Here is a 121,896-nt window from a genome sequence, read left to right as displayed (position 1 = left end):
TCAGGATCTTTTTTGTATGTCATTCTCCTATGTCTCATCATCTTCTTTTCAGCGATGTGAAAAGTTATCTGTGATCTCATTTCAGATTTACAGTGATGCCATGAGGTTGATTCTGGTTAAACCCACCAACGCAACCCGACGTCTTGACTCAACAGGTGAAGTCTTCCATGAAAGGGACCATGAGCATTGCACCTCAGGAGGCCCCCCCCCTCCGACAAAGACCCCTGAGGGGAAGCGTGATCGTTACTCTGGAACCTCAGTTGAAGCATCTTCATCTCCACAGGAGACGAGTCTGTGCTGTGTTTCATCTTCACCCCACGAAAAATCTAATGGAATCAGTCCTCCAAGAGTTTCAGCCCAGATGTCGCCGTTGAAAACCCAAAACCTAACCTTATCGCAGCTAAGCGATCAGGACTGGCTGCTGCTTTGTGGCCAGGTTAGCAGCGTGGGAGATGATTCACCATCAGCAGACAGAGCAGGGACCAGTGTGGGACATCCAAACCACAACGACAGATGTGGTTGTTCCTGTCCTGATGCACATCAGCATTCAGAAGCTTCTACTTTTCAACCACAATCAAAACACGGTATGGTCCAAGACTGTCTCTCTGGAGCTACAAATAAGAGGAGCCTTTCATCTTCACCACACACCCAGTCTTTCTCTCAAATTGCCAAAGGCTCAACCTCTTGCCAGGTTTTACCACAGCAAACAAACCAAAGGGATCTTTTGAAACCTGCAACAAACCATCCACAGGATAATTTCATGCCTCAGTGCAGTGACCAAGAGGTTCGAAAGGAACTTCTGCAGCAGCACCCCTGCAATCACTTTAAACTCAAAGACAGCAGCCAAGCAGCCCGTCCAAATTTGTTCAACATTCCTCTAAACTCTGTTGAGTGTGCTGAGACAAATCAGAAACTTCACCAAGACCTTAAATGGAGAGAGCTTTTTGGTAAAGAACCACTGTTAGTTCAGCAACGTCAAAAGCAAGACTCTCACTGCTTGATAACTGGCGATCAAACCTGCAAGTCATCTGGGGATCCTTCGATTGTCCTCAAGTGCCGTCATCTCCCTTACAACCCTCTGACCAGTACTCCGCGGGTAAAGAGGTTATCTACACCAGCCAGTGACAAAAGTGTCCAATCCTTCTCCATCAGCCAGTATAGTTCACTTGAGAACCAGGATTTAGTAGAGGACAGAGCTAGACAACAACACAATCAGGTACAGGATTTTTATTTATTTACTTTAGCTTCCTGACTTTGTGCAGGTCATTTCTGGAAATGCAGTTCATCTCATTTAACTCCTGAGTCTAAAACAAAAGATATTTTTTTGTTAGGCAGTCCTATTTCTCTTGATATACCATTTATAGCTTTTGCCCATGTATGTTGTCTGATAATTTACATGCCATGTGCTGTTTCACTTGCAGACAAGCTCTCAGCACCTCAGTGGATCAAAACTCTCCCTCCCTAAACATACTCCTCCACGATCTGACAACTTGGAAACTAGTGACATAGTCAATGGGGATGCAGTTCGACCAGTGAGCAGCCATGGCACTTTAAGATCCAGTCTTTCAGATCTTCACTCAAGCCAACAGCCTCTTCAGCTTCTTCACAGTGCCATCCTCGAGGATGCCTTCTCCAAAGTCATCAGGGAAGACTCCAGTAAGGCCAATAGCGACAACCTGACTAGGGAGGAAGGCAGCATACCACAGAAGAAGACCAAGGACATTAGCTACCGCCTGGGTCAAAGAAGAGCTCTTTTTGGGAAGCGCAAACAATTGAGTGACTATGCCTTGGTCTGTGGGATGTTTGGCATCATTGTCATGGTGATTGAGACAGAGCTTTCGAGGGGATTTTACAGCAAGGTAGTTCTATTCAGACTCATTTTATGAAGTATTAGTACTTTTTGAGGTAAATAACTAGTTGCACTCACCACATTTGTTTTTTTTGTTTCCAACATTTACAGGAATCCATATATTCATATGTACTGAAAGGCCTGATCAGCCTCTCTACCGCTATTCTTCTTGGGCTCATTGTGATGTACCATGCAAGAGAAATTCAGGTATGCAGATGAATTAATAGAAACTCATTTAATTAGACTATCTATAGACTTTTTTGATTGGTAAACCTTACTATTGAACATGGAAGTTCATTGTTGACTGTGGGAGTAAATGTGATAAACACTCTAAATTCAACGTTCACTTCCTTAGCTATACCCAAATCCCTCAGCTGTTGTATATTTGTATTTTTATTGGGTTATTAGATCATTCATTTCCTAAGTCTTCTATTCCCTTCCCTTCTTCTACAGCTCTTCATGGTGGACAATGGGGCAGATGATTGGAGGATAGCTATGACCTTTGAGCGGATTCTCTTTGTTGTGTTGGAGCTTCTGGTCTGTGCCATCCATCCAATCCCGGGCCAGTACGTGTTCACCTGGACGGCTCGACTGGCCTTCAGCTACACAGCATCAGTAGCAGACGCCGATGTCGACATCATCCTCTCAGTGCCGATGTTCCTGCGTCTCTACCTGATTGGCCGGGTCATGCTGCTTCATAGCAAACTGTTCACAGATGCTTCCTCCCGCAGCATCGGGGCGCTCAACAAGATTAACTTTGACACTCGTTTTGTGATGAAAACTCTGATGACCATTTGTCCTGGCACAGTCCTGCTGGTCTTCAGTGTGTCCTGTTGGATCATTGCAGCATGGACCGTACGAGTATGTGAGAGGTATCAGCAAAAAACTTACCAAACCAAAATCAGTGATAGTACACTTGTAAAACATCTTTCTTGGTATGACGCACCCTCTCTTCAGGTTTTACATCAACTGCTCTTGCAGTCAGGTGTCATTTTTTAACAGGTATCACGATGCACAGGAGGTAACTAGTACCTTCCTTGGAGCAATGTGGTTGATCTCCATCACCTTCCTGTCAATCGGCTATGGAGACATGGTCCCTCATACCTACTGTGGAAAAGGTGTTTGCTTGTTAACAGGAATAATGGTGAGACTCATACTCATACAGTACAACCAGACATGTTGTGTAGGATAAAAAAATATATATATATATATATATCTAAAAAAACATAGTTTGGCCTTAAATTTGTGGTAAACTTTATATTTGTAAATATATTTGTATAAAACCAATGAAAGTTAAATGCAGGAAGAGTCAAAGTGCAGTCATTAATGGAAATGAGTTCCAATTATTTCTTCTAACTGCAACTTGAAAATCGTACTTTTATAACAATGTTGCTTGAATACCAGTGTAAACCCCACTCTAAAATTGCCCTCATAATGCTCTTCACTACAGTATGCCTCAGTGTCACTGACCGGTGCTTTTCTCCTCAGGGAGCAGGCTGTACTGCTTTGGTTGTTGCTGTTGTTGCAAGGAAGTCAGAACTCACCAGAGCCGAGAAGCACGTTCATAATTTCATGATGGATACTCAACTTTACAAAAAGGTCACATCACAATCAGGCTTGCAAACTGTACACTATTTCTAATATTAACGGTAAAGTTCAGTCTTAACATAAGTACAGTTTTGGCTTTTTTGACCACACGTTTTGTCTGATTTATGTTTCAAAGAGCTTTACAGAAGAACCTCATCAGCAATCAGTCAAAAAAAGAATGTCACATAGTATGCCAGCAAAACAAAATAAGGAAATGGAACAAAGAGCAGGACACAAACATTGCTTGCAATAAATTCTACTATGTTTTTATGTAAATGCTATTCCTTCTCGCCTGTTTCATCTGTATAATATTACTCCCTCAGATAAAAAACACAGCAGCCAATGTGCTGAGGGAGACGTGGCTCATCTACAAACACACCAAGCTGGTCAAGAAGATTGATCGTGCCAGAGTACGCCACCATCAGCGTAAATTCCTGCAAGCCATCCACCAGTAGGTGTAAATACATTGTCATCAGGGTGTGCACCAGTTTGAATAATGTGTAGATATTGTTTGAAAAATTTACTGACATTGCATTCTGCTCTCACTAAATATTAAATATTGTTACAGTAAAATGTGCAACACTGTTTTTATTTCTGTACTTATGTTATTTCTACTGTTTTTATCAGGACAAACTGTACTCTGCTTTTTTTTTTTTCACTTGGCACAAAACTGGTGACTGTGTTTCTGATTTTCAACTGTAGACTGCGAAGAGTCAAAATGGAGCAAAGGAAACTAACTGACCAGGCCAATACAGTTGCTGACCTTGCCAAGGTCTGTATATGTAGTATCTTTCACAATTTTTAAGTTTGAAGTGAAAAAATTTTTCACCATGTCAACTAATTATCCATAATTATCTATTAACATCAACATTGCCAGAAGATAGATTATTATTAATAGTGGGCACATGTTTTCGACATGATGTACCATTTCATTTTGGTATGGTCTCACTGTGGGCTCACAGCTGTTTTACAAGTGCCATAATAGCCCTTTTCAAATACACCAAATTATGTCCTAGAAGTTTTAATGTTGACTTAAATTTTAGTTCTGGCTGATATTTTTGACACCGCCTGTTATTTGATGGATAAAGTAATCCCGGTTTTAGACAATACTGAAAAGGAATTCTAAAATGCGTCTGCCTCAGGACAGTTTTGTAACCTTTATCTAAAAATATGTTGAGTGGCTTAGTGTGGCCTCTCTTTAAAGTGACCTTAACATGCTGTAAAGACAGATGTGTGATCTGTTCTCGCTGTTGCTTTCAGACTCAGAACATGATGTATGATCTGGTGTCGGAGCTGCAGCATCGAAGCGAGGAGCTGGACAGGAGGATTGTAGCTCTGGAGGAGAAACTGGACTCCATCCTTCTCAGTGTGCAGTCGCTGCCCGTTGTGCTTTCTCAAGCAATAACAAAGCTACAAAAGGACTTCCTGGATGACTTGGCTTGTCGTGTCCACTTCCTATCATCCTCCCTGAGCTCTGAATGCTGTCCGGTCCCTGCCAGGCAGCTCTGTCCAGCTTCCACCACACCAGAGACACCTTACAGCTGATAGGCCTCACTCAGTGGTTTTCCTCTTAGTCTGAAACCTTTCTTTATGCTGGGAAGGATTTTCTCAACATGCACTCTTCTTTTAGTAACACTCTACTACACAATCATACAGTTAAACACAGTCATCCCTGGGAGTTATAGCTACAGAGGCATGCAGAGCAGCTCAAATGAGATAGGAAATGTATCAGTTGGGGAACTTCAGCGCAAAGAAAGAGCATCATTCCTTCATCACCTCTGCTCAGAGTTGTGAGTTCAGGGACAGGGTTTTCACCAACTGTAAATAGTCAAACATTAGTCCATACTGCCTCTCTTGATTGTGCCCCTGCAAACTTTGTATTGTACTGGAGGACTCTCATGGAGTGTTAAAATAGCTTATAACTACCAATTGTTACATGACTTATTCAGTGTAATCTAGCTAACTCCCAGCAAGTTAAAGAAATGTAAAATGATATTATTCCAATTGTTAGGGGTACCATTTGGTCACACTTACCACTGTGGGTTCTCAGACCTCATGTGGAGGACATTTGCCCAAGCAAGCTTGCCTTTTTTTTGGCTCACCAATCAGTATTTGAAGCAGAAAAGCTAACGCAGAAGCTAATGCAGAAAAAGTCTTCTTTTTCTAGATATATAGATTTATTTCTGCAAACAATTATGAAACTGTGGAAACAGCATTGGACTACAAATTCAATAATAGTGATTACAGAAGTTTACAAGAGTTTGACCAAAAGTATTCCAAAAATAAGTTTCTACAGTAACAAGGAAACACAGTGAAAGATTAAGTTCTTACAGGAAGTACAATACAATAGTTACGCTTGTCAACATACACACTAAGTCCAGAGTAAAAGTGAAAAGAGTAAAATACATAGATATCATCTTAACAGTAATTCAATAGTTAGAGCAGTGACACTTGAAAAGGTTCCTGAAATATTCAGAAGAGAAGCTTCGATTACTTAAAGTTGACGGTTGTCTTGGTGTTACACAAGTTGGCTTGTATCATCAGGTTCCTGGGCTGAACTGTCTGTGACAATAATGACAAAGGCTGCTTCCACTTGATGATTAAGGCTGTACAGGCCGTCTCCCTGGAATCAATATGTGTAACTGTACTTGTGAAAAGCTGAGCAAAAGAGGTTTAAAATAAAGATTACAATGCCTCTGAAGAATGTATAATTCTCTTACTGTTGAAATGCTCAGTCAACTTGAAAAGTTGAAAAGCAGTTTGTCAAGAATCCTGCAGACTGACTTTTAACTAGAACTGAAAAAAGCTGTTGTTCCTCCTGTTCCATTAGTAGACAGTTTTAGACAGTTTTGTGTAGCCTGCCGTCTAAGTGGTATCAGCATCAAAATTGTAAACTTGAAAAGCTTCTAAATAAACGTGCAATAGGAATAAAGTTTATTAATATGTCATAACTTGGGAATAGTATTTATAGTTCTGAAACCTTTTGTGTCACTGGCCTTAGCCTGCACAACATTATTATTTGTGTTTTAGACATTATATAGTGTCTCTCACAGATGACACACACACACACACACACACACACACACACACACACACACACACATATATATATATCACAATATTTAAAAACTTGATTTTTGTAGAAGTCACAGTTTTTTCAGTTTATCTTACTCAAACAAAAATACGTAAGTTTCTTTATGTTTCCCTTGACAGGACTCATGTGAGTAAACCTCCACAAAAATTACCTTCTTTTTTTTAAATTATTATAATTTTATGACATGCCAAACTCAAGGGGGGATAATTGTACATTATTAATTAAACGGTTTTATTGAAGTCAGGCCTGTGTAGTGTGTGGGGAGGCTGCTCCTCATGAAAATTTAACATATTTAGACGATTAGTTTGAGGAAGGAAACTCATTATGAAACCAAATAACTCAGCCAACCGTACGCCAGACATGATAAATAGGTCTGCCAGTTACGTTGTTTACCAGAACCACCATCTGTCTCGCTGGGATACAGGTTTATATGGCGCGATATAATCTCGCGATAAATGTCCGGAGGCGAGCTACACCCACGAGAATGTCGTTTCGCGCGCTGAGGCTAAGCTCCAGTCACAGTTCAGATTGACAGGGCTACCATCCAATGAAGTTGATTTACTCAGAGCAACGTAGCCAATGGAGAAGCCTCATTTCTACAGCAGGCGGGTTATCAAAGTCTTGAAGAATAACTCATTGATCAGTCTCCAACAAGGCATAGAGTTGGTCTTGCAAACCATTGCAAAGAAGTTATTTGGGGAAAACGTGCGCGTTATTCCTTAAACGTCAATTTCTTATCTTTACTTGGACGAACAAACAGGTAAAGCGGTTTTTCCTCATTTTGTAATAACTTTTAGGATTGCAGTCATTGATATCTTTACCCAGTGGCTAGCTTACTATGGTTAGCTCACTTGACAAAGTCCTACCTCGTTTGTATTTGGTTTACTACACCAAGTTCTCTTACCAGCCAGCTGTAAAATACAAAATGAAAAAAGCCACCTGGACAGTTTTTGTGCTGAAGAATGTACTCTGATTTCTTCTCATTAACATACTAGTTGAACGCTGTGTAACAATAAATTATAACGTGGTTTGCTGTAAGCATTGATATGGGTGGGCGATGAACTTCACTACAGCGAGCTGTTGTACTGTTTTGTTTATCTGTAGTATATCTCCATAATCTGCAACACATGGTGAAATTTCAACTCGCTTTGCCACTTCACTGTTTACTGTGGAGCAAAACAAATACGCTAACCTTAAACAGATTGCCTATTTCCTTGTTTTTCCTCTATTGGCTTGTGATGAATTAGCTAATTTTCCTCTGCATTTTGGAAAAAAAAAATGAAGGGTGTCGGTGAAATAGCGCGTCTAAGGTGAGAGGATGTAGTTTGTTTTCGATGTTATTATTTATGTTTTGTTCACCCGTGTTGGTTTATTTCGAGCCATCAGAGCGAACAGGACCTCAGCTGAGAGCGCAAAAGTAAAAGCAAAGCAACCCCTGGGCTCGCCGCTTAAGGCTTAATTGGAACAAAGCACGGTCTATGCTGATAAATGACCCCTTTCCTACTGTAATAATCGATTCTAAAATATATATAAGGTAATATTTCGGTGTGTTTTATTGTCAGACAGCGAGGGCACATTGTTTGCTAGCGCTCCCTCGCGTCCGGATGTGCTTGCTTTTAAAAGAACTGGGAGTGGCCTGCAGCTCAGTTTCCCGCACTGTATTTAAATCAGCTTGTTCCCTCCCTTTCTAATACTCTGCTTGAAGTGACAGCCCAGTGCTGACAGCAGAATAATACACAAACTAAAGTACGGACTAGTGGACAAGTCATATTTCTGCTACTGGGAAACTTTTCATTCATTCTTTGCCTGAAGTGAATGTGCATTAGACCACAAACACAGAAGGCCTAATTGGCAGTCGGAATTGGCAGTAACTATATGCTTTCACAATGCCCACACGGTGCTTTCAAAAAGCATCAATTCAAGGTATTAAAACGTTGACGTAATTTGGTATAAGGACTAATAAGAAGGAAAATATTAATTTTAAATGTGGGCAGCTTAGTATGAACATGTAGTCACAGTTTCAAGTTCAGAATCATTTTTTTTTTATTCCATTACAACACAATCAGAATTTTTCCCTGACCTGACCTACAAGAAAAATTTCGAAACCGATTAAAGTACAAGTAAACACAATAGTGCGTACAGTAGAGGGACATTTCAACTTTAAATGTTAATCCACAAGTGCATCATTTTAAAACTATACTTCAAAATATAGGCTATGTGGCAAGTGTCATGTTACATTGCATGAACAGCCTCGAGTTCAAGATAATGATAATTATCTGCAGTAAGACTGCAAATAAATACATGTCAATTTTGGTTCAGATCTTAAGACCAGCAATAATAATTGCATATATTACAATTCCTCTATTAATACATGCAGTACGTGGAGGAACTCAACTATAATTTTGTTGCTAAACAAAACAAATTTTTCACAACTATGTTGTTTTTGGCAGAAAATAATGAAAAAAAAATTAAGGTTTATACACATGCCACACTTTCAAATCCTAACAGGGAAAGCTGGAATAAATGACAATATTGTACTGTTAATTGGGATTGATGGATTTATTAATTACATGTGTCATATATAAAATAAAAAAAATGACTTGCTGACATTTTTGCCATGGACACAGATGCTTTTAAATGTAGATACATACAAATGAAAAACCGTCAGTTTTGTGTTAACCCTTTATCGGGCAAGGAACCATGAATACCAGCTTCCACAGGCTTTAAAAATGGCACCCCCACGTCTCTCAAAGAAGGGGCAGAATCATGTGACTTGCAGGCTAAATCTGAAACTTTTTTTTTTTTTTAAAGTCAAAAAAGAAAAAATGTCCTGTTATAGGCAGGAATGTAAGTGGACAGCAAGCAAGGCAGACCAGCTTTCAGACATATTGACTCCCAAGCAGTCAGACAGACTGACAGGTGGAGAGACAGACAGACTGGTAATTATTTGCCTGAGCCTTCCACATCCCTTGTGGACAACAAAAGAACTCAGGCAGGTGGCATGAGCATGTTACTGAAAGAGCTGATGACAAGCAGAGAAGGGGTAATGGAAAATAAAAATAATTGCAATGATTGCGACTGTAATGGGTCATGGTTTGGCTGTTGACACAGGGCAGCTGCAATGTGGATTCAAGTACGCACAATGGATGGGAAGGAGACCCATCGGGTGGATTCCCTGTCCAAACTTACCAAGGTGGATGAGCTGCGTCTCAAAATCATGGAGCTCTTCAAGGTGGAGCCGGAGAGGCAGCGGCTGTTCTACCGTGGCAAGCAGGTGAGACAACATGGTTAAAAGTTTGTTCAGAGATATGTCTTTGATGCTGTTCATTGCAGTGTTTGTATCCCAGTGAGTCTTAAAGCTTTACTGAAAAGTGAAATACTGAAAGTATTAACATTAAAGGAGGTAACATCTTTAACAAAATAGGTAATTTTGTTTGTAACATAGTTGTTTATTCAGTCTCAGATAATATAAAATTTTCAATTTTCTGGAACTTGGTACACTGAACAAAAACTATTGTTCAATCATGTTACGTGTGTTTATGTTTTATCAGATGGAGGATGGTCATACCATATTCGACTACAACGTGGGACTAAATGACATAGTGCAGCTGCTTGTCAGGCAGAAGATGCCCCCTGTTGATGTCGTCAAAAGCAAGGACAAGGAAGCTGAGCTCTCTGACTCTGATTCTGGCTGTGGCTCAACCCAGAGCGAGTCTGACAAGAGTTCTACTCATGGTGAGGCAGAGGGTCAAACTGCTGGCACTTCTGCCCAGACAAATACCCCAGAGCTCATCGATCCAGGGTTTGGATTTTACAAGGTAAGTTTTAAAGCTGGTATTTGGGATTAATTTAGGTTTTATATATAAGTATGTAAGTTGCTGGCTACTTATGCCTTGCGGGAAAGGGGGAAATCGAATATTTCTGTTAGGGGTAGGTGGTAAAAAGAGCTGCACTGTATGGCCTACGTTCAGCCCAGGTTGCGAAGAGATAATGAAACATGGTCAAATGACGTGTTCTAGTATGATCAACAAAAAGTGTTGGTTTATCATGATTGTCAATCTGAAATAAATAAAAGATGTGCTGATTTATGTGCAGATTTATGCTGTCCTTGTCCTTGTGCATTTTACTGCACAAGGACAAGGACAGCATATAAGACATTTTTTTATACATGTGGACCTTAAAAAAAGTTGTTTGTATTGCTGCCTCGATCAACAGCTCTCATCCTGTGAATCCTCCATATAATTGTGTTTAATTCAGTTTGAGTGCCGTGCCACATTAGTTCATAGTCACAGCTGTTTAGGCTGCTTTGTATTAAAAAGGCTGCTATGAATACTTTACTGTATGAATACTTTACTGTACTGCAGGATGCACTCGCCACCCTTCACTACAAGCAGGAGACGTCCATCACCATAAATACTTAAGCTGCTAGTATGCCTCTTCAATACTACTTGTCAGATGGTTGAATAGCTTTGGAAACCTCCAAAACATTTTTGGAACATTTCCAGAACATTTTATGAAATTTGTTTGATTGCTACTTATTTTGCTTAGGGAAAAAAAACAACTAGATGTTTTAAAGTGTCTCTGCAGATCTGGCTAACATTTTCTTTTCTGTGTGTTTTGAAGGTCAATGAGCTGGTGGATGCAAGGGACTTGAACATGGGAGCATGGTTTGAGGCCCAGATCGTGAATGTTACAAAGACAACAAAGACGCCTAAAGAGGAGGCTGCTGAGGCACAGCCAGAAGAGGAAGAGATACTCTACCATGTTAAATATGAAGAGTAAGAATCCTTTCTTCGTTTGCTCATGACCAATGTTTTCCCCTCAAAGCTTTTCACCATCAATCAACATTCAAATTAGATGCATTCTGAGCCCTATCTGTGTTAACATAAGAGAGTTTTTTTTTTTTTTTTTTAAAACAAGTAGCCCACCGCTTGTAATGTAGATCTTAGATGGTTTCAGCAGTGAAAATGTTGTCATTAGGATACTAATCTGGCTCAGTGGGACCGGACACTTTGCAACAAATAATTTCTTCTCCTGTCAGATACTGTGTGCTGTGCCCTCCATGAAAGGTGCGTTTGTGTTGGTTAGATTGCACATGCATTAGTATTGGAGGGAACATTCATCTGAGTGGTGCGGCTGTTCCTCGCCATTCAAACATTCGTCTATGCTCCCTGGCAGCACTGTGTAGGAAGCACCTGTGGTGATATGTGGGTTGTCTCTGAACTGCAGACTAATGTGGTCTAACATTTACTGTCACAGCTACCCAGAGAACGGGGTGATTCAGTTGCTGGCCAAGGATGTTCGTCCACGGGCCCGTACGGTGTACCAGTGGCACCAGTTGGAGCCGGGAATGGTCGTAATGGTCAACTATAACCCAGATGACCCCAAGGAGCGTGGCTACTGGTATGATGCTGAGATCCAGAGGAAGAGGGAGACGCGCACCCTGCGAGAAATCTATGCCAAGATAATCCTTGGGTAAGGGCATTGTTGCATGAAAGGTGGAGTTCCAGCACAATGGAGGGTGAATTACCACAGGTCTAATGTCTGCTCATCAAGCAGTGGTGGCAGGTGAACATTTTTATCTGGAGCAGAGTTTAGATTTTGGATGCCACAGGAGCAGGTGGGCAGAACTGCTGTGGCATCAAAATAGATTGTAAAGTACAGTATGTGCCGTTTAGTATAAACCAGTGCCATTTTATATTTGGATTTGGGTCTCATTGTATGTTACCTTCCTTTCCTTGTCAGTGTAATTATCTAAACTAAGTTTCATGTTTTTGTTGTTAGAATCTTTTCAAGTGATTCTTACAGGATATATTTTAAATAGGGAAACGTACTACTGTATTGCTCCTATGCAGGTTGCACTGACAGTTTATGTCTTTGTTTACAGTGATGCCGGTGACTCTCTTAATGACTGTCGGATCATGTTCTTGACTGAAATTTACAAAATTGAGGATGCCGGTTCTCTGAGTGACACCCCAGCCGGATCTGAGAGTCCTCTAAAAAGTAGGTTTACGGATGTTTTTGTAAAGCTGTGCTTTAGTAGCAAATGACACTAAGGACTTGTATATAATCAGTATTTTTTTAGTTTTGGCTGTTGTCCGTGTAGTTCATGGTACTTAATAGATATGAAACCTGCCTTTCCCGACCTGGTTGAAAAGTATGTATTGAAATACAATATTTAATATGTCTACTTTCCAGGATCAAATGGACCCGAGTGCAAGCACTGTAAGGATGATCCCAAAAAAAACTGTTGCTGGTGTAACTGCCACATCTGTGGGATCAAGCAGGATCCTGACAAACAGCTGCTGTGTGATGAATGTGACATGGCCTATCACACCTACTGCCTGAACCCCCCACTCACCTCCATCCCTGAAGATGAGGACTGGTCAGTTAGAGCAGATGCAGAACCCCACAATTACCAATATGTTCAGATATCTTGATGTTTGTTTGAATATAAAATTAGGAAATTACTGGCCATATGTTGATGATTAAAGGACTTTTTTATGATTTATATTTTTAAATGCAAGCATTTTTCAGTTGCACTCAGTATTGGTTAATATCCAGCCTTTTGAAATCTTAAAAAACTTCAAAGTCTCACTCACAGCCATATTGTTCAGTTGTTCATGGTGTCATGTTTTTCATTATCACTTGTGTTAGTATGTTGTCTAGACCTTGACCTTAATCTACATGTCATGCTCTTACAGGTATTGCCCAAGTTGCCGTAATGACACCAGTGAGGTTGTGTTGGCTGGAGAGAAGTTGAAGGAGAGCAAGAAGAAAGCAAAGATGGCTTCCGCTAGCTCCTCCAGCCAGAGGGACTGGGGCAAGGTGAGTGCTGACACAGTGCTGCCAGATAGTGAATCTCACTGAGATATTTATGAGTTTTGCCAAAGATGAATATTTTATACCAAGGTGATTTTCTCAAAGATCATTTTATATTGACATTGGTTAGAGCACACAGAGTATGCTGTGAGAAATAGGCTTACTGTTTACATTCTCAGTGCATTCTCAGTTGTAGACAGCTAGCTACTATATTAGCTACAAGCAATAACTACAGCAGTAACATACAAGCAATTTACGATTCCCCCCCCTCTCTCCAGGGAATGGCCTGTGTTGGTCGAACAAAGCAGTGCACGATTGTCCCATCCAACCACTATGGCCCAATCCCTGGTATCCCTGTCGGCTCCTTGTGGAAGTTCAGAGTACAGGTTAGTCCATGCAACTTGAGAATTTGCAATATAGTGCTTAAAAATATACAGTGTTATTGTGTTTATCTCAAGGTTAACTTGGATCTTCCTGATAATTAAGGAATTCTTTGACTTTTCTAGGTCAGTGAGTCTGGAGTCCACAGGCCACATGTAGCTGGAATTCATGGCAGGAGCAATGATGGTGCCTACTCCCTGGTCCTGGCCGGTGGTTATGAGGATGATGTGGTATGCTGACTTTCTTTTTAAAATCAGTAGTAGTAATATAAAAGGTAGTGATAACTTTAAATGAGATTAAAGTTGCTGCTTAATGTTTTTAGGGGAATCTCAAGTGTCGAGTAGGCGTCTAATTTTGATCTAAAACACAGAGCTTTTTAAGTGCATGCATTGTGTTACCAGACCTTCTTTGTATTCTTAATGTTGTGTAATATTTGTTATATGTCTTACATCATAGGATGATGGTAATGAGTTCACTTACACCGGCTCTGGAGGAAGAGATCTGTCTGGAAATAAGAGGACTGCTGAGCAGTCATGTGATCAGACACTTACCCACATGAACAGGTATGACCCTCAAGGACATAACACATAACTGCTTTAAATTAACAAGATTTCTGAGCTTTTGCTTTGTTATATTTTGCATATTTAAATTGTTTACTGTGGCCCTCACCAGGGCACTGGCTCTCAACTGCAATGTCCCTGTCAATGACAAAAACGGAGCTGAGTCCAAGAACTGGAAGGAAGGCAAACCAGTTAGAGTTGTGCGCAGCTGCAAGGGTCGCAAGCACAGTAAATATTGCCCTGAGGAAGGAAACAGATATGATGGGATATATAAGGTATGAAAACACACTGTACATGTTGCTTTATGCATTTTAAGCGAGGGGACACCGTAAAACACAATTATGCCAATTACTGAACTATTAAACACGGGATATGAAAGTTAATTCCTTACATTCATAAACTGTGTGATTCAGTGTCACCAGAACTAAATGACTTGCACGCCAGCAGTTACCTACAGTTAAATGTTTATTTTTAAATGTTTGTAACTTCTTCATTAAGGTGGTGAAGTACTGGCCAGACAAAGGCAAGTCTGGTTTCTTGGTCTGGCGGTATCTGCTGAAGCGTGATGATGATGAGCCGGCACCGTGGACAAGGGATGGCAAGGAACGCATCAAGAAGCTCGCTCTCACCATGCAGGTAAATATCATTAGATCATGGTACCAGGAGGATTTTTTGGTGCACAAAGTTATAATACTGTGTTTTTTTTTTCTGAGTGCACTCTCATTTAGTGTGTTATCAAGTGTCAGTAAGTCACATGCTAAATATAAACATGTTAATATGCAAACATTGTTGGTAAATGCAAAATGTTCTGGTATCTGATAGCTGTTAAATGTCCATGTTAAGCTGCTGACTGTTGACCCGCTCATTAACCTGCTAATGTAACTGATTAAATTGGCTCAATCTTGGTGTTCTAGTATCCTGCTGGCTACCAGAAAGAGAAGGAGAACAAAAATGAAGTGGAGGAGGAGGCGACACCCAGCAAGGCAAAGAGGAAGAGAAAATCTCAGGGCAGCGGTAAGTTCTCTGTGTATGTGGGTGTTTGTGTTTTTTACTTTTAGCCAGATATTTATATATTTACCCTACAATCCCTTACTAAATGGAAAATGTGGTTCCTGGTTTCTGCCAGAATCCTCCAAGACCTCACCGGGCAAGACTCCTAAGAAAATCAAAGTAGAGGTGTACAAGCTTTCCCAGGAGCAGAAGGCCCTCATCAAGAATGACAAGCCAAACAAGAAGCTGTGGGATGAAGCCATGGAGTCACTGTCACTTGGACCGGTGAGGATTGTTGTATATCTGGTTATTATGCTTAAGACTATACTACGGGTGACACTGGGTATTTTTGTATTTCATCCAAGTGGGTGGGGTTGGTGTGGAGCAAAGTACAGTTTTCAAATGAAAAAGCTGAATATGTGAAACTTGTTACATCTTACAAACTAAAAGTGTTGCCTAACAGCATCGTTCTAGTGGATAGTTTTAAATACTAAATACAAGAACTATAACTAGAAATCGCTGCAGTGCACTTGCATAGTTCTACTGACAGCAAGTTCTACTGACAACAAGTCTGTGCTTATGGTTCACTAAAAAAATAACTAACTCAAAAGAGAGCTTTGTCGTGTTTTTTTTTTGTTTTTTTTTCTGCAGAAATTTTTGAACAAGGTTGAAGAAGTTTTCCTCTGCATTTGCTGCCAAGAAGTGGTCTTTCAACCCATCACCACAGAGTGCCAACACAATGTGTGCAGGGTAAGAAGCTATTATTGTCCTATATTTTGGGAACCCCCACACTGTGACACTGTGAATCATGGAAAGTAAATTCCATAGATGTGCAACTTGTAGCAGGTGCAAAGGGAGTGAAGAATGTTAAATGTCATGGTAGCTGTAGTAGCTTTTGATCTGTTGACACATCTCTGCCTTACACCCATCTCTGAAATTTACATGAAAATGTCAAATGGTACTCTGGGGTAAGCAGGAAACCACTAACTAACGAGGGTTGTGACAGAATGAATATTTAAATCACAAACTGATGTTTGGCCTGTTAAAATGGGGGATGTTTTATTAAAAACTAAATATTAGTAGAGCCCTTGATAACTTAAGAGAGAACTTAAAGCTGTTGTGTTTCTTTTTACTCCAGGAATGCCTTCAGCGGTCCTTCAAAGCAGAGGTGTACACCTGCCCAGCCTGCAGACATGACCTGGGCAAGAACTACTCCATGACTGTCAACAAATCTCTGCAAGACATTCTAAATCAGTTTTTCCCAGGGTACAGCAATGGGCGATGATCATTGGTTCTGCTTCCTCAGCCAACGCGATGTAAACTGTAAGGGGAATTTTCAGTAGAGGCAATAAAGAATCAGTTTCTCTTAATATATTTTTTATGATTATAAAACTACAATATTTGTGGACATCAATGCTACCATTTTTCACCTTGGATCTGCCATGATGTGTAGTTACTGAAAAATTGAAAATTCCTTTATAACTGCCTGTGCCCATTTCTCCGTTAATACCTTCAACCTTGATTTTACTCCCAGTGTTTTTCATTCTGTTCCCTTAACTAACTCTAACGTTATCCATGATGTTAAATTCTTGCTACTTTTAACTAAAATCCTCCATGGTGAGCACTCTTTAAGAGAAAGTTAAGTCAAAAGTGGTTAAGCCGTTTACCCAACTTGTTTTGGAGATTCTTTTGTACAAGCCTATCATTAGAATCTGGATGTACCGTCAGTTTTGCTGTGCTTTCTTTTTAATCTGATCGTGCAGTCAGGATTTTAATTGGTTTGCATTCACATCTTAAAAATCTCCTGCTTGTTTTATCTCAGTGTTTCCAAACACTGTGCTACTTGATTTGCTGTTAAGAAATCAGTTGACAAACTAGACAAAAATAGACATAATTAGCAAGGTATTGTCATTCTGAAAGATTCGAAATGTGACACTTGTTTGTTCTGGCATTATCAGATTGAAATTGCAAGTGGCAAGTGATCAAAACTCTTTGTTGAGAAAAGAGGCTTTCTGAATCTAAAACTGTTTCATGAAATGTAGATGAGACCTAACACAAGCATGTATTGAACCAGTTAATGTTTGGGTTTTTTTTTGTTTTGTTTTTGTTTTTGTTTTTTTTTGTCCTGACTTCAGTAGTCACAGAGGAAGTGTCTTGTTGGAAAACTGTGTCATCAATCTTGGTTGGATTTTCTAGCTTGTGTATCGGTTCCCTATATATTTTTATACAGTGCTTTTTTTTTTATATATATATATATTTGTATATGAAGTTTCTGAAATTTGGTTTAAAAGTTCCCATCAATTTGATAAGACCTTGAAAGCCGAACATGTTGGAATTCTACAGCCTTTTTAGTCTATGGCATATTTGGATTTCCCCTGTTTTGGAAAACGCTCACTTTGATAAGTCCAAAGAAAGAAAAGTGCTTAACTAAGAGTGTAATGTAGAACCCCCATCTATCTAGCTCTTTAGATGATTTTGTTAAAATTAAAACATGTACTTTTACATCTTTTATAATCTATTACTGCCATCTGTGGGAGGGGGCTGTTCAGTGAGATTTTTGTCTCCTGTTGTCGCTTGTTACATGACCTCGTTGGAAAAAAACAAAACAAAAAACAGGAAATGCTTGCATTAAGGTGAAACGTTAAGGAAATTCCACACACTGCTCCTGAAATTTGACTGAATCAACTATCTGAATTTGTCATTTACTTTTGATACTGTCTTTTTATTAATAATATTTGGTGTTGAATTTCAACAGCAGTGTGACAGTGTCCATCCACATGCCAGCACTTTGAGTTTTCCTGGAGAGACAAAGATTTGCATAGACCAGTATATGTATATTTTCTAAAATTGTATAATTTTTAGTCAATTTTACTTTTGATATGTAGTCTTTAGAAATGTTTGCACAGTTTTGGTGCAAAAATGTGTCAATACATTTTCAGTGTTATTCAATAAAAACGTGAAAATTATGTGCTTTATTTCTTTTCTTTTTGGGTGGGGGCTTTGTGTTAATGAAAACTGACTTTGATTTTAAATTTATTTTTTCCCCCACGCCTGTCTTGAAGGCTTTAGCCATGACCTTGAAATAAGTAATGCACTGGCTATGTCTCTTTCATTCTGCCAAGGATAATAAAAGTTAACAATAGTTAATAACCAGAGTTTTACAATTATATATTGTAAGTGCAGAACTGATTTCAAACTTATTTTAAAGGTAGAACGTCCATCAAACTCCAACGAAAGACTCCATTACTCAAAGAACTTTGACTTAAGGAGCATGATGCTAAGAAGTTGGACAAACTCTTACACTTGTACAGTGATCATGAGAATACAGGTAGATCTGTGTTCATTTGCACTGGGGGTGTTTTATTTTTCTGATGGTTAATGAAGCAGAACTGCCTTCGCCAAACCCGGCAGTGTGTACGTGCGTGACGTGCACATTGGTTAAGTACGAGCATCATGGCATGGGTGGTAGTGAGCGTCTATTTTAATTGGTTTATTTGTGTGTCTATAACTGAATAAACCAACCATATCGTGGATTTTCTGCCCAAGATTCCTAGTATCCGCGTCATTCAACCAATCGCAAAGCGTAGTTCTGAGGTGGGCGTGACCCCGACTAGCTTCAGCTAGCTAGTGTAAGAAGAAAACCGATCCAGGGAATTTTTACCAAACGAAACCAAATCGATTGAGCGTAACGGGGAAAAGGCGATACTGTACTGCAGGAGGTAATGTTCCCCAAACGGGGTTGATTTTATTCAATCGCATAGACTGTGTTCTTGTTTAGTCGTTGTGTGGTGTCTGCCGTCGCGGTGTTTTGTTTTTTCTAAATGCAGATATGGAAGTAGCTAGCGAGAAGCTAGGCAGCGTTAGCTTAAGAATGTATTAATGTTAGGACACAGTGAGGAGCAGCTCTGTTTAAACAGAGCCAACGGTTGCTTCTGCGTGTATGTGCAACGTAGGCAGACTGCAATGAACGTTGGTGTGAGTTTAACATTCTGCTGTTTTTGGAGCGTTTCGGTTACGGTGTTTTGTTCGCTGTCATCTTAGATAAAATGCTAACAGTTAGTGTTAGTTGTGCAGAGCTATCGTCGCCCTTAGCAGCAGCTGCAGCACCAGCAGCTTGCAATAGCTGCTCCTCTTAAATCATGCTTCGTCGTTTTACTCTCGCCAAGTTTGATATGAATTAACTATCAAGGTGTCAAATGCAGTTTATGAGCATTGATAACCAGATAAACAGATGGAGTTAAAGGGTCTGTGTAGGCCCCTTTTTGTTGTGGTTAGACAGCTGGGGGTCATGTGGCCTTCCATTCACTGAGTAGGTCAGTCCCGGAAAGAAGGAGGATCCCTGCTTATAAATGAGTTTATTCTTAAATGAGAAAAAGTTATAATATTTTTGGAGAGAAATTATTAGTTCTGAAAGGAAAACTAAATTGTTAATAGTTCTAAATTGTTAGTTGAGTTGGCTTTATGAACAACCAGTTATTTTGGAAGACATGTCATTCTCAGTGTTTTGTTGTTGTGGGATTTATCTACAAATGCCAAAAATGAAATTCAGCCAAACACACTAAAACTACTGTCTTATCATTCAGCTTGCTTGGAACCTGACTTTTTTTTTGCCATGGTAATCTCACACCATGTTTCCTGCTCTGCACACTGTTTGTACCTGATGCAAATTACTTGTTGAATGACAATCACCATTTGGCTTGCCATGTAGCAGGAACTCAGAGTACAAATGAGAAATCTAAGTCTTGCAGCTCAATGCTGCTTGTGGCAGATGTGTGTGCAGTTGTGAATGAGAAACTAAAGTGTGCACTTAAGTGTTGCAGTGCCAATTCAGATGTAGAATGTGTTAATTTTTCCTGATATGACAATCCTAAAGCTGAACTCTTTTAAATCAACATATCATTAGTATACCCATCTATGTTGTCAAGTGTGATGAAACACTAAAAGTTGCACGTGTACTTCATTTGGGGACAGTTTTTCAGATAATGTTGATGCCGTTTGTTTGGGTTACATTTTTGTGGTTGACAGTGTCAGTGTCATCTAAGTTCATCTTCAAAGAGATAATGTCTTGTCAGCCGTTTGTGTGCAACAGTTATTTTCATGTCACCTGTTTGTTGAGATGCGAAAAATTACAAAAGTAATTGGTGCATTGCAATTCTCTCTTGAAAAGCATCAGGTATTTGATGCACAAGACTGTATGCTTTGCTGAAAATACACAACTGCATATCTAAGAAAATTAATATTACAAGACACCCCAATTCAGCTAACGGTATATGGCTCTTGGATCAATTAATGTAGAATTCCTATTAATATGTTAGTTTATTGTCAGATCTAACTTGCCTCAGACTCCCGTACCTGCAGAGCTGGATGATATGGTTGAAATTTGTAACTATAATAATAATACTTTCCAATTATTATGTTAATGTTAAGATATGGAAAGTTAATGTAAGATTGACATCTGTCACCTAAAGCAATGAAATGTTGCCTAACGTTAAACCAAAATACTTTAATACATTTTTTATTTTTATTTTAAGAAGAATCTAGAAATTTAAAGATGGCAGCAGTTTTTGTATGATTAAGGCTGAGCTGTATATTTAAAATTTACATTTTAGGTTTACATTTATCCAAATGGATGCATTGTTTATTTTATCAAGTTGAGGGGAAAAGCAAGCCAGATAAGAGCCAATTAGCATGTAAACTGTGTAATAAATTGTTTTAGCATTAGCACTGCATTTTAAATTATAGTAAACGTTTACATCTAGAGTTAGAGGACAGACAGCCTGTTGATTTTGATGCCAAACAGAGAACCCTGAACACTCATATGAGTTGAGTATTCACTTTTTGAACTTACAGTTTGCTGACTTGGATCTCCATTGGTTCTGGATGTATATTTGTCCCCCCCCAGTTAGGTTACAATTGAAAATGCAAAATTCAGTTTTTCTCCAAGCTTATTGATCCTCCATAATTATTTCTCCTCTAGACAGATGCACTCTTCTTTAAAACACAAGTTGTGGTCCTTTTCATCTTTGATAACTTGTCCAGGAACTCTGGAACCCTTTTAGGAACTATCTGCTAATTAATACTCATTTGATCTCATAGATTTATCAACTAATTTTTTCATCTATAAAGTTCCTGATCTGTGGTTGTTTGCTCTCAACAGGTCTGTGCTGTAGAGGTAGTTCTTTCGGTTGGCCTTGGCGCTATCAGGTTGGAGTACTTTGCAGTAGTAGTCGGCCGACTAATTGGGTTGATTACCTGGCATTTTGAGATAATCATCATCAGCCAGTGCCTTCTCTCACAAGGCCAATTAACAAAAAATTCAAACACATTTAGAGGCCCTGTGAATGAGGTTGCTGGGGAATGTTGTTATTGCATACCTCTTCGTGTCATTTTGCTACTTTGCAAAATGTGCCAATGCTAGATGTAACGTTATCTTACAAAAAATTTCAACACTTAAATTCCTAGCTTTCAAAGCTCAGATTTGGCCACTCTTAATAACATATTCAGTGTTTACTGTTTGTATAATTACAGTGATTCCCGTCTTTTAGTGAGAAAATGCGAATAACGTTAGTTGGAAATTGTTTGGGCATCCCCAGCTCCCACTCCTACTCCATTTATCAGATTTGTCATTTGGGATGGTTACAAAGGAAGTGCAACTGTGATGCCTTTTAGTGTTAGTGAGCCTGTAGTCTGCTGTTGTTAAACACTTTACGTAACATTAACATATTTCATATCAACATATCAGTGGCACTCATATACATGAGCAAGCCCATTCAAAGTTTGCCAGCAGTAGAGTAACACTAATAGCTAGCACAACTATTCTCAAGTGAGCAAAGCCCACAGCACCTGTTGTCAGCTGAGGTAGAGGATGTAGACATGATTGAACTACTCTTGCCTCAAATCAACAGTCCTCTATTGTAAGCGATTGATATGATAGTTATAACATACCCAGCATTAGTAAGAGTCAGCTGCATTTACTGGGGAGTCAGATCAGACCAGAGTAACTTTATTAGGGTTGAGATGGCCTTACATTAACAGGGCTACGAAAGCTAGCGTTAATGCTATTAATGTTTTTAATGTGTGAGTATGTCTATTATGAACCACCTAGCCATGGTGAAGATGCCACTTATGTGTTGTGGTCATGTTTCAGTTTAAAAAAGCATTCAGTACTGATTCCTAAACATTTCTAAGCGTTTACATGTTGTTCATCACACAGCTGCTCCCAATCTGAGTTTGTAAAAAGGTCCTGGCTCTTTGAAAGAAGATGAAATATACTGAATATGCCTAAATTGCATGCTGAACACTTCCAGGTTCACCTGCACCACTGCAACGACCAAATGGCTACCGACATGCCCATGGATACGGTGCCTGCTCCTCACCCTGCCCCTGGCCCCCCCTCAGACCCTGTCCCAGCCTCACCTCCTGCTCTCAGCTCCAGTGCAGCCCAAGACCAGATTCCCACCCAGGAGCCAGCAATAGCTGAAACCCCTCACACTGCAGTGACCTCAGAACACGATGCTGCTCCAGATCTCACTCCGGCTCAGCCTGCAGACCCAGATGTGGCGCCAGGAGTTGTTCCAGGTTCTGAGCCCTCCCCGGCCCCTCCGCTGCAACCACCACCTCCACCAGCCAGCGCCAAGAACCCTAGCTGCAAGATCATGACCTTTTGGCCCACCATGGAGGAGTTTAAAGACTTTGCCAAATACATTGCCTACATGGAGAGCCAAGGAGCTCACCGTGCTGGCCTGGCAAAGGTGAGGACAACACACACATACACCCGTGCATAAAGACTATACTGTACACATTGTCACACATACAGTCACATATTTGGTGCAGTCCTTAACAGACCTGTTATGGTGTACAGCCTCATTGTTACCTTTTCAATCTAATCAGCAGCAGCAGCTGTCCATTCATGCACATTTTTTTTACAGCTAGTCCTCCATGTCAAATGTTCATCAGTGTCTAAAACTAAAACAAAATATAGACAAGTGCCAATTACAAGTTACAAAAGGACAAAGTATTTGTATTTATAATGGTACAAATGAAAAACAGGCATTTCTTGACAATTTAAGTGCTGCAATCAGCAAATATTTGACATTTTATGTAATAAAGTTGTTATAAATCAGATTAATCAGAGATTAATAGCATCTGATTATGTGAATATCAATTGTTCAAACTCTACAGCTGAATTAAATATGAAATTAATGAGATGCCCCAAATAAAGCACAGTAAAATTTGTATGGGAGGTTCGTAATGTTTTTGGTGAATGTAAAACAGTCACTTTGATGTGGCTGAAGGTCACTGTTAAACTCTCAATTTGAATGTCAGCTTACTTCATGTAAATGCTAAGCATTTGCTTTCTTCAACAGGTGATTCCTCCGGCGGGCTGGAAGCCGCGGAAATCCTATGACACCATTGAGGACATGGTGATTCCAGCTCCCATCATGCAGGTGGTGACCGGTCAATCAGGTCTGTTCACCCAGTACAACATCCAAAAGAAGTCAATGACTGTGGGAGAGTACCGCAAGCTGGCCAACAGCAAGAAGTAAGTTGGTGGCCAGTCCACAGGCCTCATTTGTAAGTGTTCGTCAGTCATGTTCAGAAGGGACTGAAAGTGGAGATGAAAGACTTCTAAGTTGCTTTTCTTTTCCAAGCAATTTGCTAACAGGTAGTCAGATTGCATATAGAGTACATAGGTGTGTTGAGGATACAGTTATTTCTCTTACTCTAACCTTTAAAAGAATTTTTAGTAAATAAAATATATACATATTAATTTGGGAACACTCAGTGGTTTATCAGTAATAACTTCTTCCACTTATCCAAGTATTTAAGTAAATGGACTAAACCTACATTTGTAACAATGTCATTTGTATCTATGATTTGCATGAAACTTCTCCAGCAAGAACAAAATTGTTTATTTCCTTCTTTTCTCAGCTGTAACTGAGTTACAGCAGCATTTGACAGTACTATTTTACACCATGGTAGCACTGTGGTAGCAGTTTTGCAGAGTAGACTAACTCTCCATTTGAGGATGATATTGTCTTAAAGGAGATGTCTTTGGACTCATGTACATGTACATTGTTCTCATCCTTTTTTTCATTTCTGCTGGTTATAATTTAAAGCTATGTGGAACAGCTTGCCTCTTATTAAAAGTTGCTTTTTCTCTTTCTGCTGCAGAAACTGAGCACGACAGTATGAATAAATCATTCACACTGCTTCATAATGCTTATAGCAGGAGCAAAACAGCCCTGTTGTAAGCATTTTTTTTTTATCATACCTGGGTTTTTTACCATGTGGATGCCATTTCCTGTTTGCAGACCTAAAATAGTGTAATGATGGATGCTTGTCAACATGAGGGTGTAGCTGCAAAGCCACCTCTCTGCTCACTGCTGACGATGTACCTGGTCCTGTTCTGTTTTTAGGTACTGCACACCTCGTCACAAAGACTTTGATGACCTAGAGAGGAAGTACTGGAAAAACTTGACATTTGTGTCACCCATTTATGGTGCGGATGTTAGTGGCTCCATCTATGATGAGGTGAGGGTTGTGTGTTTGGCAGTGTTCATCAGTTAAGCCTGATTTGCTAACCCTGCTTTGCTAACCCTGCTTACTATGCTTGATACTTTCATCAGTGCTATTAATCATGACTCAGTGATTTACTATGTACCCTGTGATTAATTCAGTCACCATAGGGATGCATATTATACATATACTGATTAATGGATAATGGCTACCTGTAATACTATGTCCTGAATATAAGCTGCTTTAAACATTGCGCTTTTATAACTTTTTGCTAGTGTCATACAGGTTTCTGCACAACATGGTGTAACTCATATGCCTTGCCTGGGAAATGAGATTTTGTCATTTCTGTTTGACTACAGCACCATCTGGTGGTCCAACCATTGATAGACTTTGAGGACCACTTTGAGTATATTTGCAGACTACTCTGTACAGGCTTGTCATGAAAATGCTTGTTATTCTCTCCAGGACATTCAAGAGTGGAACATTGGCCATCTCAACACGCTGCTGGATATGGTGGAGCAGGAGTGTGGCATCGTTATTGAGGGCGTCAATACTCCGTATCTGTATTTTGGCATGTGGAAGACCACATTTGCCTGGCACACTGAGGACATGGACCTCTACAGTATCAACTACCTTCACTTTGGACAGTCCAAATCCTGGTCAGTCACTTTTTTTTTTTTCCCTTGAAGCTTTTACTTCCTCAACAGTGTCACTTGTCAGTTTAAACTTTTAGTATAGCTGCTGATCATATACCAGTGTTGTAGGCTATGGTTGACAGCAGTCACATTGTGATTTTCACAAAGTTGGACTGGATTGGAGTGCCACCTGCACAAGCTGTGTGGCAAGCAGCACCTGACTTGTTGGCATGCACTGTTGTTATTCCAAGAGTGTTAAGATTCTGCCTGCCAGGAAGCATCTGAAATCCAGTTAACAGCACCACCTAAAGTCCACGTGGAGCTCAACAGGAATGTAATCTTCCTGTGGAGTTGGGGTAGCAGAGCAGCAATGAATCAAGCAGGGAAAACACAGTTTGAGTGAGGCTTTTTTATTGGACTTACTTCATTTTAAGATCCACAAGTAGTAGCAATTTGTAATTAAAACCAGGGAATTACCGTAGGGTTCAGTTAATCAGAATTAGAATTGGGTTTTATTGCTAAGTACGATTTTACATACGAGGAATTTGCTGTGGCATTGTTGGTTTATGCAGTAAACATAAATACATGTAAACATAAACAGAATAAGAATGGCAAATGAGATCAACATATTTACAGTATAATGAATGAAATATATATATATATTTATGTAATCTGAGCATCACAAGTATAATGCAGTTCTTAATAGGTTAAAGGAAACAATTAGTTCAGAGTTGTGTGTATTTCAAATTATGGTGCTTCCTTTCAACTTTGTGTGCTCTGCAAACATAATTTGTAAATGGTAATTTGGATGTAACTTGGTTGTGGAGGTAGTGGTATCGATGAAGCAGGCTTGCTGTGTCTCACAGGCAAGCGGAAGCCTCTTTCCATGTATGAAATATTCTTCCTACGTCATTTTTCCTGCTTTTTCACCTGTTCTGTAGTGTACATCAAGTGTCCTCAACCCATTTGTCTCATTGAACCAGTCCAAAGCAGTTCTAACAGACCAGGGCTAGAGTGTAGGAGGTTTCTGTATGGTATTCAACCTTACAACTCTATGCCAACTACCCACTTCACAGTTCTTATATTCTTGTTTTAGACTTGTGTTTCTGGAACAGAAAACTTTATATTTGGCTGTTTTTTTGAGCATACTCTGGTACAATATTGGGGCCTCTCATTGGTTATTTAACCATCTGAAGGCTCCTTTATTGAGATATTTGATCGTACACAACGTCTGTTTGGTTTACAGTTGTGTTTTGACCTTCAGTTATCAAGACAAATGTTTCATGAATACCACTAGAATTCAGTTTTGTTCATCTCTTCTTCCACCATTTCTTGTTGTTCTTTCTCCTTTGATCAGTATAATTTGTTCTCAAACTTGTGCACTAAATCTTAGAAAGGATGTTGAACAGAGGAAAAACAGTACATCATGACCTGATTCATACCAGTGTCGGGAGCTGTCATAACTTCAGCTTCAGCTTTTGTGAATTCACAGAACATTTTCTGAAACCATTTGTAGCAGCTGGTGTACAGTATAGGTAGTTGCAGTGATTTGAGCTGTTATTTTGCTTGCTGGCTTTCTACTCTGTGCATCATTATCACCTTTCATTTTGTCCTTCTGTCACTCACCCCTGTCCTGAAGAAAAATACTTTTTCTTTTTCTTTTCCTTTTCTGCCCTTTGATTTTCTCTTGTGTGAATGTGTGTGTGTGTTCCCTCAGTGTTTTTTTTTTTTTATCTTTGGCATGGCAGGTGGTGAGCAGAGCCAACCCAGCCTCAGTTTCAGAAATACAGTATTACCTCTGTGTGTGTGTGTGTGTGTGTGTGTGTGTGTGTGTGTGTGTGTGTGTGTGTGTGTGTTTCCAAGCTTCCCTTCTCTGTTTGCTCTCTCACCTGTCTTCATTTTTGTCACAGTATGCTTCCCTTCCACCTTTCCCCCTCTCCTGTCCTCCTCCTGGAGTGGTGTACGGTGTATGTGTGTGTGTGGTACCATTTCCTGCTCTCTGTGATGTGATCTCATTAAAATCATCTACCTGTCTCGTTTTCACACCTCTCACTGAGAGTGGCAATGTATCATTACAACTCACTGTCTGTGTGTGTGTGTGTGTGTAGATAAAAATGTCATTCATCAAGATGTGATTTTCAGTCTGGTGTTCCAACAGGCTAAGCACAGTGGTGGCAGTGCCATGCTCATAGACTACATTACAGGTTTTATGCCTGCATTATTTTTAAGCCTGGATGGCCACAGTTGGTATCCAGCCCCCAGTCTCGTCAGATGTTTAGATGATGCAGTGCAAAATGGCAAGGGAGTTGAGTGTTACTGTCTCGCTCATTGACATCTTTGTTACATGGTTTGAGTCAAAGACATACAGGACAGATGCATGTGACCAACATTAGTATGGTTCTGGAAGCACATATGTTGAGTATATTGAAGGGAGAATGGAGTCTGATGATGTTGCGGTAGTGCAATACTAAATTGCAGGGGTACTCTTTTAAGGGGAACCAGTGCCTTGGCAGACCTTTTCTATTGCAGATTTCACATTTTGTAGGTTTCTCTCCTTTTTTTAAAATATTTTGTTTGGACATATTGTGCCTTTTATTTTAGAGAAAGTAGGGAGATGACAGGAAATGTGGGAGAGACACAGAGAGAGAGGTTCCTGCTAGATTTGAACCAGAGATTTTGAAGCCTTGTAGAAGGTCTCTTGACAAAAGGCTAAGTAAAGTAATTGCAAGAAATTCTGTTGGAGCATCTCTTCTTCTTAAGAGTACAACTTCTTAAGGCAAATTTGTGATTTTGGGCAATGTAGGTAAAAGTGACGGGGCAGGGAGTCTAAACTTTAACTCCTCCACCAAACAACTTTCCCTTTACTTTCTTAATTCTAAATTCAACACCTTCATATTGTGTCACCCAGCACATTAGATGCACCATACAGACAGAGGAAGTACTCAAGCCCAGAAGCATTTTGTTGCACATCAGTTGCTAGAGCATGCATTTGAAGACTCTCTCATTGTATAGTATTGCACAGAAAGCAGTAGGTGCAGGTGTTTTGATGTGCACAACAGGCCACCATTGTATGATAATTAAGGATGCAAGAGAAAAACAAATCAAGTCTTTTGAATATATCAATCAGAATTTCCATTAAGTAACTAATATTTGCATACGTGTGTACATGTCACTCTTCCTATAAGGCTTTTTAAAGTATATCTGCCTATTCTGCAGTTTTCCAACACATCCATGCATTCCAACTTTTTTACTTCTTTTATTGCTTTCTTCCTCTTTATACTCCAATGCAGACCTGACCTTACTGTCAACTCTGTCATTTAAGACTAATTAACTCCCAGATGGATGGATGCACACCATCCATTTTCTCCATTAAACATGTGCTCTTCTTTTTTTCCTCGCTTTCCTTGCCTTTGTCTAATTCTGTCATTTCATTTTGTTCTCTCTCTGTCACTCTGTCACTCTCTCTCTCACTCTCAGTGCTTACCAAGCCTTTCCACCTTCATCCCTCTGAAATTGAATCATTTTCCGTTTTACACTTGTGTGTGATGGGGTAATTACAGGCTGTTAAACAGACCATGCCCCTTTAAAACACACACACAGACACTTTCTCTTCCACTACTCTCACGGTGCAGCCGTTAGTGAAATGCAAGTCTGCCCCCATCAAAGTAAGACCCCACCATAAACACACACACACACAGGTGGATGTGTAAAAGATGTCAGTCTTAGCATTCAGTCACTCTCTCCCTGTCTTTATCCCTCCATCATTCTCTCTCTCTCTCTATTTTTATTGCTGAAACTCTCTCCGTCATCCCTCTACTCCAGCAGACACCGGTAGATCTGCTGTCAGATAAAAGATTAGCCTGTGAGGGAAAGGCAGGGAAAGGCTGACGAAAGAGAACTGAAAGGAATATTTTGAAGTGTAGCCCTGCTGCACCTTCCATGGAAGGGAGGTGTTAATTATGAATCCATCAGCCCTCAACCTCCTCTGTAGTCCAGCGGTTTTGAACCATTCTCATTTGACAGTTTTTTTTCCCCAGAGGAGAGAAATGGAGAGTTGGAGATCTGCATATGGCATTAGTTGAGTTGTGACTGCAGTTTGGATGTTGGGCGGGATATTCTTGTCTTTGACTTCGATTTTTGCAGTAATTGACAGCCTTTACAGGTCCCATAGCTGCTCTATTTCGTTTTTATTAAGACTCTCTGATCTGAACAAAAAGTATAGAGTTTTCCACGTGGACCTATGCAGACCACTAGGAAAAAATGTTACTAATATTTGATCCAGTGATTGTTGCAGTACAGAAATAGAGGGGATTGTTGAAAATACTTGGCATTATTTGGTCAGTTTTTGATTAGAAGAATAAAGTACAATATCAGACCAAACATTCTGTTTGGTTTTAATCTCCTAGCTTCTGTTACAGCAGAGAGTCCCAGTGTGCTGTCTGATCTGCAAAGCATTAAAAAACACCTTCCATCTGTGATCTGGGAGACGTGGCCACCCAGCATTTAAACTGAACTTATGGTGTTTGTAAAGACAGTTGTGGCCTATTTAATAAGTTTCTAATAAATCACAAGTTAAACTGGAGAAACTTATTGCCACATTTTTAGTGCAGCAGTAGTCACTGTTCTTAATAGAAATGACCTTGAACTAGAAGACACTGAGTATGGAGATTGCCCAAATACTTAGTATGTCATTGAAGGTGAAAACATACTAACACACACAGTGCAGCTCTTCATGCTGTCTAAGCATCTTAATTTCACCTGCTAGGAGTGCTGTCTCACTATGGATAAATCATACTCTTCCTCAGAGACGCGGAAAAAGTTCAAGCCTTCATTTGCTGTGTGTTGTTTTATTTGTATGTTTTTCTCTCTCTCTGCTTCCGGAGTGACAGACGTGTTGCTGCCATGGCAACCGCGGCCTTAGGAGGGAGGGAACAGGAGGAGACACGCTGATCGGCTGATTTGTTTAGTTTGATGCTGGGATGGAAGGGATCATCTGAGGGATGTTCTCAGGCGCGGGCTGCTCTGAAATTCGAGCACATTTACACAGAAAACCGCAGTGTGATGCTCCCCAAGGACAAAAACACCTTTAAAGGAATACTTTAACGTTTTAGAAAATGTGCTTATTTGCTGTCTAACTGAGGGAGATGAGAAGATCCGTCTCAGTTTAATCTCTAACACAGAGTTATTTCCATGAAATGTTCAGACTATCTAAGCACAAACGCTGTAACACACATGACCTAACATCCACCTTGTTTTACCTTCATGGTGTAGTTGATGGCTGTTGATAAGGTACAGTATGTTGCTAAGGTAGTTGCAAACGTACAGTATCAAAAGGTAAATAAGGCTCAGTGATGCATGTAGAGACAAGTCAATTCTCCATCTGGTCATACTGGGACTCATGAGAAGTAAACTACCAACAGTCATTTCTCTTGTTGGCTCTTGCTACCCATTGTGTTCAAGTGCACAGTGCACAAATTGAAATTATGCTCTCACATTGAGAAAGATTATGGCCTTAAAGCCACAGAGGTTAGCTAACTGTATATTTATTCAGTAAAATAGACCAGTTACAGTTCTGAGTTAACAGCCTAAATTTCCAGTACATGTGTTCATTGCATCACTGGCATGCTTCTAAAAGGCATTAAGGACTCTGGTCAAGAGCTTCTGATGTTGGATAGTTGTGTAAATTCAGGCTACAATAATAAAACATTGAAGGATGCTGCAACTCTCTGAAGTTCTAACCTTTTGTCTACAGGTGGCAGTGTGGCACCATGTCTTGGTTCCCCTGTGTGAAATCCACAGTCTTTCATTTTCTGTGTTTATTATTTTTTATCTCTCTCTCTTGTGCTCTTGCTCACTCTTTTTCTGTTTCTCCTTCCATGTTGTTCACTCATAACATCATTCCATCTTTGTTTTTTCTTTCTAATTCCCTCCTTCTGTTTCCCCCTCTGTTTCAAACATCCATGTGGTTGTTGGGGTTTCAGTAAGAAAGGAGAGGTGTAAGCTTTTTTTTTCATCCATAGTTCATTGCCTGAGGTCTCTGGAGGATTAAGCAACCCGGAGAAAATAATTGCAGTAATAAAAAGCACCGTAATAACTTCACAAATGAACGGATTAGATTTGAGCTTTGCTGGCTCATACAAATAAACGCGATTTCTAAATGTAGCATCTGATATTTGGTATAATGATACAGACTTTACAGTGCCTACCTGTTTTAACAGTGCAAACACTTTGACTTCTTGGTAATGTTAGCACCTTGCTCTACCTGTAGATCAATACAGAACCAGGGCCGCAGGGCTACCGTATTTGTACCGCATCAGTAAAACATAAGCAAAGTGGAAGGAGGAAAAACAATGAAACACTACAAAACATACAAAGAGGCACTCATAACTGCTAATTTGGATAGTAAAAAAAAGGAAGAGTAGCAGAAGTCAAAAAAGGATATGCTAGAGTAGATCAAAACAGTGTAACAGATCAAAGCAATATGGCAAACCCCTTTCTGTCCCCCCCTCACTCCCCAGACCCTCCAAACAGTGACAAGAATAGTGATTGGTTTGCATCATGTGTGCATGTGTAAACGAGAAAGGGTGGGAGGGGGTGGTGAGGTGTGCGGCATGGGTAATTTGATTTCTTAAAATGGTAAGTGCTGAGGGCTGTGAAATAATCCAGCACTCCCAAAACAGTCATTATGTCTGGTCCCGCCCTTCACCGATCATTTCATCTTTTCCACCACCCTTGCTGTTTTTCTTTATTCTTCCCTTCAAAATATAACTTGTTTTAAGCATCTGGAAAGGTTATTATGTCAGGCAGCTTTTTGTGATTCATATTATTGTATCAGCTTTATTTCTTAAGGTATATTCAGAGATATTTACCCTCAAGATTTGTGCAAGTTTTACTGCTGAAAAAATTGTATTGCTGTGGTGGTTTTTTCTGCCTCCAGACAGCCACTGTACCAACTGTACAGACATCCGGTGTAGCCAACTAGTAATGTACACATGGTCATGTGTCTTTGGAGGATGTCTTTGTGACAGCTCAGACTGTGACTGATCTCAAAACTTAACAGACTCCTTTCTTGTTCTCTCATTTCTCTGTGTTTTCCCTGTCTTGCTATTTTCCTTTGATTTCTTTTCACTTCTGATTGACTGTGTTGAGTCATAACCTGCAGATGTTTTGCTGAAGGTGCAGTGTTGTGCACTTGTACGGTCGCGTCTCTGCCTCAACCTGCACACCTAGCATGACTTTGTGTCTATTTGCAACATTGCATTGACTTTATATACTATTGTGTTGCCTCCACCTTTATGGGAAGACTCTACTGTAGTACTGCTTAGTACAGCTTCTGCTTTGTTCAGTACCTTTTGAAGTTGTCAAAGAAAATAGTGCTTTCATGATAAGTTGAATTTCAAGAAGGCAGCCCAGTCATAATCTGATAGGCCTACAGCTTCCATTTTTACATCTGTTTTACTTGTAACATGACAAATGTTGGCTTGTCAATCATCAGCATTTTGATGTTGCTTTAAATGTAAATTTTTGTGCTGGTAACAAAACAGCCCGTCTTAGTAATAGGCCAGCCTTTCACTAAACTGATCACCGTTTTACCCCCTCTGTCTGTAGGTATGCCGTCCCACCTGAGCACGGCAAGAGGCTGGAGAGGCTGGCACAAGGTGAGGAATGAGGATGTTTTCAGTTAAAATCCTTTGCTTTTGCCTTGTTTATTTCACCTCTTTATACCCTGCCTTGGCTTTGTGTTTGTCTGTAATGCATGTTAAATGAAGGGGAAAGTGCTTCAGACTGTTCAGCACACACAGTGAAATTGTACACATGGTACACATGCACAGAATATACACTAGCACACACCCAAAGCAAACTTACCTGTTCTCCCTTGCACAGTAGAACAGAAAGTAAACTACCAGGTCTCAGCTACACCCTGTGTCATTCCCCTTAAGCACAACATGCACAACACTGTTAGGAATCCTTTACCACTCACAATAACCAACCCTTTCTGTTGTTTCTTGTCAGGCTTACACAGTGGTCCTCACAGTAGACAGTGTGGTACATGCTGTGAAGAAATGTTTTGCATGTATTCAGCGGATGAGAGACTTTTATATCCCGCTTTCTCACCACACAGAAAAACATAGATTTCTTTGTCACCTGGCTGTACTGAAATGGAGCTCGAGAAGGAAGAGCAGCTTGAAGCATTTAGCATGTGCAGTCACTTGTAGATGCTGAATTTGGAGGACAGAGTGGCTGAGCTGAAGCAGCAACATTAACTGTCTGTTCTTTAGAAAGAGGACGAAATCTACAAAGCCCCTACAACGAAGTCCAATCAAAATGGTGGCCCCTACTGTGCGTTGATCGATTGCTTACAGTGCCGAGGAACAAACATTGGCTGCTGCTTCATGCTATGTGTTCTTCATATGTGTAACAACTCAAGTAGATTGCAGATTTTGACAAAATTAGATTAATCAGAACCAGTTTTAACGTGTGTCTGACTTCATCCCTGTTTTACTTGAACATTGCATGCTTTGCTGAATGTTATGGCTAGAGATGGTTCTGGCATAAGGGGTTTATATCAGCTTTTGAAAATCTTGCCTGACTCAGATAAATGGGGTCTGAAGTGAGATAGTTTTTAGTCATTCTATCTTAAGTGTTTCATCAACCATCTGCCCCTCTCTCTCCGACACGAGATGTCTCCTTGCTTCTCTCCCTTTCCTTTCTTCCACCCATGTTCTTCTCCTTCTGTTCCCTGCTGTGATCAATGAAGATCACCTTGTGTACCTCATGTTGTTCAGAGTGAGGTAGAAGATGTGGGGAGGATGAGGTAGTGTTGTCCACTCCAAACTAAATTAGATAGACACACTGCTTGTCCTTGTAGGTGTGAATAGCTGAAATCAATAATCGCCAATGCATAGCTTTTGTCACTTGCTATCCTCCTTTTATACCAGAGTGGCGGGAATATGTAATGCACAGTATGTGACAGACAAGCAGGCTTTTCAAAGGGAAAAACAACACTGAAGTTGGAAGTGTTCAGATTTGAAAGGTAAATTCAATACTAGAATCTCAGTTGTGATAAAATGCTATCAAACTCAAACCTTAAAATACACATAGTTGCATTTTTCATCATTCTTCATGCTGGCATTCAGCTTTCAGTCACAGTCACATTGCAGCCTTCCTCTCTTATCTAAGCAGCTGGCAGTGGGAGGAAAGCAGTGCCAACGTTATTTAACAAGCACCCAATGACCTATCAAAGCCATCGTCAGCACAGGCAGCCAACTGTTTACGAGGTCCTAAAAAGACAGTTATGAGTGTAGTAGGAATGCCTAATGGGGCTGGGACAATGGTCTTGTTACTTGAAAACTCCTCTCCAAACATTTGACACAGCGACAGCCGTTGCTCTTATCACTCCTCATTTCCGCATTATTTCAGTCAATGCTTCAGACTTTTTGGGGTGGGGGAATTGGAAGGGGAGGGTGCAAGGTTGGAGGCAGGAACTTAATTTTCAAACTCAAAAGGACAGAATGAAGCCTTTAAGTTAATATTACCCCACGGAGACCACAGAGAGCCAGCTGCATTTTAATGGGGATTAATACCCAGGCTGTGTCGGCACATTATTCACCTTTATCAGCTCCAACAAGCAAGTAGACGACAAGAGAATAGAGGCCCTCTCTCCCTCTCTTGCTTTGTAGGGTAGAACAGAGGCTGAAACAATGCAGTGAAAATGAAGGATGAAATGAATGCCAATTATACTGTCAGTCATATTAAAGTTTAACTGGGTGGAGACTTGGATGAACCCCCCTTTTAGGCACCGGCGGGTTTAGACAGTAAAGAGTGGGAGAGTGAGCAATGGATGAGAAACTCTTGCTTTGATTATGCTGAGGCCATCTGACTTTCTCTGTCTCCAAGAGCTAAAGTGAGCCTTTGTTTTAGAGAGAGTGTTGGAGCTTTGAAAACCCTAAATGTCAGAGGGATATATTATGATCTCAAAGCAGTCTGTGTTTTTAAGGAAGTGGGGTTGTTTTGTATCCCAAAAGATAACATTGCCAAGTTTCGGCAGTTGTGTAACGGTGTTTTTGCAGATCAAAATAAAAGGTGCAATCACACATTTGCACAATGCACAATTTCAGTGGTCTTGTAAAGTATTATGACTGCAGAATTTTAGTGGCTTTGGCAACAGAGCCATCAACAATTAAAGCACAGCAGTTTTAGACCTCATTATATTGTTCTTTGGACTAATTACACAGTAAACAAATAAGACTTAAGACAACTGGTAGCCTCTGTCTTTCAATTTTAGTGCAGCTGCTTCTTGCAGTTCTTTCACTGCAAAGCCAACCTTCTTCCGGCAAAAGGTTACTCTTTGGTTGTGCTGAATGGGATAACGATTTTTGGAAGTGACAGCACCTGGTTTCAGTTTTGTGCTGTAGTCTTTCTTTGTGCCATAATGCAATCCATCAGATTCCCCCTGAAATCCAACCTGGAGGCACACAAACAATGCATTTATATGCACTGCCGTAATGTGATTATTCCACACTTTAGGCAGTAAATTAATTTACGCCCATGTCAATGAAAAGCCAGATTTCCTTTTCCAGGTTGTGGGATTAACAGTAATCAGTAAACACAGCTGCAGTTATCCTGGAGAAACCTGTTTAATTGGCAATACTTTTTAAATCTAATATTCCTCACATATTTACCTGCTAGTTAAACCCTATTCCAAAACTACCAATTTTTTTCTTAGAGCAGCATCATATCAACAGCTTTCTTATATCCTAAATTAAAAACATTTCAAATCTCATACATTGAAAAAAAAATCCATTACATATATGGAAATAACCACATATGAACTAAAATAAAGGTTCTGCAGAAATCTGAATAGTGATTGTACACCATGTAACTGAGTTTTTAGAAAGTATCGTAGACTTTAGATATGTGATTGGGGCTTCATAGCTTTTGACAGCAGAATGAGTGATTAATGATTTGCTCTGTTAAATTGTTAGAAAAAACTATAGGTGTAGATTAGTGATAATGCCTGCAGTATACATTAGTTGCATCTATAACACCTATCATACATATAGGATCTCTGCGGTGTTTGTCTGTTTAGCTGCCATTTCATCTGAAGTTTACTTGTCACAGACAAACTTGTGTCAGTTGACAGGCAGCAACCACAGGGCTGGATATCATGACACGAGGAAACTGTTATGTTATTATGAGAAAATTATTATTATAATTACAGGCTTTTAGGAACAAGTCTGCAGTTTGAGTTGAAGCACACTGTTTGTTTGATAAACAATATTTGCTGGTGATTAAGTCATGCATTACAACCTACATTCGTTGATGTGCTACCATGCTTTCTTTGCCTATGCGTCTGGTATTGGTATAATCATTAATGTTTTTATCAGATAACTTGAGTTTCTCTGATAGACTGAGTATGTGGATTGTCAGTAAAATGTCCTGAATGCAATGCGCTCTCTGTGACCCTCTGCAGGCTTCTTCCCTGGCAGTTCCCAAGGCTGTGACGCCTTCCTTCGCCACAAGATGACACTGATATCTCCTTCCATCCTGAAGAAATACAGCATTCCGTTTGACAGGGTGAGCTGCAACTAGTCAATGATGCAGTAGAATTTAATTGGTCACCTTGAGAAAGTAAATTTTGTTCTGGTCTTAGTAGAGGTGGTGTTGTTTGTGTTATAGTTGGAAGCCTCTGCATTTTCACTTTCCCCAACATTAGATGGTAGTTGTGATGCGTGCACAAAGGTAGAGCCATTTTCCGGCCTTAAAATGGGTTTATACATTCAACATTAAATGTTCTCCCCACACTCTTCACTGCTGACTCATGTTTAACTGAACAGTACTTACATTACTTTTTCAGTAATTACAAGTGTACCCCAACTGATTCCAGTGCTCCCCATGCACATATCTACATCTTCCCAGTAACATTTACACACACTTATATTAGATAGACTACATTTACATAATGGCGAAAGTGATGATTGTGATTCCACACATTGATTGACAATGCCATTGATAATAAAATAATATAGGAGCTTGAAATATTTAATGGTTGAAAGAGGAACTGACATTACGTATTCCATACCTGATATTCTCTGGTAGGATAAATGGTTCTTGCATAAATCAAAGAAGAAATGGGATCCTTTTGAACAATGTATTACAACTCATGGGAAGTTAGTGGCTCAGCTGCAACACAAACACTACAACTGCCACAGGCTATAGTAATAATCCAGTATGAGTAATGATCTTCTTGTGTCTGTCATAGAAAAGCAATTGGCTTTTTTTCATCTTACTGTTTATTCTATTAAGTAGACAACATAAAACCTCACAGAGCAAAAATTCATGGAAGATTGAAGAAAAAAAAATTGGCACCGAGCAGGCATACAAAGTTCCCCACTGTCAGCCGAGGGTTTCCCTGCACCCTCCCCATTTATCTTTTCACTCTCCCTTCAGGACGTCATTATCACAGTGAAGATGTTACTTCACACCTACAGTACCTCTCTCGATTCATGTGTAAAAATAAAACCGTCTTCTTGCATTCGTGCAAGAGCAAAGAGGGACTTTTGATATCTGAACCTCTGCCTTTAGTTGAGGAAGTTTGTATCCCGCTCTCAGCCTCTACCCCTGTTTCTCCCCTCATGCCTGTCACCTTGTCTGGCTTGATGTGTCTCTTGATTGCCTGGATCCAGGCTTCACAAAGAAGCTGAGATCCACAGCCATACATAGAGGGCTTAGGTTTTGGGGCAACACATTAAAAAAGAATGTGCTTAACTTTACATTTTTAAACATTCTCAGAATAACACAGAACTCACAGGAAGACGCTCGACACTCAGCAGCAGTCATGTTAGGCTAAATTAATTTTGCTTGCAAGTCAGAAAAGATTAGAAAAAAGTTGTTAGTGAGGAGCCGAACTCTCTGTTTATCTTCACTGGCCACTTTTGTGTATGTGAGATTGTGAGTAATAATAGTGTATATTTTAGAATTATATCTGATTTTTTTGTTGATCAGAAGATTGGGAGTCACAGCTGCAAATAATAATTGGGCAAATCAAAAGCAATAAAGCAAAGTGGAATGTGTGAGTGAGGGTGAAAAGTCTGAATGACAGCATTTAGAAGCTATGCAAGATGGCCACTTAGTAAAAGCTCTGGAAAAGAGATTCAACACAATTAACTCAGTTTTAATTACAATTTCTTTAAAGTGAAATCAGCTTAAACAAAACCAAAAAATGACTCTGTGTGCTCTGGACTCTGTGTAAGAAGGATTCCTCTGATCTTTGCTGTTAATGACTAAAATTTTTTTTTTCAAAAAATATCCAATAAAAATGACCATATTTAAGACTGAACAAAAACTTGAGAAAGAAATGCTGTCTCCCAAGCCAATTAAAAGGAAGATTAATAGCGTCCTTGATGAGAGACCTAATTACTTTTTATTTAGCCAGTTAGTTTATGAGATGCATAGTTGTCTTTATTGGACTTGACGCTGCAGTGGACCCATAAATGTGGCCAGGGACTTTCTTCATCTTCATTTGATGGGGATTCAGTTGGAATTAGCTTCACAGAATACAGACGGCAATTCAAGTATTTTAAGCAATTGAATTTTTCAGTTTTTTTTCTCTCACTGTCAATAGATAACTCAGAATGAAGGGGAGTTTATGATCACCTTCCCTTATGGTTACCATGCCGGCTTCAACCATGGCTTCAACTGTGCAGAGTCGACAAACTTTGCCACCTTGCGATGGGTAGACTACGGCAAGATGGCCACCCAGGTAAGATTAGGCAAACTTAATGTCTATGTTCATTTCTGTAGCAATGAGATTATGTCACTGTAGCCAAGAGAAACCTCTGACCACAGTGTTAAAATCTATGTTGTAAAAACTGGACATTTAAGTGAAAGGCATACTTGTATATCTGGAGTCTCAATTTATGGGAAATAGAAAACCTTTGTGTTTTGAGCTCCTTTGGAATTATCCAAAAAAGTATAGAGGGAGAACTGCCTGAAGTCACAAGTTAGGGAATGTAGGCCTGCTTGTGGCAATGTGGGCACTGTGCTGCAGAATACCATCTTGGATGTGGAAATAGCAAATTAATTGGGAACAACTTGGATATTTAAATATTTCCTCAAATTCTGGCAGTTTGTCAGTAAACTAATAGCATCAGTGGTGTCAGTAAAACAAGGTGAAATTTTGAAGTTAAAGAAAACATATGGAAACCTTTCAACAAAAACTCAACGAATACCGTCATCATGATACAAACACTCTGCAGCAGAATGTAGACTCTCTACTTGAGGAGATTTGATCAGATGTGTGATTCAGCAGCAACTTGGTTCTCTAAAGGGATGAAGTAATAGATCATATCGAAATATAAAAGCAGCGTCTGGTTCTCTTCTGCACACCATCTGTTACCGACACTAACCATACCCTCGCATCCTTCCATTGACGCAAACTGCTTCTTTGCCTGTGGGCTGCTAAGCATGAAATTGACAGGGCATGGGTTGGTTGTGGACGGGAGCCCAACTACAATGTCCCCTGGAAGAATCTCCCCCCCTTGTCTCTTTTCAATACATTCCACTTAATTTTCCTGTTCAGTTCCCCCTCTCTTTCTTTGAGTGTGAGTGTTAGTGTGTGTGTGGCCCTTTTCACTGCTTTCTCTTTACTTGGCTGCATGTCAGATTTATGAGGTGCCAGTTTGCAGAAGTACATCTCCCTCCCCTCTCCCTCTTTCTCATTTTCGACCTTCCTACTTTACCCGTGTGGCCAGTTGTAATTTAAGAACCAGTAGTCCGGGCTCGAGCAGTCTCCCCCTCTGCTACACCCAGTGCTCAAGGGAGCATCTCCACTACACTTGTCTCAGTCAGATAAAGAAGAGTGGTCCACTCTGCACTGCTAATGCGAGTCGACAAATCAACAGCGCGGCACTCACTCCCTCTCTTACACAGACATTTTCATTCTCTTGGGTTGGTGTGGTAGCATAGTGGTTACAAAGATTGTCCCGTTACCAGTTCTGCTTAAATTCAGGCTCAGCAATAGTCATGCTGTACGTTCTCTGGCAAAATGCTGAACCCATTCAGGCTTCCTCACTGTGAATCATTCTGTGTAAGAATGTAGGGTCAGCAGCCCTTTGAGTGTGACTGGCAAAAATGGCATACAAACTGTAGAATTGAAATGGGTTCTAAAACTGATGTTTATTCTTTATTTGGAGTGTTTTGTTATTAACAAAGGTAAAAAAAATTCTAGAGTAAAAATTGTCCCGAAAAACAGAACTGAAATGATCTAAGTTATCTGGATTTTGGCTCACTGTGGCCTTCCTATATGTGTTCATTGGCTGGGGGAGGCAACATTTGCCAGCTCAGCAGCTTAATAGCTAGATTAAGTGGCTTTTTTTTTTTGCCATGGTTCTAGTTTTAAAGAGTGAACAGTGACTAGAGACACATCTAGGCAAAGCATTTGTAGAAACAATCAAAATGTTGACTGGAATTACCTGCCTCTTTTGGTAGTTATTTCCAGATGTCTGCATGTCCTAAAACCATAAATTAGACCACCTGTTGTCGTGAAAGTCAGGTTTTTAAATACAGCACAGTGAGCACAAAGTCAAGTACTGAACTTGTATTGCATATTTTGGGTCTTAAAATATTGCACTTCACTTGTTCGGCAGCAATGAAGTCTCTCATTCACTTTCTCTTAAATCTCCCTTTCTTTGTCATCTGCTAACCCGTTTGACTCTCTCTCCTTCCCCTCCTGTCCTCCCCCTACCAAGCCCTATTCTGTCGGCACCAAAAGGGACATTGAACAATGGGGGTTGGTATCGAATTTGTCACTGTTTGGGGGCTGCCAGCTCATGACAGAGAGAGAGAAAATAACTTGCTACAAAAATCATGAAAAAAAAGGCATACATACTATACATGGAATTTTTTGGCATGTTTGATAGAAAACAGCTCAGCTATGAGCCCACTGAAGCACTGAAGATGGCAGAAAGGATCTTGCAGATTATTTCTGAAAATAGTTGTCTGCCTAACCATTATGTTGCTGAATGTTAACAGTTTTTGTGTCCTGGGTCTGTAGTATTCTCAATGAAAGCCTTTCTCTGTTCATTTGGTACTCAGTCACACTTTGCTGATGTTCCCCGAGGTTTTCAGGGTGATTTTTTTTTCTGTCTGGGAGAGGAGCAGAAATCATCCTCCCAGTTCCCAGACTAAATCACATCACTTTTTCATCTTGAAAGTGAATTACAAATGACTCATTCCATCTCTTTTATATTTATTTGAGGACTTGTCTTGTTTTGGCAAAGCCCAGACGTGCTGCCTGTGAATGGGCATACTGAATTTTTATTAGACTTCATGTACAACCTATGTCTATGATAACCAGTAAACAAGATGCTTTCTCGTAGTTATGTTGTAGGCTTTATGTCATTAGGGTAAGATACTGGTAAGAGAGGATCATTGGTCTTGTAGAAAACACTGAGCCCAGAACAAACTGTGTCTATAGAAAAAAAAAAAAAACTAGGTTTTTATAATGAACCAAGACCAGAGACAGATTATTTGCCACATAAACCTAGCTGTAGAAAATAATTCCCATCGTTTGTCCAGTGAGTTTACAAGGACAGTCAGTGTAGTCATCTTCGAGCGTTACAATGAATGTATCACGCACATTCAGCAGACAGCTTAACTAGGCATTCATTAGCACATTAGAAACCTGTGATTTCAACCACAATCACAATTACACCATATTTAGCCTTTATTAAGGTAGCACAGTAACTTATCAAGCACAGAGATATCACTGTGTCTTGATGTTGATGCAACATAAGAGAAAGGAGGTTCAGTTATCCGGGACATATAAGCAGTGTTCAGCTCAAAAAACTATCACGTTTTCATGACATTTGCCTCTTATTTCTCTTAATTATAACTGCCCACTGTGGAAGCTGCACTTCCAGTTTACATTTTATGTAGGTAACTAATGAGTTCCTCTGAAGGATGGACTCATCAGATCCCTCCGGTCTCACGATAGAGGCTCTGTAATACCCAGTCCACCCGGCAACTATTCACTGCCAGTAAAGGGCAGCCATATTGTAAAGAAGGAAAGTTTTGGGAGGAAGGGAGACTAGAGAATTCTGGCAGCACAGAGAGATTAGTGGGTACTGTTTTATCGCTGACATTTACAACTGAAAACTTGGTGCAGCATAAAAATAAACTTGACAGATGCAGCAGTACAGTACTGTTTACACTGTTTGTTATGCGCATCGTCAGGCCTACAGATGTGAAAGATATACACCACTTACTTATTACCATTTTTACATTGCTTGCTGTTTTTTTTTTCTTTACATTTTCCCCTTTCTTTCCTCACATTAAGCAGCTGTTACTGATTGGGGTGTATACTCGGATATAAAGAAGGGAAAGAAATAAGTGGGAGGGTTAGAAAAATGAGAGCAATTTAGTCATTATTTAAATTTGGTCAGCATTTTTCTACAGCATGCATCTCAATGAGCAACCTTGCAAACATTTGTGGGAGAGACACACAAGCAAACAAGGCTTCAAATAGGTTTTTGTCTCATTTCACAGTAAGTTTAAATAGCTTATGCAGTTTGATGATATGGAGTCCTGCTGTGTAGTATATTCTGCATTTTTCATCTTAACAATTGTTAATTACATCTTCTATCATTCCTTATTCTTTGGCTCATCTACCTGGTTATTTATGTCCTCTGCAACAGTGCCATCAAAGCAAGCATAAAAAAAGCATAAAGAATTTTGGATAATCAAAATTTAAAAGTGGCTGTGGGTCAGGTCAGGCAGGTCAGACTTAAGCCCTTTTCTGTCATTAATACTTGGCACAACTAGTCCACTGATTCCATAGAGAGTCCCCAGGCTCTTAGTTTTCTAAGGCTGCTACAGTTTAGCTTCATTAGGAAACAAAGTATACTCCCGGGCTCATTGACTGCCTGCCTCAGGGTGAGTTTTTGTTTTTCTAGATCTTGTGCATCTCCAAATGTGTTTCCCTCCTTTTATTAAGCTTTTATATGATAATAAAGTGTAACTTGTCCTGGCCCTTGAGGACGACAACAATCTCCATAACCTCTTAATAGTTTCATAAAACTAAAATGAGCCTTTATATACATTTACAAAGGAAAACAGCCAATTTTGCCACATACAGTCAGTGTAAAAAGAATACTTATCTTCTGTTCTTTCACGTTTGTAGTTTTCTGACATGATACTGTTTCCACTAAAGGTTTCATGATGGTAACAATCAGCTGTACCTAAACTCACTTGCCCTCGTCTGCCCTCCCACTTCCCGCTCCAGTACCCTCCACCCGACAGCGTATTTTAATGTTTCCGTCTGTCAAGTGCTGTCTAGATGAGATGTAGGCTGCTGGATATTGTTTTGCTGGGGAAAGAGAGCTGCTGTGTTTCCAGTAATTGAACATAAGACTCTCGGTACAGCTCGGGAAATAATAGGGCCAGAATGTAATCCAGCAAGCAAGGCACAAAAGAAAATATTTTCATCTCTTTCTCTCGTCCCCCATCTTTGTTTTATCTCCCTCCTTTTGTTTCCTTCATTCCCAAACTTCTTTTTGCTGTACCTGCCATTTTAACCTCACTTATATACAGCGCTGTGGTTTCATTTAACAGCTCTGTCACCATACTGCTCCTCCTTCTACAGTCAGCAGAATGATTCATTCTCCAATCGTGTCATTATGAAGGTTTATGGAGACATTTTGAAGTCTGAGTGGTCACCACATGCAGCTGTCAGTCTCATTTACATCTGAACTATCTGCACCGTACCACAATTACTAAGCCTTATTACCTGCCACATTATACTTTCTACCATATCGTAGAGTAATTTTGCTTGATGCTGTATATACAACAACCCCCATGGGACAACCAATTATTGGCCACTCCACTGTACACTCGCTTCCTGTCTGATGTGCGTGTTATTTTTTTCCAGTTGGGTCTCAGCAGCTCACAGAGATAGAGTGATGTTTTATCCAAACTTTTAAGCCCATTTTCTTTTTCTCTCAGAGGACCTCAGCTTTTAGCTGTAAGAGAGACCTTGATGCAGCACTGTGAACTAAGTGCATGTTGTTGTTTCAATGATACGTTGTGTCAAAATTACTTAAACGCTAAAATGGTTGCCATCTCTGGTATGCACTAACTGTCTTTATGCTCACAGGTGTTGTGCCACCTCAGTTTAGCTAACAAACCTGACTCCATTCACCTGTTCATACACTGCTCTTTTCATTCAGTTCTGCAGAATTTTGTACAATGCCATTCAAGGCTAAGTCTCATTAGTAAGCACAGTTGTCAGTCCTATACACGCTGCATGTATGTAGCCCAATTAATGCCTTTCCCTCCATATTGAAGATCTAATTAGGGCAAATCAAGTTATAGCAGGTGTATTATAATTAATGGGATTTGCACGCATAATTTTCCAAAAGCAGAATCGGAGAATATTCACAGCGTTTTCTTCATTCACGGCACAGAGTGAAACCTCTTTATTAGGGGGAATAGAGGCATGTTCTTGGCTGAGTGTAGAACACCGTTCTCATACAGACAAATGTAATGATATATTAATTATACCAAATTCTACATATAAATACTTAAAAATTAAATTAAAGAAACATCTCTCTGTAAAGTGTGATTTTTGTGATTTCTTCATCTGTTTGCCGCAGAAGGTTATCTCCTCTTTTGATCACTTACTGCAGAGTTTTCAGTCAGAAATCTGTGAAGTGTTGTTACATACCTACTCTATATGTAGACAGCCACCATTATTCTACCATTGTGGAGAATTGTGCTCTGAAAAACCTGAACGTGGTTTGGTGTGACACTGGTTCCAAGGTGCTGTTTAACAAGCTTTTTGTTTGTTTGTTTGCTGTGGACAGTAAGAGTTTGTTCCTGTCTTACCTGTAGCTATTACCCTCTCTAACATAAAGTAATCTCCTCTTTATGTATTTGATCCTTCAGTGTACCTGTCGTAAGGACATGGTGAAGATCTCTATGGATGTGTTTGTGCGCTGCCTGCAGCCCGATCGCTACGAGCTGTGGAAGCAGGGAAAAGACAGCATGGTGTTAGACCATCTTAAAGCCACTGAGCTCAGCAGCCCTGAACTAGAGCGCTGGAGGCAGCATCGTGCCACCTTCCGAGAAAACCTCCTGCGAAGGTGAGACGTCAAACAACATACATTGTCTCAGTATAGCGCTTTTGATACACATGGTACAAAGGTAGTAATAAACATTTCCAAATAAATGCATCAGATGTTTGAGTGTAAAAATATGCGTATTGTCTCTGTGCGTGACCATATATCCATATCATAGTATCTACTCTCTATTTTGGATATGTGCTTATTCCAAAATTGTCTGCACTACCCCAGGGCCATGCAGAAGATGAAGCAGTTCCGTCGTCTAAAGCTGGAAGAAGTGAAGGTGCTGGCAGAGGAAGGCATTGAGCTGAATGCTGCTGAGTATCAGCGTCAGGTGGAGGAGCGTGAGGCCCAGCGGAGGCAGGAGAGGGAGGATCGTCTAGCCAGAGAGGCCATGATGACCCTGGAGGCCATGGAGCGTGAGGAGCAGGAAGCTGCTGCTAAAGCAGCTGGGACTTCAGCTACAGAGGGTGAGGACAAGCAGTTAGATTGTAGTTTGTTTGTGTGAGGTCGTGGAACAAAAGATTAAGGGTGTAGGTCAAAGTGTACTACAGCATGGTACTAGATTAATTAAAACCAACACAGATGCTATCTTTTGAATTTAAATCTGAATAACTGTTTTGATTAAAAAAAATACTAAAAATTAAGATAGAATTGTCCAAATTTGAAGTTTATTATTCTCACTCGCTTAGCACAGTCCCCATTCCCTAGTCCCCCATAATCAGTGTCACTCACCCAGTGTATGACCTTCTCACCTTCCACTGAAGTTTTTTTCTCTTCTTCTCTTTGCCAGCACAAGAACTTGAGGCCAAACCGCAGAACTTGACAGAAGACGGTGAGAAAAAGAAGCAGAAAAAGCCAAAGAAGATGTCAAATATCCACAACGCTATCACTGGATTTGAAGAAGCATTTGAGCAATTTGCTACATCTGGCATCAGGAATTCAAAGAACGCCATGGTCAGTCATCCAGAGGCAAAGAGGCAGAGTGACATCCCAGAAGACAACAAGCTGGATGTGAGTGCCACCCAGGTGAGAATGAAATCTGTTGACTTTCAGGACAGATCTTTTGACTTAGAGTCATTGACTAAGTGTCAGAAAATGTGTCCTTGTATTTGTAAAAAGCTTCAGGGCAGTATACTTTTATTGTTTGAATTTTACTTCATATATACGTAGCTGGCTGAAAATGGATTTGAACCATGCCATTTCTGCTACAGTTAGAATATACTTTATTGATCCCTTTGGGAGGTCCCTTGGGGAAATTTGCAGGTAATGCTGGTTAATTTAACATTGCAAAAATTCACCACTATGTCAATGTATTACACAAACTAGCCTACATGTAGAAAATGTTCGAAAACTTAGCTGTACTAAACACACATTTTTCCAGTTGTATGTTTTTATTCATTTGGCATACTTGCCCACAGCAATACAATGATTTACAAAATTGTCAACTTTTTGACAAATTTCTATTTGTAACATTGAAACAATTTTATATATTTGCTTCTTCATATTTCAAGGTTGAAAACGCATTGAAACAATATAATTTAAAAGAAAAATATGACGCGATCATGAAACAAACTTATGTTGTATCAGGCATGCTACTCCAAGATGAAGATGCCAACAGAAGTGAAAAAGAGTCGGCGTCACCCCCTCAGCAAACCACCTATGCGCTCCCCCCTGTCCATCGTCAAGCAAGACCCGACCAGTGACAAAGGTATGTGGCTCTGTGTCTGTCACATTTATTTAATAAGTACATTTAATGGTAAATATACTCTTATTTTAAACTTGGTCACATTTGTATGGAAATGTTTCATATGGTTAAAGGGGAATCAGCCTTCTTTAATGAGCTGCCAAACCATCCACAAGAATTTCATAAACCTGTCAGCTGAGAATAAGCTGTCTTGTGGTGCAAAAAAGCTTTCCTTTGACATAAATAGAAAAATGGTTGGAAGAGTGAATTATAACTGTTAAATAACTGAAATTAAACAGGTATAGAATCACAAAAATTTATCAATTATCAAAACATGATTTGCAAGAAACCATATAACAGCTGAACCCTCACATCAATCTATCTATCCATCACCATTCCCTCTCTCTTTTCTTTTCTCTGTCCCCCTAATTATTCATCCTCATCCTCATTGTCACGGTACTTAATATGAAAGACACCATTTTTGTTTTGATTATCGATCTTGAGAAAGAAAAACAAACAGGACTAAAGCTCCCCGTAGGGACACTGAAATCAAGATTGCTTGGCTTCTTTTTCCTCCCCTCCTGTCTGACTTTTTTTCTTTTCCATTTTCTGACTGACACTTATTGATCTGGGGATCATGACTTCCAATTACCTGCTTTCAAAGTCACTTTAAGTCGGCAGCATGGGACTCAGGGCCTGTCCTTCAGAAGAGTGGATGGGGGGCAAGAAGGACGATAGGGCCGGTGGTGGGAGAAAAGAGAGAGTTAAATGGGAATCTTGTGAAAAGATTGTCCTTTCTTGCGTCCAAGTCTAACAAACTGTCTGGATCAGTAGCTTAAGGGGCTTTGCTGCTAAATTGATTCCTGACCTACTGCTATTTGTGTTCGTCAGCCAATAATTTAGGAGTGGTGTTTTTGTTTTCTGGAACAGAATCTGTTATTTTTGTTACTTGGCAAGGGCTCTCGTTTTAAAAAAAAAAAAAGATCCTTGTGCTTTTCCAGATATGCTTCACATACATTTCTGGGAAAATCATGACTGATCCAACATCTCTTCAGTGTGTTTCAATTACCTGAAACGATGGCCTTCTTTTGCAGCAGCACTCTAATGTATTTTCTTTTTTTTTACCTGCAGAGCTGTCCTCCCCCATGCCTCTGGACAGCGACATGAAGAAACAGGAGCACCTGTGGCAGAATCACTCACCCAACTTCCTGGCAGAGAAGGCCTTCAATGCTGCAGTGGCAGCACTCCAACCACACTGTGCTATCTGTTCACTGTTCTGTCCCTACACAAAGGTACAGCCACACACTGCCACAGAAGCACATATGTGTCTGTGAAGTAGTAATGGTTGTGATAGTATTAGCAGTTCCAAAATCAGTAGTTGTAGCATCTCATCAGGTTGCTGGTAGTATGTTTGCCATTCAGTAGTTGACGATCGGAACTAAAGATTGACAAAGAAAGGAATGATTTTTTAACTGGACCTTCTTTCCATTCATCCCAACCTATGAAAAGGCAACGTATAACCACAATTGTCGTCTTCCCTCTGACCTCTCCAGCCACACAAAGATATCCCCATTGCGAATGACACCCCGCATACCTCCCTTCCCCGTCATGGCAGTAAGACTCGTCCTCTGGTCCCAGAGATGTGCTTCAGCGTTGGGGCAGAAAACACTGAGCCTCCACCTACCAACTATCACATTGGAGAGGATGGAACCAGTCTACTGCTTCGCTGTTCATCTTGCCACATGCAAGTCCATGCCAGTAAGTTACAACACATGCTTAATGTACTAGTTAATCTTTTTTTAAATTCATTTTTAGATGAGCAGTAAACATAAATCTGACAACAACGCATTATTTGTATGCAGTTAATGAGATGTCAACACTCACATGAAGCTTTCTAGCAAAGGGAATCTGATTACAGCTTTTACACTGAAACAGCACCAGGAAATGATTGTTGCCACTGAGGTATAGATGGCTTAGGTTTTTAAGGTTGTCAGAAGGTGGTCTGTTCTTTTCTATGTATTGTATTTATGTGACAGATAAGTTTTACAAATGTAAAATGACAAGGGGATCACTGCAGCTGCAAACATACAGTTAACACAGGTTTTACAGTATAGTTAGCATCACACGCAAACACCTTAACGGCTGAAAAGAGCATACAGGCTGTTTTTGTCGACATTTGGTGGATTTAAAATTGTGTAAATGTAAAAAAGCAAGAAAAGTTGTTGCAGAAAAGTTTCTTTTGATTCTGTTAAGTACTGCAACACTAGGAGCTGTGAGCACACTGCAGCTTTTGATTTACAATACGCGCAATCTCGGTCTCAGCCAGCTACAAGCCCATACATGGACTGACAAGCTTTACAGACAGGCTCCACTGTGTATTCCACTGCTCTTCTCTATTCACTTTTTTTTTTTTTTATCCCTGGACCCCTGAGAATTGTGCTGGAAAAATAGGAAGCACAGAAGATGAAGCTCCACTACAACAGTGCAACAAACTGTCAGCTCAATTCCCCTGTTGCCACACTCAGTGAGGCTTCCTGGTTTAACTCTCCTTGACTCAGGTTAAACTAGCTAAGAGGCTACTCAAGTAACACAAAGACCTCTCTGAAGACAGTGCAACATGAACTTCCCCCAGCTCTTATTTACACACTTTGCACACTTAAACGTTTTTCAAAAAGCAAGTTAACTTTTAAGGGCATATAGCCTCTGTCAAAGCAAAGCGTGAAAGGACAGGCAGCTTGTTAACATTATGTTTGAGTGAGTTAGCTCAGGGATCTGTGTGTCTCTACTCGCTCTACTTCTCATCGCTAAATGTCAACATCAGTTATCTAGACCCCAAAAAAAAAAAAAATCCTGGTGCAGCTAAAAAATATCTGCTCATTTAGTGACATGTAAAAAAATGTTTTATAATAAAGTATCTACTTTTTCAAATGTCTGCATGCATCAGTGTTTTGTGTCAGACTGCACATGCAACCACATAAATTACAGTAAGGGCATGTGCACACAGGCACAGTCAGAAAACCGCCCGCTCACACCAACCCTCCTGGGTTCTTATTATCCCTAAAGCTGAAGTGCACCTTCAAAAAGGCCAGTTCATTAGTCATCCAGGGATGAGCTAGGCTCAGCTGGGGGAAGCAGCGCTGCTATTGATAAGAGGACATGAAGCAGAAAGAACTCCTGTCAAAAACACCAGCTCTGCTCCCCATCCTTGTGTTCTTCATTGTTTTGGAGTGGACATCCAACTAAAAATCATTCAGACCTGCCTAGGTGTTATATAAACGTGCCAGTCTTTTGGTCCAGAGGCTTAAATTGGAGATAGTGAACAGAAGATTGGGCAGGCTAAACATAAAGTGGGAACAAACTGGTAAACAAGCAGGTTTGGCGTCAAGTGCTTTGCAGAAAAGGACACGTAAAAACAAAGTAATTTTAAAAATCAGGAAATATTTAATAAATATTGGGTTTAAGTTGCTGTGGAGACCATCCATACTGGACATTAAGGCACTTGTGCATCTAAATGGTGCTTTGGAAACACTAAATGAAAAATGGGTTGGGAACCAAACGTGGAGTCATTAATCTCTCCTCTCTTACAGGTTGTTACGGTGTAAAGCCAGACTCTGTCAGCGATTCCTGGATGTGCTCCAGGTGTGCAGCAGGAGCCTGGACAGTGGTGAGTGGCAGCGCTACCTCGTGTAAAAATCTAGAAAAATGGTGTGATCTTCTCCAGGTATTTCAAGTATTAGAATAGAGTCTCAAACTCCTCTTGGGGGCTTTATGTACTTCTGTAGTCTCCATTTCTTCATGTATAGTTAAAAAAAAAAAAAAAAAAAAGATTAATCGGTGTCACTTTGTCCTGCATTTCCTGCATTGTCTAAACCTAGTCCTCATTTGCATTCTTTTTTTCAGGAGTGTTGTCTCTGCAATTTGCGGGGAGGAGCTTTGAAGACTACTACAGATAATCGGTTGGTAGCACATGCTTCTGTTTTGATGTGTAAAACGTGCAGAAACTTGTAAAATTAGCTGTAATTTCAATAACAACAAGATTCCAAAGGGTTTATTAAAATGTCTTTCAGAAAACACAGTGTTTCAAATATATTGGCTTTTCATTGTCTGGATTTTTCTGATACCATCTAAGGTTTTTTTTTTTTTGTTGTTTTTTTTTAGACACCCATTTAGGCACAGTATCAGCAAAACTGATTTCAATTTTTTTTCTGATTTTTACAAGCCTGAGGTTTTTATGGCCTCTCTCTGTGTCACCAGGTGGGTTCATGTCATCTGTGGCATCGCTGTGGCTGAAGCTCGCTTTGTCAACGCCATTGAAAGGGAGCCAGTCGACGTCACTGCTGTTCCAGAAACACGCAAGAATCTGGTGAGTTGAGTCAGAGACAAAGAAAAGATTTATTCATCTCTCTCATGGTACAGGGTGATGCCAGACAGGCAGGTTCACATTTAAAAACAGCTTTAAGGCTAAAAGTCTCTACTTTTATACACAAAATGGCAGCTCATTGCTTGTTGTAGACATTCATTTCTTTCGTCTCGCTTTCTTCACTTTTATGGAATCCTCTCTTCATCCTTAATGTCCTTCATCTACCTTTAAGTGAATTCCTGTCTTTCCTACTCACTGCCTCTGTATCTGTCACTCTCCGTTATCCACCCTCCTTCCCTGGTGGATGGATAGATCATATTTTTGCGAGTTTTGGAAGACACAGGGTAAAACAGATGTGCTGAAGGGAATGGCTGAATAATCAGCTGTCATTTCTCACTGCGCCAAATGAACTGCATCAATCCCGTGGGCAGGAGGCAATTTCCCCATTGCTGCCGCGTCTTTGAACACAACTCGTCCCCTCCCTTCCTGTTCCTCTCTCCATCCCGCCTTCCCAGTCTCTGCTCCCCTCCGTTCACTCTATCCCACTTCACAGGAAACAACAGTGCTTGCTGGTGCAATATCACAAATCTACAAATCTCCTTTCCCTTCCCTCTGAATAATCAAAGACAAGCTGGGTGACATTTACATCTGAGTGCTGTCAAAGCAGGTTTCCTCCATCTCTTCTTAAAAGGCCATGAGAAGAAACTCTGCAGTCTAATGATTCCAATGACTGAGCTGCTCAAATGTGAGCACACACCCTTGTAACCACTTTATATTGTGCCATGTTCAGCTATCTCATGTTTTTTTTTCTTCCCATCTATGAACGTATGGTTTTCAGGGACAGATTTCACACAAGCTGCGTTTTTGTCTTAGTTATTTCAGAATTTCTCTGGCTCAGTAATACTACGCAGATCCAAATGAAAACTGTTGAGTTCTACCTTCTATTCCAAGTCCATTCTCCTGTTACACACAAGACACAAAACAATTATCAGTTGTTATATGAACTGCTGTTCTAATTTTGGAGTTAGCAGTGTATATGAGAAGGCAGATGTAGTGTTCATTAGCTCACAGTGTTTTTTTTTTATTCTAACAGAGGCCACGACTAAAGTCAAACAGAAATAGAGGCTAAAAATGCATAAAAAGTTGAAAATCAGGCAGGTTGTGGTTGATTTCTTTCACAATAATACTTTTTGAATTGGAAATTAATTGTAAATATAAAAACGGCAAGGGAGAATGAGGTATAAACAAACAAGTGGACATACAAGTAGTGTTTATTGGTGCTACAAAATTTCTTCCATGCTGCTCTGGTCTCATGACTGCACTGATTTCAGCAGTGGAAAACTATTCCAGCCGGTGAAAACTATAAGCCATAGCAGCCGGTGAAATATCACACACTAGAGCTCTGTTGAGAGCTGTTGTACGTTTTTTTTTCCTGCACCAGTACAAAAATGAAGTATTGGCACTTTAATAAAGAATTTTTATTTTTTATTGATCGGCAATGCGCTGCACTACAGCTGCTCACTCTGTGATTTGTCAGAAGGAGAAGGATGTGGATGGAAGATGAGAGAGGAAAAGGGAGGGATTGGGAAGACGTAGGCTGTGTGTGATGATAGATAATCACAATAAACCAAGTACACAGAATGATACCAGTCACATAAAATGAGACACTTGTCAAAGCTGTTGGGATAATGGGCTGAGTCTGTTAGATTGTAGCATGATGACATGAGTGGAATGTATATAATTCCACTTCTTGACAGTTGATTTCTCAAAAAAAATAAATGCTTTCATTAGGATTTTGAAGGAGGATGATGTTTCTGAAACACACCTGAGGTTGCCCTGCTGCATTGATAATATAACTCAGTTTGACAGGCCAGATTCTCTTAGATTCTGTTACTCACTTTCCTTCTCACAGCCTGGCTTTTCATCTTGCTCTCTCCCTTGTTCTCTCTGTTTTAACTCAATCAGGGGACAAATGCGAGATGGGGAGTAAGGTGTAAAGACAAAAAGCAGAAGAGAAGGAGGGTTGACGGATTTGAAGTGAAAGGAAGGTTGTGAGGTTGTATGTGTAAGGTGGTATGTGTCAAAGTACCTCGGTGGAAAGTAGACCTGGTTCATGGACAATGGCAAAGATTTGGCTTGTGGCAATTTCACAGTCAGGATGTGGGGTTGGAATGAAGGGATTTCAAAAGGAAATTGCCTCAAGGGAAAATGGCTAATTCCCTGCATGCTTGTATAGAGGTTGATGCAAGGCACCAAAAAGAGTGCAAGAAAAAAAGAAAGATGAAAAAAATGTTTTGAATGTCTCGGTTACCGTTTGGGCTGCTGTTCACAAATACAAAGTTGCTCTGTAAGAAAGTGGGTTGCGAAGAGAATCTCACCACACCACTGACACTAATAACTGCAGAAGCCTGTTCTGTGCAAAACTGAAAACATTCATTTTTTAATGATTAGAAACCTGAGTACCAAAACAGAATCAAAGATTGAGACACGAGAAAGTGGTTACGCTGCTGATTCCTCCATCATGTTTGATTCATGTGATACTCGGCAGTTCTGTGCCATCTTGAAGGTGCGAAAGACCTGAGTAAAAATATTTTTGAAATATTTTGGGTTGCTAAATTGCAGTGCTGGCTTTCACTTGCTTGGAGTAGCAGGGTGGGAACTTTGACAGTGACAGGGTTTTGGCTACAGCAGTTTCACTGACAAATGTGTAGTATCTGTAGTCATGAAAACAGCTGTTTACCCAACTCCTATTATATCTCTGTGTTGTTCCTGTTAGAAATTCCAGATTTACATTTTTGAGTATTTAGCTGACAATCTTTTACATAGCAATTTACACTGAACAACATGGTGGGAAAACAAAGTTCCAGGTTCCCTGACATTATAAGTAACCGTTATATGCAAGCGTGAGATTCTGAACCGAAGGACTGTAATAAAATTCTTGTGATCTTTGAAAGAGAATGCAGCAAGTAAAAATAAGCTAATTAGATCATGGGAGGATTTGTCTCGAACCTGAATCACCAACCGAAAGTCTTTATGTTTTGTTCTCATTGCAGAAGTGTGTGTTCTGCCATGGAAAGAATGTCAAACAGAACCGTGGCGCCTGCATCCAGTGCTCATATGAGAACTGTGCCACCTCCTTTCATGTCACCTGCGCCCAAATTGCCGGAGTAGTCATGACACCTGCCGACTGGCCCTATGTGGTGTCTGTCACCTGCCACAAGCATAAAAGGGCCACTCCGAAGGTAAGTGCAGATCAGGAGAAATAGTTAGCACATGAAGTGTGTGTTTTTATCAAATGAAACCCACTAAAGTTAATTATTGAGTATTTCAGATGTGAAAAGAATCGAGAAAATTATGAATTCTTACCTAAAATTCCTTTTAAAAAATGTCAGAATCTGAATACTTTTTTTTTTTTGCTGCTGTCTTTTTTTTTATGACCTGTTGTCACATTGTAAGAAAGTGATTGTTTTTAAAGTGGATACGACATGGCGGAAGGAAAAATGGCTGTTTTTGGTTTCATTGAAACCATTGAAACCAAATGAAGAAAACTTCAGTTTCTTTTTATTATGTTAGGAAATTACTCATGTCTGAACAGCAGAGGTTTTTTTCGAAGCAGCAGAAGCATAACAATTGAGTCACAAATGGTGAAGCTCCTCCCAATCCTGACACTAGGCATCTGTTGAAATGTTTTTCTGAACAAATCAACTCTTCCCTCCTCCTTCCTTCCTCTTATATATTATTTATATTCCTCTATATCACTGACCTGTAGTGAGGTTTGATTTTCTGATTAAAAATCTGTCTTAACCTCCATCTGGGGTTTTCTCCCCCCAGCCGCGGACAGCACCCAAAGGCCCCCAGGGACCAAATCTGGGCCAGAGAGTGATTGGTCGTAACAGTGATGGCTGGTACTACCACTGTACCATCATCGGCATGGCAACACAGACGTTCTACGAGGTCAACTTTGACGACGGCTCATACTGTGACAATCTGCACCCAGAAAACATACTAGTGAGTGCTCTCACAGTGCAGTTACACACATACCTGTGTTCAGTTTATAGAAACAATTTCAGCAAATGGTGTATTTTTTTTTTTTTTTAAACCAGAGGAATATCCTAGCAACTGGTATATGCTTTGTAGCTTGAGCATCTCTAGCAAATGAAGATGAAATGACTAAATGTAAATTCAAATAACTTTTTAATTCACAATTCACTGTTCACTTATGAGAAATAATATGCAAGAACTAGATCAAGTAATCTATTGTAAAAATATCCAGTCAGTTGTTTGAATTACGTAGAAGTGGAAAGTAGAGGGACTGTATGAAAATCCTGCCAAAATAGCCTTTATTAGTCAGAGTTCTTTCTTCTGTATCCTGAATCTACCTTTTAGCTGCCTCAGGTCAATTACTTGTTGTATTATTTCTAAAATGACACAAGCAGACCTCTAAAATATTTTTTTTCTGTCGTCCATCCCACATGCATTCACTTTCTCTTCCTTGCCATTCCTCCTTCAGAGTCATGACTGCCTGCGTAGCGGCCCTCCTGAAGTAGGGGAGTTGATCGTGGTCAGCACGCCCGAGGGTCAGGTCCTCAACGCTTCCTTCGTCAAACAGCACACTCACAAGTACTACCAGGTGAGGGGAAAACGCAACTACTGGAAATTAGCCTCACTCACTTACAGTCAAACCTGCTATAATGTCTGTGATTAAAACTCCGCAGTCAACTAGAGGTTAGAGAAACAGGTGTGTGGCTGGGAAGCCTCTTGTCTCTGGAGAACAGACTGGAGAGATCTCTGTGAAGTGCACAGTCAATAGGTACATTTATATAAGAAAATGGAACAGAAAACAGTTCACACAGGACCTTTTAGCAATAATAAGAAGTCAAATCACACTGTATGCATTTCTAAATACAGTCTCACTAAGGTGTGGTGCACAAAAAATCTTAGATTTTGTTACGATGCGGATTGTGGAGATTGCACCACAGTGCAGAGATCACTTGGTGAACAAGGCATTAACCTTGTCTGGCTGATTCAGTCTCTGTAACACTGATTAAATGCCTGAAATATTAGGTTTAAAATATTGAACCAGTCTTCCAGGTTCTTGTTTTGCATTCATTATAGAGGGGGAAACATTTACAGACACGTTTTAGTGTCTCAGGCTTGTTTCCTCAGATGGCGTTTCTTGTGTCTGTTTTCTTTTCAGAAAGTAAATCGGTGTCATGTCTTTCTGTTCTGCTCTTTTCACATCCCTGTGTACAACGAGTAAAAAATAATGGCTGTGTCAAGGCCACAACCCTGACATCGTGTTTGTTTGCTAAAGATTTTTTAAAATCTACATTTGTATTTAAAATGCTTAGCTGATGGTCTTATCCAGTCAGTGAGCAGCTTTGGGGTTCAATTCTGCGGTCAAGGACGGTTTGACAGAACACGTGGTTGATGAACTATTTGTTATGGCTGAGATCCAACCTGCGACTTTCTGAGTACAAGTTTGTCTTTTTACTCCCCACCCTGATACTCTTTTCTTCTTTACCCCCTGATGTGTCCTCTTTTGATATTCTAATAATGTAGTCGCCTCTTGATAGAGCCTCAGGTTGAGTGTATTTGAAAATCATGATTTCCCTCTTCCCCTTGTATGGGCAACTGTGCTCTCTGTTCACAGGAGACAGAACAGTTGGAAATGTTGGTTGATTAAACCAGAGTTTTATTACATCTATGCAGGTTGAGTTTCAAGACCAGAGTCAGCTGATGCTAAAACACTCAGAGATCCATCATCTGGACCAAGAACTGCCCAAGAGGGTCCGAGCCAGACTTGTGAGTATTTCACTGAAATTCTGAAGGACAGTGAAGTAGCTGCAGCTAAAAGAACTTTTTATTCAAGGAAAAAACCAATGCTTTGCAGGCCACGAAGGATGAAGTGTGTGGGCCGACAAATGTAGTTTGTTAGTTTGAATAAATATCTGGTAAGAAAAAGAGTGTTGATGTATTTTTGAAACTTTCATTCTGCTTTAACATCTAAAGATTCAGGGCCATGAATCAGTTTTCCATCAATATTTGTGGAGGCTGGGCTGACTGTAAGAATTCCACTTAATTTTGAAGACACTTCATAACAAATTTCTTAGACTATGTTTAAGTGCTAAATCTGGGGTCGCCATATTCCAAATGTGATTAAAGACAGGATACTTGTGCGCATGTAAACGCAGTCATTCACTACTCCCTGTACAATGGACACTCAGTGGATTGGGGACACTTAATTATCATCATTGTGCATCATTACTGAAAGCTGTAGAGACACACAATAATAAGTTTTGTATTTATAAAATGAAGCTCATTGCGTCCTCAGGTTGTTTACAGAAAGTGGTGTGGAGTTTATATAGATGATGAATTTACATGCTCGTAATTCAGACACTCAAATAAAATGGTGGACAGTAAATGTAGAGCTCTAAATAATAAATGGGAAGCAATTTGAGTCCTCTCTTAGTGTCTACCTGTCTGTTTTCAGGCCATACCTGTTCCCCAGGAGGAGGTCCCCCCAGCAGATGAAGCTCAAGCAGCTAAACGGCGCCGCCTGCCCTCCAGCTCGCCCCCCGAGACGCCCATGGAAACAACCAATCCGCCCACTTGCCCCCTAACTACAGCCACGGTAGAAGAACCAGCAGCAAAACATGACAGTATTTCTATACCGCCAACCTCACAACCTCTGTCCCACCCCAGCATGACCCCACAGGATGCCTCCGCCCCGACCAATGGTTTTCAGGCGGATGCTGAGACCCCAATGGACACAAGCGTCACCCTCACCGACGCTCTAACGGAGTCATCCCTGGCCTCGGACCCCACGCTGACTCCACAGACGACACCTTTTCAGTCGACATTGAACTCTGACCCCCTCCTGTCTGTCCCGTCCCCTCCCCCACCGACCCTGCACATGTCCGAAAGCTACACGCCGAGCAGCGGCTACGTTTCCTACATGGAGACCCTCCTCCATTCACATTTCCCTCAGGACGATGGCCCTGGGCCCCTGTATTAAGAAACAACTCCCCATGTGTTATTTCTTGGTCAATTGAGGCTGAGCCAATAGGAAGTAAGCTAATGTAGGTGGATTCTACTGAGTGCTGTATTGATGGACAAAAACATATTCCAAGCCGGCTCTGAGAGCTCAGCTCAGGGCAGGAGCAGGAAGAGACACACAAGCACTCTTAATGCATGTTACTTTTCTATTTTTGAGTTAATGTATTTGCAGTGGTGCTTTAGCCTGCTCTGAAGCAGCAGCTAAAGAGGACAAGGCTTTTTATTTTTAACGTTATTGTTATTATTATTATTATTATTATTATTATTATTTGTTTTGGGGTTTTTTTTTGTCTTTTTGCTTTTTTGTTTTTGGTCAGCTGCTGTGCTTTTCTCCTTCATCTTGATATGAATACGTCTCTGGGTGGTATCAACTCCATACCTCGTTGCATTAATTCAGTAACAGCACACTCCCGTTTTCTTTCTACAGGAAGCTAATTACTCTGACAGCCTCTCAGCAGTGAGGTGTCAGTGGACTTCAACTTTTTTTTTTTTTTTTTTTTTTTAAATCAAGTAACCAGCAACAAAATATCTATTTTTCAACCCAGCCACTTGTGGCTTCAAAACTGTTTGGTGGAATGAAAATGTCACACTGTCCATCTACAGGATATTTTCAGAAAGGTGTTTTATTGCCGGATTGCAAGAGGTAAATGGGGAAAGGGGGTTTAAAAAAAAAAAAGTATTGTAGGGGGAACTCAGTATTTAAATGTCTTAGTCAAATATTGAAAGAATTATTTGTAATAGAAGAATCATGTTGAATGCAAACACTAGTAGATTTGTCTGCAGGATGCATTACATTTTTGTGAAGATGTGTCACCGTAGTAAATGTATTGACGTCATTGAAATGGTCATTTGGCGGCTCCACTTTTCACACCCAAAACTCTCAGGGTTCCTACATGTGGAAAATAAATTGTGTTTTAACATGCAAATCTTGACACAGTTAATGAAGTAGTCAGCAACCTGGAAAGTTGCCTCACAATTGTCCTCAGTCATAGTTGGCACATGAATATCTGTTGCTTATATTGTCATATTTCCTCCCGTTAACAGTTTATCTGCTATACTGAGTGATATCTTTTTTTTTTTTTTTTTTTTTTTTTACTGTCACATTATCTCCTATTAGCACATGAACTATCCAAAACTAAGAAATCAATTTAAAGAATGAAAGTATGGAAAATGTCTGATATTTGGAAAAGGACATTATGTAGGAACCCTAAAATATGGAAATATTTTGTACCATTATTAGTTTAAAATTCTATGTAATAATCAATATTGTATATTGTTAATGTTGTCTGTTTTTTCTATTACTGTATCCCTTTCTATGTTCATTTTCTGAAATGAATTCACAAACTAGGCCGATCTAAAAATATTAATACCTTTATTTTTGACAGATTTTTGCAGGCATATTACTCAGTTTGTACCGACAACTACATGTTTTTCTTTTTTTTTTTTCTCTGGATACGGCCAATTTGTGCTACAGAGGTGCTACAGCGATATTAAACTACTGATGGACTGAACTTCCCAACACTGTCACCTTGTACATACCGCAGGCCTTGTGTATTGTGAATCAAATTTGTAAATGTTTCGCATATACCGTTTCCTTTTTTCTCCCTGTCATCACAAATGAAATGTTGGAACACAGATGTGTTCCTGTATCCAAATGACATCCATCAAGAAATCTTATTTCATAGGGATTAAAGTGGGTTGCTAGTTGCCAGCCCTTCTGTGTTTTGTGTCTTCAGTAGCCCAGATTCAGAGCATAGTTTTTGGGTCAGAATCCTTGGTCTGACTATGGAAAGATAATGAGAAAGTCTCTGATTATGAGATGTTATAGCAAGGTGTGGTTCACATTGATTTAACAATCCTGTAAATCCAATTTTGCCATAAAACTACTTTGCAGCCTTAACACAAGGTAAATATTTTAAAGAATGAACTTGGTATGACGTAGCAAAATATTTTTGGCTGTGTACAGTGGTAAAAATGAGCCTCCTGCAAGCTAACCAATCAACATGATGTTTCTTTTTTGTTTAGTCAGCACAAAGATCGAAGTGTGAAAACTGCAGTTTGTGGTTGTGGGTTTGGGGGTGGTGGTGGGTGGCCAGGCACAGTGACTTCCTGCAGCCTTGTGATTGTGAGGTTGAAATAATTCTAACCTTTGCAAAGAGCCAAGCTCCTATTCTGCATTCAGTCTTAATGCTAAGCTGTCATCAAGTTAATATTATGTTTACCAGAACGAGGGGAGACTGGTATCAATCGTTTCAATTAACTGAGCAAAAAAAAAAAAAAAAAAAGCAACTGAGCTTATTCCCCAAAGTGTGGAACTATTTCTTTAACGCCTCTTTTCTGTTTCTTCCTATATAGTTTTGTTCTGGTGTTCTATTCATCTGTCTGTTCCAAAAGAGGATTTTCAACAAACACCACATCCCTGCATACTTCAAACCCAGCAACATACTGAGTGACCCAACCAACTCACATGATGGCAGGGTGGAGCAACGACTCGCATGCGATCCCACGAGAACATAAATACCTGGATTCCCCAGCAGTCAATTAGAACTGAAGAAGCCTTTTCGGATGAGAGGTGAAACGTTTTCAAGAACCTCAAGTAAGTCCAGATGCCTTTGTATAGCTTTTGGAAGTTCTTGGTTTTTGAACAAGATTGTTGGTCTATAATGACACAAATCTGTGGACAAAACAGCTGAATTATTTTGCAAATTTTTGAAAATCTTATTTTGACTCAAGTGTCAAGTGCTCATTTTGTGTGACTGAACTTTGACTTAAGTTTCAGTCTTTCTGACACTGAAGTCTAAATACTTGAAATCCTTATGAAGTCCCCTGAATATTCTCAACTTTACTTTGACCATTCAAACTCTTACCTAATCACCTCTATTACAAACCTAAACATAACTATTTCAACTTCCTACTCAACTCCAGCCCATCTGAATCCTTGCATCAAACATTACCATTTTAAACCTTTTAATCTTCTCTTAAATCCAACCTTCTGGTTTAGCAGAGCCATCAGAGCGCCTGTGGGGGATCCATAATTTTACATCTTAAAAGAAAATAGTACCAGTGTCAGCATGACATTTACTTTACAACGCTGCAATACTTTTCCCTTAAGGCCTCAGGGGAAATTTTATTTTCTTCTATTTATTCACTTAGTAATGGTGAAATTTAATTAAGGCCACCAGGGTTGCCCCTGGCCTTTGGCTTGTAATCGGCTTTTTGAGACACGATCTTGCACCTTCTCCTCAGACGAAGAGATCGGAAGTGTGTTTTCAATAATTGGCAGTGCAAACATCAGCATTGCTGTTAGTTCCTCTCTGCAGTGTCTCGTTGGCAGGAATTCTGGCTTTGCACATTAAGCACACAGCAGGGTAGTATGTTTTTTTGCGCTTGCTTGCTGGGTTCATCACGCAAGTTATTTTTAGAGGGTGTAATTAGCGGAAACCACCATCCAGACCAACTGAAACTCTCCCCAAATTAAAATCCACAATTTAATTATATTTTCAGAAGCAGAATACATTACCCTGTGAGGAAACTCAGCTCAGTTCAGTATTAGTCAAGTTTGCCGTATGATTATTAGCATTCATGTCTGCACAGAGCAAAGCACTTTCTTGTATTTTTGGTGTAGGATTATGCATGTCTACCAACGTGCCAATTTCCACACCAATGTGCACAGACTCACAATGATTTGTAAATGATTTGTATGCAGTGCCGTGTTTAATAAATCTACAATTTTTCTTCTACTTCATTTGGCTCCACTATAACATACAGGAAGGTCAGAGGTCACTGCAATACAAGCAGTCCATTTAACCAGGAAGGCCACCTGCTGCTCTCAAAGAAAACACTGTCACACTGTACTTTCTGTATGTTCATACTTCCCATTAACACACCCTCAGCCTGCTGTGGCTTCAAAAGCATCTTCACACAAGTTGGGATGTTGTACTAATGTTACACAAAATTCAACCAGCGCTGTTGGCTGCATTGGCTCTGGGGCCCATTTTATAAAAACAATTTGTGAGTGCTGTTTACCAATGATAACAAATGAACAAGTATGGTGTTTGTTTTCATCAGTTAAACTTGTGTCAACATAAGCAAGAGGGAGTGTTGCAAATTTGGTAAAACTGGCCATTGTCTATTTCCCGTTTTCCCTGTTTTATATCAGTGAAGCATTTTCTGTCATTCACAGCTTTTGTAAAAGAAGACTTTATATGGTTGCCAAAAGGAAAAAAATACACCACAGACCAACACTATGGTATCACTAAGACCTCTTTTTAAAACAGTATCATGTTTTCTTCCTTCATGTCCTGACACACTGACAGGATTCATTTGGCTGTTGAGTGATAAGACCTTCCAAATTTGGCAGAAGAAGTAGGCTGAGAGAAGGTCACTGAAAGAACAAGAAATCTGTGTCTTATGGACAAATTGTTAATGTGGGCATGAGCTCACACACACACAAAACACTACTAGCTGTGCATATGCCAGGGCTGCATTGCCCTCGCTGGATCAGGGTGGCCATTAACATTCTGAAGTGCCCGCTGTGTCTTTGCAGAGGAACTGGTGATGTGCCAGCTTGGCAATTACTTTAACAACTCCAGAGTTTGATTTCTTTATTCTGTTGAACCCAGCCAGGGGTAAAACTAAAGGAGAAACACGAGGAAAAGGACTCCAAAGGACAAAAGTTTAGGCTGACCCAACTGTAGTTTAGTAGAGAAAAGAAACAGGGAACTTTAAGTATTTCAACAATATCTAACACTATAACCAAGAAGATGTTGCAACAGTCATGTGTCATTGAGTCCATAGAGACCACACGCCTCTTCAAGGTTAAAAGTCATGACAGCCAGTGGGCCAGAGAGTCCACCAAATGTCCTTCGGGATGACATTAAAACTTCTAACTGCTTAATGTCATCTGATTGATGACTGTAAGAGAGTTGGATGGCTCACATGCAGTGGGATCTAATTGCTGATGGAAGTGGCAATCGTCCTTATTGACAAACTTTTATTGCATTTCCTTCTTCTATTCTATGCCTAAGTTAAATGTTCAAACATAAATATGTTACCTGAAATAATGTACATGCATATATGTAATGTAAGACGAATTATGTTTTTCCTTTTGGTTTTGTGTAATCGTTACTGAAGAATTTTTTTTATGTTTGATATACAGACGCATTTGAAGGGACGGATCTAATGTTTAACATGACAGAAAATTATAAATAAAGCTCATAAGCATTCTTGCAATCCAAGATGGCTGCTGGTTAGACACACCATGAAAAGAGTTTGACATCTAAGCTTTCTGTGAAGTTTTTTAACTTTACAAGAAAGTGAAGTTTAAACTTCAAGCAGCCTTTTCTGCTATTTTGAAGTTTTGAACACTTTTCATGACATGTGCTTGGCAACCAGCATTACTGGATTACCTGAAATCTCAGCAAGATCATTGTTTTTTCTTCTTCTTCTTTCCCTCATTTTTCTATAATCATTTAAAGAAATGGCAACTAAGAAATTGGCAGAAGATATGGAGGAAGTGAAAAAGTCTTCGAGCTTCATGTCAGAGGAACTAAGCAAGGTGGTGAAACAGCAGATGGGCCTACTGGATTTAATTGAGGAAGTGCAACAACTGAAGGCTGTGATCAAAGAAAAAGACAAGAAGATTGAAGAGCTGGAAAGAAGAGTGGAAGATTTGGAACAATACACAAGGATAGATGTTTTGGTGATATCTGGCCTTGAGACGACCCATCACACTTATGCACGGACCATAGCAAGTGACGAAGAGGGGGAGGATGCACCAAGAGGTGAACTGCACTCACTTGAACAACAAGTTACCCAGAATATATTAATTAGTTGTATTTATAGAACTCCTGGATCCTGCATTTAATAAGAAGATTTCTGAATTATACGAAAAACATGATGACAAGGTGATTTTGGTTTGTGGTGACTTTAACATTGACTTGTTGAAATCAAGTGATCATATGAAAACTAAAGAATTTGTTAATACTATGTTCAGTTTCTATACATTAATTTTAAAGCCTAGCAGAATAACCACAGACAGTGCAGCATTAATTGATAATATTTTTTTTGATAATTTTTTTTTTTTATTAAACTCCAGAAAAGAGCCATTAGAATAATAAACAAAGTTGTATACCAGCAACCAACTAACCAATTGTTGGCTGCTGGTATCTATTTTGAAATTTATGGATATTGTGTATTTACAGACACTTGAAGTGCTTTTTCGGGTGGTGAAAAATAGCGTTCCTATTTCCATTCAGACTCTATTTAAATTAAGAGAAGGAAATTATCATTTAAGAGGATTGTTTATGTTTGAAATGTGCAAAGTGAGAACAAATATAAAATATAGATGTGTTTCAGTTTTGGGTGTCAAATTGTAGAATGGACTTAAAGACTGAACATAGTCTAGTGGTTGAAAAAGCTGCACAAAATCATTGAACTTTATTTTCTCTTGTCTGGTAGATAGTTAAAAAAAACAAAAACAAAAAAAAAACAAGCAAAAGCAAAAAACAACAACAACTTTTCTACAAGATACAAATCAAGACCTTGACAGATTTTGAAACAAAACCTTTGGAGTTACCAAACCTGAAAATGCTTTGCAGTTTAAAGAATCGTTGCTGTTCATGAGAGCAGACATAACTTTTTAAGATGTGAAAGTTTTGCTTTGTTTTGGTAGGAAAGTATTTATCTTCAATGTCTGGATTTGGTGATGCAGTTCGTTTTCTCACAAGTTTCCATTTGTTTTCTCTCGCTCCAGACACAGTTAACTGAAAAGAAGAGAGACTTGTTGGAGAGCAAGAGGGAGGGAAAAAAAACATTGTTGGTAAGTGCCGGGCCTTATTAATGAAGTGAATCTTCATCCAGTCACACACGACAAATAAATGGCCGCCCCCTTGAAGCTCTTAATCGACCCATTAGTCTTCGAGCGACCACAGCCTCCTCTTTTCTTTTTTTTTTTTTTTTTGCCCCCTCTCTCCCGCTCATTCCCTTTAGACCAGACCAGATACATCCATCACCACGTATTTGCATGCCGACCACACACACTGACAGAGCTGAGTGCGCAGCTGGAGATGCTACATCATATTTACCCACTTACTTGTGCAATAAACACTGTTCTCCACGTCTCAAGCCGTTTCCTTTCTCTCTCTCCATCATTTCAATCCTCACATTACTCCTTTTCACAAGTGACTTCATCTGTTCGAGAAGCTCTGTATCATCTGCTCCATTTGTACCTCTGCTGGCACTAAAAATAATCCTGTCTTTCTGTAATACTCCTTTTCCTTGTGTTTTTCCCCCCTCCCACTCTACATGATCGTTTTTGGGAATATTGTGTTCCCTGCACTGACTTTTATTTGCTGATCTATGAATTCAATCTCGTTCTGTGACTCGCAGTGAACGGCTCTGCAGAAGAGAGAGTCTAAATGACTGAAATGAAAGATGAATACGCTAAGTAATGACAGGGTTTGCTCCTCTAAGTCAGCCTAATTAATCACCAGACGGCGTCCTGTGCTGCTTAAAGAGCTGCACAAACACAGAGACAGACTCGCAGAGAACCGGCATGCTTATCTGTATGTGACCTGCGCCTATTTTCCCTCCATTTTCCTTCCATTTCTCAGCTGCCGTTCGCTGCACTCTCTGCTAATTCAGCCGCTTAAAATCTCATTTCAGACACAATTAGCCTTTACCCCATCCAAGTGCCGTCGCCTGTGGTGTTTTTTTTTTCCTTTCATCCTTTGTGAACATTTTCTCTTTCACTCCCCGATAAAGATCGTTATTGAGGTTACTGAAAAGGAGTTTTGATCACTTACAGGAGAAAACATATTAAAGGGCCTTTTAGCGGGCCCATTAGGAGACTGTTAATGCCCTTGCTTGTTGCCACGCCAGGGTTATCAATGCAACTGGGAGCCTTTAATTCATTCCATTGCCAGAAGTTTTTTAATTACATTTGAAGAAAGAGACTTTCACTGAGGCAGAGCCCAGCCCTGCTCTTATTTATTTTTTGGGAAACTCTTAACTGCAGAGCTTGCAAAACGAGGACGCTCATCATTTTTACTTTGCAGGCAAGTCACAACATAATTTTACTGTGTCTGCTCTGCAGCTGCCTGTAAATGGGTTTATTTTTCAAATGCACATTTGGGTGATTTTGGTTTGGCTAAGTGCACAAAGTGTGTTTTTTTTTGGTCTACATTTGTCTGTTAAGTCTCTGAGGGGAAAGTCATTCAGCTACCTGATAATGTTTCAGAAAATCCTCAGCATCCCAAGAGTGGGGCTGATACTGTGGCTCAGTATTTACAGATTTACATTTCCTGAGGTTAACTCAGGAATGGCAAACTTTCAGTACTTAAAGCTTATTGTTTTAATAATAACATCAATATTTATTTGTACAATGCTTTTAACTATAAGCTCAGATAAGTTCCTGGTTTCCAAGTTTTAATGCCTGTAAAGTTATCTCAACTCAAATTCCTCACAGCAGCTGCTGAAGGGCCCTTGAAAAAGACCTTCCACTTGCTTTAGGATCACTCCTGTCTGCTTTATCTGAAAGGAGAAATGTGCCAAATTTCACACGGTTTACACCACTTTTAAAAAAATACTTAAAATACTTTTTTTGAAGAATCCACAGATCCTAAAAGTCCTGAAGGTTTGGATCATATCTACAATCATACATCTTTTTTAATTCATTGAATGATGCCCTTTAAAGTCAACTGTTTTCTATATAATTTTCTCTAAATGAAACCTGCAAAGTTTCCATGTGGTTAGAACAACCGAGGTATGTCCGAGAAACCGCCGACCAATCATTTATTCAGCCGTTTAAATCCCTTCTATCCATAAATTTTCAAAGGAGTCTGATCTGAGGGCTTTGTCATACCTTGCTGACAGCAGAGGTAATCTAAATAACTGTTGACTGTATACAGCAAAATCTTTGTGGAGGAGTTAAAACTCACTCAACTTAAGGCTAAAGCTTCAGTTCATCATGTGTGAGCTCTCAGCAGATTGAACTCTGCTGCTGGGTGTGTCACCTCCTCCACCTGTCTAATGACTTTTATTTCCTGTTGCGATTGGCAGTGTGAGGTGTTGAGCAAGGCAGGAGCATCTCGGCGTGTGCAGGGTGGAGACCAGGGAGAACTGCAAAGCTTAAGGTAATTATGCACCGAGAGCTCGGCTGCCTCAGGATGAGGCATCAGGAAGCCACCATTAAGGAAGACAGAAAGAGAGCAGGAGGGTAGTGAAAGAAAGGAGAGAAAGAAGAAAAGACTTAAAAGAAAAACAAGATATGGAAATAAAAATCAAGTCAAAGTCACAGTCGGCTTTATTGTCAATTCTACCGCATGTACAGCACATACAGAGGATTGAAATTGTGTTACATGGTGCAACATTAACTTCAGAGAAACTAACACTTGGCACATAAATTAAAGTGGCTGTAGTGTGCAGAGATGAAAAAAACAGAGCGCTAAAGAGTTTGTATTAGAAGGTCAGTCACATGCACAGTTGGCATTCAAGTCCGTAGCCAGTTTTTAGTAGCCACCAACTACGGAGAAAGAAAGTATCTACATCAGTACAAGAACTGAATTCTCTGCACTTCAGGATACGCGACACTACAGTCTCAACACTAGAACCTGGTATCATAACCCCCCCCCCCCAAAAAGAAACATTAATTACTTCCCAGTTATTTATAACAATATTTAGTCAGTCAGAACAGCCTTCAGGACCCGTCATGTATAATTTGCTTGTGTAATTGTAAAATACAAACCCCCAAATTCTAAGAAACAATACCAAGGAAATGATCTTGACATTCTCAGTGGTAGCTTTGGCCTTGGTTGCGTTTCAGGGGTGTGGAGATGTGTTTGCAATCACTTTGAGTTCTGCTGTTATTTTATTATCGTTCGCCAAATTAACACCTGCTGAAATTCTTAATGAGCAAATATTCTCACCAACAGTAAAATAACACCAACTCAGTCACGATGGTGATGTGACAGAAACTGTGTGTGTGCATGTACGTGTGTATGTGCCCGCATTGTTGTGTTAGTTTTTGTTTCTGCACATTTGTGTGCATGTGTGTTTCTTAATATTTATGTGTGTACACTTACGGGTACAAGTCTTTTTTTATTTGTATGTATTTGTGTGAGCGTGTACATGCCTGTGTGCTTGTGTGTGTGTGCTCTCATGTTTGCCAGCGCAAGAGAGCGAAGAGAGATTTCTTTCCCATAATTAAAAAAGCGAAGAAGGTAGAGGGAAGGGAACACTTTAAATGCCGTTAATTATCCTCCTCTCCTCGCTTACCACACCTGCGCTGCCGTTGCAGGGATTTCATTTGAATAAAACTAAATTAAATCTGCATCACAGAGAAAAGTGGTGTGTGTGTGTGTGTGTATAGTGTGTTTGTGTGTGTGTCGTCAAGGTGCCGAGGGTCAACATTAACAACCAGGGAATTAATACAAGAGAACATATTTGTTCCCGTTGACAGGAGAGCGACAAGCGTTCATTTGATTAATTGTCAACAGAGTTAGCAGGAGAGAAAATCTCTGCTTCTTCCACGTCTCCACACAGAGGCTGCTGGCCAACAGGGGGTACCAGCGAATCAACCAACACCGTGGGAAAAAAGTCCTTTGCTAAGCTGTCTAGGGCACCATAGTCCAGCCACAGCAATCTGTAACTTCAGTATTTACTGATACAATAAATTGATGATTAATTTGAAGGACTGAATTAAGTTATGTGAGCGTTTAATTTGAACGTTTGCAGGCACAAATGTTTATTTCCAGGGAACTAAATAAAGAGGTTCTCCACTAGTTCTTACCCGAGCTCTTGGAATACTAGTCTAACAGTAGGAGTGACAACAGCCATCGTTTAACGATTTAGTATCTGATATACTGAAGGCTCGCTTTAGTTTTAACATTTTCCCAAAGAAGTAAATAAATAAAATGACCACAGTTGACTTTTATCTGTAAAAATGATAATGATTAAAAAAGTTTTACTTGTCACAGCTGAAAGAAAAAAAAATAAAAAATAATGTTCCCTCATTTCTAAGTCTAAACATACACACACACATACACACTCACACCAGGATAACACCATGCATATTAACAGTGTAAAATGGGGCCAAATACATAATTTCTGAAAGGACAGTGAGGGTCACATCTCATTCATAAGGCAGATCCCATTTTGCAAAATCCAAACGTCCGATCCATACACAAAATCGATTTACAATTTGTCTCCAGCTGCTATCAAAGCCGCTGTGAACATCAATCTGCGCAGAGAACTACATCTGCTGCCTTGATGCAACAGATGATTAGCCAGTGGTGCGGAAATTGAAAATGGAGACATCAGCCTTCATCATATCTGATTGGTTGTCCCTCCTTAAACATCTGACAGAAGTGCACCCTGGGAGGAAGTCACCCATCATTATGCTGATATGTCCTCATCAACCCTCCCTCTCTGTCTAATCCTGCATCAACCCCTGGATCATTATCACATCCAACACTCCAATCTCCGCCCCCTTCTATGAGGAGCCTTTCATTTTTCTTCGTCTCCAGTGTGAGGAGCTCATCATGGGTTCTTCTATCACCCAAAAGTGAGCAATGAATCATTTGCATTTTCCAGTGTAGAACCATAAAATGTACATCATGAATAACATCTGAGAAGTCTAAGTAAACAAGAAAGGGACTTCATTGTTGTTCAGTTTCAGAAAACTCACAAGTAATTTCTCTGTGGAAATGACTTTCACTCTTCACTCTTTGAGTTGGATTCTCATTAGTTTTCAGATGACAGTCGGTAGTCCTCTTCGCACTCACTTTTAAAAATAGATGGCCATTAGTCAATACATACTCAAACACTAAGCATGAAAAAACAGCTCAACAGCTCCAAACTGCTTCGTAAAGCACTCAGTAAATTACTACCATATTGATGTAGAGAGAAAAATATGAATTTTAATATTGATTTAAATGCTAAATATGGTTAATAGCTGTAACTAAAGCAACAAAAATAAATCTGTTTTTGTTTATATTGATTGAACTTTCATCATCTGTAAGATGAATTAGGACTTCATTCTCCAACTATTCCTTCTTAAGGAAGAGCTGCTTTGTTTCTGGTTAGCAACAGAGCAGTTGTTTTAAAATATTAAAACAGATCACAGAAGGGTTTTGCTATCATTTGAACATTTTTAATATCATTGCTAACATGTTACCCAATTTCAACAAAATCATCAACCAAAACAGCTAACTGATGCTAATTCAGACACGTGCTTAACTAAGGAGAAATCCATGTGAGGTCACCTCATGAATGCAGCTGTAATTTATGACAGGAGTCTGTTAAGTTTCTTATCTCAGAGCAATAACTGGCATAACAGCTCCCCAAAAGTGAAGCGATGCTAGAGAGATGGCTTTATCCAAATCCAGCAGCATCTGAGTGTGTCCAGTGTGCCAGATGGGGGTGCATTATGAGTTTTGATCTACATGCCCGCTGTGAGTCTTGCCGGAACACAACAGCCTGGTGCTCATCCATCAGGTGACGTGCCTCTACTGCTCACGAGGTGAAAGGCTGGTGGTTCAATCCCTGGCTCCTCCAGTGTCTTTGTGTCCTTGGCCAAGATATCCTGATGCCACTGATGTTCCATCAGTGTGTGAATGGGGCATGTAGCATAAAGAGCTTTGAGTGGCCGATAAAAAGCCCTATCAGTGCATTTCATTTACCATTCCTTCCTCAGGCTGAGAAGCAGATGCTGAGCAGTTGCTCCTTTTATCTTCTGGATGACTCTGCCCCCCACTCCAGGTGATTCCGCATGCGGGTCGTGTCTTGCTTGTCCGGTCCACACCTGGTCCAATCCATCCCATGCTACTGATGGGATGCATGAAATGTGTTTTTCTAGAGAGACTGTAAGGGACTGTAAGACTCTTGTAAGGGCTAGTTGCTTTTCAATAAAGATTCCATTGCATCCATTGCACCCCTGACCCCCCCACCCCCTACAGTCACAAGTGAATCCATTCTCTCATCTTACGTAAGCACAGCAGCCCATCCACACTCCCTGCTCGCCTCACTTCTCATCCATCAGCGTGTGTTAGTGGTGGTTTCTCTCTGTGGCATCATTCAGATTCTGTACTTGATGTTTTTACTGACATACATACTCCCTAGCCTCAGCCCTTTTGGCTCTGCCCTCCCATGGGCTGTGTTGAGCAAACGCTCAGCTTGCGGCAGCAGCAAAGAGGGCTCTTCACCGGCTGTCAGTAATCTCCACTGAGGCGCCTCAGATGTGTGCTCACCTGCTCTCAGGGCGTTACTCAGTGTGGCAAAGTCTGCTTTCCATGAGCAATTGGATGAACTGATTAATTCAAAAAAATAAAAATAAAAGGCCTACACTTCCAGAATTCCACCAGGCGAGGAGAACAAGGGATATTATTTCCATTACTTCCTGATTCATTACTTGTTTTAGTCCTGTCACACTTTGTGCCTCCACAGCGGTGGTTACATTATGAAACCAATGATCTAAGTGACATATAGATTTAAGGTTAGTTAGGTCTTTATCCCATATTGTTTTCAGAATTTATTTCATGCTGGTTTTGACACTTCTCTTTATCCTCTCAGTTTATCCTTATTTACTTGTGGTTTTTTAGAATATAGTTTGTCTAAAAGTTTGACTTTTGCATTGACTCAGACTCCTATTGAGTCATAGGACTAGAAAAGCTTGAGTATGAATGAAACGATGTGTCTGCTTATTGCTGCTGCTGCTACCTTGTGTGCCATGTCAACACACAAGTGAATTAGTCTGAGCATGTGTTGCTTGGGAAACAAAATTCAGCAGGAGTCTAAGGACTAACCCTTCCATAACAAAAAAGCAGGAGCCTCATCTGCTTCCTTGTTTATCAAAAAGTATGCCCATGTTTAGAAGATGAAGCAGCAATGAAACATCTTTGCAATAGCAACCCTTCTATTGTGCTGATAGTATCGCAGCTGTTATTGTATTAAACTCTTGCCTGTGGCGTCCATATTCAGCATTGGCTGTGTGAGGTGACATACTCAATGCCCCCCTTTAACTATTAAATGTATAAACGTTCATTCTTACAAATAAGCCATAGTTGCCTGGAAGTACTGCCCTCGATTCCATCATCATTAAAACTAAATTCATTAATTCAACAAAAGGCCACAGCCTGTTTTCCCCTCCCTGTCTTTCCTGCAGTGGTTCCTGCTGCCGCGTGTGACCACACAGTTACTTTACAAATGGAGCCGGGCATTCACATAATTAAAACCAAGATGCTAGGACATAATTCTTAATTAAGCACTAATGTGATAAAATGTGATAGCAGGACAGAACTCTCCTTTAAGGGAAAGAAGGCCTTTGTAATGAGGTGATTAATGGACTTAAGATGTAATTGGCTGGTTGTCCCTCCCAGCTGTGGACCAGGACACTGGTTCGTCGTATGCTGCAGAGGGCTGCTCACATGACAGAAAGTGATGTCGTTTGTCTGCATTTCCACCTTTAAGTGCAAATGCCTCTCAATCTCAAAATGTTCTTTTCTTTAAACTTTTAACGCCTGAGGAGATTTACAGTTCTTTACTTCAGATTACCATGTGCAGCACAGCAGGGTTACTGCTGCACAGACTGTTACAACAGCGAGGTAACGGGATCAGATTCTGAAGACTCCGTTTCAAAAGAGATTAATACTTGGTGGCACATTGCTATGCTTCTTTGTGTCATGTAAAAACTTTGCTTCACAGTGCTAGTAGTGGTCAAAAACTCCTCAGGGTACCTTTAAGGTTATATACTCAGGGAGTTTGTGATTCCCATTTTTTTTTTGTGGTTTTGAGAATAGTCATGCCTGCTTTTCAGCAGTATTTGCACAAGTGTGCATGGGTATAAGGACAGAAATGAAGCTTAGCGAAAGTTCAGTCAGGGAGACTACATCTTTTCAAAGCTCCACCACCTCTGCCAGGTAACTGTCAACATTTAAAGCATTTTAAACAACATTTAAAATGCTGTCTTTCAGCTGTTCATTCAGCAGTGTTATAGGTCATCAACCCACCTCCACCCCTCCATCCACCTCAACATCGGGTGTTGGCCATCTCCAGTCAAACCCTCCACTCTCAGGCTCCCAAGCAGGCCGCACAACCTCAAGCCCATTCTCACCACCAGTGTCCGGGCTCCAGGGGCTTTTCCTACACGTGGGAAGCTTCTAATAATCAAGATCGCTTCCCACTGGGATCTGCCTCCTGCCGGGGCCTAGAGCTAAAAGTATATATTGGTCACTTTTTTTGTTTACTGATGAATCACTTGGATCACCTGTGTGTTGATGGTGAAAAAAGGCATCCTGCTTTTAAAAAAAGCAACTAAAATCAATGTGTGCTGTTTACCAGTAAACTCAAGCTTATCTAAAGCTTCTTTGACTTTTTGTAGAAATACCCACTGCTCTCACAATGGCAACCTTGGGCTTAGGTCACTAAAACTGCAACATTCAATATGTGATTTGCAGCATGATTGTTCCCTTGCTTTGATTCTGACACATTTCTACCATGGCCTGTGCCTACAAGAGTCTTGTCCTGCAGGACTTGAAAATTAATCTGCAATTTGCCTATAATTTGCATGTAAGCTGTCCTCTCAAATAGCTTTTCTGAAATAGGATCCACCCCTCTTTGATGGTAATGTGGAAGCTTCCAAATTATACGACTTTGATTTTCAGATGTGGTGAACAGCAGTTCATTTGAACTGGGTTCTTTTTGACTCTACTTAATTCATGCCAAAGAATCAGTTTCATGAGCCAAAGCTGTAATTGTAACTTGTCACCTTGAGGCAGAAAGTGTACTGACACCCCCTTCCTCCCCCATAGCCTGAAATGTCGCTTTTTCCTCATTTTGCACTATCAAGGCTGAATGTCCTAACCAGTGTCCTGAAAGCCTCTGCTGGTGCTGAAGAGCAGATGGCAAACACAGCTTATCTACAGTAATGTTGATATTTACTGTGGTAAATTAACATTCAGAATATAAAGTGAAACTGTTTTACAGACTGTATTTTTTTTTTTTTTTTTTTAAGCCAAAGGAAAAAAGCTTCATTGATTTATGAAGAGACCTTGGATATAGAACCCAAATAACCCCTGTCATTAAGCCAGTAAATGATGCAAAGTTGTGCAGCGCCTGTATCAGGATGTGTCTCCCCCTCCCACCCCCTCCAACTGCAGTCAACAGCTGCTGCTTTAATTTGGCCTTGTAAGATGCAGACTTGCTCATTAGGCTTGTTTAAAAAGGTGGTTGAATTGTTTCTGTAGTGACACTGCAGAAGAGGACTTAACAGATCAGGGATGCCTCATAACCAGGCATTAACCACACCTATGAAGTTAGCAAGGCCAGTGTAAAAGCAAAACTACAAGACTAAAGACCAGAGCTGGAGAGGAGAGATCTACCCAGGAGATAGAATCTTCAGCAAGTGAGCAGAAAACCCTTCCACCTCAAGGGTTTTTAAAACCTGTCCACAGGTGACTTTGATGAAGTAATTGTCCAGCTGTTGGAGGTTGCGTTAGCGAGCATAGAACTACAACACATAGATTGAACCTTGGATTGATGTGGAAAAAATAAAGCACTTACTCACTTTTTTGATTCACAGAAAAATAATCGGCTATTTTGATGATCAATAGGTTGTTTGAGTATTTAAGCAAGAAAAAAAAATGCTAAAAATGCATTCAGAAATTCAACAACACTAGGTCCAGCTTCACAGATGTGATAATTTGCTGCTTTTCTTGGTTTAATATAACTTAAACTTTAATGTTGTTGGGTTTTGGACTGTCACATTGGCCTCTGAAAAATTAAGAAGAGCATTTTTCATAATTTTGTAATACTTTATCAACTTAATGGTTAATTAAAAAATAAAATCATATATGTGTATATCAAAAACTAATGTTGCAGATTTTAAATATTGCAGGCTGTGGAATTTACATCGCACTGTATGTTGCCATTTTTAAGTAGAAAACAATTAAATGAAAGCTTCTAACGTTCTAACCTCATAACTCAAAGCTGAAATGAGATTCAGGTGTTCAGCGAGTGAGGAGGCAACTGCTGTGACCTTAACTGCCAGACAACAATTACACTCATAGTTGTCTTGAAAACCAATGATGTTTCAAAATGCATGTTGTGGTGGATTTAATGCTACACTTCTAGTATGTTTTTATAGTTTTGTGTTTTTCTACACTACAAAACAGCATGACCATTACAGTCACAGTAGCCCTACTTTCCATTTGAAACAAATTGGAAATGCCACTCACAGTTCCTGTCCTCTTTGTTTTAATGAAAATGTTAAATTAACATCCTGGTTGAAAGGAATTTACAGCTTTCATGGAAAACCCAACCCCAAACCTCCCAAATCCTGTTTTATGAAAGAACAAAGCAGCTTAATTTTGCTGCCGTTTCTTCCTGAATATTCAGTTGATTAAACCAAAGAGTAAAACTTAAGAACAATATAAGCTGCAGTATTTGCTGAACTTTGCTCAAAATGCTCCTTCGATGGTGATATATCGAGAAAGAGATCTTACCTGTAGTGTCTTCAGAAGTCAAACACAAGTGGTCAATGTGACAGGAAAAACTCCACAAAAATTCCACTATTACATCCTACTCTGGCTATACTGGGATACAGATTAGAAAAACAAAACAAAAAACTACTTAAGTAAAAGTTTAATGAGGAGTAGAATTTTTCTCAAGTCTTTCTATTGTGAGGCTCCATCTCTTCTACTGCTCTTCTGGTTGTATTTAAGGCATCCCACTCTATCAAAGCCTTTCATCCTTTCATTGAGAATTTTATTTGTTATCGTATCTCATGTCTCCATCATCTGGTGGATAGTGTTGTTTGAAGTAAATATTTTCTGCTGCAGGATGAGCCACAGTGAAAGACACTGACAGCAGTGGTAGAACGGTGTCGATAGTTCCTGAAATGTCTCAATGACACTTTCACCAGAGCAAGCAACATCAGAGCACAGATAAAGTTCATGGTTTCCACAAAAGGTTCTTGATTTCCCAGAGAAGTTCCCTAAAAGTGACTTCTTCAGCTAGCTTCAGCTTTAGCTTTAGCTGCTGTTGAGTTTTTCTAACATAATTTGTTAATTAGCAAAATAGCAGCATGGCTAAATTTCTGTCACGAAGACACAAAAACAGGTCGTTTTTCATATAACTTGCATCCTCTTCAGTTTCTGTTGCAAAATTAAGCTGAGGAAAAAGTACTGTTTAACCACCACAAGATTCTTAAATCCAGGGAGGATTCTTGTAACTTTAACAAAGTTAAAATTGCTCCAACCAGCAAATATTTCTCTGCATCTTTCTGTTTTTGTTTTTTTTGTTTTTGTTTTTTTTTTCAGTTTTGTTAATCTTTCCTCATTGAATTGGATTTGAAATCACTAATTCACACTGAAAATTGTGCTTTGCAAAATTAGAGACATTGCAGATTTGTCAAGAATTGAATCCAGAAAAAAATTCCAAAGTTACTAAAGGTGACAGGACATCCTAAGGCAAGATTTACCCCTGTATGAACAGGACTGTAGGTGCACATACATCTAAACAGACATGTGGTGAAATATCCACAGATTTAGACCAAACAGACTCACAGACAGCTTGGCTTCCTCGCCTGCCAACATGGAAGCTCCAGAGCCGTAGCTGCTCCTCGGCTCAGTAAGTAGAGGTTGTCTCTTGGCTTTGCTCTCTGCTCAGTACTTCACGACACAACCTGGCAACCTCAGCACCTAATCAGGCCACCAGTCGCTGCCAGTCCCACCCAGCTGTCTCAACTGGAGAGCTGCGACAAACAGCTTGACAAGGAGTGATGGCTGGAAGCCTCAGTGGAGAGAAAGTGCTGATCCAAAACCAGACGGACATAACCGCCAACGCTGTAGCTCCGTCCTGGTCAATGAGTGCTCCAGTGGCTTTCCACAACCCGCTGCACAGTTTGACCTCTTACGCTTGGTGAAATGTGGACTTGTGTGATTGTCTACAAGCAATATTTAAATAAATCAGTTCCTTTAACTGTTTTATTTTAGACAAAACTCAGAATAAATAGCGTTTACCTGAACACACACCTCCTGCAAAATGAATACTTAGGGGAAACACCTTCAGATTGGCTCAGATTTACAATACCTTGTGCAAAACAAATGATAATTATGTGTGAAATTCATCTTATTTCTCTCTTGAAGTCAACACAGATTCTTGTTACAACCCAGCATGACTCCATGAAAATCCTGCAATCAACCTATATTCTCAGTAACTTACTCTGCAGTACTCTTCTGTTATGCTTTATGAAATTCGTCATATCAGGTTAAACTGGTCATGTTACATTTGACTTGGTCTCAGGCAGAACATAATGTTCCGTGATCTCACATCAGTCAAGTGGCCACTTGCTTCTGTATCTGTAATTGCTGCTGCAGACTCTCCAAATGTGCATAAAGAGGAGTTCAGCTCTTTTTTTGGCATCTCACCACTTCACTTGGAGCTTTTTGACATTCATTTTCACTCACCTTCCCATAAATTCAAACCAAAATGTCTGCAGCACCATTCAATTAATGCCTTTGAATGGTGCTGCTGAGCAAAACACAACTAACTGAAAAAAAAGAGTTAATGAATGATTAAGTGTGTGTGTGTGTGTGTGTGTGTGTGTGTGTGTGTGTGTGTGTGTGTGTGTGTGTGTGTGTGTGTGTGTGTGTGTGTGTGTGAGTGCGTGCTGCGCAGCCTCTCAAGGTTAAAGGGTCATTGACACTGCTGTGTATTAATCCCTTAAATGGAAAGTCTAAATGCTATTATCCTCCATCTGTTCACTCACTCTCTGCTCATCTCTTTTAATGTACAGTATGTATAGTTTTTTGCATGTACTGGTTTATACAGATGGATTTCTAGTCTAGGTCTTACTTCTTTTTCTGTTGTGTCCAAATTTAGCCTTTTTCTGACTCACCCTCTGTGAGCTTCACCTTTTTTTCCCTTCTTTTTCCATCTTGTCTTTCTTCTGTGGTCAGGCCAGAGCTGGTTTGGTAAAATGTAACTGCCAAAAAAAGAAAACAGTAAACAGGACATAAACTAACATGGGTAAAGCTGTAAGCATACTACATGCCAAAAATGAATTATACACTTTTTTCTTTTTTTTTTTTACATCACACACTTTGTTTATCAGTGTCCCTGCACTCACATTCACCCATATTGCATCTTTATCTATTTCTTTTATTCTCCTGCTTGTTTTCTTCTACCACACAGTTAAAAAAAAAATCAATCAGTACTTCCTGAACAACAGGTCAGTCTCACCCCGTGTCTCAGACTGGATGGACTGGAAACACATTCTTGAATTTGTTAAGTGAATGGCAGTCACAGCAAATGTTTGCACAGACTGTTTTCAAAGGTGACAGAGTCTATACCCCGACTGTCTGCTTTTTTTTCTCCCTACCTATCTCCTAAACATAGACCACATTTCATTCCCTTTTTCTGCTCCCCCTTCTGTCTCTGTCTGAATTTATCATGCTGTATATTTCTCACACACAAAGTCACACATGCTCATTTCATAACTGGTCAACTCTCTGTCCACATGTTGCCACTAGAGGGCAGTAAAGCTCCACATGTTCATACGTGATAAAATTGTTTTAATATGTCCACACCCACTCTCTCTTTCTCTCATATGTGAACACACATGCACACGCACACACACACACATTCAAAATGTTGTTGAATGTAACTTTATTACCTTAAACTAAAGTGTTCAATTTCTGTTACTTCTCCCATTAAAAGTAACTTTGCACTGCATGATTTTAAAACCTTCACTCTAATTTTAATCACAAATCATGAGGCCAAGCTGCTTCAGTTGCAAACGCAAGTGACCACTGTTCCACCATTCCTCATTTAAACACAGCATTGTCAAATATGTTTGTCTCAGCATCTCTGAGTCTAAGTGGGTGTTTTTAATGGGGCACCATGGTAAAAGCTGTCAGCTGTTTAAAGATCTTAAAACAATTACTGCACTGTAGTTAACCAAATGGTTGCTATCTTGTCAGCAAGTTTTACCATCAAATTAACATGATAACTTTAAATAATTACTTACTGTTCTGTTAAACTTTAAAAAAAACACTTGTTCAAAAAATATTAAGTCAATTTTCACATTTCAAAGTGAAGGAGACTGTTTACAGGACATGTCACTCCAAGCATCCACTCATGGTGATTATTTTAAGGCCAATCCAGTGAAATGTATTCATTTACAGTTATTTGAAAGTTCATTCTTTGATTCATTGATTCAATTTGACTGAAATATTCTGATGAGAGGTTGACATGTCTAGATACAAACTAATATGTACCCCATAGTTTCCTCTTTTACTACTTTTCTCCTCACACTTGTTTTTTTCTATCACACTGACACACAAACAGAAATTATTGGAGGACAGTAGGTTCTTGGATTCTGTGTGTGTGTCTGTGTGTGTGTGTGTGTGTGTGTGTGTGTGTGTGTGTGTGTGTGTGTGTGTGTGTGTGTGTGTGTGTGTGTGTGTGTGTGTGTGCGCGTGTGTGTGTGTGGGTGTGTGGGTGTGTGTCTGTGTGTGTGTGTGTGTGCCTTCTCTTTGGCTATGGCAAGGATATCATTTCAGAAGGTGGAATTAAAGCCGGCTGAGACCTAATCCCAGCGCAATGCTCCCCGTTCTCCCCGCCCCAGTTTATGGAGCAGGGAAAGAGGGTAGAGGAGAAATTAGAAAAGGAGGAGGTGACTGGAGATGTAGAGAGGTGAGTAAAGACAATGGGGTGAAGGGAAAAATGAGAGGGAGATGAGAAAAGCTACATCTGGTTCATACAGCGCAGTGCCACACCACACTGTATTTTAATTTTCACTTAAATAATGAACATGTACAGGTGTGGAAAATGAATGAAATTCCTTAAATAAAGGTGCTTCAGCAGGTCTGCAATGACAAACAGTTCATCCAGTCTACATAACTGTAAAGAGATGTGCCCATGAAAGATCGTAGTTTGCTCATTGGCATACACCATGCTGACTGATAAGTGATTAGCTTCTGCAAAGTGAGAAAATTAGAACTTCATCACTTAGATGAAATGAAATGAGTACACATATATTTGTCTTAAATTATATTAACATTTAAATAAAATGTGATGTGCTAATCTTAGCATCGTTAGCATCCAGATTTTGTTGCTGGCAGTGGATGAAAAGTCATCAAAGTCATTAAGCTTACTGTCTGCAGACATGAATGTTTGTACCAAATTTTATGGAAATCCTATTAAAAGCTTGTTATATTCGATTTTAAACATCACTTAATTGTTCTGAACGAGGGCTACTTTTAAGTATGAAAAGTGCAAGACATGGATGATGGTAACCATAGTTAAAATGTATGAGTAAGTATACTAAGACTTTAGCAAGAGATGAAATATGATCCAGGAAGTCCAGTTTGGGTAACTGATCAGTGAGCTGGAGGCTCATACTACCGGAGAATGGATTTTACAACTCTGAAAAGTTGACATGATGGCAATTTCCTTATCTTTTGTTAAGACATTTGTGAGGTAAACTATAGAAATATAGTGTTCGCATTATACATTATATTGTAATCTACTGGGAATGTACACCTGCATGCATGTGATTGAATTTTGCCAGATGACACCTCAGTGTGATGTGTTGATGTGTGAAGTTGAGCCTGGTTCAATTTCTTTTTTCTGAATGACCCTGTTTTGGTGGAAATCCCCGTATTGTTAACCCAAGGAGCCAAGTGGACCTGTGAGGGAAGCATTATGCTGATCATCTGAGTGGAGAGTTGACCAATAATGTCCCATGTGTTCCTGTACAATCCTGGCATGGAGAAACACATTGAGAGAGAGAGAGAGAGAGAGAGAGAGAGAGAGAGAGAGAGAGAGAGAGAGAGAGAGAGAGAGAGAGAACATGGACAGTGAAGGGAATCAGCTTCTGCAGTTGAGAGGTTTAGATCACAGCAAGGTGTTTTGTGAAGGTCACTGATGTTGCGCTCCTCTGTTATTTAGGCTTTCAGGGACGAGATCCAATCAGATCGTCCTAAAGCCGTTTTCCCCAAATCCTCATCACATTATGTCGCAGCATAAGCCCTGTTGAATCAGCGGCTATTGGACTAGCAGTAATCAGCTTAGCTTAGCCCCACTGTAAATATGCAAATAGTATTTGATGATTAATTGACCCCAGTTGGCAGTGCAGCCAAGCAGAGGGAGAGAGTATGTGTGTGTGTGTGTGTGTGTGTGTGTGAGAGAGAGAAAGAGAGACAGACAGATGGATATGTAGAGGAAGAATACGTGAGGTATGAGGGAGAGAAAGTCATGAGAGGTAATTCACTGTTTCTTGAGACAGTGAAATAATGAAAGAGTAAGATCATATTTAGGAAAGAAATTACAGGTGATGTGCTGACAGCATGTGCATTGAATGAATAATTTGGCATTTCATATACATAATTCAAGTTACACATTACATGTAAATCAGCATTTTCTGCTAGCCAGACCTCTGAATCACTGCCAACATCTCCGATGTTGAGGCAAAATAATTCCCCTTTTCCAGAAAACTGCAAACATGAACGCAATGTAAGAATGACAAATGGAGGAAAAATGAAACTGCAATTCAGTCTCATTATGAGGATAATAAAGAATCTATAGAGGTATAAGAGGTTTTTTGTCCCTGCAGCCTTCAATGATTTTAACAAAATCAGGCCACTTGCACTTGTGTGTGGGTGTACATGGGTATGTATTTGTTCCTGTTCTTTTTACTTATGCACTATAATATTATTTGTCGTGGCTGAGATGACACAAGAGAATATATCTGGCTGCACTTGGAAAACAAATGAATATTTTCAACGAATAAATAAATCCACGTCTACATTATTCTGCTGGAAGGGAAAGTATCAACCTGCTTTTCTGCAGTGTTTGATGCCACAGATGTAAAAAGTAATTTTACAGCAAAAATGAAGAGATGACTTCCATGTGCAAAAGACTGAACCCTGGACTGTGCAGATGGATGAATGAACACAGTATTTTGCACATGCCTCATCACTCGCTTCTGCTGCCTTTCTGTTAATCAAGGCGTAGGAATCTCTGTGTAAGATCTGCAGCAAGTTTGAGGACTATCGTAAGTCATTGTCAGATTTTTTTTTTGACATTTTTCTTAATTTTACTTTAGTCTCAATAAGCAACTTGCCGGAGTGTTTGAGAGAGATTTACTACCACTACTGCTATCAAGGAAGGGTGGGGGAAGATGGTTGTTCGGCTCTGCTTGTCTGTCTGTGAAAGCTGCCACATGCCACACACACACACAGAGAAACACACAAACAAACAAACAAATAAGCAATGCCCCCACCCCCAAGGCTCAAATGTCAACAAGGAAAATTGGAAATGAGTAATTCTTTCAGAGTGTGAAATAGATTGCTTCTCATATACGTACGTCCCTGAATATGACAAATTGATTCTTGGCAAGCAGCAAATCCACCAGACAATTTTTATTGTATATTTTTTTGAATTACGATTAGGATTATTTATTTATTTTGTTTTTGCCAAACACGGCTCTCCATTGTAATTGAAGTCCCCTCACCCGGAGGGAAAGTGTTCCTTCTCCAACCCTCTAATTTGTTCTTTTAGCACCCTTGATTTTCATTCCGTCAATAAATCGGAGTGTGTGTGTTTGCGTGTGAGCGCGGGTGCTTGTGGTTATGTGTGTGTGTGAGTGCAAGTAAGAGAGAGACAGAGAGACAGAGAGAGAAATGAGCGAGTGATTATTCAATATTAACATGCTGGAGCCATCTGAGATGTTTCCTTTGATTACAGTATTCATAATGTACCCTGCTGTCATTCCCATGGTGTGTGTGTGTGTGTGTGTGGATGCTGCTTTAGCTGAAAATGAGGGAAATCAAATCGATTAGGCGGCTGTACAACCCTCTGAAATTGTCTGCTTTCTGTTTGTGTGTGCGTTTGATTGTCCAATTTTCCATCCTCTCATTTTCTGTTGTGTTTCCATATATCCAACCCCCCACCCCCGCAAGGAAAAAAAAAACACTATCAAATCTTTGTGTTATTCCTCCTCTGCCGCTGGTTTTCTGTCTCCCTACTGTTTCTCACTGTCTGCCTCCACCTCTCTTTCTCTTTCTCTCTGTGTCTCTGGGGGATCAGTATTATATGAAGTTGGAAGCTTGTTGCTCTGTGGATGGTTAAAATTGGTTGGCAAAAATAACTCCAAATTGCTGGTTTTCTGGCATCTGCTATTACCTGTTCTGCGTGCACACACGCACACAGTTTTACTCTTGGCATCATCCTGGGGAAGCGCTCATAAACTGTTCTTATATGATCCTCTTATGCAAAGATTGATACCCTTATATTTGTATTATCATTATTAGATGTTACTTATGACCATTTTTATCACTGATTATTCCTTAGGGTTGGAATGAAAATGTTTATTCAGTTTTCAGACAGCTAAATTTAAGTATTTCTATTGGGGATTAAACACCAAGGTCTATCTTTTTCTGTATTTCTCTCACTCCCTCTTTGCTCCTTTTTTCCCCCTCAGTGTGGGTCTGTGGCACCACATATGGTAGTACACATTTTCCGAGCCTGTCCCAGAAATAAAAGTACACAAAAACAACTACCTCTGTAGCACCACCATCAGTGGAAGTTTCAACCCAGTATTTGCCCTTTTTATATATGTATAAAGCTGCTATGTTTTGAGGGAATGGCATATTCTCTTCAGAGTAATCCAAAGAAACAGATAAATCAATAACATTAACCTCACTAACAGCAGTGAATGAATAAATAGAAAAATGTGACCTTTTAAGAACATTGAGAGAAAGACACTATCATGGCCAATGAGAGACAACACAGAAACATGCAAGACTATGTCATTTACATGGAATTGTTGAGCAAAACAATGAGATTTAACAAAACACATGAAGGAAAGGTTCAGACCAGGTCTTTACCACAGTCCAGAGAGTGTGTCAGAGTAAAACTGAGGGGCAAATTAAGAGGAAGCTTCCCAGTCTGTCATGAATTGCAAAATGAATTTTGCTGTCATGTGTAAAGACTTAGAAGCAATTACTGTTCCATTAAAATTCAATGTCCCCTGAAGATTCTTGTTACGCAGAGACTGCTGCATCCAACAATGACAAGTGAGAAAAACAAGACTTGGTCAAAACATAGTTTATGGCTGGACCACGCAAGGCTGTTGTGGAACCGCTGTAAACAACTGCTTTCACTGGAAAGCTGTTAAAGTCTGACTACTTTCTTCATCCATGTTAATTACTATAAAAATGACTTATTCATTTGTGAGTGGCTCTACAACACCACAACAATCTCTTTCAGCTATCTTTTTTCTCCATTCTCACTGTTTTACTTGCACACAGTTAATTCTCCAGTGCATCTGCATGACAAAACAGGCCGTAGCTGAGACTTGTGTCACAGCTGCAAAACCTCTGTTTTTGCTAATGAAATCTCAGAAACAACAAATCAGCAGCAAGGACGACAGCAGAATAAATGCTTAGGAACACAATGCCCAACTGTGTTTGCCACAGCAGGTGCAGTGAAAACAAAATATGGCAGGCATGTTGTATACTTACTGTCTGGCAATCTGAGAGTGCACAAGCCTGTTGGTAGAATTTACTGCGGCTAACTGGAAGTGCAGAAATGCGGTAAAACATAAAACAGTAATGACAGCACTGGTTGCTCCCAGTAAAATCTTCTGGTGAAGCTACACAATTCATGTCATTTGTGTTCTTCAGTTTGCTTTGCTTTTCCAGGAACTGTGTGCTTACTTCAACCAGAGACTATATGAAGATAAACCTGTATAAACCTGTGAGAAAACGAACACTGATTTTTTGTGTCTGAATATATTTGAAGTTTTAATGTGTAATTTTTGAAGGACTTCCAGCCATTTGGTGATTTTATCATTTTAAGTCAGCTTGAATAAAAGAGTCAGCCAGGCGCATTGAATTTAAATGTAACATACACAAAAGCACACATGCAGGAGTGTGTTCACTACCAAATGCACACACACACATTCATAAACTTTACTATCTTGACGCCCTACTCCTTCCATAATCCCTCTTGCCAGGGTTTCAGATAGTGACAGGGTCGTATTTGGAGCTAAAACATTATCTTTCTGCTCATTAACCTTCGACAGGGTTTCCATTCCACCCGGCTGATTCCCCCTCCTCTGCCACCTCTGTCTTCACCTCCATCTCTTTCCCCTGTCGTTCCTCTCCTCCTTATTTGTCGAGGCACTCACCCGGATGAGAAGGGAGCCTTTTAAAACGTCTAGTGATGCTTCACGGTGCCTTTCCTCAGCATTGGGGATCGACTTATCTGGACAATTTGTCCCACGAGTTGCCAAGACACTAATGAGATCATCCACAGCAAAGTTTTGGGACTTGAAGTTACAGCCAGAAAAAAGGTTTTCTCTGACCAGTTTTGTTCCTTAAGCCCTGGTGATCCCCTCTGCCTGAAACCAGCAGCCATTACTCTCATAACAGTTAATTTAAAAACAATAGAAGCACATGGTTCATCAAAGTTAAAGCTCACAATTCATTGTGTAAAAGCGAAGCCTTTTATGTTTGAGTCTCTTCCTTCCTAAGTTTTCTAAACTTGGAGCTTTGATGTTTTTGTACTTCACTAACTAAATCAACAGTGCTTAGGTTAAACTCAGTGTCACATCATCAAGTAGTGTACTCTATCCCTGCTGAACTGGACTTGACCTATCTACACAGGTGCTGCCTTTCTCAAACTGCGAGTGTCACAGGTTGACTGGCTGCTGCAGGTCCAAGGCAATTTTGTGTGAGGTCTGCGGAGAACTGTGAGTACTTCACCCCTTTAAACTCCAAATTGCTACACACACTTTTATCTCTCCTACCTTCTCAGAAGAAACTCTTAAGCTCTCCAAAACTCTGGGTGGTGAAGAAATGATCCTCATCAACTTCTGTTTAAAATCAAAATCCTTTTGTTGTAATTTAGGGTAATTATCCCCCAAAAAGAAAAAAAACCCAATATTATATAAACGTCACTCATCTTTTTTGCTGAATCATTTTTTTGCATGGCAGCTTGGTACAATGTTCCGTGGCCCGGTATTAATCTAGAAGTAATCTCTGCTGGAAATTATTTCTTTGCCTACACACAAACCTGACCACCTGTTTGAACCCTCAACACGAAATGTACATCAACACAAGAACAAACCCAGGCACCAGCTGTATGTAGAGTTAAATCCACATTCATTGTCACAAATTGCCAGCTGTAACCCACAAGTCCTCTGAAATGGGTTTGAAACCAGTCTTTACTTTTCCCAGATGTCACAGTTAACTTGTATTTTGCCATTTGAAAGGTCAGAAAAACTGTTAGTGTTTTTTTTTACCCCCCAGAGTTATCATCTATCGAGCTGTAGGTGGTAAAATGGTTATATGAAATGATCACAGTTAGCATTAGAAATCTAATATCAGAATAAATTCACCTTTTTGATGTAAACACAACACTCCTGAACATAAAAACAACGATAGAAAGAAAACTTGCAAGAAACAAGTCCAAACTCTTCCTCGTTGGAAGATGGATGTTTATTTTTTCATTGCGAAATGAAAATGGATAAAATGCTCCTCATCTTTATGTCCACGTGAGAACAATAAGGCAGCCAGGCATTTGGATTTTATGGGAGCAACAAAAGGGCGCACACACACACACACACAAATATTCAGAAGCAGTCGAGGACACTGAACCTGTGGGATGAGAAACACAGAGACATATAACAAGCAAACACCATTAATGGCTTTCCCTGCTGCTGTGGCATGATGTCAGCACCATCTTCATTTTACCTGGTGCTAAATGTGTCTGTGTCACCACAGGTTTGTTCTTGTCTCCATCTGCTGCGAGCGACACAGCAGGGACCGGGTTTTAAAAACATCTTTGCACTAAGAGCATCGTTTGCGCTCCACTGATTTACAACGGGAGCTGGAGATTATCTGATGTAGGTGCTACGGTGGGCCCAGTTCAGGCCAGGACCTTCGCTGTGAAAAAAAACAAAAAAAACAAAACAGTTTGTCTTCACACAAAATAATTTAGTATTGGATAAGCTTGACTTCATTTGGGAAAAAAAGAAAGAAAACGGCCATTTAGTAACTTGCATAACTACTGACTCGAGTCACTGAATCCCATGAAGTGACTGAGAAATCTCCTCCTTTCCCAACCAACCACTGTCAAACTGCCTCTGAGCAAGGCATTCAGTCCAGTTAACAAGCACAGGTGTTGTTCAGAGATGTTAACATCACTTTTCACTCACATATATACATAAACATAAGTGTTTTGTTTTTTATCTTTATACACAGACTGAGGAAGACCACGAAGAAGACCTTCACCTACATTTTTGGGAACTTAAAAACTTCAGGGTGCAGACTATCTCCCTTTTCCATACTAATGTTAATATGCCTGATTCAGTTCAACTGTACTGTGCTGAACTTCCCTCCAGCAGGAAGCCCCATTAACCACTCTGATTATATATGGCAAGCAGGGCCACACAACATGTTGATATTTGTAATATGTGAGCATTGGCTACTCTGTGTTTCTCTAAGACCTACACTTGTATCCACAATGCCATTCTCTGAGGAAAAACTTTAATATATCTCTGCAGAAGTATAATCCCTGCATCAGTAATCACCAGCAGGTGCTGTGCAACCACGCTGGCCGACAAAAAGAGCAACGCACTGTGACATTTCTGCTGGAACAAAGTTCAACTTTAGACTCTTTCTTGTAACACATCACAGCATGCAGATGTAAATTGAGGAATCAAACATAAAACTCTGTGTTGGTCTCAGACCAGCTTCAGTGGGATCTGTACCATAAGTTACAGCCTTTGAAACAAAGGACTTCAAAGACCTTGGGCCACACAAAACTAACTTTTGTACAGATTATGGAAAAAGAAAGCATGACTTCATATGCATAAGATTAGATTCATACAGGTCAACTTCCTAAATTAGCCTTTAGTCAGTGCCACTGCTGTTGTGTTGACTTTGTACATTGTCTGATACAAATTTCTTCTGACAAATGGTATTGGCTGCGCTGAGTCGGTCAAGAGCTGAAGTATTTTAAAATAACATTGTTCTCCAGCTGCTTCAGATAATATACACATACACATATGTTTGCCTTTTTTGCCTTTTGATACCATTCAATATTTTCACTATATCCCTTTTGAAGAGGTTTGCATATTTGTCTTAAGAGGCTTAGAGAGAAAGCAAAGAATTTAGAATTGGAAAATATTTGGAAATGCAGTTTTAAAACAAGCTTCTGATTGCATCTCCTATGTAAAATAATTAACTAAGTTACAATTAAATTAATCTGCAAGGGACTTCCTACAAATACACATACCGCTGAAGGTCAGAAATATCAAGGAGACTTGGCTCTGCATCTCATTTGAGAAATTGCTCTTCTATAGTGCAGTTGCAAATTGTGATTTACACCAAACAGTCTTTCTTGCACATTTCTAAATTAATTAACCAGCTAATTAATGAATCCATTTATTCTACCATGTTGAAAAAAACAGGTTTTTATCACGTTTTACCTGAGATGCAAAGTGTTAGAGAAGAGGAGCATATCGACAACCTGGAGGAGGTGATATCGATGTGATCACTCTCACTTAGTGAGGGGATGCATTGAAGTGTGACTGTGAATAATCAGCCTTGGCGCTTGATCACCACCACATTTTCCACCAGTGGAGCTTTTACACAGCCTCTGGGATGGTTAGGAGCAAAACAGGAAATGGTAATGTTTTATCTGCCGGCCACACTGACTGATCGACTCCAGGGGTCAAGGTTAAAATCATGCAGGGAAACTTCAAGATTTGTTCCATGTTCAACAATTAACAATACAGTACTGTTTGTGTGAATACAAACCTAAGGAGAGGAGGAGCGTGTATCATTGTGAATACACTAAATCAAATGGCAAAGTCCCAGTGTGTACTATTTTCACAATGAAAACTGGAGACAGTATGGCTCGATGACTGTGATAAACAGGATATAAAATTGATGAGGGGTCTTCACAATTGGTGAGCTTTCAATTTATTCCATTGGATATGTGCTCCAATCATTTTACTTGATGTTAGCATGCCCAATAAAAATCTCTATGCTCAACCAGTTTGAATTTGGGCTCATTTCATGCCACACATTGCAATGAGCAACTGATAATTTGGCTGTTTTATTCAAGTTAGGTGGGTTGCTTTTGCGACTCAAGTGTTTTTGTGTGATGCCTGAATGCTCTGTGTGTTTTGTGGGAAGATTCTACATTTTTAACACCTCCTGGTTGAGTCACTTTTCTTGGAAATCCCCTGATTGATAGTTGCCAAGATGTACTGCTCATCTGCTCTCTTGTATTCACTAACACACACAGATACACTCACAGACACTGGCTTCCAGATAAACTTGGAGAACCAGTGAAACTCAGACAAACTTTGTTTCCTTAGAATGTTTATTTCCACTGGGGTTTGAATTTTCTAATTTATAATTTTTCTTTTTCCAAGTTTCTCTGCTGTAGTTTGGGGAAACACAAGTTAGCATTCCATTTCTTACTGCTAAGCTGGAGTTGAAAAGCTATTTAAATAAACAAAATGTGGGTGTTTTTTTTTTTTGTTTGTTTTTTTTACTGTTTTCATTCTCATTATTCATATTATTATGTTATTGCAGTTGTTGTCTGTCACTGCTCCCTCTGAAACAGTAATTGTGGATGTTGTGAAAACTAAACTCCAAAACTTTTATTCAGATTTTTGCCCTCATTGATTTTTACCTCTGCATTGCTAGTTGTCTCACTGTCACATATAATGAGAGGATTGCAAGACTCAAAAAACTATTAAATCTCTTGTAACTCAAAAGTCATCGCTGTTGCCTAAAGAAAGAAAACACCGCTGGAGTCAATTCATATTTCAAGTGTCTCTCCTGTGGTGAGGTAAAGGCTGTAATGATGTGAAAAGTGAAAGCTGGATCATCTTATACTTGTGATACTAAATTGTAATTCTCATCTTAGTGGGGATCTCTCTTTACTGTTTGGCTCATTATTTTCCTTGTAAGTGTTTGCATTATGCTGATCCCTGCTTTCACTGTACTTAGTTTCAGATGTCAAGTTAGGGTTTGCCTGGCGATGACAAACACAGGGAGGTGATAGTCAACGTTTTCATAAATGTATACGTTGATGCACTGCAGAAGGACTGAAGTCCCTTGGGGCAGGATTATGTCTCTGCCTTCTATCAAGGTTTCAGTAATGATTTTTTAATCTAACATCCTCCTTGACATTCACACAGTTCAACCTCAGTCCTCAACTGTTTTGAGTGTTGAGTGCTTTTTGAGAGTTTATTGTCTGATATCAGTCGTCTGTCCATTTAAAATGTCAGATCAGACACATTCCTCTTTAATTAAATGCCTGATGTCCGCACTGGCTGGTGGGAATGCTCCATCTTCACATTTGATTATATTTTAGAAAACTGAATGAACAGGCTTGTGTCATCAATTCCTTTCAAGGACACTTGAAATTTGCTTTAAAGCCATGCTTTAAGCAAAAAACACCAGCAATCTAACTTTCACAGTGACAATGCTAGCATGATGATGTTTCACAGGCCACGTTCATTCTCTTAGTTGAACATGTTAGCAAGAAATCAGCTAATTAGCACAACACAAAGAGTGGCTTAAGTTTATGGGATCATTAGTTTTACAGGCATATGATCATAAACAAAAGTTTTGGACAAAGTAAACTCAACTTGCTGATGCTGCTACATGAAAAGTTAGGGGATGATATTGTAATTTATCTGGAAGAGGACATGAATGTGTGAACCAAATTTCATGACCATCATTTAAGTGGTTGTTGAGATATTTCACTAAAACAATACCTGCTGGTGGAACTAGATCAAAAGTCAAGGTATCATCAAAGTCACTAGGATATATCCTCTGGGAACCTTCAATATCTGCACCAAATTTCATGGCAATTCATTCCGTACTTTTCAAGAGTTTTCACGACAAACCAAAAATATCAACCCCATGACGGCTCTATCCAAAAACTCAGGGGATTGTCAAAGCCAGTAGGATACATCTTCTGGGGCCCATGAATATCTATGTAAAATTTAATGGCAATCCATCTGATGGTTGTTGAGATATTTCATTTGGGACAAAGTGGTGGACAGGCTGGTAACAAACATGCTAAAACAAAAGATTCTTTTTATGGTTTGATTATTATATTCCCTGTGTTAGTTGTCACTCTATTGTTCCTGCCCCTCAACTCAACTCCCAGTTTGACTGTCAAGCCTCAGTCACATCTCCAGTGGGTGTAATGGGGAAGAAACAATGCAGCTGTGTTCCACCCAGTTGGGGTTGGTTGTCCCCTTGGTTGTAGACATTATCATAAGTGCCACCTCCCGTGACTCATTTGTCTCTTTTAAAAGCAACAGCTCTCTGGCATGCACATATTATGCCAGCTACAAACCTCAGCTGCTCTGCATGTGAGAGGAAATGAAAGGCAGCAATCACAGAGTTAGAGGAGCAGAGGGAAGACATAAACTTCTTAGAGGACTGATTTCTTCCTTTCTTCTCCCTTTCTCTATCCACCACTGCTCACAGAAGAAGCCAGTCAGCAGAAAGCGTGCCGAGGGATTGCTTTGTGGCAGAGCAAGGTGATGTGAATTAAAAAAAAAAAAAAAAAAACATCGGGGCATCTTGTCCGAAGCAGCGTCCTGTTCATTAACTCTGGTGACAGATAGACGCTATGGTGCCTTTATCTTAACTGCCTCTGGGCAGTATGGACACACACTATTGCACCTAACATACATTCAAAGTAAAACAGCGGCTCACACATATTCATACACTTACTTTTGGTTATGCTTACACACGTGTGAATTCACACAGGCACACTGTAGACACAAACACATGCATGCACAGATACTCCCTGTAAGTGGAAGATGATTGATTTTGCCCCCCAGTCATTTAAAAAGGATTTCAGGAGTAGCTGTTTTTCTGGGAACTCACTCAGAGCCGAACCAGAAGAAAATGGGGGGAGAAAAAAAAGCAATTAAAGCTGGTTTTGAGGGACTCCATGGCCTTGCATTATTCAGGGCTCAGACGCTGGCCTTAAGGATGCTGTCCATGTTTTTTTTTTTTTTTTTTTTTTTTTTTTTCTCTTTTTACTGACGAGCACTTCTTTCAGGCTTTCCAGGGCATTAACTGCAGTGAAGGATTTTCTGAACAAAGAAAATAAAACTGACAATTTATTTTGTGCTTTTATTTTAATTTATTTCAACCCTGTTTCCTAGAAATTACCTAGAAATTACATTTATAAGAAACCGAACTGCAGTAGCAAATATGTTTTGCAGCAAATTATAATGTTTTTGAATGTATGAAGCCACTGCTGTTTATTGGAGTGGATAGTGGGCCTATGACGTGCATGACTGTCACACCATGGACCAGGGTTCACATCCAGAGTCCCGTCTGTGGTTCAGTTTGGGCAACAACAGGACTTTGGTTGAGGTTATTAAAAGATTGTGGTTTTCGTTAAATTAACACAATATGTCTGAAGTCACTTTGTGAACTTTTTCTGTGTCAGGGCTGCACACCAACCCTCCCGACATTAACATAACCACAAAAAAGTGTAATAATGCTGATAGCAAAAACAATTATAGCAGAAAACAATTACAATGTCTGTGAACACTGTACTGATACGTTCAGTATCAGCACATTTGCAACTTGCTGAATACATAACTACACAATTACATTTCCTACAAAATGAATTTGTTGTAGTAGTTTAGTTGTATATAAACAGAATTTCTTGAAGACAGGGTTGCTTTTGTAGGGTGTGTAATAAGGCTGTCATTAAGATGAATGCATGGGTGAATTACATTCAGAAACGCAAAACTTTTTTGGCCCACAACACACACACACGCTCATCAGACCGACACTTATCAGGACAACACTACACTCGGACTGCACCTTCTAATAGCAATTTCGCTGAGTTAAATGTTTACAACCAGTATTACCCTTGTCTTGTTTGCAAAATTTATAAAAGCTTACAATTTGCAGTGGTTGTAAAAAGTCATTTTCTCCACTGATGAGGTTTTGTTTGTGAGCCCAGTCATTGAAATTGATTTCTCTATTGTCTCTGTTTCTGTGGTCCATTGTGTCGACTGTTCTGCCACCTCAGCAAGTGTAAGAAAGCTTTGTTTCAGCATGGCACAGTGCTACACATGAGATTCTAGATTTGGGTTTAATCAGAGAAAGTCAGAGAAAATATAAACAAATATTTTGGGATTTTACTAAATGCCTTTAAGCAATCCATGTAATGGGCTTGGTTTGCTTTTCTAGATGGAAAAATAAGGCTTTAAGGGTTTTTAGACATTTTTTTTTTTTTTAGCTTTTATTTGTTTTACTCTAATAGCTAAATACTTTTGTGGGCATGTGGGTTGGGGGCGGGGGAGGGGTCTTGATGGAGGTTTTGATCAAAAGGAAAGCTAAGCTCTATGGTAAAGTACTCCTATGTAGAATGGCCAGCACTACCTGCACTGCACTCTTTACTATTGCTAACAGACCAAAAACAGGGGGTGGGGGGCTGCGTAGGTATTTGTCAGGTACCAGTGTGACAATTAAATACAATCCCGGAAGTCCAGTTTGAGTAATAACTGTTGCAATGCTCTAAAGATTCCTGCAGAAACAGAGCTCTCTCTTTAAGACTGAGTCAGTCTCTGACCCATGGGTTCTTATTTTTTTTTTGCTCACTGTTTTTCATAATATATTCTGTGATCATGCAGTGTGTTCTCTCAAAATCACACACTGATTATTATGAGAGCTTCATGCATGAATGTTTGTCAAAGTCTGAGTCAGATATGATGATCAAACTATATCTACGCAAGTGGTCAAAGGCAATTCTACATTCCCTTTTATGAACCTTTATAAATAGTGGATACTGAGTTGCCTGACATACAGATCTGTTACATCACTCTGATATGCAGCCAGGGCCCTAGGAAAAGAAATGTCTCAGGAGTAAGCTTGTATATTACGCAACTGAGATCCACACTGTACACTGGAGGAAATATTCATCAGCACAAATAATTCAGTCTTATTTTGAATTGTTACACAAGATAGAAAAAGTTTCCAATGGGATTTACCATCAACTGTGGTTACAAATCTTTACCATGAATTTTTGAATGTTTGTTTTTACATCATGAGCTGAATTACAATTCAATATTAAATCTGTTTTACACCTTAAAATCTAGATTAAGGACAAAAGTTTTATCCTCATAATTTTTAAACTGATTCTTGCTAATGATATTCAATCTACTCAAAAATACCAAATTGCAAAAATAAGCAATACAGCTACAGTTCACATTCATTTTTTTTATGTTAACGGTGAAAAATAATCATCATGAGCTCCACTGTATTATAATAAATATGATAGTTTATTGTTTGCTGTGGGGTATTTTTTTTACATACCCATATCATTAACCCACCCCCGCCCCACCCATGTCATTAGTCTTTCAGGTATTGATCATCAACCAAAACACTGCACAAACTTAAATTTTGACCGGACGATGGCACTAACTGAAAAGTTAAGGCATACACTAAGCTATAACTATTTATCCACAGGGGAAAACGAATGTCTGCACCAAATATCATGGCAATCTATTCAACATTTGTTGAGATATTTTACTCAAAACAGCAAATATTGTCCTCATGGTTGCGCCAGAAAAGTCAAGCGATCACCAAAGTGAGTAGGATACATTATGTGGGGACCTTGAATGTTCATACCAGATTTTGCACCAGCAATTTTAAATATGCTGAGAAATTTCATGGGATCAATTGAATGATAATGTTATTCCTGGAACCTCTGCTCTCATGGCTAAAAAGATTCTTATTGATTTAAGAAATAATTTAACTTGTGGCTAATGGTTATCTGCTGTACATGTTCATTTAACTTTTAATTACACAGATTCTTATTACAACCAAAGCAGCCACATTTTAGAAGTAGAAAGTGTTGCTCAAAACTAGCATCACAGTATGCTTTAGAAACAAACAACAGAGGCTGCATCTAGTATTTTTCTACATTTATTAGTGGTGTGGACCGGGATTGCCTATTCCTATTAGTTCCATTCATTACCCACTGGAGGGAGGCCTAATGTATCTTCTCCCCTGCTGCCGTCATAAGCCTCAGATTGGTTCTGGGTGGTCGGTAGACTGCAGCCCGCTGCGGAGGAAACATATTGAGCTTCTCTACAACTTTACTTGGGGTCATTTCATCAAAGGAGGGGCCTTCTGATTAACTTTCTCTCAGCCTCATTGCTTTGAATGCCCAACAGATAGTTTTCATGAGGATCTGCTGTCCCCTGATTCTGTACATTAACATTACTCTGCTTGATGAGACTTTCAGAGAAAAGTTCCAGTTGAAGCAAATTATGTAAACAGTCATCATGGATGAAATCTCTAAAAGTAGGCTCCACAAAAAGATTCACAAAATACAGTTATAGTCTAAAAGTTGACAGGTAATAAAACATTATTGGAAAGCACGAACACAGGTTTCAATTTGGATGACTGTTTTGACAAATATCAAGGGATCAGATGGGACAAAGAGTTTCTGGCCTGCTGGTTCCGGTGTGTTTGTATTTTTAGCCAAAGGTGGCTGATGAACTTTTGCTCTGCCTCATTTCTTTGAGACCCAAACAAATTCTTCTTGGTCAGTCTGTTGTTTCAGGCCTCCACAATAGTGTTTCTCCACACGATGAGAAAAAAAAAAAACATGAAATCTGATGAAATCAAATGAAAGCGGACCTTTTGTCTTAGTGCTTGCCATTGCATATAAATCATCCACCATGTTTTTGTTTGTAGGATTTTCATCTATTTTTACTGGAAGAACATTTATTCTCACAAAATGCTACTGCTGAATGTCATATACATTTTCATTGTGTCTTGTGAGTGGGAAGCCAGTGAGGGATCAGTTTTACATTCCAGGTTGGAAGAAAAATCCAATGACAGATACTGAGATTTTTCACTTTGAGTACATTTGAAATTATGCAATGAAATGCCATTTTGTTTGCTTGATATTGACATCCACTTTGGGATGAAATTATGATAATTTCCTATTATCATCAATAAAGTATCATAATTTTTAACCTAAGTTAGTTAGCCCCGTTTTTTAAAAGTAGCAATTCATTTCTGCAACATCAGGTGGATTTCAAATAATGCATTTCTCATTCTGGTGCAAAACTTCATTTATACATGACAAGCACTTATTTTCCCACAGGCAGAGCTTTGCAGGTCCAACCTTTGGACAGCCATCTGACAGCATAGATCTCCTTGTAACAACATAATATACATCCAGAAACACTTAAACCCTGTGGGCAGTGGGTGTAGCAGGGGTGGGTTACCTCTCTGCAGGGTATCACCATGCTTTTGACAGCAAATGGTGTCAGCCTTAATTGGAACAAGCACAACGTAATGGAGCGTGTCAGATGGCTTCCACTGTGCCTGAGAGGAGGTATGGCTTCTAGGTTTCTCCATGGTTGGAAGGTCGGGGACGGGGGCAGGGATGCAAAAGTAAGATGCAAGCAGAAAGAAATGAAAAGATTAAAAAAATCCAACACAAATCCAGATATTTAATTTCACTTTGTCATTCCAAAAAAAGATGACACCAAATGATTATGAGACATTGCAACAAATTCTTTTTCTCCTTGATTTAACATGGATTGGTAAAAATCTACGTCTCTTGTGTGTCATGTATGCCCATTTGAAGCTTTTTGCATGTCGTTCAACACCATTTAGGATGGGGTTAGGGTCAGGGTGGGCGCACATGAAAATAGTGATAACACGCAAAATGACTTAGTGTATTTGCCATTAATTGGTGAGACCAGGCTGGTAAAAAATGTATTTTTTAAATAGCATAGGATATGAGAAAAGACAGATATTTATAATAAACTTTTCTTCAAACTGCTGTAACATATTAATTTATTTAAATATGTTGATGGCAAAATACATTAGAATACCAAATAGACTCAAAGGTACATGCACTGAGTAGATGGAAAACAGCTGTGCTCCAGGTGCTACTCCAGGGCAAATAAGTGAAATCTTGTGCTACAACTACTTTGTTTTAAAAGAATGAATTCTGGATCATTTACTTAACTCATATTCATGAATAACGTCTAAAATAATGGATAGTTCATCGATACACAGACAGGGCGAAGCATAATCTGATGAAACATAATGGTTTTTTATTAGGCCCACAGCATGTTAGCAATTATGCCTTGATTCTCTCTGTTTGGGATTTAATAGCAGAGTGTAGGATTCACGTACAAAATTCACAATGTTTTAAGCTAAATTTAAACTAAATTAAGCTTTAGCTAAAGCTAAACGTTTTAAGCTAAACATGTTGCATACAGTAACATGCAACATGTTACTGGTGTTTGCTGTAACTGTACTTGAACTCACCCTTTATTTTATCGGCTGTCTTACCTCTGTTGCTGGTTTCTACCTTGACTGGAAAAGCAAATCTTTCTACACGGACTAAAAACTCAGAGTATACTTTTTCTATTCTGTGCCGATCTCACGATCTCATCTGCAACATAAGTTTTGCAGTGTATAATTATCCGTCATAGATTTTTTTTGTAGATTATTACTCTCTACTGTCAGCAGACTGTAAAAAGATGACCTGTTTCTTTCCTTTTGATTGAACAGCTGTGTAACTATAATTCTATGGTCATGTACCTTTACAGATACAAAAAGCCCGGCTGCCTTTTCTTTTATATACCCCTTGTACGTTAAGCCAAATAAATTAAGATTCTCCTCACATGCAACATGCATAAATGATCTTAAGTAATGTGAGCTCAACTTAAGGTTAGAAATAATAGATCAAAGCGAGGAATTCAACTGCATCGATTTTGATTCATGTGTTACTTCTGATGGTAATAACTGACGAGATGGATGCTGCACTGTTGCGTCAGAGGGGTAGTGATGAAAATAGCTGGCAAATGGAGGAACGAGCAAAAAAGGACTCCACTAGATGACTAAATCATGAACACATGAGGACACAGACTGTTTTCAAGGGCTGGCGCTGTGATGATCAGACGTTGAAACTGATCTCTCATATATTTATGCATGTTTTAACGATCATTCTGGCTCGACAGATGGGACTGTACATGGTGATTGGTCCGTCAGATACACAGTTGTAAAAATTCACAGATCCCTGTGAAGCTGAGGTGGGGTAGAGAGTTTTACAGGTGGCCACTAGGTGTTGCTCTTTAGTTTTGGCTTTGACATTCACAGCACCAAGACCCCTCCTTAACATGGAGGGATTACACATTACTGTAAATATAGCATCTTCATTATAGAGCTGTTACTTACAGGAACAGCTCTGTGGCAAACTAACATTTGGTACTGTTTCTGATAAAGCACCAGTAGTCTGCACGGCATCAGAAACATTGAACTACCATAATTACACATGCAGGAGGACATTGTAGGAGTCCCAGTTATTCTTTTGCCAAACTGAAATAATACTGCACTTTGGCTCAATCCAAGAGAATTTGATGGGAATCATTTTCCTTCTCTGAATTGACAGAGATAGTGGTGAAATAATACACCACCCGAGAAAGACACCCCTTCTTACACTGTGCAAATTTAGCTCAAAGAAATCTGCTTAAGCATTAATGCAGTGTTGATTAAAGATATATGCGGTGAAGATGGAGCTTCACAACACTACTGTATAGTGTATATAGTTAGAACAGAGAGCAGATGTAGGATGAATGCAGGATTGTCAGGCTGATGACGTTTTCAGCACTTTTTAAAACATAAGGTTGTAAAAATTCAGGAATTTAAGTGGAAGTAGTGATGTGCTGTTTGCTCCAGTCCATCGTTTTTCTCTTCCATTTCCTTGTTCCCTTGGCAGGAACAGGCATTTAGCCTCTGTGCCTCCCGTTTGCTAAGCCAGTGACAGCTCGCTCCACAGCACTGCTGTGGGAATAACTCCCTGCATGGACCTTAACACCCCAGAGACCATCCACTGCAGGGCACAGCCAGAGACACAAGACAGAGAGAGAGAGAGAAGTCAATGCTATATATACAGGAGATGTATACTCTGTGGCTCCTACAGACAAATCTTACAGAGGGACTGATGAATGTAACTTTTTCATTCTGCTAACAGCAGACATGTGGGTGTTTGGGAGGGGGAGTGTGGGTTTGGGGAAAGAAAAGGGGAAAGCAAGAAAAAATAGAGGGAGGTGGGGGTTGTCTGTTGTATCATGCTGTGATGTGCTGTGATGAGTGTCTCAGACTAGACATTCAGCTCAGATACGGGGTGATAACAGAAGAGGAGGCTGCAAATCAAAAAGATCTTGATCATAATGAACCTCTGTTGCTAATATGTGACTTGAAACATTGTTAGTCTGTTGTGAGATTGCTCCAGAATGTGTTTGGCACTGCAAGATGCTCCCATTAGCCATGCAAGTTTTAAAAGAGAATGAGTGAAAACTGAAGGTGCGTGACACGTCTTAGAATTCAAAAGAAAATCACTTGAAATGTAATTTATTGGCAGGTGACTGCAGCAGAGTTGCCTCCTTTCTTTTGAGAGATTCAATTTCATCAGCGCTGTCGACTAACTGTGTGGATGACTTTACTGTGGACACTCTGCAAGCCTTGTGCTTGGCTGCCTTAAAGTTCAGCCACACACTGGCTTTTTTCTCTTTGTCTGAGTAGCTCTTTATGATCCTGTCTGAGTAGGTGCTCTGGTGAGTCTGTGTGTGCTTGCGTGCGCATGTGTGTGTGTGTGTGTGTGTGTGTGTGTGTGTGTCTTTTTTAACCAGACAACCTGCTGAAGGTACAAGATGTACAGATACAATAAGAGGGAAGGACTCTTATGCATACATACACATATTAGCATACAGGCCTCTTACATATGAAAAATATGTGTCTCGTTCCACTTATTTGGCAACGAGGGAAGGAACCTTGAGGGACAGACTGGCTTAATGAACAAATGAGCAACAGTGTGCAGGGACAAGCAGGATCAGGTGACTGGCACAGTGCAGGAAACTCTAAGGGCATCTAGTAGACAGGTGTAGAATGAGAAGTAGAGTTCAGTGAAGATGCAGGGGGCAACGGAAACAGAGGGGAAGAAAGGAAGACAAGACAGATGTCAAGATGACAGTACTTTGATATTTGAGAACAATACCTTTCTGTGCTTGAGTGAAACAAAAGCATGAATCAGACAAATAAAGAAAAGTTTTTATTTTTTACTTTTTTCTTTGTTTTCCAGATAACTTACTACAATACAATACTACAATACAGTACATAACAGAGCATACTGACCACCTAATGTCACACTGAAACCTTGTATGGACACCACATTTACAGCATACACATGGCTGCTGGTGCATGAATTATGGTCTAAAGTGTGCGAATGCTACCAAATGTGGCTAGTCATACACAGAGAGGAGATAACCATACCACTTAACAAGAAAATGGATCCAGAATTGCAAAGTACATCTCCTGTATCTGTCTGTCCAAGTGTTTTCAGATGCATTTTAATTCAAAATGTGTGGGTAGCACACATGCACACAGACACATCATGGTCACTGATCAACTCAAGCTGTTGGAAATTAGGAACCTTAAAAAGGCACTGTGCTGCAGGTGGGCAGAGCACTTTCATCGCTGTTGGAAAGGCAAGGATTTGAACTGGAAACCCTCTGGTCCCAAGCCTGTGGTCTCTATGGCTACCACAGTGCACCCCAGCTACACCGACAAAGCACTGACAAAGCATGGCACAAAACAGAGATGGAGAGAGAAAGAGAGACTTTATGAAGCTATGGCTACTTTAAATATCAAATATTAGGAAGAGAAACAAGCTCACAAGGCATTTAGGCCTGTTAATAGTTTCGTAATTTATTTTTTTATTTGTTGTTGTGTGCACAAATTGCTAAGGGAGTGTTGATGAGATGTAAATTAATAAATAAGGTGACATAAATAAGACAACTTTGGAGTTACTGGAAAGTGTACTTCTCAACTTCAGCCTTTCTCCACTGAACCCACAGAGATGAAACTCCCATATAACTCCTGGTAAGACAGAACAGACCATTAACTGTGATGTAATTACTGAATTTCAAGCTGAAAGTAATGCTTTACTGCCCAATACTGCTCAGTTCCCCCTTTTTTCCTGTTTCCCCCGTTTATCACAGTGCTTCTGTCCCTCTCGTCTCTCTTTTTCTCTCCTTTTCTCCTCCCACTCTCCACTTCTGTCTCTGTCACTTCTTCCGCTTATTGTCGCCATCTCTGTCTCTCGTTCTTGCTCTCACCCCTTCACTCCATCTGCCATCCCCTTCTCTTTCAGTCTGTGTTGTTTCTTTGTTTCTCTCCTCCTCCTCTCTCTCTGTCTTCACCTCTTTTCTGCTCTTCCTCTCTCTACCTTCTCCTCACAGACAGCCCTCATTAGCAGCAGCAGCCTCTTTTTGCTCCCTGTTTGCAGCCAATGGGCCATTAGTCTGTTGTGTGCAGGGCAATAAATCGCATCAGGCAGGAACCCAAGCGCCCTGACTTCCTCTCCATGTTGGCCAATCAGGACAATTTGCAGTGGTTTGGTGAGCAGTGTGGATTTGGGAACAGTAGGAATGGTGCTCAATCCATCTCAAAATTAATTTTACAATTTATATTTTATAAATATTTACATCAGAGATTGGATGAAATTCTGGAGCCGTTATTTTTTGTGTGTAAAAAACCGGCATCTTGTCAGTGTACTGTAAATCCCAAATATAACAACAAAGACGAATGTCCCCACTAACTGAAAAGCTTACAATCCATAGTTTCTTTAGTTATTCACAATCATCTGCCCACAGAAAATTGAAAAAAGAAGAGAAAAGAAAAAAAAGAAATGCAACAAATTGAGAAAATACACTCTTCTCTCTGAATGCATTTAGTATCCTCTGGTGCAACACCATACAAACCAGCTGCTGCTGGCACTGGGCAGGAATAATGATATGTGGATTCCTTTTTGAGCTTGATTCCTCCTGGGTCCACACTGGTACATGATGCCTCCAGTATCAACCTCTTAGTCTGAGTCTTTAAGGAGTGTGGGTGAAGACATGTTTTTCCTTTGGGGTTTACCATACCCTTAAAGACCCACTGCAGTACGCTGACACCATTCAACACTACTGGCAAACCTGTATAGTGGACACTGCTCAACTTGCATACTGGGCCATATTAAGACTAAGGCACAAGTTGGTGCCCATGAGCATGCTGTGTGCAGTTTACTTACATCACCTTGCAGGATATTTTTGTACTGAAGTAAAAACTTTTAAACATGTTTCCTTTTCACTCCTATTTGGGGCTACCAGTGTGCAGCTTTAATGATACCTGTGGGGAAACTGCTGTTGCAGCAGGCTTGTGCAGTAGTGCACAAGATAAGAAAAGAGAAAATGGATGTTAAAAACACAGAGCTTTTGACATCTCGAAAAGTCAGACATATGAAGTAGAAAATATGTAAATGAAAATCTGAGGAAAACTGGGTTAGTGATCACATGAAAGTGAAAAATAACAGCAGCAGAGAACTTAGACAGTAAATAATAATCACAGAAAGGCTGGAGTGATACATTGATTCATGAATTGACATATTAGATGGGTATACAGCATTTATTTATCAATCCACTAACTTATTCAATGCCTGTGTTGCATTTCGCCCTTTTCCAGTTTGCGTATTAGAACATTATCATAATGAATGTACAATGATCCAGGCAGCAACATCATCTAGCAGCAGAGAGTGTATCTGGAATGCAAGGCAGCCTCTTCCCAGCATTAGGACAAACATGCATGTATTTTGCTTCTCTGATCATACCACTGCTAAGGACTAAGCTGACCTTTAAAGGCTGGGTAAGACAGCAATTTGAATGTTATCGAGACATTGCTACAGCGCTGGCTTCATTTTTATTCATACCCAGTTACTCTGCAATGTTGAATGATGGCATAATTATGACTGCAGTGGTACAGATTGTGGGCAATGATTAATTAAGTGTGTGTGTACAGTATGTGTATAAATGTATAGTAATGTGTACAGTGCAAATGCATGTGGTAGAAATCCCACATGCTTTCATAAGTACGCAGGGAAATCAGTCTGAGAGGGGTTTGTTTGGGTGCTGCATAGCTGTGTGTTTTCATGTGTGTACAAACAGTATGTCTATATGTGTTTGAGCACTGAGTGGCTGTACTATACATGTTTGTGTGTGTGAATGCAAGTGAAAGAGAGAGATGTGAAGCAGCCGTCATGCATCTGCAGTAAAATACTGAAACAGAATCACAGAAAGCAACAATTACGTGACCTACCCATTTTAGATGGCAAAACTGAATTAAAGGGCTGAACCACACATTTACAAGATGGACACACCAAATCCATCTATGTTTTTACTGTAGATTGTTGGAAACCAGTAGTGGAAAGAAACTAAATATATATACTGAAGTACCCTGATTCAAGGTGCAAATACTTGTAACTTATTAGTATTTCCATTTCCTCTTAGTTTATATTTCTTCTCCACAATATTTCAGAGAGAAATAAAAGTAAGATTTTACTATGAAAACACTGATTAAATAAAATGACTGTTATATATAATGGACACCGAACCGATTGGGGCTCATTGTCAGATTTTGGATGTTTATCTATAATGGAGTATTTTTACAATGTGACAATTTTTACAATGTGACAAAACTAAAAGATGTGAATACTTTTACCAGCGCTATGGCAAACACAGCTATATCAGTAAGGTCACTCTACACTTTCCTATATCATTGTGTAATACTGTTTTTCTCTTAAATGAAAACTGAGCTAATGAGAACTGGTAGCAGCTCGGCAGATAAATAGTGAGTAATATCCCAATAAAATGACATCTTTCTCCCATAATTTCATAAACTTTCTGTAGAAACAGGATGACAGAGAAGAACATAATGTAACCTTGGCAGTGTAACGGTAGGTTGAGAAGGACAATTTTATTTAAAGAGCAGAACATACGGGGCAGAATGGTTCAAAGATCTGTGGTTTTGAAGTTGTTACGGCTGTAAGGCATCAAAATATGCCTAAAAAAGTCATATTTTAGTAACACCTCAAAATGTCATAAAACACGTCATAGTATACTAAGGCGTTGTGGTGACAGGGTCTTGAGTTGTTTGTTGCAAACTTGTTTATGCTTTACCTATCTATACTTGGTTTCACTGTGTGCACTAAAATATGGGGATTTACGGGGATTTCCGCAGGGTGTGTACCTGCTAGACACCAGCTGTTTTGTGTATCACTCCCTGCCAGGACAGACACCTGCTGTTTGTGTATCACTCTTTGTCTAGAACTGCTGAACCTTGAAAGAGCTATTATTAAAGGTTGTAGGAGTAAAACTGAGATGAGATTGGCTTGGACAATTTTTGTAGGAGTAAAACTGAGATGAGATTGGCTTGGACAATTTTTAAAAACAACCACAACTTAGGACCAGGGCTTAGTTAACAGGTGGCGTCTTCTACTCGTGCGAGGTAGAAAAGACACCTGTAAAAATCAGCCCTGGAGTGTACTTGAAAAGGCAAGAGTAGATATGATAACTGCTGACACCAATAAAAACTGGCTGACCTTAATCAATGAAAATGGGATTGGACATGCACAAACATGCAAAAACACGCCCAGACATGTCCTTCAGAACAGGTGCAGCCCACCGTATAAGATGTGATGTACGTTTGGTGAAGTTCAGTTGTTCCTGCAGGACTGCAGGAAAATCGGCGATGACAGTTTGTAAAAAGTCAAATTTTTTTTTGACCTCAAAATGTCATAAAAATGGTCGTAGTGTAGTAAGGCGTCAAAATCAGCCAATAAAATTTTTTTGACCTCAAAATGTCATAAAAAACGTCATAGTATAGTATGGCGTTTTTTTCGGGCAAAAAAAGTCAAAAAAATTTTTGACCTCAAAATGTCATAAAAAAACGTCATAGTATAGTAAGGCGTCAAAATCGGGCAAAAAAAGTCAAAAAAATTTTTGACCTCAAAATGTCATAAAAAACGTCATAGTATAGTAAGGCGTCAAAATCGGGCAAAAAAAGTCAAAAAATTTTTTGACCTCAAAATGTCATAAAAAACGTCATAGTATAGTGAGGCGTCAAAATCGGACAAAAAAAGTCAAAAAATTTTTTGACCTCAAAATGTCATAAAAAACGTCATAGTATAGTATGGCGTTTTTTCGGGCAAAAAAAGTCAAAAATTTTTTTGACCTCAAATTGTCATAAAAAACGTCATAGTATAGTAAGGCGTCAAAATCGGCCAAAAAAAGTCAAAAAAATTTTTGACCTCAAAATGTCATAAAAAACGTCATAGTATAGTATGGCGTTTTTATCGGCCAAAAAAAGTCAAAAAATTTTTTGACCTCAAAATGTCATAAAAAACGTCACAGTATAGTAAGGCGTCAAAATCGGACAAAAAAAGTCAAAATTCTTTTTTGACTTTTTTGTCATAAAAAACATCATAGTATAGTAAGGCATCAAAATCGGCCAAAAAAAGTCAAAAAATTTTTTGACCTCAAAATGTCATAAAAATCGTCATAGTATAGTATGGCGTCAAAATCGGACAAAAAACGTCATAGTATAGTAAGGCGTCAAAATCAGAGAAAAAAAGTCAAAAATTTTTTTGACCTCAAAATGTGATAAAAAACGTCATAGTATAGTAAGGCATCAAAATCGGACAAAAAAAGTCAAAAATTTTTTTGACCTCAAAATGTCATAAAAAACGTCATAGTATAGTATGGCGTTTTTTTCGGGCAAAAAAGTCAAAAAAATTTTTGACCTCAAAATGTCATAAAAAACGTCATAGTATAGTATGGCGTTTTTTTTCGGGCAAAAAAAGTCAAAACATTTTTTTGACCTCAAAATGTCATAAAAAACTGTCATAGTATAGTAAGGCGTCAACATCGGCCAAAAAAAGTCAAAATTCTTTTTTGACTTTTTTGTCATAAAAAAGATCATAGTATAGTTTGGCGTCAAAATCGGCCAAAAAAAGTCAAAAAATTTTTTGACCTCAAAATGTCATAAAAAACGTCATAGTATAGTATGGCGTTTTTTTCGGGCAAAAAAAGTCAAAATTTTTTTGACCTCAAAATGTCATAAAAAACGTCATAGTATAGTATGGCGTCAAAATCGGACAAAAAAAGTCAAAAAAATTTTTGACCTCAAAATGTCATAAAAAACGTCATAGTATAGTAAGGCGTCAAAATCGGACAAAAAAAGTCAAAAAATTTTTTGACCTCAAAATGTCATAAAAAACGTCATAGTATAGTATGGCGTTTTTTTCGGGCAAAAAAAGTCAAAATTTTTTTGACCTCAAAATGTCATAAAAAACGTCATAGTATAGTATGGCGTCAAAATCGGACAAAAAAAGTCAAAAAAATTTTTGACCTCAAAATGTCATAAAAAACGTCATAGTATAGTAAGGCGTCAAAATCGGACAAAAAAAGTCAAAAATTTTTTTGACCTCAAAATGTCATAAAAAATGTCATAGTATAGTAAGGCGTCAAAATCGGCCAAAAAAAGTCAAAAAATTTTTTGACCTCAAAATGTCATAAAAAACGTCACAGTATAGTAAGGCGTCAAAATCGGACAAAAAAAGTCAAAATTTTTTTTGACCTCAAAATGTCATAAAAAACGTCATAGTATAGTATGGCGTTTTTTTCGGGCAAAAAAAGTCAAAAATTTTTTTGACCTCAAAATGTCATAAAAAAACGTCATAGTATAGTATGGCTTTTTTTTCGGGCAAAAAAAATCAAAAATTTTTTTGACCTCAAAATGTCATAAAAAACGTCATAGTATAGTAAGGCGTCAAAATCGGCCAAAAAAAGTCAAAAAATTTTTTGACCTCAAAATGTCATAAAAAACGTCACAGTATAGTAAGGCGTCAAAATCGGACAAAAAAAGTCAAAATTTTTTTTGACCTCAAAATGTCATAAAAAACGTCATAGTATAGTATGGCGTCAAAATCGGACAAAAAATGTCAAAAAAATTTTTGACCTCAAAATGTCATAAAAAACGTCATAGTATAGTAAGGCGTCAAAATCGGACAAAAAAAGTCAAAAAATTTTTTGACCTCAAAATTTCATAAAAAACGTCATAGTATAGTATGCCGTTTTTTTCGGGCAAAAAAAGTCAAAAAATTTTTTGACCTCAAAATGTCATAAAAAACGTCATAGTATAGTAAGGCGTCAAAATCGGACAAAAAAAGTCAAAATTCTTTTTTGACTTTTTTGTCATAAAAAACGTCATAGTATAGTAAGGCATCAAAATCGGCCAAAAAAAGTCAAAAAAATTTTTGACCTCAAAATGTCATAAAAATCGTCATAGTATAGTATGCCGTTTTTTTCGGGCAAAAAAAGTCAAAAAATTTTTTGACCTCAAAATGTCATAAAAAACGTCATAGTATAGTAAGGCGTCAAAATCGAACAAAAAAAGTCAAAAAATTTTTTGACCTCAAAATGTCATAAAAAACGTCACAGTATAGTAAGGCGTCAAAATCGAACAAAAAAAGTCAAAAAATTTTTTGACCTCAAAATGTCATAAAAAACGTCATAGTATAGTATGGCGTCAAAATCGGCCAAAAAAAGTCAAAAAATTTTTTGACCTCAAAATGTCATAAAAAACGTCACAGTATAGTAAGGCGTCAAAATCGGACAAAAAAAGTCAAAAAAATTTTTGACCTCAAAATGTCATAAAAAACGTCATAGTATAGTATGGCGTCAAAATCGGGCAAAAAAAGTCAAAAAATTTTTTAAACTGAAAATGTCATAAACAACGTCATAGTATAGTATGGCGTTTTTTTCAGGCAAAAAAAGTCAAAAAATTTTTTGACCTCAAAATGTCATAAAAAAACGTCATAGTATAGTATGGCGTTTTTTTCGGGCAAAAAAAGTCAAATTTTTTTTTGACCTCAAAATGTCATAAAAAACGTCATAGTATAGTATGGCGTTTTTTTCGGGCAAAAAAAGTCAAAAATTTTTTTGACCTCAAAATGTCATAAAAAACGTCATAGTATAGTATGGCGTTTTTTTCGGGCAAAAAAAGTCAAAAATTTTTTTGACCTCAAAATGTCATAAAAAAACGTCATAGTATAGTATGGCTTTTTTTTCGGGCAAAAAAAATCAAAAATTTTTTTGACCTCAAAATGTCATAAAAAACGTCATAGTATAGTATGGCGTTTTTTTCGGGCAAAAAAAGTCAAAAATTTTTTTGACCTCAAAATGTCATAAAAAAACGTCATAGTATAGTATGGCTTTTTTTTCGGGCAAAAAAAATCAAAAATTTTTTTGACCTCAAAATGTCATAAAAAACGTCATAGTATAGTATGGCGTTTTTTTCAGGCAAAAAAAGTCAAAAATTGTTTTGACCTCAAAATGTCATAAAAAACGTCATAGTATAGTATGGCGTCAAAATCGGCCAAAAAAAGTCAAAAATTTTTTTGACCTCAAAATGTCATAAAAAACGTCATAGTATAGTAAGACGTTAAAATCGGGCAAAAAAAGTCAAAAAATGTTTTGACCTCAAAATGTCATAAAAAACGTCATAGTATCGTGAGGCGTCAAAATCGGGCAAAAAAAGTCAAAAAATTTTTTGACCTCAAAATGTCATAAAAAACGTCATAGTATAGTATGGCGTCAAAATCGGACAAAAAAAGTCAAAAAAAATTTTGACCTCAAAATGTCATAAAAAACGCCATAGTATAGTAAGGCGTCAAAATCGGGCAAAAAAAGTCAAAAAATGTTTTGACCTCAAAATGTCATAAAAAACGTCATAGTATAGTATGGCGTCAAAATCGGGCAAAAAAAGTCAAAAAATTTTTTGACCTCAAAATGTCATATAAAACGTCATAGTATAGTATGGCGTCAAAATCGGACAAAAAAAGTCAAAAAAATTTTTGACCTCAAAATGTCATAAAAAACGCCATAGTATAGTAAGGCGTCAAAATCGGGCAAAAAAAGTCAAAAAATTTTTTGACCTCAAAATGTCATAAAAAACGTCATAGTATAGTAAGGCGTTTTTTTCGGGCAAAAAAAGTCAAAAATTTTTTTGACCTCAAAATGTCATAAAAAACGTCATAGTATAGTAAGACGTCAAAATCGGCCAAAAAAAGTCAAAAAATTTTTTGACCTCAAAATGTCATAAAAAACGTCACAGTATAGTAAGGCGTCAAAATCGAACAAAAAAAGTCAAAAAATTTTTTGACCTCAAAATGTCATAAAAAACGTCACAGTATAGTAAGGCGTCAAAATCGAACAAAAAAAGTCAAAAAATTTTTTGACCTCAAAATGTCATAAAAAACGTCATAGTATAGTAAGGCGTCAAAATCGGCCAAAAAAAGTCAAAAAAATTTTTGACCTCAAAATGTCATAAAAAACGTCATAGTATAGTATGGCGTTTTTTTCGGGGAAAAAAAGTCAAAATATTTTTTGATCTCAAAATGTCATAAAAAACGTCATAGTATAGTATGGCGTTTTTTTCAGGCAAAAAAAGTCAAAAAATTTTTTGACCTCAAAATGTCATAAAAAACGTCATAGTATAGTATGGCGTTTTTTTCGGGCAAAAAAAGTCAAGAAATTTTTTGACCTCAAAATGTCATAAAAAACGTCATAGTATAGTATGGCGTTTTTTTCGGGCAAAAAAAGTCAAAAAATTTTTTGACCTCAAAATGTCATAAAAAACGTCATAGTATAGTATGGCGTCAAAATTGGGCAAAAAAAGTCAAAAAATTTTTTGACCTCAAAATGTCATAAAAAAACGTCATAGTATAGTATGGCGTCAAAATTGGGCAAAAAAAGTCAAAAAATTTTTTGACCTCAAAATGTCATAAAAAACGTCATAGTATAGTATGGCGTTTTTTTCGGGCAAAAAAAGTCAAAAATTTTTTGACCTCAAAATGTCATAAAAAACGTCATAGTATAGTATGGCGTTTTTTTCGGGCAAAAAAAGTCAAAAAATTTTTTGACCTCAAAATGTCATAAAAAACGTCATAGTATAGCAAGGCGTCAAAATCGGACAAAAAAAGTCAAAAAATTTTTTGACCTCAAAATGTCATAAAAAACGTCACAGTATAGTAAGGCGTCAAAATCGAACAAAAAAAGTCAAAAAATTTTTTGACCTCAAAATGTCATAAAAAACGTCACAGTATAGTAAGGCGTCAAAATCGAACAAAAAAAGTCAAAAAAATTTTTGACCTCAAAATGTCATAAAAAACGTCACAGTATAGTAAGGCGTCAAAATCGAACAAAAAAAGTCAAAAAATTTTTTGACCTCAAAATGTCATAAAAAACGTCACAGTATAGTAAGGCGTCAAAATCGAACAAAAAAAGTCAAAAAATTTTTTGACCTCAAAATGTCATAAAAAACGTCACAGTATAGTATGGCGTCAAAATCGGCCAAAAAAAGTCAAAAAATTTTTTGACCTCAAAATGTCATAAAAAACGTCACAGTATAGTAAGGCGTCAAAATCGGACAAAAAAAGTCAAAAAAATTTTTGACCTCAAAATGTCATAAAAAACGTCATAGTATAGTATGGCGTCAAAATCGGCCAAAAAAAGTCAAAAAATTTTTTGACCTGAAAATGTCATAAAAAACGTCATAGTATAGTATGGCGTTTTTTTCAGGCAAAAAAAGTCAAAAAATTTTTTGACCTCAAAATGTCATAAAAAACGTCATAGTATAGTATGGCGTTTTTTTCGGGCAAAAAAAGTCAAAATTTTTTTTGACCTCAAAATGTCATAAAAAACGTCATAGTATAGTATTGCGTCAAAATCGGGCAAAAAAAGTCAAAAAATTTTTTGACCTCAAAATGTCATAAAAAACGTCATAGTATAGTAAGGCGTCAAAATCGGACAAAAAAAGTCAAAAATTTTTTGACCTCAAAATGTCATAAAAAACGTCATAGTATAGTAAGGCGTCAAAATCGAACAAAAAAAGTCAAAAAAATTTTTGACCTCAAAATGTCATAAAAAACGTCACAGTATATTAAGGCGTCAAAATCGAACAAAAAAAGTCAAAAAATTTTTTGACCTCAAAATGTCATAAAAAACGTCACAGTATAGTAAGGCGTCAAAATCGAACAAAAAAAGTCAAAAAATTTTTTGACCTCAAAATGTCATAAAAAACGTCACAGTATAGTATGGCGTCAAAATCGGCCAAAAAAAGTCAAAAAATTTTTTGACCTCAAAATGTCATAAAAAACGTCACAGTATAGTAAGGCGTCAAAATCGGACAAAAAAAGTCAAAAAAATTTTTGACCTCAAAATGTCATAAAAAACGTCATAGTATAGTATGGCGTCAAAATCGGCCAAAAAAAGTCAAAAAATTTTTTGACCTGAAAATGTCATAAAAAACGTCATAGTATAGTATGGCGTTTTTTTCAGGCAAAAAAAGTCAAAAAATTTTTTGACCTCAAAATGTCATAAAAAACGTCATAGTATAGTATGGCGTTTTTTTCGGGCAAAAAAAGTCAAAATTTTTTTTGACCTCAAAATGTCATAAAAAACGTCATAGTATAGTATTGCGTCAAAATCGGCCAAAAAAAGTCAAAAAATTTTTTGACCTCAAAATGTCATAAAAAACATCATAGTATAGTAAGGCGTCAAAATCGGACAAAAAAAGTCAAAAATTTTTTGACCTCAAAATGTCATAAAAAACGTCATAGTATAGTAAGGCGTCAAAATCGAACAAAAAAAGTCAAAAAAATTTTTGACCTCAAAATGTCATAAAAAACGTCACAGTATATTAAGGCGTCAAAATCGAACAAAAAAAGTCAAAAAATTTTTTGACCTCAAAATGTCATAAAAAACGTCACAGTATAGTAAGGCGTCAAAATCGGCCAAAAAAAGTCAAAAAATTTTTTGACCTCAAAATGTCATAAAAAACGTCACAGTATAGTAAGGCGTCAAAATCGGACAAAAAAAGTCAAAAAAATTTTTGACCTCAAAATGTCATAAAAAACGTCATAGTATAGTATGGCGTCAAAATCGGCCAAAAAAAGTCAAAAAATTTTTTGACCTGAAAATGTCATAAAAAACGTCATAGTATAGTATGGCGTTTTTTTCAGGCAAAAAAAGTCAAAAAATTTTTTGACCTCAAAATTTCATAAAAAACGTCATAGTATAGTATGCCGTTTTTTTCGGGCAAAAAAAGTCAAAAAATTTTTTGACCTCAAAATGTCATAAAAAACGTCATAGTATAGTAAGGCGTCAAAATCGGACAAAAAAAGTCAAAATTCTTTTTTGACTTTTTTGTCATAAAAAACGTCATAGTATAGTAAGGCATCAAAATCGGCCAAAAAAAGTCAAAAAATTTTTTGACCTCAAAATGTCATAAAAATCGTCATAGTATAGTATGCCGTTTTTTTCGGGCAAAAAAAGTCAAAAAATTTTTTGACCTCAAAATGTCATAAAAAACGTCATAGTATAGTAAGGCGTCAAAATCGAACAAAAAAAGTCAAAAAATTTTTTGACCTCAAAATGTCATAAAAAACGTCACAGTATAGTAAGGCGTCAAAATCGAACAAAAAAAGTCAAAAAAATTTTTGACCTCAAAATGTCATAAAAAACGTCATAGTATAGTATGGCGTCAAAATCGGCCAAAAAAAGTCAAAAAATTTTTTGACCTCAAAATGTCATAAAAAACGTCACAGTATAGTAAGGCGTCAAAATCGGACAAAAAAAGTCAAAAAAATTTTTGACCTCAAAATGTCATAAAAAACGTCATAGTATAGTATGGCGTCAAAATCGGCCAAAAAAAGTCAAAAAATTTTTTGACCTGAAAATGTCATAAAAAACGTCATAGTATAGTAAGGCGTCAAAATCGGGCAAAAAAAGTCAAAAAATGTTTTGACCTCAAAATGTCATAAAAAACGTCATAGTATAGTATGGCGTCAAAATCGGGCAAAAAAAGTCAAAAAATTTTTTGACCTCAAAATGTCATATAAAACGTCATAGTATAGTATGGCGTCAAAATCGGACAAAAAAAGTCAAAAAAATTTTTGACCTCAAAATGTCATAAAAAACGCCATAGTATAGTAAGGCGTCAAAATCGGGCAAAAAAAGTCAAAAAATTTTTTGACCTCAAAATGTCATAAAAAACGTCATAGTATAGTAAGGCGTTTTTTTCGGGCAAAAAAAGTCAAAAATTTTTTTGACCTCAAAATGTCATAAAAAACGTCATAGTATAGTAAGACGTCAAAATCGGCCAAAAAAAGTCAAAAAATTTTTTGACCTCAAAATGTCATAAAAAACGTCACAGTATAGTAAGGCGTCAAAATCGAACAAAAAAAGTCAAAAAATTTTTTGACCTCAAAATGTCATAAAAAACGTCACAGTATAGTAAGGCGTCAAAATCGAACAAAAAAAGTCAAAAAATTTTTTGACCTCAAAATGTCATAAAAAACGTCATAGTATAGTAAGGCGTCAAAATCGGCCAAAAAAAGTCAAAAAAATTTTTGACCTCAAAATGTCATAAAAAACGTCATAGTATAGTATGGCGTTTTTTTCGGGGAAAAAAAGTCAAAATATTTTTTGATCTCAAAATGTCATAAAAAACGTCATAGTATAGTATGGCGTTTTTTTCAGGCAAAAAAAGTCAAAAAATTTTTTGACCTCAAAATGTCATAAAAAACGTCATAGTATAGTATGGCGTTTTTTTCGGGCAAAAAAAGTCAAGAAATTTTTTGACCTCAAAATGTCATAAAAAACGTCATAGTATAGTATGGCGTTTTTTTCGGGCAAAAAAAGTCAAAAAATTTTTTGACCTCAAAATGTCATAAAAAACGTCATAGTATAGTATGGCGTCAAAATTGGGCAAAAAAAGTCAAAAAATTTTTTGACCTCAAAATGTCATAAAAAACGTCATAGTATAGTATGGCGTCAAAATTGGGCAAAAAAAGTCAAAAAATTTTTTGACCTCAAAATGTCATAAAAAACGTCATAGTATAGTATGGCGTTTTTTTCGGGCAAAAAAAGTCAAAAATTTTTTGACCTCAAAATGTCATAAAAAACGTCATAGTATAGTATGGCGTTTTTTTCGGGCAAAAAAAGTCAAAAAATTTTTTGACCTCAAAATGTCATAAAAAACGTCATAGTATAGCAAGGCGTCAAAATCGGACAAAAAAAGTCAAAAAATTTTTTGACCTCAAAATGTCATAAAAAACGTCACAGTATAGTAAGGCGTCAAAATCGAACAAAAAAAGTCAAAAAATTTTTTGACCTCAAAATGTCATAAAAAACGTCACAGTATAGTAAGGCGTCAAAATCGAACAAAAAAAGTCAAAAAAATTTTTGACCTCAAAATGTCATAAAAAACGTCACAGTATATTAAGGCGTCAAAATCGAACAAAAAAAGTCAAAAAATTTTTTGACCTCAAAATGTCATAAAAAACGTCACAGTATAGTAAGGCGTCAAAATCGAACAAAAAAAGTCAAAAAATTTTTTGACCTCAAAATGTCATAAAAAACGTCACAGTATAGTATGGCGTCAAAATCGGCCAAAAAAAGTCAAAAAATTTTTTGACCTCAAAATGTCATAAAAAACGTCACAGTATAGTAAGGCGTCAAAATCGGACAAAAAAAGTCAAAAAAATTTTTGACCTCAAAATGTCATAAAAAACGTCATAGTATAGTATGGCGTCAAAATCGGCCAAAAAAAGTCAAAAAATTTTTTGACCTGAAAATGTCATAAAAAACGTCATAGTATAGTATGGCGTTTTTTTCAGGCAAAAAAAGTCAAAAAATTTTTTGACCTCAAAATGTCATAAAAAACGTCATAGTATAGTATGGCGTTTTTTTCGGGCAAAAAAAGTCAAAATTTTTTTTGACCTCAAAATGTCATAAAAAACGTCATAGTATAGTATTGCGTCAAAATCGGGCAAAAAAAGTCAAAAAATTTTTTGACCTCAAAATGTCATAAAAAACGTCATAGTATAGTAAGGCGTCAAAATCGGACAAAAAAAGTCAAAAATTTTTTGACCTCAAAATGTCATAAAAAACGTCATAGTATAGTAAGGCGTCAAAATCGAACAAAAAAAGTCAAAAAAATTTTTGACCTCAAAATGTCATAAAAAACGTCACAGTATATTAAGGCGTCAAAATCGAACAAAAAAAGTCAAAAAATTTTTTGACCTCAAAATGTCATAAAAAACGTCACAGTATAGTAAGGCGTCAAAATCGAACAAAAAAAGTCAAAAAATTTTTTGACCTCAAAATGTCATAAAAAACGTCACAGTATAGTATGGCGTCAAAATCGGCCAAAAAAAGTCAAAAAATTTTTTGACCTCAAAATGTCATAAAAAACGTCACAGTATAGTAAGGCGTCAAAATCGGACAAAAAAAGTCAAAAAAATTTTTGACCTCAAAATGTCATAAAAAACGTCATAGTATAGTATGGCGTCAAAATCGGCCAAAAAAAGTCAAAAAATTTTTTGACCTGAAAATGTCATAAAAAACGTCATAGTATAGTATGGCGTTTTTTTCAGGCAAAAAAAGTCAAAAAATTTTTTGACCTCAAAATGTCATAAAAAACGTCATAGTATAGTATGGCGTTTTTTTCGGGCAAAAAAAGTCAAAATTTTTTTTGACCTCAAAATGTCATAAAAAACGTCATAGTATAGTATTGCGTCAAAATCGGGCAAAAAAAGTCAAAAAATTTTTTGACCTCAAAATGTCATAAAAAACATCATAGTATAGTAAGGCGTCAAAATCGGACAAAAAAAGTCAAAAATTTTTTGACCTCAAAATGTCATAAAAAACGTCATAGTATAGTAAGGCGTCAAAATCGAACAAAAAAAGTCAAAAAAATTTTTGACCTCAAAATGTCATAAAAAACGTCACAGTATATTAAGGCGTCAAAATCGAACAAAAAAAGTCAAAAAATTTTTTGACCTCAAAATGTCATAAAAAACGTCACAGTATAGTAAGGCGTCAAAATCGGCCAAAAAAAGTCAAAAAATTTTTTGACCTCAAAATGTCATAAAAAACGTCACAGTATAGTAAGGCGTCAAAATCGGACAAAAAAAGTCAAAAAAATTTTTGACCTCAAAATGTCATAAAAAACGTCATAGTATAGTATGGCGTCAAAATCGGCCAAAAAAAGTCAAAAAATTTTTTGACCTGAAAATGTCATAAAAAACGTCATAGTATAGTATGGCGTTTTTTTCAGGCAAAAAAAGTCAAAAAATTTTTTGACCTCAAAATTTCATAAAAAACGTCATAGTATAGTATGCCGTTTTTTTCGGGCAAAAAAAGTCAAAAAATTTTTTGACCTCAAAATGTCATAAAAAACGTCATAGTATAGTAAGGCGTCAAAATCGGACAAAAAAAGTCAAAATTCTTTTTTGACTTTTTTGTCATAAAAAACGTCATAGTATAGTAAGGCATCAAAATCGGCCAAAAAAAGTCAAAAAATTTTTTGACCTCAAAATGTCATAAAAATCGTCATAGTATAGTATGCCGTTTTTTTCGGGCAAAAAAAGTCAAAAAATTTTTTGACCTCAAAATGTCATAAAAAACGTCACAGTATAGTAAGGCGTCAAAATCGAACAAAAAAAGTCAAAAAAATTTTTGACCTCAAAATGTCATAAAAAACGTCATAGTATAGTATGGCGTCAAAATCGGCCAAAAAAAGTCAAAAAATTTTTTGACCTCAAAATGTCATAAAAAACGTCACAGTATAGTAAGGCGTCAAAATCGGACAAAAAAAGTCAAAAAAATTTTTGACCTCAAAATGTCATAAAAAACGTCATAGTATAGTATGGCGTCAAAATCGGCCAAAAAAAGTCAAAAAATTTTTTGACCTGAAAATGTCATAAAAAACGTCATAGTATAGTAAGGCGTCAAAATCGGGCAAAAAAAGTCAAAAAATGTTTTGACCTCAAAATGTCATAAAAAACGTCATAGTATAGTATGGCGTCAAAATCGGGCAAAAAAAGTCAAAAAATTTTTTGACCTCAAAATGTCATATAAAACGTCATAGTATAGTATGGCGTCAAAATCGGACAAAAAAAGTCAAAAAAATTTTTGACCTCAAAATGTCATAAAAAACGCCATAGTATAGTAAGGCGTCAAAATCGGGCAAAAAAAGTCAAAAAATTTTTTGACCTCAAAATGTCATAAAAAACGTCATAGTATAGTAAGGCGTTTTTTTCGGGCAAAAAAAGTCAAAAATTTTTTTGACCTCAAAATGTCATAAAAAACGTCATAGTATAGTAAGACGTCAAAATCGGCCAAAAAAAGTCAAAAAATTTTTTGACCTCAAAATGTCATAAAAAACGTCACAGTATAGTAAGGCGTCAAAATCGAACAAAAAAAGTCAAAAAATTTTTTGACCTCAAAATGTCATAAAAAACGTCACAGTATAGTAAGGCGTCAAAATCGAACAAAAAAAGTCAAAAAATTTTTTGACCTCAAAATGTCATAAAAAACGTCATAGTATAGTAAGGCGTCAAAATCGGCCAAAAAAAGTCAAAAAAATTTTTGACCTCAAAATGTCATAAAAAACGTCATAGTATAGTATGGCGTTTTTTTCGGGGAAAAAAAGTCAAAATATTTTTTGATCTCAAAATGTCATAAAAAACGTCATAGTATAGTATGGCGTTTTTTTCAGGCAAAAAAAGTCAAAAAATTTTTTGACCTCAAAATGTCATAAAAAACGTCATAGTATAGTATGGCGTTTTTTTCGGGCAAAAAAAGTCAAGAAATTTTTTGACCTCAAAATGTCATAAAAAACGTCATAGTATAGTATGGCGTTTTTTTCGGGCAAAAAAAGTCAAAAAATTTTTTGACCTCAAAATGTCATAAAAAACGTCATAGTATAGTATGGCGTCAAAATTGGGCAAAAAAAGTCAAAAAATTTTTTGACCTCAAAATGTCATAAAAAACGTCATAGTATAGTATGGCGTCAAAATTGGGCAAAAAAAGTCAAAAAATTTTTTGACCTCAAAATGTCATAAAAAACGTCATAGTATAGTATGGCGTTTTTTTCGGGCAAAAAAAGTCAAAAATTTTTTGACCTCAAAATGTCATAAAAAACGTCATAGTATAGTATGGCGTTTTTTTCGGGCAAAAAAAGTCAAAAAATTTTTTGACCTCAAAATGTCATAAAAAACGTCATAGTATAGCAAGGCGTCAAAATCGGACAAAAAAAGTCAAAAAATTTTTTGACCTCAAAATGTCATAAAAAACGTCACAGTATAGTAAGGCGTCAAAATCGAACAAAAAAAGTCAAAAAATTTTTTGACCTCAAAATGTCATAAAAAACGTCACAGTATAGTAAGGCGTCAAAATCGAACAAAAAAAGTCAAAAAAATTTTTGACCTCAAAATGTCATAAAAAACGTCACAGTATATTAAGGCGTCAAAATCGAACAAAAAAAGTCAAAAAATTTTTTGACCTCAAAATGTCATAAAAAACGTCACAGTATAGTAAGGCGTCAAAATCGAACAAAAAAAGTCAAAAAATTTTTTGACCTCAAAATGTCATAAAAAACGTCATAGTATAGTATGGCGTCAAAATTGGGCAAAAAAAGTCAAAAAATTTTTTGACCTCAAAATGTCATAAAAAACGTCATAGTATAGTATGGCGTCAAAATTGGGCAAAAAAAGTCAAAAAATTTTTTGACCTCAAAATGTCATAAAAAACGTCATAGTATAGTATGGCGTTTTTTTCGGGCAAAAAAAGTCAAAAATTTTTTGACCTCAAAATGTCATAAAAAACGTCATAGTATAGTATGGCGTTTTTTTCGGGCAAAAAAAGTCAAAAAATTTTTTGACCTCAAAATGTCATAAAAAACGTCATAGTATAGTATGGCGTTTTTTTCGGGCAAAAAAAGTCAAAAATTTTTTTGACCTCAAAATGTCATAAAAAACGTCATAGTATAGTATGGCGTTTTTTTCGGGCAAAAAAAGTCAAAAATTTTTTTGACCTCAAAATGTCATAAAAAACGTCACAGTATAGTAAGGCGTCAAAATCGAACAAAAAAAGTCAAAAAATTTTTTACCTCAAAATGTCATAAAAAACGTCATAGTATAGTATGGCGTCAAAATTGGGCAAAAAAAGTCAAAAAATTTTTTGACCTCAAAATGTCATAAAAAACGTCATAGTATAGTATGGCGTTTTTTTCGGGCAAAAAAAGTCAAAAATTTTTTTGACCTCAAAATGTCATAAAAAACGTCATAGTATAGTATGGCGTTTTTTTCGGGCAAAAAAAGTCAAAAAATTTTTTGACCTCAAAATGTCATAAAAAACATCACAGTATAGCAAGGCGTCAAAATCGGACAAAAAAAGTCAAAAAATTTTTTGACCTCAAAATGTCATAAAAAACGTCACAGTATAGTAAGGCGTCAAAATCAAACAAAAAAAGTCAAAAAATTTTTTGACCTCAAAATGTCATAAAAAACGTCACAGTATAGTAAGGCGTCAAAATCGAACAAAAAAAGTCAAAAAATTTTTTGACCTCAAAATGTCATAAAAAACGTCATAGTATAGTATGGCGTTTTTTTCAGGCAAAAAAAGTCAAAAATTTTTTTGACCTCAAAATGTCATAAAAAACGTCATAGTATAGTATGGCGTTTTTTTCAGGCAAAAAAAGTCAAAAATTTTTTTGACCTCAAAATGTCATAAAAAACGTCATAGTATAGTAAGGCGTCAAAATCGGACAAAAAAAGTCAAAAAAATTTTTGACCTCAAAATGTCATAAAAAACGTCACAGTATAGTAAGGCGTCAAAATCGAACAAAAAAAGTCAAAAAATTTTTTGACCTCAAAATGTCATAAAAAACGTCACAGTATAGTAAGGCGTCAAAATCGAACAAAAAAAGTCAAAAAAATTTTTGACCTCAAAATGTCATAAAAAACGTCATAGTATAGTAAGGCGTCAAAATCGGCCAAAAAAAGTCAAAAAATTTTTTGACCTCAAAATGTCATAAAAAACGTCATAGTATAGTATGGCGTCAAAATCGGCCAAAAAAAGTCAAAAAATTTTTTGACCTCAAAATGTCATAAAAAACGTCATAGTATAGTATGGCGTCAAAATCGGACAAAAAAAGTCAAAAAAATTTTTGACCTCAAAATGTCATAAAAAACGCCATAGTATAGTAAGGCGTCAAAATCGGGCAAAAAAAGTCAAAAAATTTTTTGACCTCAAAATGTCATAAAAAACGTCATAGTATAGTAAGGCGTTTTTTTCGGGCAAAAAAAGTCAAAAAATTTTTTGACCTCAAAATGTCATAAAAAACATCACAGTATAGCAAGGCGTCAAAATCGGACAAAAAAAGTCAAAAAATTTTTTGACCTCAAAATGTCATAAAAAACGTCACAGTATAGTAAGGCGTCAAAATCAAACAAAAAAAGTCAAAAAATTTTTTGACCTCAAAATGTCATAAAAAACGTCACAGTATAGTAAGGCGTCAAAATCGAACAAAAAAAGTCAAAAAATTTTTTGACCTCAAAATGTCATAAAAAACGTCATAGTATAGTATGGCGTTTTTTTCAGGCAAAAAAAGTCAAAAATTTTTTTGACCTCAAAATGTCATAAAAAACGTCATAGTATAGTATGGCGTTTTTTTCAGGCAAAAAAAGTCAAAAATTTTTTTGACCTCAAAATGTCATAAAAAACGTCATAGTATAGCAAGGCGTCAAAATCGGAGAAAAAAAGTCAAAAAAATTTTTGACCTCAAAATGTCATAAAAAACATCACAGTATAGCAAGGCGTCAAAATCGGACAAAAAAAGTCAAAAAAATTTTTGACCTCAAAATGTCATAAAAAACGTCATAGTATAGTAAGGCGTCAAAATCGGAGAAAAAAGTCAAAAAATTTTTTGACCTCAAAATGTCAGAAAAAACGTCATAGTATAGTAAGGCGTCAAAATCGGCCAAAAAAAGTCAAAAATTTTTTGACCTCAAAATGTCATAAAAAACGTCATAGTATAGTAAGGCGTCAAAATCGGACAAAAAAAGTCAAAAAATTTTTTGACCTCAAAATGTCATAAAAAACGTCATAGTATAGTATGGCGTTTTTTTCGGGCAAAAAAAGTCAAAATATTTTTTGACCTCAAAATGTCATAAAAAACGTCACAGTATAGTAAGGCGTCAAAATCGGCCAAAAAAAGTCAAAAAATTTTTTGACCTCAAAATGTCATAAAAAACGTCATAGTATAGTATGGCGTTTTTTTCGGGCAAAAAAAGTCAAAATATTTTTTGACCTCAAAATGTCATAAAAAACGTCACAGTATAGTAAGGCGTCAAAATCGGACAAAAAAAGTCAAAAAATTTTTTGACCTCAAAATGTC

At 38.3% G+C, this 121,896-nt stretch overlaps 3 protein-coding genes across 4 annotated transcripts; all 3 read left to right on the top strand.

The window, feature by feature from the left end:
* Nucleotides 1–559: 559 nt before the first annotated feature.
* Nucleotides 560–5,549, top strand: kcnn1b (potassium intermediate/small conductance calcium-activated channel, subfamily N, member 1b). Its single transcript, XM_041039922.1, has 9 exons — nucleotides 560–1,216; nucleotides 1,422–1,859; nucleotides 1,961–2,056; nucleotides 2,303–2,721; nucleotides 2,852–2,993; nucleotides 3,338–3,448; nucleotides 3,760–3,887; nucleotides 4,139–4,208; nucleotides 4,697–5,549. The coding sequence occupies exons 1-9, from the start codon at nucleotides 587–589 to the stop codon at nucleotides 4,979–4,981; spliced, it is 2,319 nt and encodes a 772-aa protein (XP_040895856.1). The 5' UTR covers nucleotides 560–586; the 3' UTR covers nucleotides 4,982–5,549.
* A 1,606-nt stretch (nucleotides 5,550–7,155) lies between these two features.
* uhrf1 (ubiquitin-like with PHD and ring finger domains 1) lies at nucleotides 7,156–18,236 on the top strand. The gene is made up of 17 exons (XM_041041265.1): nucleotides 7,156–7,290; nucleotides 9,642–9,804; nucleotides 10,082–10,348; nucleotides 11,154–11,308; nucleotides 11,790–12,005; nucleotides 12,418–12,533; nucleotides 12,729–12,915; nucleotides 13,235–13,358; nucleotides 13,631–13,738; nucleotides 13,859–13,963; nucleotides 14,190–14,296; nucleotides 14,406–14,568; nucleotides 14,792–14,929; nucleotides 15,208–15,307; nucleotides 15,420–15,568; nucleotides 15,935–16,033; nucleotides 16,422–18,236. Exons 2-17 carry the CDS (start codon nucleotides 9,652–9,654, stop codon nucleotides 16,566–16,568), a joined length of 2,334 nt encoding a protein of 777 aa, XP_040897199.1. The 5' UTR covers nucleotides 7,156–7,290; nucleotides 9,642–9,651; the 3' UTR covers nucleotides 16,569–18,236.
* Nucleotides 18,237–18,888: 652 nt separating this feature from the next.
* kdm4b (lysine (K)-specific demethylase 4B) lies at nucleotides 18,889–60,370 on the top strand. Of its 2 annotated transcripts, none has more exons than XM_041040867.1 (22): nucleotides 18,889–19,002; nucleotides 22,591–23,034; nucleotides 23,650–23,825; nucleotides 24,703–24,817; nucleotides 25,268–25,461; nucleotides 33,046–33,095; nucleotides 36,911–37,014; nucleotides 39,062–39,199; nucleotides 45,382–45,578; nucleotides 45,789–46,027; nucleotides 46,351–46,571; nucleotides 47,148–47,268; nucleotides 48,376–48,536; nucleotides 48,798–49,002; nucleotides 50,832–50,908; nucleotides 51,145–51,200; nucleotides 51,499–51,607; nucleotides 54,658–54,846; nucleotides 55,436–55,612; nucleotides 56,115–56,234; nucleotides 57,317–57,409; nucleotides 58,098–60,370. In XM_041040867.1, the coding sequence occupies exons 2-22, from the start codon at nucleotides 22,618–22,620 to the stop codon at nucleotides 58,620–58,622; spliced, it is 3,684 nt and encodes a 1,227-aa protein (XP_040896801.1). In that variant the 5' UTR covers nucleotides 18,889–19,002; nucleotides 22,591–22,617; the 3' UTR covers nucleotides 58,623–60,370. The 2 variants fall into 2 exon arrangements, with proteins under 2 accessions (XP_040896801.1, XP_040896800.1); XM_041040866.1 differs by having other exon boundaries at nucleotides 46,351–46,586.
* The last annotated feature ends 61,526 nt before the right edge of the window (nucleotides 60,371–121,896 follow it).

The sequence above is a fragment of the Toxotes jaculatrix genome, chromosome 6, assembly GCF_017976425.1.
Source record: "Toxotes jaculatrix isolate fToxJac2 chromosome 6, fToxJac2.pri, whole genome shotgun sequence".
Classification (NCBI taxonomy): domain Eukaryota; kingdom Metazoa; phylum Chordata; class Actinopteri; family Toxotidae; genus Toxotes; species Toxotes jaculatrix.
This window is presented reverse-complemented; position numbering and strand designations above follow the sequence as displayed.

Coding starts and splice junctions, on each gene's coding strand:
- kcnn1b (XM_041039922.1), top strand. CDS start 587: ATGGTCCAAGACTGTCTCTCTGGAGCTACAAATAAGAGGAGCCTTTCA. Junction 2,994..3,337: donor GCTTGTTAACAGGAATAATG/GTGAGACTCATA, acceptor TTTTCTCCTCAG/GGAGCAGGCTGTACTGCTTT. Junction 4,209..4,696: donor CAGTTGCTGACCTTGCCAAG/GTCTGTATATGT, acceptor TGTTGCTTTCAG/ACTCAGAACATGATGTATGA.
- uhrf1 (XM_041041265.1), top strand. CDS start 9,652: ATGTGGATTCAAGTACGCACAATGGATGGGAAGGAGACCCATCGGGTG. Junction 10,349..11,153: donor CAGGGTTTGGATTTTACAAG/GTAAGTTTTAAA, acceptor TGTGTTTTGAAG/GTCAATGAGCTGGTGGATGC. Junction 14,569..14,791: donor GATATGATGGGATATATAAG/GTATGAAAACAC, acceptor TTCTTCATTAAG/GTGGTGAAGTACTGGCCAGA.
- kdm4b (XM_041040866.1), top strand. CDS start 22,618: ATGGCTACCGACATGCCCATGGATACGGTGCCTGCTCCTCACCCTGCC. Junction 48,537..48,797: donor TGTTCTGTCCCTACACAAAG/GTACAGCCACAC, acceptor TGACCTCTCCAG/CCACACAAAGATATCCCCAT. Junction 55,613..56,114: donor TGCACCCAGAAAACATACTA/GTGAGTGCTCTC, acceptor TTCCTCCTTCAG/AGTCATGACTGCCTGCGTAG.